This window comes from Prunus dulcis, chromosome 4, assembly GCF_902201215.1.
Source record: "Prunus dulcis chromosome 4, ALMONDv2, whole genome shotgun sequence".
Taxonomy (NCBI): domain Eukaryota; kingdom Viridiplantae; phylum Streptophyta; class Magnoliopsida; order Rosales; family Rosaceae; genus Prunus; species Prunus dulcis.
In genome coordinates, this window is record NC_047653.1 from 14,344,362 (window position 1) to 14,470,589 (window position 126,228).

The 126,228-nt window shown below is 36.4% G+C and overlaps 12 protein-coding genes and 2 pseudogenes across 19 annotated transcripts; 4 read left to right on the forward strand and 10 right to left on the reverse strand.

Moving 5' to 3' along the window:
* Nucleotides 1-9,308: 9,308 nt before the first annotated feature.
* Nucleotides 9,309-14,927, forward strand: LOC117626361 (EH domain-containing protein 1). The gene is made up of 16 exons (XM_034358025.1): nt 9,309-9,507; nt 9,642-9,721; nt 10,220-10,288; nt 10,394-10,451; nt 10,659-10,714; nt 10,838-10,880; nt 10,964-11,025; nt 11,700-11,813; nt 11,970-12,072; nt 12,176-12,225; nt 13,102-13,230; nt 13,311-13,562; nt 13,678-13,757; nt 13,878-14,004; nt 14,213-14,356; nt 14,428-14,927. Exons 1-16 carry the CDS (start codon nt 9,423-9,425, stop codon nt 14,611-14,613), a joined length of 1,638 nt encoding a protein of 545 aa, XP_034213916.1. The 5' UTR covers nt 9,309-9,422; the 3' UTR covers nt 14,614-14,927.
* Nucleotides 14,928-15,347: 420 nt separating this feature from the next.
* LOC117625753 (upstream activation factor subunit UAF30) lies at nt 15,348-17,099 on the forward strand. Of its 3 annotated transcripts, none has more exons than XM_034357295.1 (3): nt 15,348-15,462; nt 15,904-16,109; nt 16,730-17,099. In XM_034357295.1, exons 2-3 carry the CDS (start codon nt 15,936-15,938, stop codon nt 16,856-16,858), a joined length of 303 nt encoding a protein of 100 aa, XP_034213186.1. In that variant the 5' UTR covers nt 15,348-15,462; nt 15,904-15,935; the 3' UTR covers nt 16,859-17,099. The 3 variants fall into 3 exon arrangements, with proteins under 3 accessions (XP_034213186.1, XP_034213188.1, XP_034213189.1); XM_034357297.1 differs by having other exon boundaries at nt 15,449-15,705; XM_034357298.1 differs by lacking the exon at nt 15,348-15,462 and adding an exon at nt 15,738-15,758.
* Nucleotides 17,100-17,869: 770 nt separating this feature from the next.
* Nucleotides 17,870-19,673, reverse strand: LOC117625447 (GDSL esterase/lipase At4g26790). Its single transcript, XM_034357000.1, has 3 exons — nt 18,944-19,673; nt 18,166-18,655; nt 17,870-18,063 (listed from the first exon to the last, which is right to left on the reverse strand). Exons 1-3 carry the CDS (start codon nt 19,307-19,309, stop codon nt 17,870-17,872), a joined length of 1,050 nt encoding a protein of 349 aa, XP_034212891.1. The 5' UTR covers nt 19,310-19,673.
* Nucleotides 19,674-22,319: 2,646 nt separating this feature from the next.
* Nucleotides 22,320-27,275, reverse strand: LOC117624658 (trigger factor-like protein TIG, Chloroplastic). Its single transcript, XM_034356037.1, has 13 exons — nt 26,946-27,275; nt 26,763-26,846; nt 26,534-26,662; nt 26,179-26,267; nt 25,780-25,963; nt 25,430-25,520; nt 25,161-25,315; nt 24,682-24,774; nt 24,489-24,581; nt 23,695-23,775; nt 23,440-23,589; nt 23,157-23,252; nt 22,320-22,707 (listed from the first exon to the last, which is right to left on the reverse strand). The coding sequence occupies exons 1-13, from the start codon at nt 27,225-27,227 to the stop codon at nt 22,630-22,632; spliced, it is 1,605 nt and encodes a 534-aa protein (XP_034211928.1). The 5' UTR covers nt 27,228-27,275; the 3' UTR covers nt 22,320-22,629.
* Nucleotides 27,276-28,247: 972 nt separating this feature from the next.
* On the forward strand, nt 28,248-30,828 carry LOC117624445. The gene is made up of 3 exons (XM_034355689.1): nt 28,248-28,611; nt 29,183-29,329; nt 30,336-30,828. Exons 1-3 carry the CDS (start codon nt 28,321-28,323, stop codon nt 30,492-30,494), a joined length of 597 nt encoding a protein of 198 aa, XP_034211580.1. The 5' UTR covers nt 28,248-28,320; the 3' UTR covers nt 30,495-30,828.
* On the reverse strand, nt 30,246-35,131 carry LOC117624444 (grpE protein homolog 2, mitochondrial-like). Of its 3 annotated transcripts, none has more exons than XM_034355686.1 (6): nt 34,683-35,131; nt 33,452-33,937; nt 33,126-33,293; nt 32,670-32,798; nt 31,917-32,048; nt 30,246-30,525 (listed from the first exon to the last, which is right to left on the reverse strand). In XM_034355686.1, exons 1-5 carry the CDS (start codon nt 34,818-34,820, stop codon nt 31,950-31,952), a joined length of 1,020 nt encoding a protein of 339 aa, XP_034211577.1. In that variant the 5' UTR covers nt 34,821-35,131; the 3' UTR covers nt 30,246-30,525; nt 31,917-31,949. The 3 variants fall into 3 exon arrangements, with proteins under 3 accessions (XP_034211577.1, XP_034211578.1, XP_034211576.1); XM_034355687.1 differs by lacking the exon at nt 30,246-30,525 and having other exon boundaries at nt 31,695-32,048; nt 33,452-33,645; nt 33,733-33,937; XM_034355685.1 differs by lacking the exon at nt 30,246-30,525 and having other exon boundaries at nt 31,695-32,048.
* Nucleotides 35,132-36,047: 916 nt separating this feature from the next.
* LOC117623824 lies at nt 36,048-39,669 on the reverse strand (annotated as a pseudogene). The gene is made up of 6 exons (XR_004585233.1): nt 39,604-39,669; nt 38,878-39,453; nt 38,572-38,712; nt 38,318-38,475; nt 37,209-37,388; nt 36,048-37,168 (listed from the first exon to the last, which is right to left on the reverse strand). The product of XR_004585233.1 is annotated as an MATH domain and coiled-coil domain-containing protein At3g58370-like (transcript).
* Nucleotides 39,670-47,896: 8,227 nt separating this feature from the next.
* On the reverse strand, nt 47,897-50,797 carry LOC117624752 (mitochondrial pyruvate carrier 4-like). 2 transcript variants are annotated; one of them, XM_034356185.1, is made up of 5 exons: nt 50,612-50,797; nt 49,809-49,907; nt 49,666-49,718; nt 48,588-48,661; nt 47,897-48,379 (listed from the first exon to the last, which is right to left on the reverse strand). In XM_034356185.1, the coding sequence occupies exons 1-5, from the start codon at nt 50,664-50,666 to the stop codon at nt 48,334-48,336; spliced, it is 327 nt and encodes a 108-aa protein (XP_034212076.1). In that variant the 5' UTR covers nt 50,667-50,797; the 3' UTR covers nt 47,897-48,333. The 2 variants fall into 2 exon arrangements, with proteins under 2 accessions (XP_034212076.1, XP_034212075.1); XM_034356184.1 differs by having other exon boundaries at nt 49,666-49,907.
* A 16,283-nt stretch (nt 50,798-67,080) lies between these two features.
* LOC117624915 (65-kDa microtubule-associated protein 1) lies at nt 67,081-71,795 on the forward strand. Of its 2 annotated transcripts, XM_034356440.1 has the most exons (10): nt 67,081-67,218; nt 68,213-68,306; nt 68,411-68,614; nt 68,770-69,018; nt 69,104-69,319; nt 69,418-69,573; nt 69,655-69,966; nt 70,556-70,643; nt 70,875-71,023; nt 71,250-71,795. In XM_034356440.1, exons 2-10 carry the CDS (start codon nt 68,235-68,237, stop codon nt 71,547-71,549), a joined length of 1,746 nt encoding a protein of 581 aa, XP_034212331.1. In that variant the 5' UTR covers nt 67,081-67,218; nt 68,213-68,234; the 3' UTR covers nt 71,550-71,795. The 2 variants fall into 2 exon arrangements, with proteins under 2 accessions (XP_034212331.1, XP_034212330.1); XM_034356439.1 differs by having other exon boundaries at nt 69,418-69,966.
* Nucleotides 71,796-74,047: 2,252 nt separating this feature from the next.
* Nucleotides 74,048-77,760, reverse strand: LOC117624998 (indole-3-acetate O-methyltransferase 1-like). The gene is made up of 4 exons (XM_034356550.1): nt 77,344-77,760; nt 76,820-77,236; nt 75,568-75,843; nt 74,048-74,650 (listed from the first exon to the last, which is right to left on the reverse strand). The coding sequence occupies exons 1-4, from the start codon at nt 77,452-77,454 to the stop codon at nt 74,297-74,299; spliced, it is 1,158 nt and encodes a 385-aa protein (XP_034212441.1). The 5' UTR covers nt 77,455-77,760; the 3' UTR covers nt 74,048-74,296.
* Nucleotides 77,761-86,647: 8,887 nt separating this feature from the next.
* LOC117626149 lies at nt 86,648-89,121 on the reverse strand (annotated as a pseudogene).
* Nucleotides 89,122-104,857: 15,736 nt separating this feature from the next.
* Nucleotides 104,858-106,763, reverse strand: LOC117625448 (indole-3-acetate O-methyltransferase 1-like). Its single transcript, XM_034357001.1, has 4 exons — nt 106,653-106,763; nt 106,143-106,559; nt 105,558-105,833; nt 104,858-105,169 (listed from the first exon to the last, which is right to left on the reverse strand). The coding sequence occupies exons 1-4, from the start codon at nt 106,761-106,763 to the stop codon at nt 104,858-104,860; spliced, it is 1,116 nt and encodes a 371-aa protein (XP_034212892.1).
* Nucleotides 106,764-116,964: 10,201 nt separating this feature from the next.
* Nucleotides 116,965-122,590, reverse strand: LOC117624328. The gene is made up of 7 exons (XM_034355498.1): nt 121,846-122,590; nt 120,698-121,076; nt 118,910-120,567; nt 118,555-118,668; nt 118,067-118,221; nt 117,549-117,676; nt 116,965-117,198 (listed from the first exon to the last, which is right to left on the reverse strand). The coding sequence occupies exons 1-6, from the start codon at nt 122,266-122,268 to the stop codon at nt 117,628-117,630; spliced, it is 2,778 nt and encodes a 925-aa protein (XP_034211389.1). The 5' UTR covers nt 122,269-122,590; the 3' UTR covers nt 116,965-117,198; nt 117,549-117,627.
* A 1,162-nt stretch (nt 122,591-123,752) lies between these two features.
* LOC117624330 (F-box/kelch-repeat protein At3g06240-like) lies at nt 123,753-125,510 on the reverse strand. The gene is made up of 2 exons (XM_034355500.1): nt 124,284-125,510; nt 123,753-124,088 (listed from the first exon to the last, which is right to left on the reverse strand). Exons 1-2 carry the CDS (start codon nt 125,457-125,459, stop codon nt 124,056-124,058), a joined length of 1,209 nt encoding a protein of 402 aa, XP_034211391.1. The 5' UTR covers nt 125,460-125,510; the 3' UTR covers nt 123,753-124,055.
* Between the last annotated feature and the right edge of the window lie 718 nt (nt 125,511-126,228).

Below are 126,228 nucleotides of genomic sequence, written 5' to 3' on the forward strand. Positions count from 1 at the left end.
ATATTTTTTGTCGCGCAAAAATTTGGGCGGGTAAGATTTTAAAAACACATCATATTTCAAAGTATAAATTTCAAAATCTCATAATGAAAACTCAAACCTTATCAAATAGAGAATGCAAAGTAAACGTTTTACTTTAAAAAATTCTCAATGAGTGAAGTAGATTTCAAACACATAAACAGATTTAAAAAATGATTTGAAAACCTCATTTCAAAAGCCATGAACACTCTCAAACAAACCAAAGAGAAAACCAAGTTTTCCAAAATGGTGCAAATGAAAGAGATAAGAGATTAAACTTTGACGTGCAAAGCCATGGTTAGATTTTCTCAAAAAGAAGTAGCTTTCAAAATGAAATATTGAAATCCCATTTCTATGCCATAAACACTCTCAAACAAACAAAAGTGAAAACTAAGTTTTCCAAAATTGTGAAAATGAAAGCGATAAGAGATGAAAATTTTGTATCACTAAACAAAAGTTTGAGAAATGAAATTTCAATGAAAGCCTGAAAGGAATTCAAGAACCCATGAACTCTTCCCCTAAAAACCAAAATCTAATTTATGCACCATCTCTCACTAGAACTCTCTCTCTCTCTCTCTCTCTCTCTCTCTCTCTCTCTCTCTAAACCCATTTGAAAAATGTAAATAAGAGAGTTGATGAGTCCAGACCAACCCCAGCCATTTTGGTAGGTCAAAAGGACACTTGGCATCCAATGATTGGACTTATGATAAGGTCATAATTTCACACATTGCATGCCTTGTTTGCTTAGTAATTTTGTTTAGCTTCTCTTTATTTTGAGTCTCTTACCTATGTTTGTGTGTTTTGTAGGTTAAGACAGCAAGGGGATGACATTTGATACAATTCATGCATGTTAAGGGCTGAGTGGCACAAGAGGAATATGAGCTTAAAGACAAAACCAGTTTGAGCCACACTTCTTGTCAGTCCAGTTTGGTAGGTCATCTTGCAGGCCTCATTGCAGCAACTTACGCAGGTCCGATGAGGAGACATCCTTGATAAAAGTTGTTCCAATGGGTGTTTATTATAACATATCCAAATTTCAGCCCAACTGGATATATCTGGAGCCCTCAGCACGTCAAAGACTGAACCAAGTCCACAGAAATGTCATGTTGGCTGCCATCACATTTAATGTGGCTACATCCCTAGAGCCATGTGCTACACATGGGCAGCCACACATGGGAGTCAAATCAGCTTAGAAGCTCAGAAAGATGAACAAAAGTCAAGCTTTCCATAAAGAAACCATACCAAAGCATGTATTTGGCAGCTGGAGCAGTTGGCAAGTATGTTAGCTGGAGCAGTTGGCAAGTATGGGCAGCTGGAGCAGTTGGGAGCAGCTAAGAGAGGTGTGCTTCACCAGCCAAAGGGGAGGACGAAATTGCACTCTATAAATAGAGAGCTGCACACTCATTCAAAGGGGACACACACATTCACTTCATCCATTACTCTCATACAAACATTCAGATTCACCACAAAGAGAGAAGAGAGCTTGGAGCTGTCCTGGGAACTTCCTTGATGCCATCATCTAGTTCTTCTCCTCTCTTTATCCTATCTATGTATTTCTTATTTTCTGTATTCATAGTTATGTCTAACTAATCCATTTAGTTAGGGCTTAGGATGAAGCCCTAGTCATGAATATTTAATGTTATAGATGATTTTATAGTTAATTGATTTCCTTGCTTTTATTATCAAGTTGTTAATCTCCAGTTTATTATGTGCTTGATGTATGTTTTCTTGGAGTAGCTAACTAGGATTTTATGCATCTAGCACAGGTTGGGAAGGGGTTTAGATTCACCAATTCTACTCTCCTTTCACAAGCAACACATGAATGGCCTAAGAATCATTCAAGGGGTTAATAACCATAGGTTGACTAGGACAGATACCATGTTCTAGGACTTGTGTGATTATCATATTCTCAAGGAGCTTAATGACTCTTGTATGCTTTATTCTAAGTAGATACCATGCTTAGGTTGCATATTAGAGATCACGTGTTGTGTAGATACCATGCATAATCACATGCCTTAGGAGAATCATGCATCCTGCACCTAGATACCATAGGCTTGTATGCGATAATCTATTGTTGATGAAGCTTGAGTCAATTTCTATGCATTCATAACTTGGATAGGAAAACTAGTGATGGATTCCAAGGCTCTAACACCTCTCAATTATTGTTTCACAATCTGTTGATTGCTGCCAGTGTTTACTTTCGAGCACTTTCATTTCACTTTCTTCTTTTCGTTTGAACAACAAAACCCCCCATTTCGAGTGCGGGTGTGGTGCTAGGATTCTGTCCTAGACCTTGAGTAATTAGCAAGAGGCATTGTTGAATTCGACCTTGCCTTTAGCTAGTTAGTTAGTTTCGTAATTTAACTTGGAACCAAGTTACCATTCTCCGTGGGATCGACCTCGTATTTACATAAGCTATACTACAAATGGTTCGTGCATTTGCGAGAATTAAAGTTGCTATTTTTAATTACTCATTTTAGTTGTTAAGAATAGGAGCAACAACTTATAATAAGCAAAATCACGTGCCTTCGTTAAAAATCTCGTGCTGAAAATATTGGCCTATATGACTAGTCATCTCGACAAAGTATATGGATGCAAATGCTGATTTGGCCTATATGACTAGTCATCTCAACAAAATATATGGATGCAAATGTTGATTTTCCTAATGATGCCCATTATAAATGAATGCACAAATTACCTTAGTTTTGTAGCCTCTTAACCAAGCATTGATTCCAATTTTCTCAACCTCAAACTCTGAAATCAGGTGGGAGGCTTGAGTCATACATGGTAGGGGTGGGCATCGGAATCGAAGAACCGATCAACCGAACCAAACATGATTGGAAAAAACTGAAAAAAAATCGTTTGACCAAAAAGTCAAACCAAATTCAAAAAATCAAACAGAACCAGTTCTAACCAGTTCCCATTTCGATTCTATACCCCAACAAATCGAATCGGGCCAAACCAAACCAGCTAAATTAAAAAATATATAATTTTAATATTTATTTATATCCAATGCTATATTTTTAATCTCATAACTAATATTTACCCAAGTTCAATTTCAAAACATCTTTCTTTTCTAGCCTCAATATTTCTTTTTGCATGAAATTGGATAATTTGTTAATTTTCAAGCAAAAAAAAAAAAAATTCAGTTGAAATTTGTATAAAAATAATAATACTAATAATAATCTAGTTCAAAATTGAACTGTTTCAACCTGAACAGGACAATTTTATAATTTTTTTGTTAAAATCGGACCAAACTGAACAGGATAAATAGTATCAAATTTGGTTTCAATTTGAGGCAAAAACTGACCCAAACCGAACCATGCCCACCCCTACTACATGGCGAAGGTGGGTTAAAACAAGTTTGAACTATTTGATGGATTAACGGACATAACTAATTGTTCACCAGTTTTATGTTTGTTCTTGTGATGGTATGGCAAAGTTCCCTATTACCTTGAAAACCATTTACTGGTCAACAAGTAAACTTTCTTTAGTGTGCGAGAGTGGCACTGCTAGAAATCCTACCAGACTTCTTTAAAATAGATAACTTGCGCCCCAAGTTACTGATTTCTAAACAAGCGATTGTGAATTTGGCTGAGGAATATATCTCAAGTAAGTTATTTTCTTGCCTCAGACTGGTGAGAACTTCACAATTTTTCACAGTACAAAACTGGTAGTTCTGGCCAGAATAAATGGTAAGATAGTGAACTGTTTTAGGGAGAAGTGCCTTTTACAAAACTCAAAAAGGGAAAAACCAAGTCTAAAAAAGACAAAAAGAGGGTTAGATTTCCATTTATACCTGGATAGACGCTTTTGATCCTGGCTGGATTGGGTATGTTTGTGCTGGACTGGACTATCAATAACTTCAAATGTCAAGTTTCAGCTATGAATCAATACTAACGTTCAAGCTCTGGAAAGCTTTTTGAACGGGCATAATTGGGACCTCTTCAGTCTGAAAGGGGCAGAAGTGGCTGGACTTGATCATTACTAAGCTGGAACTGCACTGTGGTACCTGTTCTGCTTGATCAGGGCTCTTCATAAATTTGTTTAGGTTTCATATTTGTAAAAACCGAACTCTTCTTGATTTGGCTTATGCTGAACCAAATTTGTAACGAGAGAAATCTCGTTTTGAATGACTTATTTCTCTAAGTCACTGAAGTTGGAGATTTTGATTTGTAGCTGGCTTCTTTCTTGTGGCTCAATGAGCTTTTGGTTGCTTCAGTTTATTTGAAGGCATTTTGAGATCAAGTGATCATTTTGAGGTCTTTGATTGATTTTTTGGTTGTCTTTGATCTGTTCACCTCCTCTCATATTTATAGAAAATGCTGGAATGAGATTTTTAATCTTTTTAAAATGAGCGGCAGATTTTCTAAAAATCAAGATCTTTTTATTTTTAAATATTAAAGAAAAGGGGAAGTTATCTGTCCTGGCAGAGAAGAACCATCAATAATTAGTTTTCATGGAGGTCTTTTCCTTGCTTTTTCGGAAAGAAAAACCAACTCTTCTTTATGATGGTTAGTTTGCTTTTCCTGTTCGAACAACTCCCTCTATTTATCTCTTGAAAACGTAGTTTGCTTATCTCTTAGAAAGATCACCTACTCTGATGCAGAATTATATAGAAAGGGATTATGATCTTTTGGCTGTAGAGTTTCAGAGAAGTCTTTCTATTAATAACTTGCTTTCATTAATTACAAATCAACTTTCTTGTGATAGTTGAAATTGTTGACTTTTCAAAGTCAGGTAGTCACGTGGGTTTTGGAAATAGACTTTCCAAAAAATCTGCTGATCTTGTACTTTAGGTTTTGAGATCAATGGTGAGTATTTAGATGCTGGGCCCAATCCAATTCTTCTATTGATTTGCTCTAGTGGTCAATTGCCATTTAATTTGGCATTTTTTACAACTCTGCCATTTCGTAAAAGACATGGGCCTTTGATGTGGTTTTGGGCTCTCTCTCACTTTTTTTGAATCAAAGCCCAGTCCTCTGTTTTTTTTTTCCTGTTTTGTGGGCCTTTCTTTGCCTGGATGGGCTTGCGAGTAAATTTCTTTTTGGCTCAAACACTAATCGTAGGAGGGGATCGACACAAATTGAAAGTTCTAGGAGTGTTAGAACCAAATTGGAAGTTCAAAGGGCAAATTGGAACATGACCTATAGTGGGCATTGCTCAACTTTTCCCCAAATAATATAAATAAATTACAAAACTATCACCTTTCCAACAAACCCTTGCATTATGAGACTGTTGTTTCATTATTTATGTTTAAGTTTTGATTTGGATTATTATTTTTTTATTTTTTGGTAGAGTTATGGATGGATTTAGAGTTGCTAAGTGCACCAATGAAGCTGTCCCCTATGCCTCTCTTTTTCTTTACCTGTTTGGTGGTTTTGAAACTAAAAGGGAACTAGAGCCACTGTTTATATATTAAGGATGCTAAAGCTTATGTCAGTAGGCAATATGGATCATGAGTTCTATATATGTAAGTAAATTAATTAGATAATGTGTCACATCAGGCACGGACTCATGATTCAAAAATGACTAGGGCTAATTTTTAGGCCAATTTTTTCAACCGAAATTTTTTTATTGAAATTTTGACAAAGTATACTTTATTTTTATGACATTTTCCAAACGGTACATAACAAGCATATCAACCAATAAATTATAGATACTAATAACTTAACAATAACACAACCTCAAATAATTGTTATTTTTATTTATAAACAAAAACCTCTAATTTTTAAATCCATGAATTAAAATTTAGAAACAATCACAATAAAAATAAGAGTACAGTAAGAAGAAAGAGGAGAAATAAAACGAAAAAAGAGAAAAGAAGAGAGTTGGACTGGAGAGTCACGGGCCTGTAAGAGCACTTCCAGTGCTAGGGCCTTGCCCTAGCAACAACCCCCCCAAGCCTGATTTCAAACTCCAGCGAAGAAAATCCAGCCCGAGCAAGCCCCGCAGGCAAAACTGGACTAGGCTGTTGCTCGAAGGCTGCTGACGTTAGTGCTGACCCACCAGCCCACATAGCCCAACGGCTAAAAGCCACATGGCTTCTCCTGGAGCCTTCGATCAAAAAATCTTGCCCAATCTAACGGCTGTCCAATTTTTGGCTAAAAAAATATCAAAAAATTCTATAATTTTTTTCTATAAATACATACCAATATTATTCACTTTCCACACCAAATCTTCATACAAATTTATATCCTTCCAATATTTTTCATTTTCCACACCAAATTTTCTACTACAAAATTTCATTTGTGCAAAAATACAAATGGCCTCTTCCATCGAAGCCGGAGGGTTGTGGACAAACGTTCGAAGCGGTCAAAATTTTTGGCGACGAGGTAAAAAAAAAAAATTGCCATTTTATTCAATTTTATGTCATTATATATATATTTCTTGCATTTCCAATTTCATTTTTTAAAATAGATTATTCAAGGCAAAACAAAAAAGAGGAAAACCATTACACATGGCTCCTCAAGTGAACAATGCCCTCAATCAGTTCCAGTTGTGCGTTCTGTGTCAAAAATAATGGCACTATTACGTCCTCCGAAGGAAAATACTCCCCCACGTCGTGATCCGGTGGAATCGCCTCCCCCTATGATTTAGTCGTCCTTATAGTCAATTGTGTCGGACTATGAGGATCGGGAGTATTTCATTTGTATGATGAGTGAGTAGGTATTTCAATTGTATGATGAGTGAGATGTGAATTTTATAATAAATATGGACACGTGGCAACCGAAAATCTTATCCGAAAATTTAATCCGAAAATGTTATTTGCATTTTTAGGTGATAATTTTATAATAAATATTGACATGTGGTAACCGAAAATCTTATCCAAAAAACTTATCAAAATTAATGGTTCAAGTATAAGAAATAGAAAATAAATTAAAGTGAAAGTGTTTGCTTTTGCCCTTTGGAGTGGAACCAAAAAAAGCAAGTCTATTACTATTCACATGAATAGCGACAAACATTGCCTTACTTTTGCCTTGCCTATACCCTTTGGGGTGAAGGTGCTCTAAAGGGGGAGGAAGGGAATCTTATGTCTTGGGTAATAAAACTGGAATGAGTAAGTAATAATGAGCTGAGCAACCTTTTTTTTTAGCTGAGCAACCTTTTTTTTTTTCTTTAGAAGTGCTGGGCTAGGCTACCTAGTTGTAAGAAAATATTTTAACACTTGGGTCGTGCTTCAGCCTTACCTAGTCAGGGTTCGGCCCGTGCCTATGTCACTTTCATTTTGCATATAGCAATATTTTGTCACATCATATTATTCAAATGACTTTTTTTATCTACTTCAAGTCAACTCCCAATCTATTAGGTTTAATTTTGCAGATGAACATGTAACCACTCGATATGTGTTCGCATATCGATTATGAATGCAAAATAGGAAGCATCATGAGAAGTATTTGTCTACTTTGGTTATTTTTTAATTTTTTTTTTTCTATATTTTGATATGAGTAGAATTGAATGAGCTTGAATTGATTTGGCTGCGGTTTCAGATTTGTTTAGAATCAACAGAATCCAATCAGACCATTACTTTTAGTTTTTCATTTTACATGTGTCGCATAATGTAGAAAATGAGATATATAAATGTAGCTCGCATTAGGGTTGTTTCTATCCAATTCAATTTCAATTCAATTTTGATCAGATGATGTGAAGGACTGGATATTACATCGCTAAATATGGTAAAATTACTATAATATCAAATATTATAGGGATTTGATTTTCCCACATCCCTTTTATCCACTTACACTCCCTTTTGCTTTTTAAAACTTTTTAATCAATTTTGTTCTTTTTCTTTCATAGTCTACCCTTACCCTACATTTAAGTTCTGATAGTTGAAATTAAGATAAGTTAACAGAAAATTCCTAATCATGACTATTAATGTGTTGCAATTTTTGACAATTGATTTGCATCACAATACATTAATGGTCATTCGTGAGTGACTAACCTTAACATCAACCTTGATATAACGTAATCAGTAAGCCCAAGTGATAAAAGTAATAACAAAGTCTTACTATATAATCACAACAACATATTATATTTTGCACATTGATCTTTGTATCACTTAATTTGATGATATTATTATTAAATATTGGTTGTTGCAATTTGCAGTGACGTATTTTGAGAATAATAGAGCTGATATTACAATATACAGATTTACATTTGACAGGACTACACTCTACACCATCTTTATGCTTGAGCTGTCACTCATTCTTTGGTTGCTGGAAAAAGCAGTTGGAATTTAATTTCATAATCCCACATGAATTGTAGGATTGTTTTTTTTTTTGGGTCCTTGCTTTATTATTGTTCATACTAAGAGACATCGTGTGTGTGTGTGTGTAGAGAGAGAGAGAGTTTTGGAGGTTGCACATTTAGGATATGTATATAATTGATCCCAGTTTTAGTTTTCAGTGTGGATTTTTCCCCTACTTATAGTAATTCTGTAAATTTTTGTAATTAAATTGGGCACTTTGATTGGTTTGGTTTGATTCAATTCTATATACATTAAAAAACATTTGGTAAAACTACATTCCAAACTTGAATCGACTCGTAACACTCTATTTGAAATATTCTAAATCACTAATATTTATAATATTTCAAATCAAATATTTCAAGCTTAAGATTGAAAATGCTTCAGAAAAGTTGGCGTCTTGAAGATACTCTGTAGTTATAGATATTTGTCACTAATTATGTTCAAATAATTAATACACCCATTAAATCAACTCTAATTTCTCATCTTCATTTAAAAAAGAAAAAAAAAGAATTACATTTATCGTACAACCAATGCAGTTGCTAATTAACAAACACGCCCAAATTTAATACTATAATTGTCCTGCTGTGGTAGTTAACCACATTCTGTTTGATCATCTTAATAAAGGTACCTATACCTGTGACTGTCGAATGCAGTGACCTCAAAAACGTTTTCTGCATGTTAGATGTTACACATACGGAGTAACAGTTTAATAATACTATATCATAGATTAGTAACATACGAGTTTAGTCATTCTTTCATATTATAATACGTTGATTAATAACAACACGTGACATGGCGGTATTTGTACGATATTTAATTTCTTTTAGGGAAGAGAACAACAAGTCCCCAAATCTCTCTCTATTTTTTCGCGTGCCAGATGTGATATATACAGCTACGAAAATGAAGCTAACACGCCGTCGATTAACGGCCTGACTCTCTAAAGACCCCATTAAAGTAAACGTCATGTCATGGCAACCCAACACAAAAACGACGTCGTGCCGTTAAGATTTAACTCCTTTCCGTCGGTTTGCAGGACTCTCACGCCAATTAAACCCCCTGGGAAAGAGAAACAAACAAACAGAACCTCCAAGAGTGTTTCTCTTTTCAAAAATTTTGAATCAAAATCCAAAAAGCCACCTGGATCAGATTGCGTACGAATATGGAAATTTCTTCGGTTCCGATCAGTTCGTGCTCCAAAGAGCACCAGAAAATCTATCAGGAATGGTTTCGCTTCGCTGATTCAGGTTCGTAGTAAATTACACTACACGTTTTCTTCGCATTATTTACCATGAAAACTACTGTTTTCTTAGTTTTTGTTTGGTTCCCGAGAAAATTGAGCAACTGTGTATTGAGTTTTTTTCCCTGTGGTTTTGTTCAGACACTGATGGCCGCATTACGGGGAATGATGCTATAAAGTTTTTCGGCATGTCCAATCTGAATCGGCAAGATCTCAAGCAGGTTATTTTGCGTTTATTTATTTATTTAGTGTTTTATTTATCAAACAAGTGTTTTCTTTTCCCTCAAAGTGTTATTTCTGCTTTAATTTGACACTATTGGTATTTGATGAATTTATGTTTCATACATAGGTTAGTGTTGTTAACTAAGTTAATGCATTAGATTATTCTCTGTCAAAATACATTTTGTTAGGATTGTGGGTTTCTTTTTCCTTTTAGCAATACAAAAGGTTTTGTGACACAATGCATAAGTAGATCCATTGAAGTTGGCCTGAAGTTTTTCATATTAGATTACTTTGCTAAGTTCAAGCTTACGATTATGATCTATGCCAACTGTTATGTTACATTTGTTAAGGACCACAAAACCCCCCTCTTCATTCTTTTTCGGGGTTAAATTTTGTAACTTGAATTTTGGGTTTACATTTGTCAAATATCATATTTTAGAGGCTTCTATCATTCTTTATAGAGGCTTTTTCTTACTAAGCGCTTTCCTTTTCCTAAGGTGTGGGCGATTGCCGATTCAAAGAGGCAGGGATATCTTGGTTTCAGTGAGTTCGTTGCCGCTATGCAGGTTGTTTTATTAACTGTTATAATTCCTTCTTTTTTTTCCTGGATAGCAATACTCGTACATTTTGATTTATAGCAATCTGACATGTTATTGCCTTTTCATTTGTAGCTAGTTTCTCTCGCACAAGGTGGACATGATATTTCACATGATTTATTGAGTAGCAATGGTGGGTTTCTTTAGTTTGACGTTGTTCTGTAAGGCATGCTTGGAGTGGTAGAATCTCATGTATAAGTTGACAGTTTGAACTGTCTGTTTGTCCATGAAAATGAGTAGTGCATGGCTGTTTTAAAAAAAAACAAAAAAAAAAAAAAATTGAAATTTTGTTTGGCACAATCAGTTAACCTAAACTTTGAAATGCTATCCTGTGTTTCAGTTGACTTGGAAAATCTCAATCCTCCTGTTATGGAAGGTTTGGATGCATTATTAGCGGTATATAGCTATTTGTACCTTTCTTACTCTTTTACTCGCATTTTTTGTGTAGTTCTTTATAATAAATTGATTGCTTTTATCTGGCCAAAATGATTGACTTAGTTTACTTATTTATTTATTCAGAAGAAAAAGCAATTGCACAAGGTGAATGAAAACGAAGTAAATGGTGAGGAGTTTCCCGACCTAACTATGAGATGTGTGTTGCTACTTTTGTTTTTGCTGTGCATTTACTAATAAGCAGTCATGCAGGTACGGTGGTGGTGGAGCAATCACCTTCAGCGCTTTGGTTTTCTTCAAAATCATCAAAAAAGGTATTTGTTTCTTATTTTTGGAGCAATCAATGTTTTGCTTTCTTGATACTCAGAAAGAAGGATTTTCACAGTCCTGGTAAATGTTTTTGCACCTAAACTTCTTTCTATTATGTACTAATTTGAATTGTCTTATTTTGATAAATCAAGTTTACTTTTTCATAATGCCTGGGTAATTTATGATATTATTGCTTCCATGTACTTTTTGACTTGGTATTCTAGTCTTCCTGAGTTGTTATACTTGTTGAGCAGAAATACTTATGTTTTTATCAGGATGAGTTTTCTAATGGACATGTGAAAGTTTTGAGTCAATTATGACTATGTTCACAATAACTGCTAGAAGAGGCCATGTTACTAGTGAATAAGTAAAGGAGAGAAGCTTACATAGTTCAGTTTTAGGAGTGCTTTTTGTTTTGTTTTGTTTTTTTTTTAAATAATAAATTTTTTTATTTTTTATTTTTTATGTATGATATAAAATTATATATTTACATGAAGAGAATGCTGCTCACAACAGACGATTTTGAACAAGCAGAACATGGTTGGAGAGTGATGTTTTGATTGTAGAGTTGATGCAAAATTTTCCTGTGCATACAGATTGCAATTTGCTATACTGTTGGATAGACATGGGTTATGCACTGTGTTTAACAAATTAACAAAATTCTTTTGGCATATTTTAGGTACCACTTTCTTCCGTAACATCAATTATTGATGGGTTGAAGAGACTGTATGTTCAGAAGCTGAAGCCCTTAGAAGTTACTTACCGGTTTAACGATTTTGTATCCCCATTACTGGTGAGTGAGCAGTAGGCGTTTCTTCTAGTTCTTTCATCAGATTTAATGCCCAGGCACTCTTAGTTTAATTTCATTTTTTTCTTGGATGCTCTTGAACTTTTATCTAATTATGGCATGCTATAGTTATCAATTGATGTTTATTTGCATAATTTTCAGACAAATAGTGATTTTGATGCCAAACCCATGGTTATGCTATTGGGTCAATACTCCACTGGGAAAACAACGTTCATTAAACATTTGCTCAAAAGTAGTTATCCAGGCAAGTTATCCTCTGTGCAAGTGTATCTTTTCATAATTGTTTGTGTCTTGCATAGAAAGTTTTTTGATATATTTCATCTCTTATCTCATTTGCCTTTTGACAGGAGCTCACATTGGTCCGGAGCCTACAACAGATAGATTTGTTGTTGTTATGGTAATTGCAAATTTATCTCCTTTCGTGTTGTCATTAACAGTCTTGAATTACTTAGCGACTGAAAGTTAAACTAAATGTTTATATGGTTGCATTTAAGTTTAAAAGACATATATATAATAAGGCTGTATAGGGGCTTAGTAGCAATGTTAGAAACTACCATTTTATTACCATTCTGAGTGTTCTATTAGTTATTGATAGTTTAGTGATAATATTAATTGGTACCTCCCCTGTGTGCGTGAGAAAAGGTGATTTATTATGCTTGCTTTTCTTGTATCTGATTGTACACCTTCATTTTTAATTGTGAAATTGTTAAGTTTTACTGTTAGGAAATACCATTTTGCATTTTGCCCTACATATCAAGGCTGGTATTTTGTTTTTCAAGAACAGAAAAAAGTCTGTTTTTGGGTCTGGTTTCTGTTGGTGGAAATAGTCTGTGATACTAGTCATGAGTTCAGAAATGGAAAGCAGATTGCTGAGCAGCTTGGCAGTATGTCAAGAGTCTGGATAGAGTACTAACATATTATTAGCCAAGTTCTAGGAATTTTTTTCTACCTAGTTCTAGGAATTTGAAGGAGAGAGAAGCTGAGGGACATTTTGTGTTTCTGGCCACTGTTCAATAAAACAAATTTCTTGCATTTCTTGAAAGTGCTTACTTGAGGCTTAGCAGTTGTACATGTGAATTTCAAGAAACGAAACTAGTAGCTTTTTGGCTGTCACTAGTACAGAAATTGATGTTTTAGAGAAGATCCTGAGATTTGGTTTCCTCACATTTGTAGCGAATACAAATTTTCCAAATTCCATTAATATTGTTTTTCTTTTTCTGTTAATGTTTCTGAATTTAATATTGTTTAACTAGTTAATTCTGCTTCCATGTAGTCAGGGCCTGATGGAAGAAGTGTTCCTGGGAATACCATTGCCGTTCAAGCTGACATGCCATTCAGTGGTCTCACAAAATTTGGAACAGCATTCTTGTCAAAGTTTGAGTGCTCTCAAATGCCACATTCTGTGAGTTATCTTTCACAATCACCTTGAATTTTCCAAATTTTCCTTTGAAACACTAAAGCTTACTCCTTTTTATATCCAAGCTGCTAGAACACATTACTTTTGTGGATACTCCTGGCGTTTTATCTGGAGAGAAGCAGCGGACACAACGAGCCTACGATTTTACTGGGGTAACTTCGTGGTTTGCTGCAAAGTGCGACCTTATTCTACTTTTGTTTGATCCTCACAAACTTGATGTTAGTGATGAATTCAAGCGCGTGATTTCATCTTTACATGGTCACGACGATAAAATTCGTGTTGTTCTGAACAAGGCAGATCAAATTGACACCCAACAAGTAAGTATATGCAAGATATGGATCTGTTGATGATTTTTCTTCTACATGTTCTTTTAGGCATTTAATTAGGTCATTGGATGTTATGATCAAATCATTCTTTATTCATGGTATTCAGTTGATGAGGGTTTATGGAGCTTTGATGTGGTCACTTGGGAAGGTTCTTAATACTCCTGAGGTCATGCGAGTTTATATTGGGTACCCTCTCCATCCTTAGGCATTAATTCCATGGAAATATTCCCATGGTTTATAATAGATTCCGATGTTTCCTAGTAAATTCCTTTTTTCAGTCGTTGCAAACTAATTTATCTTTTGCAGCTCATTCAATGACAAACCTGTAAATGAGGCTGCTACTGGTCCGGTTGGGAAAGAACTCTTTGAAAAGGAACAGGAGGATCTTCTTGCTGATTTAAAGGATATTCCAAAGAAGTCATGTGATCGCAGGGTGAGTTTGTTATATTTACTTAGCGTGACATTTCTTTATCAAGTTGCACTCAGGTTAATTTATTTGCAAATTTTAAATAAGCTTATTGTAGGGGTGCAATTTTATAGCTGTAACTTAGGTTGAGCCCCATTTTTCATTTCTTTTTAGCAACCGAACAATTCTTGCAGATGCCTTTTGAACGGAATTTTGATGACAATTATTTTCACAGATCAATGAATTTGTGAAGCGTGCCCGAGCCGCCAAGATACACGCTTACATAATTAGTCATTTAAAGAAGGAGATGCCTGCTATGTTGGGGAAAGCTAAGACTCAACAGAGGCTTATTGATAATTTGGAAGATGAATTTGGAAAGGTAGTATTCCCTCGCTCCCGTATGTGTGCAGGCCCTACTCTATATGCTCACACTTAAGTTACTGTACACAGGTTCAGAGGGAGTTCCATCTACCTCCAGGGGATTTCCCGGATGTTGACCACTTCCGGGACATCTTGAGTGGTTACAACATCGACAAATTCGAGAAGTTGAAGCCTAAAATGATAGAAGCCGTCGATGAAATGCTGGGTTATGATATTCCTGAACTCTTGAAGAATTTCAGAAATCCATATGGCTAATGGGTGAAAACAGCTCCGAAAAGTATCATGAACTACGGTTGCTTCGAAGTGTATAAGTCGAAGGAGCATTGCTCTTCTTGAGCATCTCAGTATTTGCTGCAGTATATGATTTCAACTCATATTTGAGTTTTCCCGGGGGTTTAGATTGTACAAGATTTGTGAGGCAGTCTCCTTATTTGTAATGTCATTTTCCGTTGGGGGAAGACTTGGGACCAAGTGCAGGCTAAAACATTTGTCTCTGTTATTATAGTTCCAAAGAATAAAACTTATCTGTGAATGAAATAAATTATATATATTTTTATTCCTTAGAGGTTCATTTTATTTTATTTTTTGTTGATAAGGAAGATCCATCATCTTTAGTCCTTGAGGATTTGTGCTTTAGTTGAGTTCTTTTTCCATAAAATTTTCCAATCGTAGCTTCGTGGAGCAATTATAATTTTCGTTTAAAAATGATAATCACCCTTGAGCTAACAATCTTGAAACTTCAAATTTTAGTTCGCCTGAAATTTGAATTTGACTTAAGTGGCAATTCGACACTCTGTAAAAATTTGAAGTCCATTTAAAACGTCAAATATCATATTATTTTATTATATTTTTAAAAATAAATAGAATTCATATGATGAATAAATTTTTTAGAAAGAGTAAATAATAGTGGAATTCAATGTTTAAAAAGATTAAAATAACATTTCACATTCAATTCGAAGTAAATTATTAGCCCATAAAGCCTAAAGAATAATAAGAGAAAGAAAATGAAAAAAAATTATTTGCATCCCTCGCACACGTACAGCCCTAGAAGCAGAATTTTAAAGATAGCAAAATAGACCCTTTGTCTGCACTGCACCTCTTTAGGTAAAGTGGCTTGCAATTTCTCTATTCAAACATGTCATAAAATAGTCACTGCCGTCGTTTTTATAATTAACTCTATGATAGCTTTTTCTTTTCAATTCGAAATCTGAGCTGAATTCACTGTCATCTATATCCGCTTTTTTTTCTTTTAGATGTTTGTTCTTGTGGATGTGGGAGTCGGTCTTGATAGAACACCAGGTGTTCGATAAAATTCCTCTGAAAGCTCTGCTTGCTTACGCTTAGCTGGTATTCAAACTAGTGAGAAGAACTTACACCATGCACGTAACTGCACAAACTTAGTTAAGCAGACAAAAGAGAAATAATATTTAATTGAGCAGTTTAAGTGCAAAACATAAACGCTTTTTGAATGACTATTGTAAAAGCTTATGCTACTGAGTGAATTTACTCTCTGACTTTACTGGGCCACTGGTTTCTGAATTTCAGAAAGAAAGTTGATCCAGGAGTGAGTGAGAGCAATGTTGCCACCAAGGTTGAAGAAGGCCATCACAGATAACCCAAAGAAGCTGGCCAACTTGATTGACCTCGTAAATCTTCCTTCGACGCTGCGGGAGTTCGTGGGTCAGTCTCAGATTTCTCATCTTGGATGCTTCATGCGTGTCTGGTCATACATCAAGGACAACAATTTACAGGTTCCTTTTCTTAAGATAAGCAACCTGTATGTCCTTCTAAATTAAAGAACAATCAGTTGTATTCAGTGATATGGTGCTGTATCTATCTTTCTGTGTTGTTTTGTCTTAGTTATAGTGCTTCATGTTTTCTGTTAGGTTGTAATAAGAATAAGTTTCTTAGTATTTGTTTAATTATCGAAATTGTTAGGAGCCTAAATTTACGAAGCTCCGTCCACTAATCACAGCAAGGTTGTTAACAGTCAATTAGCAGAGTCAGCAAGATTGTTAGTTCCGCTGTGTTGTTGCATTGAGAGGAGAAGCCTAGTTTGTGAACCAGTCATATAAAACTGGTTTTGTGCTTATGCAGGTTGTTTGTGAAATTTATTTCTCAATAAAGTTCCACTCTTGTCAACCCACTATTTGCCATCTCTGTCAATGTAGAAGGTAGGGGCTCTAGTATAAATGTGCTTGGGCTTCTTGTTGCTGATGTTTCTTGCGAGTCTAAGAAGCAAATGGGAGAGAATATATTATCTTTCACCTTGCGTACTTACTTTTATTGATTCTAACTGTGCAACTCAGTTTCATTGCTTTCATATATGAACCTATTTTAATACTGATCAGGAAATTGTGTGCTTGCCTAGGATCCAAACAACAAGAATGTGGTCAAATGTGATGAAAAGTTGAAGGGTATTCTGTTGGGCAAGCCTCAGGTTGAGTTATGTGAGCTTCCTGCACTGATCAAGCTCCACTTCCCCAAAGAGCAGAAGTGATTTTTCAGTTCAGGTTGAGGTGCATACTTCCCCCCACAGTAATCTTTTTCCTGAGAAGCATTTCTACAACTCTAGGTACTTGATGTTGTCAGAAACTATATCATGAGTAATTGTAGTCTCAGTCAGCAGTTTTTATGTTGTGTTCTTTTTTCAAGTCCAACCCCTTTTACTTGCTGTTCAATATGATATTGTAAGATCTTCACGGCAGTTTCAAAAGGTAATGTGATTTTTCTTTAAATCATCCGCCCATCTGCCAAACGAATAAACTCTTCGTTGATGACAATATGATATTGTAAGATCTTCACGGCAGTTTCAAAAGGTAATGTGATTTTTCTTTAAATCATCCGCCCATCTGCCAAACGAATAAACTCTTCGTTGATGTTTTTTTTTTTGGTTACATTGAGCAAAAAACCCTGGGGTTTCGATCCTGGGTGCCAAGCAGGGGGGAAGGGGGAGGGCCACAACCACTGTCGTAACCCCACTCGACTCTCTTCATTGATGTTTTTGCTTCACTTTATTACTATTTTTCATGCTGTATGGCACCTTAGTGGGTGATAAATTTAGATTCGGAAAAATGAAAGACAAATATCTTGATGCAAGATAAAGTGGATAGTACCAAAGGCAAGACTACTAGAATGACAATTACAGACCTCATTCAAAAGGTAATGTGATTTTGCTTTAAATCATCCGCCCATCTGCTAAATGAATAAACTCTTCATTTATGTTTTTTTTTTTTTTTTTGGTTACATTGGGAGGGAAGAAACCCTGGGGTTTCGATCCTGGGTGCCAAGCGGGGTGGAAGGGGGAGGGCCACAACCACTGTGGTAACCTTCATTGTTGTTTTTGCTTCACTTTATCACTATTTTTCATGGTGTATGGCACCTTAGTGGGTGATAAATTTAGATTCAGAAAAATGGAAGACAAATATCTTGATGCAAGTTAAAGTGGATAGTACCAAAGGCAAGACTACTAGAATGACAGTTACAGACCTCATTCTATACTGTGTACTTCTCATGAAAATTGAGCTAGGCAATTTCTGAATACATGATCTGCAATAATAGCATTTGTTTTTTCTGTGGGATGGAAGGAGTCCCAAAATACATATTTATTTGCATCTGAACATGTGAATGGGGTTATCTTATTGCACATGTAACTCATCTCAAATAATCCTGTGCCACAACAGGCTGTTTCTGCATCTTCAAATCCTGCAAAATAGGAAATTTATCGCATTGTTTTTTATTTCATGTACACAAACTGTAAGTGACATTACAACGGGTACTATAGTGAAAACATAAAGTAAAACTCACCAAAAGTAGCTGGGTTTTGAATGATTTCTAAGAGAATATCATATGGGTTTGAAAGCACAAGTTGGATTCTAACTAGTTTCTTGCTGAGCTTTTCAATCAATCCCTGCAACTTCTCATTGAAAATCCTAGCCACATCATTGTACTCCTCAATACAATCACTCCCAGACAAGATATTTGTAGTTCTCTCCAGTGGCAGGCAACCCATCGGGGGAAGGCCGCTTATAGACATCTTTCGAGCTCCAAGCTGGTAAAGCTCTGTGATGAAATTTCCAGCAATTCCGGCTAGAAAATTTTGGTACTCCTCTATGGAAAACTCTGATGATCTGCGTTTAGTTACGTAGTAGTTTTCTACGAAATCATTAGTTCCTATACTGAGCAGGTAAAGTGCTTCTCCCAGAACCTCATTAGCTTTATCATTGCCTAGATAGCTTCTCAGGTCCTTCTGGTATTTCTTGTAGTACTCCAATTCCTTCCAAAGAGGTATTACAGACTGCAAGACCAGTACAGCAGGGTTTAGTATATTATATTGATTATAATATAAACTAAAAAAATTAAAGGAACTTCTGAAAATTGTTGGAAACAACTATAGTCTATAGTGTGTCTGATCTGTGTCTAAATTAGGTTATTATCATTTTTTTATCTTTAACTGTTCATTCAGGTATGGAACCTACGACCTTATCCTTCCACTTCGTACTTGAGGGGGAAGGAGAGATTCTGTTTGGCACGAAGGTCGGTTGCCTTTATAAGGCGTACTAGGTTGAGTCATAATGTTACTTACTAGCACATCAGAAGTGGCATTATCATAACCAGTTCCCGCAGAGGCAAAGCAAACTCCAGTAGCAAAATCCTTAATGGTATAATTTGGATCCAAGTATGCAGGTATCGTTGGCTTGATCATAAAAGCTTCAGAAATGAAGTCTGTTGGAACCCTACCATTGGAAAAGCGTCCGGTAGGCTGGCCTCCAAAGAAATCGCGACCATAGGGTTGAAAGTCGCTCTTCAGGACTGTTGATATCTGGTTGTTGTTCCCTGCATCCACAGTAGAGTCTCCAAACACAATAACTGCCGGAACTTTTGCAGACACCATAGAGATTTCCAGAAGGAGATAGGTTAGGAGGAACCGTTGAATGGCCTTAATTGTCATCCTTTCTCCTTTAGTGCTCCAAGTTCACTGGTTCAGAATATAAAAATGCAGAAGCAGGATGGTTGGCAAAGCTGGTAAGAATGATTTGGAGTGAAATGAAAATGGAAGAAGCCGATACAAATGGTAATGGAGGTTGATGAAGTTTGTTGAGACTTAAATTTCGTTGAGTGCAAAGAAGAGTGGATTCTTGATGTGTTGTATGCGAGTCAATGGAGGAAGAGGAATTTGGTAAGGACAATAGAGGCTTCCCTTTCAGGAAATGACATAATTTCTAGCTGAACCTAATAAATTAGAATCATAAGGATTTTTCTGGTTCTAGGATAATACAAGGTGAAGTAGCTGAACCTACTTGGACCTCTTTGTTCATCCTTAAACCAGCAAGCAATGCCTAAAGCCTTGACTTTGACGGTATTTCCAGATGGTGGTGACCATTACATTCTGTGAGGCTATCAAATCAAAGACCAAACTTGGCAATATAAGGTGAATTTTTTAATAATTTCATATTTTATTACACTTATGCTAAAAAAGTGGATCCCCGCGTCTGCCACGTCATCACTTTACAGAAGACGAAGCGTCTGCCACGTCATCACTTTACAGAAGACGAAGCGGTCAAATTAACGGAACGTGTAAATTAGTCGAATTTTAAAACGTTAGGGTGTAAATTAACAAAATTAAAACCACGTGGCTCATTTCAAGAATGACCCCAAACTTTGAGAAGGTAAAATGATGTTAGCCTTTTTTTAATATTATTATTATTATTACTACAGTACCATTAGATGTTTTACTGTCAAAATCGAGTTATTGGTGTTTAACAGTAACTCAACACATTCATTATTGTTGAAACCCAAAGGTCATTGGCAGATATGGGCTTAGATTAGATTAAAATAAAATATCGATTGTATTTTAAAAATGAAAAAAATAAAAAAAGGTCATGTGATTTGCAGAAGATTTGTGTCAAATAATAAGTAGAATTTATTGAAAAGGATTTGTAACTCAAGTAGTTAAGAGCATTTATCTCTCCATCCAAAATAATTCCATGTTAAATTCGTAATGTATTGAATTGAGTGGGAGCAAGTTCTATGCAGCGTAACGTAACTCAGAGTAGCAATGATTGAAAACAATTTGAATCCCCTCTCATTTTCTTGACAATCTTGATTTCAAATGTAAATTCATCTTTTAAAAAATCTCTTTCATTCCATCAGTTTACCGATAAAACTCAAAATCCATTATAACATTATACATCTTTTGAGGATTAACAAGAGAAAAGGAGGATTTGGATCCACCAAAAACAACCCTACAACAAAAAAAACAAAAAACAGGAGGAGTTTCTTGTGGTTGTAGTGTAGTGTAGCATAAGTTTCCAAGAATGAAACAAATGGATCACAATTTCAATGTGACGCACCGGTTCAACATCTGCACCAGTTGGATAAATAACGCATACATGTTCATGACCCAACGTGGTGCTTCCCATGGATCAGGGATCGTATGGTTAAATCTTCCTCAGTTGGATGATTAGGTGATTAATTGAAAGGTTCAACCATGTTTTTGTGTTTGTAGATATGAGCCGGATTAGTTGGTCAATATAGTGAACCGGTTTCTTTAGTCAAATTTAATTTTTCTTTTTAAAAATTAGAGTAGTTTAGACTACTTACCTGAATTCAACTACTATCTTTGATGAAATTTGAAATATACTATCTTTGATGAAATTTGAAATATAAAGGTGGAGACTTCATACTTCTAGTCATTGACTAAAGCAAATTCAATTGTGAGTATATTAAATAGCTAGTGGCTAGTCTTGGGCATGAATGATCAGCACTTCAAGATAACTTTGAGGTCCTGGCCTTTTTTTTTTATAAATATTTTTTTGAATAAATCGTATAGCCGCTCGGCTATACTTGGTTTTAAAATAAAAAAATTAGTATGGCCGATCGGCTATATACATTCAAAATTTTAAACAGTAAAAGTACAGCCGCGCGGCTATACCTGAAAAAAAAAAGTATTTAACTCATTTATCAAACGCTCGTGCTTCTCAATCTAAAGGCCCTAAAGCCCTAAAACCCAAAAACCAAGGTGATTATACACATACTTCAAACCGTGTCAGCTCAAACCATCCTCTAAAACTTTCGAACCTACATACGCGCAAAATGCAGGCATGCTTTCTTCTCTCCGCCATCTGGTTATGTACTGAATCTCTGCATTCTCTCTCAACCATTCAAGCACCTTTGCTCAATCTAAAATTTTCTTAAACCTGCACAATTTTGGAACATAAATGATTAATTGTCAGTAACTCTGTTACCTGTTATGTCATATCAGTAATTTAGAAAACCAGATAAGGAAACCGGTCCTAGTAAAACAGTAAGGGGAAAAAGGGTCAAAGATGGAAAGAAAAAGCATTGAAGAACATGTTGGGATCTGTTTCATACTGGCCACCTGTTTCAGGCTGGTGCCTTCAGGGAGAAGCCATTCAGATCCAATTTGGGTAAATCTCTGTAAAATAATTCTTTGCAGTCAACCTAAAGGACCCACTAGTGTAGTGGTTTTGAGTATTTACTCCCTTAGGCAAGGTCCTGGGTTCGAGTCTTAGCATCCGTGTTGTGTGTGTGAGTTTAATATGCTATCGTCCCTTCCAATAGGAAAGGTCCTCAAAAAAATAAAAATAAAAAGGGGAAAGAAAAGAAAAAAAGGGAAGAGTTTCATCTTTAGTCTTTTGACGCATATATAGTAAAACTAAGAGAAATCTTGTCGTTTAAGATATTATCACAACTTAGAATATTGGGCATAATCAGATTTCCATGTATTTGCAAACTGAGGGCCCTAAACCCAACAAATTAAGCAGGGTCAATTTTAGGCATGCTTCAAGGTATTGCTTAATTTGATGGGGTCAGTTGCTTACATGCCATCATTAAGTCCTGCTTGTGTCAAAATTCTTCCTGTATATGTTTTTGACAGTAATGTGATGTTATCTAATGCATATATTATTAGCAATAATAAAATTGGAATGATGCTTCTCTACATGAAACAAGCTTCCTTTAAAACCAGATATTGTATTGATTAAGACTGGATTTACATAGAAAAAATTTCATATCGAAACACAAGAATTGAACTCACTCATCAAACAATTGAAATCTCAATCTAAAGGCCCTAAATCCAACAAATTAACCAGGGTCATTTTTAGGCATGCTTCAAGGTATGTCTGCTAGAATGTGGCAGGGCATCATCATAGGAAACCTCCCTCAAAACATGACTAGCCTCCATCAACATCGTCTGAACCTTTGGAACTTACTCATAAGCACAAACAGAGACATGCCTTATCCTCTCTGTCATCTAGTTATATACTGAATCTCTGCATGCGCTCTCAACCATTCAAGCACCTTTGCTCCCTCTAAAATTTCTTGAACCTGAAAATTTTTGCAAGAGAAATTATTTAAGTGTATCAGCAACTCTGTTACCTATATGCCATATCAGAAATTTAGAAATCGGTACCAGATAAGGGAACTGCCCTTAGTAAAAGCAAGGGGGAAAAACTCAAAGATGTAAAAAGACAAAAATATTGAAGAACATTTTGGGTCAGTTTGGAAACTTTCTTGTTTATTTATTTATTAATTAATAAATATAGAGAAATAAAATGGATAGAAATGTGAGAAAAGAGATGATAGAAGTGAAGGGAGAAAGAAGAGTTATCAAATTGGTTTGAAAAATGAAAATTTAAACTAAAAGCAAGATTAGTTTTATTTTTACGTATATTCAGGCAGCTCAAGTAATCAAGATTACAGAAAGCTCATTGTGAAGGCAATTGAAACTAAAAGAAATTGCAGTCTGCTTTGCTAACAGGGTGGCATATTCTGACCTGTCCCCTAACGCGTTCTTCATCATAATCTTGTTTTTGACGTTTGAATTCGGCAATGGAATTTTCAACTTCTTTGACAAGCTCCTCTGTTGAAAGCTGCAAAAACAAACAGACTACATATTAATGTGACCAAGCGATAAATAGTTTTTCAGTTAAAATATGTTGTGTAGCACACCAGTTATTTTTTGTGAAGCCGATTCTACCAAGCAGGAAAACAACACAAACAACAAGACCGACACAAGAATAGTTATGGGCAAATAATATGTAATACAAAGTTAATTACCTGCAAATGTTCACGTTTATATATGTCTCCAACAGCCAGACTCTGTTTTATCATATGTGTAATGTTCTCCTTCTGGTTTAGAAGATACTCATCTACAGCCTTCTTACTTGACAGAGAAGCCAATTGCTGTTCATTTAATTTTATATTTGCCTGCACAACCATGACAACCAAAACATAAAAGATGTGAACTGCAAAATGCAGGCACATCATGCTCACAAAACACACACACATGCAATAAAAGTAAATCCGACTCACCTGTATCTCCAAAAGTCTGGCTCCATAAAGCTGCCTACCTTGCTCCTCAAAAAAGGACTGAGGAATGTCAACCTCTACCATCTACAAACAACAAGACACAATTATTATGAAGGTTGAAGTTCCCATTTAACAGGACACTTGATATGTTTACATGTCAACAGGTCTGACACTTCAAATGTTTAACTGCGAATAGGCCTTATATGCGTCTCCTTTGTGGGCTAAATAATATAATACTAAGCGAGAGGAACACAGGTCTTAGTTTGAAATATACAAATTTTAAATTAACATCCATCTTATAATAATCAAGGTTTCCACCAATAAGAATTAAACACGTGAAGAAGTGGAATGGTATCATGTCAAATCATGGGACTTCTGGAATTCATGCAAACATGTTGACCAGCACAAATCCACAAAACTTCCTTGAAATTGTCATGCAACAACATGGGTGCATGCATGTGTGCGCATAGATGAAATCTAGGAGTCATGTTTAAGTTTGATTGCTATTAATAAATTATACAGAAATAGCTCCTCCGACTTGGAAAGTAATAACAAAAAAGGCTAAACCAATGGAAAATTCCACGGCTGCTACCATTAGCACCAGTAAAGCAGATAATTGACCCATCACATCATCCATAGAAATGGGAAATACCTAACAGTTCAAATTCACAGCTTATTGCAAAAGTTGACAATTACATAATATATGCAAAGCCCTGTTTCAGTGAGGCAAAACCCAACTGAAGGTTGCAAAAGATCAATGTAATCTTCAAGATGAACATTTTAGAACTTAAAAGCACCTTGCAAAGCTGATCTAGAATGGCATTATCAGCTGCTTGCTCTCTAGCTGTTTGTTCCACTTCCAGGAATTTTTGCAACAATGATTCCTTGACCTGGACATTCGTACAGCAGAAATTATCTTTTTAGTGTTGAACACAGTACAATTTTCAAGCATCACTTCATTGAGAATATTTAAAATTTCATACTGGCTACCTGTTTCAGGCTGGCGCCTCCAGGGAGAAGCCTTTCAGCAAGGGAGTCATCCAATTCGGGTAAATCTCTGTAAAATAATTCCTTGCATTCAACCTAAAGGAGAAAGAAAAGAAGAAAAAAGGGAAGAGTTTCATCTATAGTCTTTTGACACATATATGGTAAAACTAAGAGAAATCTTGTAGTTGTAAGATATTATCACAACTTTTCCAAATCCACATTCCAATCATGAATATTTCAGGATAACTAAGGAAGACTTTCATTTGGACAGAAATCAAGACATACAATAAAATAAGATAAAATATTTTATTATTTTAATTTGTTTAGCTTAGAATATTGGGAATAATCAGATTTCCATGTAGTTGCAAACTGAGGGGCCAGTTCAACAGTAAAAGAAGAAAAGATTTATATGGATGCCTATTGTTTCTTGTAAGTTCTTTTGGTAAACCATGTGGACTTCCAGAAAACAGGATAGCGCTCACTTTGAATTGAGCATGAATTCCTCGAAGATCTTCTTGTGTCCATGATTCAGGAAATACCAGTGGAAAGGACTTTGTTTCACCTCGTTGAATTCCAATTATCGAATCGAGGAAACCAGGAACTACTTTATCACCATCTTCCGTATCAAAATGATAACCTTCACATGGAAAATAAAGTTGAGAGATGCCTCTGCAATAAAAATGCATCACTTGGACGAAAAAAAGAATTATCATTAACAGAACTGCAGAAGATTAAGTGCATATTGGCACACCTTTACTCTCAGCGGATGGAATACTTTTAACATTTGATTCATCTTGATCTATGGTTGTTGCAGATATATCAAGGACAGCAAGATCACCGATCTGTAGGAGTCTCAACTTTGTAAGTTACAAACGTCATACAACAAGTAGGAGATGCAAGGAACTTGGTTTGGAAGCTCAACTGAAACTCAACAAATATGATACTCTAATCCAAGCGATAGTATCAATGTCTTTCAAATGTTGAATAGAATCCAAATTATAACTTTTAAGCATTTATCCCAGCAAACAAATCAAACAAGTAAATATTTTTCACATAATAATATAAAAAAGAAAAAACAAAAGTAACTTGAACTTGACTCACCTGTAGACCTCTGTCAGTTACAATTCTCAATGAACCTAGGGACTTATGGCGGCGTCTTAATTCTTGCTCAGAAGCTTTTTGTGCATCTATGTCACTGTCTATCTCAACAACGACCTTCAAATTCTTGTATCCATTCTCAGGAATCCATTTCACTTCCGGTGCTATATCAACAATCACATCATATCTGGAGTACAAGTCAAACTGATGAGCATGATATGATTGATCTAATCGGAAGACAAATACCGGTTGACATAATCAAATCTCCTTTAATACATGCATCTCCTCTTAACAAACTGTGAGGGGAGATGTTGCATGTAATACGGTACTTTGAGGTGGAAATAATTAGGAGTATCAAATAGCAAGTGAAAATGTAACTCGAAAAATATCTGAACTATCAACCTGAGAGAATTGAGAGAAGAGTAGGCCTGCTCCATATCTGAAAATCTGGTTACAATACGGACTGAGTCTCTCAAAGGCGTGCCTGTGACCTGTAAAATAAGAACAGGTCAACCTTCAGTTGAGGACTCAAGAATGCTAAAGGGGGTTTTGTTAGACATTTCATTAGGTTCTTTCATAAGAAATAAATGATGTTCTTGTTATATGTTCTAAGGGGTTATGATTGTAAAAATGCTGCAACATTGTAACTCTGAAGCCATTGCCAATAAGCTAAACCCCAACATGAACTTGCAATTACAAGAATTTAAGCAACTATATGTTTTAACAAAAATTAATTCACAATATAGTCCTAACATACCGAAGACATGGCATGTGGAAGGGTCCTCCTCAAAATAGATTCAACTGCAGCCTTCTGTACACTTTTCTTCCCAACATGACTCACAAGAATACTCTCAGGCACCTTCTTTCCAGGCCGAAATCCCGGAACCTGTGGACATTGAAAAGCCCAAAAAAAAGTCCATCAAATTGAACTTTAACTCCTCTCAAGCTAAATGAAAACAATGCAGAAGAAATATAATCAAAGAAACCTTGGCTTGCTTCATGAACTCGTCTATAACCCTTTTGTAACAGTCATCACAGACCTCTGGTGGTACTTGTATGCTCAACTTAACCTGCACAAAGATTACAGAGAGAGATATTAACCACACAAAAATGAGAATTAAAACCAAAATTTGGGAATTAAAAGAAAATTGGCAACTAAAGAAAATTACTCTGGAATTGGGTTCTTGGGTCTCTGTGACAACGATGTCCGCTGGAAGCTGGTCTTTCTCGGAGCTGAGAGCCGTGGAAGAAGAAGAAGAGGAAGAAGGAGAAGCCGAAACAGCGAATTGGGAAGCTTGGAATTGGCGGGAAAGAGAAGGGGGTCTAAGACAAGTGTAGGACTGAAGAGAAATGGGGTTTTTACGAACAGGAAGAGAGCGTGAAAGGAGAGAAGGTTTTACGTTGACGACAGAGATGGAGCCACCATTGACGAGACTCATACAGAGCTCCATTGTTCCTTTTCTTCCTTTGGTCTCTCTCTCTGTGGAACTAAAGACTGAGCTCAGAGAACCCAGCTAGCTAACTTGAAAGATAGAGGGCAAATTGGGGATTATCCAACAAAAGAAAGAACTCAAACGACAACGTTTTCCCTTAGCCATCTCTGTTATTTCTTTCTTTTTTATTCACAATTGTCCTTCAATGGAGACATTAGATGAAATAATCATCCACTATCATTTATGTTAGCTAGGGAGGGATTGAAATTGGAGAAAATGTATGGTGATCAGGCTCAAGCCTAACACGATCATTGAAATCGAGCTCAACTCGAGCTCAACTTGGTGTCATTCGTGATTTTGCACAGCTTGGCCTAGAAGTATTTTATCTTACACATACGAGTGTGAGATTTAAATTACATATATGGTTTGAAAATGAAATGTAAATACAAAAAGCTTATTGAAATAATTGTTGATATTATTTTGATTTTTTTTTTCGCATTTTTAATACTATCCTCTCCGTATGTGCTTTTACGCTTGTGAGATGTTTATTTATTTATTTTAATTTTAAATTTATTTTAAAATTAAAAAAGATAATTAATAGTTGTGTTCCATAAAAATAGAATTCATTATCTAATTTTCCTTTTATTTTTAATTTTTTAATATGAAAAAGTGTGAATTTACTATATTATCTTTATTTAATTAATAATTTCAATTCTTAATGTTTGCATTACCAATAGCATTTTCTGATATTTTGAATGTTTTACTATTATTTGCTTTTTTCTTTTTGTATATAGATATATAGATATTTAATTATTTTAATTTATAATTTTTCATATATTATATAAACATGCCATGAAATAAAAAGATAACTTGTAAATCTAATTGAAAAAAATAAATTAAAACTACAATAATTAATCAAAACCTGTTAACCGCCAAACCAACCGTATGACAAAGAACATGAGAACCAAACACCAAAACGGCGTCGTTACAACCTCTGATAAAGTATCTCACTCTCTCAACCTCGTACTTGAAATGAAATAGTCACACCGACCCAGTCACTCTGCTCTCTCAAAGGCTGAGAGCGAGCGAGAGAGCTGAAGAAGAACCAAAAATGGAGGGAGTGGGGTCCAGATTGGGCCGGGCCTCCTCGAGGTACGGCCAAACAGCCACCGTCTTCAGCGGCCCAGTTCGCAGGTGGAAGAAGAAGTGGGTCCACGTGCCCTCATCATCCTCCGTTACTTACCAGAACCCTCACTCCCAATCCAACGGCAACAACAACAGCTCCCGCCTCCTCCTCCGCCGTTGGACCCCAATCTCTCCGGCCACCACCGCCGCAGAACCCCTCTCCGGCTCCGGCGCCCCGACGGAGGAGCCGCCGCGCCGGAAGTTCCGCTACACGCCCGTAAGTAAACTACCAACAGGCTTATACATCTGTGTGCTTCAATCGCTGCGTATGTGTTTCTAGGGTTTTCAGGGTTTATGGAAATTGTGGGTTTTGGTGTAAAATCTGTGGGGGATTTTTATCTTTTGGGAGGGAGGATGTCTTGAAGGATTTAATTGAAGTGTGCTGTATAATGTTAGGATTTTGTGAATTTAAGCTGGTCTTGTTTTGAAAATAAGAACTTGTATGATTTTGTGTTGTATGCTATAAGTGATGTTCTTTGTACAAAATTATTGCTAAGTTGAGAATGTTACTGTTGTTTTTTAATGTACAATCCTTCCAAGTAATGCAGTTTTGGACAAATGTTTTGCTTTCTGGCATTGAAGGTCATGAATTTTTAACTTTGAGTTGCCCAGAATAGAACCAAAAATAGATTTAGGAGTCCTGGGATGCGTAGATTAGAAGCTTGATGCTGTTAATTCTTAAAGAAAAAAAAAGAGGAGAAGCAAAAGAAAACAGAAACTGGTGTCATTTATAATCCGGGTCACTCCCATTTTGAGCATTGGTTAGTGGATTATGATTCATTGTGCAGGTTGCTGTGCTAGAGGAACAGAAGAAGACAGCCAAGGGAAAGGTTGGAGATGTGGTGAAAGCTAGTGAGGGAGGCCAATCTATAGCCACGAGTACTAAGATGCATGAAAATTCAGACATTGATCAAGTTATGGAGGAACAAGCTGAGGTTAGACCTATTGATTTCCTGCTTAATTATCTTTTCATTCATTTGGATTTGGTCCTTTTGTATTATTGTAGTACATGTTCTACATTAGGCCATATGGCCAAATGCTCATGCCCCTTCCTAGACGTTGAAATGAATTTTAGGGTTGCAGAATGAGCATGTAGTTGGTGGTGTTGGCTGTCACCGCTGCTTGAGCCCATAAGTCTTATTGGGGTCATTCTATCTGAACCCAGGAAAACTATTCACTTCCCCCCTTTTTTGTTGTTGTTAATATGCTTGAAAAACTTCAGAAATTAAATAAGATAAAATAATTCCTAAAGGATAATAAGATCCCACCACCATGGTCACTGTTGACCTTGGTGTTAGGCCATGGTGCTGTGGATATTGGCCATTGTGCTACAACATGGCGACCATTAGGTTTGCAACATTTGGTAATGATGTTGGTCTAGGAGTTTTTCTTTCTTTTTTTATTTCGTATGGGGTAAATACACATTCGTTCACACAGACAAATAAGCGGTTATTGTGTGTCATGACTAAAAAGTCAATGTCATTGTTGTTGTTACATGCCCAGTCCATAAGTCAATATCTTCACTGCTGCAAGATGCTCCTTGTTGAGTGGTGAAATAGGGGAAGCTGTTCCCCGGCTGATACTTGCCACTTCCAGCTCATAGATTCATGAGTATATGAACTTTAACACCATAGTTCTAACAACAAAAAGAAAAAGCCTAATGATGGTTATACCATTGTATATGTTCGCATATACCACTTGAAAAGATTTGATGTTTGACTAGCAAGGATAGTAAATTTTATTGGGATATAGTAGCAAGCATGTGAGGTTTAAAGAAACCTCTCCAGAAACTAAAAGCAATTTGAAAATGAAGATAACTTTTTTGTCTTGTTCCCCACCAAGCAAATAGGATATTGATTAGTGCACTTGCTGTAGTTCTTAAAAAAATGTGAAGTTGTTTACCATACAAAAGTTATTAAATAGATGTTGTCTGCACTGCAGGAATTGGATGAGACCCATTCTGGCTTGCAGGATTCAAATGGAAGCCATCTGGATTTAGATTTGGGGTTGAAAGGTCACAGTGCCAACCGTGATTCCATTAGCCAGATTGAAGATGCTCAGATGAAAAAAGCAAGCCCGGGTAGATTTTGGTTGGGTTGATGCTTGGCATTTGTGAAGACAAAAACTAGAGCTGCATGGAAAAAAAAAAAAACCAGCAACACGAAGTCAAAATCTGGTGACCAACTGGCAGGGCCTGCTACATGCTAGCCATGCTATTTTCTGTGTTATTATGATACTGATTATGATGTAATTAAGTAAGCTGTAGGATTAGTTTGTGGATTTTCTCCGAAGTTATATATTAGGGTTAGCAAGTAGTAGAGTACATGATTAAATAGCACACGGTGTTTCAAGTATTCAACTGTCTGTAAAGATTAGCCATATATAGCTACTAGTTATGTGGCACTTCAATGTAGGGGTGACCATTCGTGTTTTTTAGGGTTTTATATATGCAATGGCACCAAATTTGAAGGGAAAAAAGAAAGAGAAAGAAGAACATGACACTATAAAAGTGAAAAAACGAACAAGGCATCGTATTGTGAAGTTTGGATTTTACACAAACACTATTTATCGAAACCGTAACATAAGAAAAGCGTCTAAAAGATTTAGGCCTGCCTTTTTTTTGGTTCCAGTTTTCCTCTTTTTGTTTTTGTTTTTCGCTCAATTTAGTTTTCTCGTTAGTCATTACCTGAATGCTCATACTCACTCAGCAATATAAATACGAAATACGTACAACTCAATAAGCTCTATAAATAATACGATAAAAAGGGATTAAATTTGTTCTAGATCCAAATCAAATAATCACAAAGAAAATATAATGAGGATTCTACCCAATCTTTTACGCTGAGTTAGGAAAACACCCTGAATTCTATTGAGCACAAGTTGAAGCGGACATAAGAAATTTTTTGTTTTGTTATACAAACAATATTCTACTTTAATCTAACCTAAACAATGGGCAGGGAATTCGAACTCGGGTGCAGAGTGAGAAGCACATCTGCTCTAGCCAACTTGGCTAAGGCCCATAACTGTCGAGATAAGACCTTTTTAATTACTGAAAACAATGGTTTGCCATGCTTTAATTTAAAAGACCTCTTTTGGTTGTGTAAATGCAAAGGATATAGCTTGTTAAAGAAGAATAACATTTGTACAAAGGGACCTTACTCACAGCACAAACACCAGAACCCAGAAGCTACAACATGAAAAACTCTACACTCTGCTCCATGCACTCACAGCAAGCTGGGAACCAAAACACAAGCAACAACTTGCAACCAAGGACGGTCATGGCATTTGATACCATACACAAACTCAAAATCAAAACTCTACTTATAAACTTGAAAATTCTAGAGTAACCAGATCTGTGGTGTCATCTAAATAACATTATAGTACAAGGATTAATATAAAAGATTGGGAAGGAAAAAAAAATGCAACTGGATAATAAGCTTATGGATGTCACAGGAATAAGATTTAATCTCATTCAAGTTTCGCAAACATATTCAAAAAATTTGGAAACGTTATCCAGTTTACCACATGGCCGTTGAAACTTTTATTAGCTGCAATTCAATTGCCAGCATTATCCTCAGTTGCATTGTTCTCTGGTGCTGTAGTTACACCAACTTCAGCTGGCCTAACAACTCGGTCATAAAGCATGTATCCGGGCTGCAATACAAAAATATATGAAAGTATTTAATTATGCGCTCACTGCTATAGTAACTTGGTAAGTTAATTAAGGACCATAAAAATAAAAATACAGCCTTCAGAGTAAAAACCCCACTTTGCTGAACAAAAAAAACATAAATATTCAAAAAGTTTTGTCACATGAGTCACATTCATGCAAATAATTTATCCAAGTCCTTTTGGTCGTGTGGGCTCTTTTCAATTGTCATATAATTCAAAAAACAAAGGAAAGATTCACTTGTATAGTTCATGCAGAAATAAAATAAAATTATAAAAATCAATGCAAAAATGTGTGCATGTGTGTTTTAAAAAGATGTTTTCTGACAACATCAAACTCGTGCCTGTTGTGTTTTCTTCCCCTGAAGTATTTAGTTCAGTAGAAAGAAACAGACATGCTTATTCAATTCAGAAATTTTCTTTTTAGAACACAAGCAAAGCTAAATATTTCAAACTTGTGAGATGTCAACATGTCAATTTGAAGGTTTCAATCGAATTACATTAAAATGTCACCCCAAGGCTATACTGATAATGCCAAACAGTAGTGCATTTCTTTCTTATTTGGAGAGGCATGCAAAAGAATTGATTATATATTTTTTTTCATACCTTGAGAACTACAGCAATAGTCCCTGGAGGCTTGGAAGCATCTTCTAAATTAAATACCGCGTTATGCTTGTTTGGGTCAAATGCTTCATTTGTAGGATCAAACTTTTCTACTCCATACTTTCTAAATACCTGAAAGCAAATATATTTATATGTTAAAGCATCCCAGTTAATTTCTGCTTTTGCTAACAAAACCATTACTCAATAAACAAATGCATGCAAAATGGCTCATGAAACGGATATTACAATTTGCGAGAATGAGCCTGATTGACTCAATATAAGGTAAGTATTAAAAAGAAAAGGAAATTAAGCTGATCTAATTTTAACTTTTGACCATGTGAGGCAAACGGAATGTACATCCAGCACCTTTAAAACAATGCTGTCCCAGCTCTAAAACAGCCACTCCACTCAGGAAGGATTTATGGTGAATGGTTAAAATAAATGATAAAAAAAGTGTACCTCTATAAGTTGTTTCTCAGTCATTTCAACACCTTCTAGAAGTGTTTTTAGAAGTGGTGCAGCTCCACCAGATTCCTTAGACTCATCAAGTTTTGAGAAACTGTCTTTGACAACTGAAGAAGCTCTCCCCAAATTGTCCGCAACATCTAGTAAACTCTTTGCAAAATTCTGCAACATATTAACGACCACTCATCAGAGTAAAAACTCAGAAGAATTTCTTTTTTCACAAAAAATTAAATTATCTATTTTCCAACAAGAATGAGGTAAATAAAAAAGCAAAAAGCAGGTTCCTGAGGGCAGGAAAAAATGTCAAAAGTAAGCAGGACCTGTACGGCAAATTTCTTCGAATTCTCTGCTTCACGCCTTGTTCTGTCCATGACATTTTCCATCTCTGCATAACTTCGGAGGACTTTATCTTGCATTCTCTTGATTTCTTCATGTTTCTGCTTCAGAAGTTCTTCCTTCTCAGCCACAAGTTTTACCAGATCATCGAAACCTAAGTCACCCTCACCCTCTGAATCTGAATCAGAAAATGCAGTTCGTTTAGTACCTCCCCTCCTTCTTTTGACAGAAGGAGACTTCTTAGACTGGGAATCTGAAGTGTAACCTGATTCTTTTGTTTGATCAGAAACTTTAGCATCTCCACTTTCTTTTGCTGGCTCTCCATTTGTGGAAGCACCACCATTCTCTGCAGCACTTCCATGTTCCCTTTCTGAAGGCTGTGGCGATGCAGACGAAGAGAATCCAAATATTTGAGAGATTGAAGAACTAGGGGTTGAATGATGCAACAGAGACACTTGCCTTGGAGAAAACTGTTATTTAAAAGAAATAAAATCAGAAATTTACTAGGAAAAACCAGTTACTATAAACTATGCAAGTTTTTAACTCTTTCAACAGATCCCTAAAATTTAAGATTCAATTCGTATCAGAAACAGGACCTTATACTCAACAGCAAGCTAAAAAAACTAAGATGAAGGCCAATTACTAAAGAACTTCATAGCTGTTGGCTAAAGTGCTAAAGTTGCAGAATATCCTGAGAACCTAACCTGCTCTGCTCGACATTAAGCATAGAAATTAAGGTGACGCAAAAAATGTTACTGTACAAATTGTAACCAAACTAGCATATGTAGATATACGTGTATATGATTTTTGTTCATCATTTGAAGCAAATTGTTATAAATAAAAAATTGGCTGGTTCCAATCATAAAGATTATGAAATTCTTTTTAATTCCACTTGGAAAACTAGCCTGCAATGAAGTATAAATGTTCCTCAATATTCATAATTTGAAAAGAAAATAATAAACCCAGAAGGCCAATTATCATATGTTATCTCTCCAAATCCGCTTTTAGGTTTCATAAGCTAAAGACAAAAAACCTCAAATTCCATGACTAAGAAACATCGATACTATTTTATAATCATTAAAAACAGCGCTTGATCAACAAGAGAACCAGTCGGATCCAAAAAAGCAGTAATATTGGTGAATTTTGCAGAAAAACCTAAAACCCTAGCAAAACCCTAGTGGAAAAAATTAAAGAGATAAAGGGATTTTCTGGCACCTTAATGGAAAAATCGTGGATCAGAGCTTGGGACTGATTGCATAGAATTGGCAAGTGATGATTTTGTGGAGCGGCGATGAGCATTGTGCTCCTGGGAAGGGTCCTTGAGGCACGACTTAAAACCCTAGACACGAACATGGCTGACGAGCTGGAAGGGCAAAATCGGTATGAAAATTCGGGTTTCAATATAGATTAGGCTGGTCTGGCCTTGTAGGAGAAGTTTGTAAAGCAAAGAGAGAGAGACGGAGAATGGATGTGCTTGGAGAGAAAGATAAACAGAGAGACGAGAAATTAGGGCGCTGCCGGTGGTATTTTTTGGTTGACGACAATGCCCTTAAGCAAATTCCAAATTGAAGCTAATGATGTGGGGATTTGCGTCTTTCAGAGGGTATTTTCGTCTGAACTCCAATTGGGTTTTTGAAGATAGGTTTTTCACTTTGGGGTTTAGAAGCATCCAGAACCTTTTCGGCTGGCTCACCCGATATTTGATCGCAAGTGGTTTAAGGTGACTAGTAAGCAGTGACACGACATCGTTTGAAACCACATACTTGAATCCAGATTGGTGGTTTCTTTCTGTTCTTTCTTTTGATCAAACACGTTGGTTTGGTCATACAATTTATGGAAATTCCACTTTGAGCTATTTCATTCATATTCACAGGAACTTGATATCTCACTTTAGAAGGAGTTTGGTATCCAATTTCAATAGGAAACTCGAAAATTTTGATTTTTTTTTAAAAATAAGAAGTTTTTAAATCTATTTTTAAGATTCAAAAACTTGTTTGGTATACAACTTTAAAATTGTTTTCAAATCTTAAAAATTTGAGAACTTGTGGGTTGTTAAAAAAAATTTGAAAAAATAGAATTTTTTTTGTTTTTAATAATTAGGATGTTTTTAAAAATACAGCTACCAAACATATTTTCTTTGTTTTGGACTCAAATTTTATTTTTGAATTTAAAATGTTGAATTCAAGTTGAATATCAAACCGACCCTAAAAAATTTTAGACTAGTATACTAGCTCTTGGACACCTTTTTTTTTTTTTTTTTTCCAAGACGGTTATGCAAAGACAAATTTTACCCATAAAGCTCTTATCAACTAATATCGAAACTATATTTTACCATTCCACTAAGCTAGATACCATTAAAAAAAAAAAGTGACATATAAACTACATTAACAAGTGAAGATTGGTATTATGTATTGGTATTATGTCGAGTTATTGAATATTGATAGGTGAGTGAAAGTCTTCTCAAAGAAAGCAATGTGCTTCCACTAGGGCCGGTGTAAATGGAGTGGAAGCATGACGGAAATTTACAATCCCAATATATCACATTTTAAAGAAAACAAAACAAAACAAAACAGAAGAAGATCTTGAACTGGTATGTGTGCTCTTGGGCACCATTCTTTTGCAAGCTAGTCTACAAACGCAAGTTCTACCATGAACTTGTATTAGTAGTCTTATATGTTTCTCAATACATTCGACATATCACAAAGGAGCAAGCAAACACCCCTTCTCCGTCCAGATAAAAGATGGATTACAACAAGAGGCATGCTTTTCCGACTGATTTGTGCAACTATGTTACAACTACCTAAAGATATGGTGTGCAAAGTGTGCTTCAATTGTCTTAACTTCCTCCAATACCCCGCCCAAATGCTAAAGTCCTGGCCTTTTCTCAATCAGCTTCACAAAGCAAAGCAACCTTGGCCTGTTTGAGTACATCAATTAACGCCTTAAGCTGCATTGCTTTTGGGGAGAGGTGGCCTCCAGTAAGGGGGACCCCGAACAATCCAGTCAAACTTCGCGTTATGTGTCGTACATTGCATATCTTCAGCAAGTCAAGGGAAAATTCTACATCCCATTACCCAACTCACCATCCATATCTATCTCGTCATTCAGCCCTGTGGAAATCTCGTATTGCTACCTCAAGATTTACCTCCGCAAGCAATAGCTTAGCCTTTAGCCGCTTTGTTTTAATCTCCAAAGCATCTATTTCCTCTCTCAGTCTTTTCCGTTGCCCTACCGTTTCCACAAAATTCTTCATACCTAAAGCGCTATGAACAGGGGGCCCCAGCCAAGCCAAGTCAAACCTGAAGGTCTCAAGCTCCTCCCATAAAAGTTTAAGGTGCTCAGAGACATCATCTGTCATATCCTTGACCTTTTCTGTATTCTTCAAAAAATGCAGGAGTCAGATTGAAGCTGTGAATGCCCACTCAGTGGACATGTGACTTCTCTTCTTTTGGAATTCTATTAAAGAAGGATGCCAGGAACAAACTTCATAGGGCAGCGGAGCAAAAGCTTTTTCTGTTTTACACTTAAACCCCTGAAAACCATGAGCTCCCCAGCTGGTGTGGACGATGCATCCTCGTGTTCCATGACAATGGGAGGATTAGCAGGGCTATCGGTGCAAACCTTCTCAGAACTTGGTTCCTCCTGGAAGGCAGACACCTTCTCGTAACATGGTGCCTTATTTGCTGCTGATCAATCTGGAACTTTTAGAGGATTAGATTTGAAGGTCCCTGCTCGTCGTGCTTCTACGAGTTTTTTGTTCTTCTAAAATCTTAATTTCAGACTTATGGACTGCAACCTTGGCTTCAATGATACATGTGTCATTCACAACATATCCTTTACTATGGTCACAAAACTCACTTAGAGGAATTAATGATGTGAAGCCCGAGTTACTGTCACTTTTATTGAACACATGTTCAGTATCTGCAAAGTCCAAATATTAAAGATCACAAAACAGGTGAAGAAATAACAACAAAGGAAGCCCATTCCAAAGCTTTAAATTTGATGATATATGAACTCAATTAAGTTTTCAAAGGCCAACCAAACCCATAAGAAAATATACATATATATGGAAAAATTCAAGATCTGGATCCATTTTGCAGTATGTGACAGAGGCGGGCAACATGACATATGCATATATATATATATATATATATAGAGAGAGAGAGAGAGAGAGAGAGAGAGAGAGAGAGAGAGAGAGATGCTCCAGTAAGTACTTAAATAAGTAACTAAAATAACTAGTTAGTCCTAAAGTATTAGATCCAAGATTAAAAGACTTCCACGGTCCGCATTGTCAAGACTCGAGATCAAGACACTCCAATCTGAATTGTTTTAATCCGGACTGCAGAAAAAGATCTGATGATCAATTATTAACTGTTCATTTTACTTATTTAACAAATACACGCACATATTTATATTCCAAAAAGAACGTTTTATATAGCGAACCTAAGGTACATAATTCAGCTGACATTAGGGGCCAGATTACCCAAATCAATGCCTATAAGATTTTGTTTGTTCTATACCTTAAATAGGAAATTAAACAGTCATCCTTAAATAAGTGCTCATTCTTAAATAAACAAAGTTGCATATTTCCTTTCCTTTATCCACTTTCAGTATCTTGTGCGGTAAAAAATTAAAGTATAGAGACGCCAGTAAGGTATCGATTCATAATCATAAACATAATCGTCATTTGCAGTAAGTGTGAGACAGAATCAAACCAAAATATCCATAACAGGACGCAACAAGCACCAGTTCCCTGTAATAAGTTAGCTTTTCCCTAGAAGTTATAAAATAACATGGAAACAGACAAAAACGAAGACAAATGTGAAATAGGCAACAGGAACATAAAGTACCCTTTGTTAAAGACTCGCTGCTTTGAAGTTGATTAACGATGGTCAAGCTGAATCGCGCATGTCTAGCCCACCCTAATGGCAATGTTGAAGAACCTGTAACATCCAGATAAACCGACAAGTAGTCTACATTGTTCCCCCTTGGATACATAAGGATTCGCCTGACCAAACCAAACAAGGCAATTAAAAAACCAGAACATATCACAATTTAAAGAAATATATTAGCTTGTGAATGGTAGGAGATACTCAAAAAATACCATTCAAAAACACCGATGACAAAGACATCAGAGTAATACTTGACAGCATCCAACTTAAAGAAGTTGTCAACTTTCCATGTGAATATAACAGATGCAAGATTTTCCATGTGAATATCCACTTCCTCCAATTTCTTTATTTTTCTACAAAGTACAAACCCAAAACCCACAAATAAGAAAATAGCATGCCACAATCACACCAAACATCACACAAAATAAACTAGTATAGAAGACCCATAACTTAATTTGTTTGTTTTGGTTACATAGTGACCAAGGCCCAAAAACACAAGTCAGCAACCCACAACACACCTGTATTCTATGACAGAGGGAGGAAGAAACCTGGGTTGAGCAACCCTAGAGATATCCTGAACTAAAAAAGGCTCACAGAGAGGTGGAGGAACATCAAAATAATGGCACCCCAGCTCCATAGTCAGCCCAAAATTAGCTAGACAATCAGCTACACTGTTTTGCTGCCAATATGCATGATTCAGAGAACATATCCAGCTTTGGTTAAGGAGATTCTGGCAGCTCTTGATCAAGTTAAACTGAGGGTGTTTCCAATTAACCTCAACTGGGTTATGCATAAGCTTCAAAACAGTGGTTGAGTCAGTTTCCACCTCAAGTGGGGCCAACCCAGATTTCCAAGCAAGCTCCAAGCCTCTGTATAAGGCCCAAAGCTCTGCTTCAATAACTTTGCCTGTTCCCAAATTTGCAGCAAACCCAGATAACCATTCTCCTTCTTGATTTCTGATCACACCACCTCCTGCAATGCACCCAGATCCACTGCGGTAGCTCCCATCCACGTTGAGCTTGTACCAGCCATGGTGAGGAAAGCTCCAGCACAACAACACCTGCTCCTTCTTAACCTTATTATACTTTTTCTTTCTGTTCAGTGTACATAGAAGAAGACCCACAAATTTCAAAGTGGTTTAATTTATCGTTGAGGTTTTGGTTTTAAAAAAAATTTAACAAGATTGCTATGAAGAAATAAAGGTCAAGCTTTGAAGAATTAAAGCCACTGGTCGGAAGACTTACCTTCCCATCGAAGATTCCAACAACTCAGAGGCGGACTCAGAGACTCTGCTGCTCTAATTTTTTTTTTTTTTTTTTTTTTTTCTTCTCACGGCTTATAAAATAACTACTAACTTAGCTCGTTTAGAACTTAGTTATGACCACACTTGTATTTGATTTCAAATTTTTCTTTGTCTACCACAAAATTATGTTTGATATGAATGGTTATAATATCCATGGTGGATATATTTGTTGTAAACTTCCTACTTTAGAAAGAAGATACGGAAGCCTGTAAGTCAAAGATGGATCCCAAAATGGTAGAGCTCACTACCTAATTGATTGAAAAACATCATAATGAAAGTATTGTGGAAGTGGAATCCATGTCATTGCATATTCACAGGAAGCCAACAGAATTTGCATATAAGTGGGCTTCCTCCTTTGTTGTAGATGACAGAAATAAATAAATGAAAAACATCAGATTTCTATGCTTTCTCTATCTCAATTCCCTCTCCAATTTCTCTTTAGTTTATAACACGTTATCAGCACGAATATCTCCAAAATACCTGCTGAGTTCTTCTAATCAACACCAGAACAGACCACCTTGCAAAAACTCAAGCAGAGGCTTGGTGGGATTTTCTTTTGTTTTCCTAGATAACCCACTTCACAAATTCAAGAACCAGACTTGGTTCACAAAACTTCTCATAGGTCTTCAATTCTTCTCCATATTCCAGTGGGCCCTAAGCATAATTCAAGCTTCTCATACTACCACTACTACTTCGTCTTCTTCTTTTATTAATTCAAATTTCAAACTGAATTAACCAAGAAAGCCTCAACCTTTTCATCAGCTTCAGAGCAAATGCGCCAACGTGCTCTGCTTCATAAAGACTCAACCAGTCAAAATTGAAGCCAACCCATTTGAGGAAACAAACACCCACTACTTCACCATCAACTGCAACTCCCACCAAGCACAAGTACCCGGCAACTGCTCCTACCCCAGATTTGGACAGCCCACCTGCGCCTCCGGCTGAGGCTCCTGGAGCAGCAAGCCTCGAGGCTTCAACCCCTGGTCTTTCTGTAGCTGCCGATCAGCAAGCACGGTGCCGATTCTGCCAATAGATGCAGCCCCTCTTACTCCACCATTGCCAGCGTCTTGGTATCTTCAAAGTTCATGGATGACAATAAGTACTAATGGGAAAAAGAAGATGCAGGGTGCCATTGCTTGGGCTTTGATTGCAAAATTGGTCAGAAGAAACAACATCGAAAGGCTAAGCTCCCTTGTCGATTATTTTATTATTAATCTATACTATTTAATATCAATATAAGTGCAGGAGTGCAGATTACAAGTGGAAAGCATTTGATTTGAGAGACAAGCATGATGCCTTCCACAAACGATAATAATATTATCTACTATATTATTTGATCTTGGTGTTGATAAGAACCCACCAATAATTGCCTTTACTTTATCCATATATATAGTCATTCTATGGACGGTTTCACCTCCTATATTTTTAGTGGTGGTTTTATCCCCACATTTATTTTATTTACTGTATGGAGTAGGTTTATTACCCATACGACACAATTTATTTGCTGTATGGTGTAGGTTTATTACTCATACGACAATATTTATTTAAAAGTGTGGCGCGAGTTTATCGTCCACATAACTGCCTTTACTTTTATTTAAAAGTATAGAGCAGAATTAGTGCCCATACAATCACGTTTACTTTATCGCAAATTTACTTTTACTTAAAGTATGATGTGGAATTAACCCTCATACTTTATGAATTTACTTTACCGCACATTTTATTTCATTTAAGGTATGGTGCAGGATTAACGTCCATACAGCAAGCAATTTAATTTATGAATTTATTTTACCGCACATTTACATTTATTTAAAGTATGGTGCGGGTTTATCGTCCATACTAGTAATTTATTTACCAGCAATTTATTTTATGGATTAATTGTGTTGTATGATGAGTTTTTACAGTATGCAGATCAGGACCAGAAGTTCCTTGATCCTCATCATACAATTACATCAGGACTTGAAGATCCTTGATGATGATATTAATATGAGAGCTGGCAGTCTCTCCGGTACTATACTTGTAAACAAGAGATCGGACTTGAAGATCCTTGATCCTTGACATGTAAATAAGGACCTGGAGTTCCTTGATGATGTAACAGTATTGTATTGGTTAATATGTCGTACATATGAATAATAACGGTATTGGCAAATGTACACATGAATAGACACATATTCATGACTTGATGAATAGTATCGTATACATGATGAATAGTGACGTATACATAAATATTAACCATTTTGGGTAAACCGTCACTATATACAAAAGGGAACCTGCAGTTCCTTAAACTCATGGATGAGCAATTAAATGAGATGCCTAAGTTTCTCAAAATATGGACAATTATGTAAGGACTTGAAGTCCCAAAATATGTACAGAAAATTGTAAAAATGTCCATACCATGAGAATATGTGATTTTGGCTCGAAGTTCAAAATCTAAGGGGATTGAATATCCATACCATGAGAATATGTGATTTTGGCTTGAAGTTCAAAATCTAACAGTGTTGAGAACCTAAAGTTCCAACAGTCAAATTGACAACCCTTGAGGTATTATTGCAAATTGTGGTACACCACATATTTCTTTGGCATAAGAGAATGATGAATTTAATAAAGTTCGATTCTGTTATAATCACCTCAAGGAAGAAATATATTTTGTGAATTCCGGTTGTTAAAAATACACCGTGAAATGGATAATATCAGTATAAACCTCAAATGATGAATTGAGGCTCCTCACATATTTTGTTATATCTGGGCCGGAAGCCCATGGATCCAAATATATGAGAGATCCTGAACTTGAAGTTGTGGGTATATAGTAGTTAATGTTCTTCACTACTATATTGCGATATTATCGTGGCTTTTACTCAATTCATATTTCATGTCCATTTTGAAAAGACGTAAAAACCACAGGTGTAAGTTTAAGAATGTGCGCAATTATTATAACAGGAAATGAGCATACAACAGATAGATTTTTTCCACCTGCAATGAATGTGCAGGCCCTGTAAAATCTATAAAATTACATTATGTTCTGGAAGCCTCTGAAGGAAGAGGACGGCGCCTCTTAAGCTTAGCCATGAGCCTCTCGTGGTCTCCCAAAATTCTTTCATTGGAGACCTGCAGCATGTCTAGCCTTCTCAGTGTATCAACAGAGTACGAACTCACCAGTTTCAACAAGGCATTATTTTCTCCTTTAAGTTTCTCAACCTCCTGTTGAGACTCATGAAGCATTCTTTGAAGAGACGAATTTTCAGTTGTTAGCTTCTGAACCTCGTTTGCTCTAGCACGCAAACGATCAGCCATGTTAGAAATAGAAGCAGCACTCTGAATGCTAGAAGCCATTGAGTCATCAATAGCCTCTTCCTCAGACCTCCCTGTCAACAACATTTCATCCATTGGAGTAATGAAATTCCTAGCTACTATGACAGCAGTAGCATCATTCATCATCACAGAATCATTAACTGTTAGATGACGATTTTGGGATACAAAGGATGGACGCCAAACTTTGGCGTCACTGGTTGTTGTGGGAGCATCATTTAAATTGAAATAATTTGAGCAGGAAGAAGAGGAAGCCATTTTAAGAAGGTTTCAAAGAAAGTCTTACAAAAACTAAAGTTTCAGAAAATGAAGAAAGTTGAATTGAAACGCAGTTGCTCCAATCAAGTTTTGCAAAGACAATATCTATAGACAAAAATGTGGCAACGTTTCTAGGATCCCAATATCTTCTCGGATCCCCATATTATCTTTTTTTTTCCCAGATTCCAAAACTTCAAGCGGCCTCTGATAATGCCTGTTGGCACTTTCGGCGTTTTCAAGTATTATTTTCGTCGAAGCCGATCTTGCTTTGCGGATTTCACGGAGCTATTTTTTCAAAAGCACCCCGAGAATCTCGCAATTTTCCTATGGTTAATTTGAAATTCACCGGTTCTACCTATTCCTCTTATTTGTGTATAAATGTGTTACTAATGAAATTTTCTTTGCAGAAGACATCCAGTTTTCTCCATACCTAGTGATGCGATATCTACTTGTTTTTCTTATCAGTGAGCACTCAATATGCCCGAGAAGCAAGACTATCTATGATCATCCATTCAGGAAGCGAGACTATCCCTGATCACGTTTCCGCTACATCAGGGAACTGTGAAGGCGGCCTTATGCTCTAATCTCCTGAGGTCCTTCTAGACTATGAGAAATGAGAGCTTGTTTTCTGCTCCCACCAGCTTCCTTCCTTGATTGCTTACCTTACCTTGCAATCAATATCACAATTTTTGTATCTTTTCTTTCTTTTTATAACTCTATGTTCATAAGGGATTTTATTTCTTTAGAACGAACATCCGAAGAAAGAATCCATGCAGTGATCCTAACTCTAAGGGTTATTTGTTTTTGACAAAGAGAAGAATTGTGATTTTTGCTCTTGCAGGATATAACTAGATCATCAAGCGCTACATTATATTTACTGGGCCGATACGAGCTTGAATGATACTTGAGAAAAGTTTCTCCCACCTAAGGATGTAAGCAATACTTGTGTTATTTTATGCTTATATACTTATTTGATATTTTATCTTGAAAGGTAACCAAATGGGGAGATAAGTCAGTTCCAAAAGAATGTCTTGTATGTATCCATGAATTATTAACGCAAATTTTACAGATTGCAAGTTGGATACATTGGTAATACACTGCACAGATTAAAGTCCCATAAAATATAACATGGGTATAGCAGTAATCAATATGATGCACGCCTGTTGCGTAGCAAATGATGTGGATTGAAGTCCCGAAAGGACAATCCTTTGACATGTCAATATTGATATTATGCACGCCTAATGCGTAGCAAATTGTATGGGTTAAAGTCCCAGAAATTAATTGACATGTATGTATTAATCTGTGGCATGCCCGCAGCATGACAGATATATGGGTTCTAAATGTTCCAACTCCCTAAATGGAGATTATCCACACCCTACTATAAAATAACGCTCCATTGGAGGTTATAATCCACATTCTCACATAATAAAAGCCCCCTGCAGTGGCTTGGGTACCCAAAAAGCAAAGAAATGCTTATAATTGATGCATGCGCATGCACATGAGAATGGTGGGATCATGAATTGATGAATGACAAATTTTGATTTTGGAGTAGCTACTCAAATCATCAATGGGCTGTGTTGATTGGAACCACGCTCAATTATTAAATGTCGACAATATCATTGGCCAAAATGGAATGAGGTAATTCCATTATAGATAAGAATGAACGTGAAAGAACAAACCCACAATACGAACCCCAAAATTTGTTAATATTGAAAGTTATACTTGGGTGTTCGGAATAAAAGGGAATATACCTACTTTGTATGACACAATATTTTTGGCATAAACAAGGAATGTTGGGTTTTCTCCATATTTATAGATTCAATTGTGCCCCTTTATTGCACATTTACGGAGACCAACATGTTATCTTTAAGGGTTATTAAATGCACGAAGCATATCACCAGAAGTGATTCCCTAAAGATGTATAAATAGCTGGGTTAAAGCTATATAATGTGTCATAAAGTTTAATCCCTTTAAACAAAATCCTTGAAATGATTAAAATTGCATGAAACAAGTCCCTGAAGGACATGTGCCTGAAGCACAAAATTTGTACTCAATACTAATGTGCATAAATCGCCTCAGTGAGTACATTGATTATAATATGTTTGCAATACATTAAAGCTTCTGAAGAGTTTAAGAAATATTTGTCTCGACCTAACGATCGAGCGTTGTGCCAATGAGATTTTTTGCTTATACTAAGAAAGTATTGAATCACTTTTTGAGGATTATCCGTTGAACACTTAAATGTTTTTCTGGAAGTATACTAGACTGGATAGAGCTCAGCTCCATCACCACCACTTTGGGATGATGTGAGGCATATTTGATGTTATCTCCGCATGACATCATATACGGGCATGTTCTTTTCGAGTAAACTTACTAATAGCCCAAGTGTTATTGGATATGTGGACTCTGGAAATTTCTATGGTCGCTTACTAGAAAAAGTTAGTCATGAAGTTTTCAGGGGAAAATATTCATCAGGGGGAGTGTGCTATTAATAAAGACCTTCACACACTGTACTCTTTTTCCTTCATCCAGGTTTTTATCCCACTGGGTTTTTCCTGGAAAGGTTTTAACGAGGCGGTGTCGCCCAAGTTTAACTCACAGAAGCAGTGTCAACTATGATATTCAGAAAGATGATCAATAGTATGGCTTAAAGATATTTTGCCAAGCATCAGGGGGAGCGTGCTATCAATAAAGATCTTCAAACAACTGTACTCTTTTTCCTTCGTCCAGATTTTTATCCCACTGGGTTTTTCCTGGCAATATTTTAACGAGGCAGTGTCACACGCGTGCTGATATACACAGAATTTTTATGTTACACCTGGTTATGTACTCTTTTTCCCTTCGACCAGTTTTTTTTGTCCCACTGGGTTTTTACTGGCAAGGTTTTAACGAGGCATATTCCATACCATTTGTGGTCTTCAAGGGGGAGTGTTGTAAAGTTAAAGATGGATCCCAAAATGGTAGAGCCCACTACCTAATTGATTGAAGAACATCATAATGAAAGTATTGTGGAAGTGGAATCCATGTCATTGCATATTCACAGGAAGCCAACAGAATTTGCATATAAGTGGACTTCCTCCTTTGTTGTAGATGACAGAAATGAATAAATGAAAAACATCAGATTTCTATGCTTTCTCTATCTCAATTCCCTCTCCAATTTCTCTTTAGTTTATAACAAAGTCATATATTTCATTGAGGTTAATTTTATCATTTGCATAAGTTATTTGTTTTTAATAAAAACATCAATTTTTGGACAAACAATTAATGAAAATGGATTTTGTGAAAACAAATTGAAACCTTAGAGGGTGTTCGTGAAATTTTTGAGACCTGAGAGGGTTTTTGAAACACAAGAAACCTCAAGGGATGTTATTGTAAACTCTTCAAATTTTTCATTGTCTTCATCATCTTGATATTATCGATATTATAACGATATTTGGATCAAATGTTGCTAAAGTGTGAGAGAAATTATAGATGTCGATATTTTTCGATATTATCGATATTTATACGATATGTGTCCATGTTTTAAAATATGACTTGAAAAAACGATAATATCATCAATATTTCGTCAATATTATCGATATGGTTAGGGATGGCAACGGGCCGATTAGGGGCCGGGTATGACAATACCATCTTCGTCCCTGCTCACCATCCCCGTCCCCATCCCCGCCCCAATCCCCGGTTTAGGTTTTTCGGGGAATCTCGGTCCCCATCCCTGTCGGGGAAGTACCTCCCATACCCGCCCCAATCCCCGGTTTTTAATAAGATATTTCTTGTTAAAATAATTTTCTAAAGCACAATCACATCATTGTGAAATTTTAAAAACAACCACCACAAGATATTTCTTGTTAAAATAATAACTCAACAAGGCAAAGAAGGAGGACAAAAAACTTGAAATAATTTCTATCCAAATCTTTAGAAATTTTTCAGTAAGCACAATAAATCCATCTAGTCTCTAGGGTAACTTTGTTTATTATATTATATTAATATATATTGATTATAAATAAATATATTACTTATCGGGCCGGATTCGGGGATGAGGATAACAATCCCATTCCCGGCCCATCCCCGGTCGGGAATTTTGCAAATTTGATGATTCCCGTACCCGACCCCGATTTCCCCCCAAAAACTCCCCCCGTTAGGGCCGGGGACCAAATGGGGACCCGACCCGACGGGTATTATTGCCATCCCTAGATATGGTTGTACTTACCAAGTTCTACCTTTGTTGTTAGTTTGTATATCTCCTAAGCTATTGGGGAAGTGCCCCTTGCCATGTTTTCTCCACAATAAATTTTGTAGATAAGAGAGGAATTTTGTAGATAAGTTTGATTAATTTGTTAGACGTTTAAAAGGAAAGAAAATGGGAAATTAAATTTTCTATTTATCTTGCCATTGATTTACCTTGTCACAAATCCAAGAATATATGGCTTCACTTTAGGTTTAATAATAAAAGCATTGATAGTGTGATCAAAATAGCCATTGCAAAGCTCAAATGAAAAGTCAAGCAATGTGAAAGCCAGCAGAGAAATCATATTTATCTTATACATATAATTGGATCAAACACAACATAAATTCATTTATCTTAGTTGTTCCTTTCCCTGGTGTTATGGATGCCTAAATATCTACGTTCAACCAGGACTGGAAATCCACATGAACATGATGACTTTAGTAAAACAAAAACAAAAACACCATATCATTATTGTAAATCAATTCTTATAAAGAAAAACAGCAATGAACAGGAAAAGTGATCTTAGAGATCCCCAAACTTATGGACCTTGAGTCAATTCTCCAATCAACATTCTTGTATCCAATGGCAAATCCACCAACTTCCAGTAACTCATCAGAAGTTCAAGCTCAGGTGTGTCTCTCAAGTTGCTCCAAAGATAAAAGAATGCGGGGTTTTCTCAATTTAAGCACAAAGCAACGTGCACGGGTAGTCAATTGAAAACACTCAAAAACTTAAATTACAAGCTAATAAGACCAAAAGTACAACAACAACAACAAAAACACATGATTTCTTAGTGTACTTCACATTGCAGTTCTCGGGGAAAATTAATCAAGGGACAGAAAAGCTAGCATCATGAGCTCAATTTACATACGGAAAGGTTTGTGATCATTCTTTTTGTACAGCTGCGTCTGTGTCGGAAAAGTAGTCATGCCTGGAAGGTGATTAAAAGCACGAAAGGAAAAATAAAATAAAAAAGTCAAACTCAACCTGTCAATAAACTTGTGCGCATGTTTTGATACTTTTCAACAAAACCATCTTTATCCATCCAAAACAATAAATTGCTACTTTGCACCAAAGATGAACACTTAATTCCCAAATCGTATATTGAACATATGAGTATATACTGGATTCCAACTTACGTTATTTTGCGTGACAATTGAGCCAAGCCTGTCCCAGCCATTGCAACATTAACACTAAAAAGATTCCAGTTTTTCTGCAATTTCAGAATAATCTCATGAGAGCTTCGCAATAAGCTGCAAGTAAGTTTTTCGGAAGTATCAAAGAATAATTTTTCTTAAGCCGCACGAACATTTATCTGATGCAATTACGAAGGTCACCATGTGGCAAATCATATAGAACTGAAATAGTTATATACAGCCAATCAACCAGACAAAAGCACTACTTCTTGTGTAATTATATAGGTCAGTCATTATGAAATTCAACCAGCTTCAATAAAGTACGGTGAAAAAATTAACCAGCCAAGCAGCACTGTTAGAAGGCAAAAGAAATGCACAGAAAGGTCCAGACACCATCAGTTCAAAATGAAGTGTCCAGAATAAGTGTTAAGGTAGCCCAACAAAAACCAATTCCCAGAAATCCTCTTCCTAAAATCCAATGCAATGAAAAACAGGCTATATAAAAAGAGAGACTTGCTCAATGAGCAGCTGCTATGTGTCTTCCATCATATTATGATGGAAAATCAAGGGCACCTGTTTCCTAGGTGCAGTGTCCATCAAAGACTGGTTGATGAGTAGCTGCTAGAAGTTGGAAATAGACTCGAATTGGCTGGTGGACTTGCCAATACAGAGCTTTAAGACAATGTACTTAACTTTTCTGGATTTAGCACATATGCAAAATATGGAAGGAGAAAATTGAAAGAATATATATATGCAAGTAAATCTAAAACTGAGGAGCAAATACTTCATGCAGTAAATGAAGCGGCTAGAATACACAATGCAGGTTGGAAGGGTCTAACAGATTCTCCTCCAGAGAGAAGAATCTGCACTTATAGGTAACTAGCTATTTGGACAAGATTAAATCCTCTTTTTTCTTCATCATGGCCTTACAATGCACAAAGATGATAATTTTGTGATGTTAGTGGTCGTGTAGCAGGTTTTGCAGCTTATGATGCAACTATTATAAGTTTGTTGGAACTACTTTATAAAAAGCAATAAGTGTTGGACCCTAACATCTTTCAGAGCCAGAAAACAAACATACCGGAGTAATCACCATACTGTAACGAGACCAAATAAGCCCAGTGCACGTAACAGCTGCAAAACAATATTTCAGGTATGATATATACCATAATTCTAAACAAAGACATAGACAGCTGAAAACCTGTATTCCCAAAAGGTGCATACCTATTTGCTGAGGATAAGAGATATTTTCAGGTGGCTTTGAGAAATCAGCAATATTTGCTATGCTAATGCCCCATTTAAAAGTTGGAGCCCAAAAGTGAACTGCATTATCATGAGACACTCTTAATCTACGAGTCACTAAAATAACATGGCAGGTTCCGGCACGACACAAAACAACTCAATAGCCCCACCTAAACACCTAATTATCATGATTCATGACACATTTTGAGGGTTAGAGCAGAGACTTGAGTTCTTGAGATTGAATAAATTATTTATCTCGTACAAAAATGTTTTAGGCATTAGGCTAACAAGTTAGATCCACTATTTTTCTTACTCATGAAATTAACACCAATCCTGTCAGTTATGCCGGTCAGTATAGGAGGTGGTGTTTTCTACAGTAAACATGATTAAAGAATGATTGCACAATTAAATGGAAAATCAATGGATGAATTCATCATGCACTGAAGATTTTGTGTGTAGTTGCAATTGAACAGAAATTTTAGATTAAAATTTTCTACATTTTCTAATGTTCCCTCCTAAATTCCTGGCTGGTTCTGTAACCAAAATGAAGTGCATCAAAATTGATCATCTCCGCATATTTTAATGAATAGAAAATAAAAAATTGATAATTCCATTGTCAAAACCTGATTGTCTGCATGGATTAGCCAAAACCCAGATGCCAAAATTCAATCTTTTACAGGATCGAATCTAATACAGTATAATAAAGTTCAAAACTCTTAAAACCGTATAAGAACAATTATAGAATGTTGAAGGAAAACATAAAAAGAAAAATGAAGATAACGAACTGGTTTTAGGGCCTGCTGGGTGGTTCCAGAAAGCTTGGACCTTTGAAGCTGCCATGGGAGATCGGTTTCTATCTGTCTGGCTCTGTCTTTGTGAGTTTTGGGAAAACAGGGTGAAGTTAGCTTACCACATCGTGCCACCTACTTCGGGACCTGACCGACCAAGTACAAGGTTCTAGGCTTGTGCCCATATTTGGAAATTTTTTTTATCAGGTTGTACCATGCAGATTTTTTTAGTTTATGTTGTACTAGAGGAATATTTTTTAATCAGGTACCATATAGTCTTCTTTTTTTTTTTTTCATAATAATTTTTTGGAATTATTCATTTTATTAGTCTCTGAATTTATACCCGATTTGTATTTGAGTCCCTCAATTTCTAAAATCGTTTCCGTGGTCCTTCAATTTTAATTTCGTTGGGACAAATGGTCCTGTCGTCAATTTTGTTAACTTTTTCTGTTAAATGTAGGGATAAAATAGTATTTTATATTATTTTTAATTTCTAATTTCTCAGTATTTCTTTCACCCAAAAAATAAAATTAAAAATTAAAAACTAAAAATTAAAAAATCTTATTCCTCTTCAGTCAAACTAAAAATTAAAAAGAATATAAGTAGGCCCTTTTTCTTAACTTTCATCCTCAAGTTTTTTCCAGGCGTGCGGTGCCCAATTGGCAACATTGGTTTGCTCAACGACATGGCGCAATATAACAACTGTTTACTCTAAAATTCCGTTGTGTTAGTGTGGAAAAGTATATTGCAATTGCAAAATATTAAAAAATAAAAGGGTGTATAGTAAGTATTAAAAAACAGAAGGGACACATAGGATAGAATACCCAATTAGCGAAGAAGATTGCAATTGCTATTAGTTTCAATTGCCTTGACAATGAGCTGAAACTAAATAAAGAAGATTGTAATTCTGTTTACTTCATCAGTCTATTATCTCAGTCTAGCTTTAAGAGAGAGAGAGAGGAAAGGGCATAAATAAAACTGAAACTAAAATTTATTTGAAATTGTATTTTAAAAGCAGGTGTTTATATTACAAACCAATGTGATTTATGTTATGTTCCCTAACTTCTATTGTAAGAACCCAAAACAAAATATCTAAAAAAGAAAGAAAATATCTAAAAAGTAAGGAAAATATCTTTTAACAAAAAGACTATTTTACCCTCGCATTAATTAATAGGGGAAAAATTGACTTTTTGATTGGAAAAGAATTTGGCAATTCCGTTTACGCCATTGCGTAGAGCACGGCGAAACGAGTCCGTAGACACAGAGTAGACCAGAATCGGAGCCGTAACGAAGAAGATATGGTCTAAAAACCGCGAAGGGGCAAAATGGTAATTTGACCAAAAAGTCAAATTTTTATCCCCCTCTCTCTCCTCCCCCGTCACTTTCTCTCTCCTCTCTCTCTCCCTCCCGATTGCACAGCGCCGTGCGACGCTTCGACTTCCAAGCGACGGCCCGGCCACCACAGGCCGAGCCGATCTCCGGCAAGGGCACCGTCGGGTCCACCTTCCTCTCGCCGTCATGACCTGACCAACCTCCACCCGTGGGCCGGCCTGAGTTGATCGGAAAACCATGTTTTCCGACGGAGGTTCGTCCGAAGCCACCCGAACTTCCAGCCTGAAATTCTCCTTCGTTTCTCCACCAAATCGATCGAGTAAGGTATGGTTTCTCAGCTATTTTTCGTGTTCTAGCTGATGGGTATATGGGTTTCGATCAATTTTAACTCTAAGGGGTTCAATTGTCGATTTGAAGTTTGGCCGAAACTTCGGCCGCCAAAAACTACTATTTCCGGTCACTTTTTGGGGTATGTCCAAGAACAAAAGTGACTCCAAATGCGGTGTTTTACCTAGGATAGGAGTTTGGAGTCTTGGTTCCGAGATTTGTTGGCCACCCGAAATCGCTTAAGACACCCAAATCTGACCGCGCGTGCTGGGACGCGTGGGTGAGGGTGGTGAAGTAATTATGTACAGTTTTGAGATCCTCGTGTCGTCACGAGCGCGTAGGATTTCGCGGATCTCGATTCGGAGTCCGTTTGAGCCCCGAACGAATTTTCCATATCGCGCGATCCGTGGGTGCAGTGTCGTGAAATATACGGATCGCGTTGAATTTTGGATATGTCGGTCTACACGATGTCAGGATCATGTAGGATTCGACGGATTGAAAATCGGAGTCCCGGATACTCCGGAATCGCGAACCCTGGGGCTAAGGTTTAGATTTTAAGCGATAACGCGATTTTAACTAATCCGACCGTCCATTTCAGACCAAATTCGCAGAACATGGTTCCCTCTCTGTAAGGAACCTTCAGGGAAGCCCAGATTGACCATCAGAGATCGTGGACCCACGGGGTCCCGGGTCGGCCGATCGGGCAGTGTATCGCTTAGCTGAGCGTCGGACCTTTTAAAACTGGTCCAAGTGTCTGAAAAGGCTAATGTGGGCTCAGGAGTAACTTGGATTTGAACGCACATATTTCTAGGAGCCGGGGGCAGGGTGTTTAATTTAATTCTTTTATTCAGCAGTTTATTGATTTATTATTCATGGATAATCAGGCATCAGAGGCCCAGCCGACCAGTAGGAGGAACCTTCAAAGGGTCAAATTAGCTCGGATCATCTGTGAGTGGACTTTCTTCCATAAATGTTTGATATAAATAAGTTATATAAATGAGTTATACAGATAAATTTACACAAAGGATTTTATCATAATTTTATATAAATAAGTTTTTATAAATAAGTTATTATAAGCGAATTTTATTATTTGATCTTGAATAAGTATTTTGTAAGCCTTTGAGCATGTTTTATACTGTTAAATATTTGGAGATACATATATGATGAAGGTTATATCTAGAAGCATACCTTGAGTTTTATATAACAGTATAGCAACAGCATTGAGACTACAGTTAATTTATCAGATTTCAGAAGTTATCAGATTTTCTAATTAAACCACCATGTACCCGTTTATTTATGGTGATTACCCAGAGTCGGACCGATGTCTACGGACATCCAGTCTGATTATAGTTCAGTCAGTGCACTTGACTTTGACTCACGAGTTTCGGGGACGCTCGGACCGTGAGTGCCAGGATTTGCGGCTCGGCAGACTTGGTGTCCCGAGACCTGCCAGGATTGCGGCTCGGCCGACTCTGTGTCCCCGAGACCTGCCAGGATTGCGGATCAGGCTGACTACGGTCCCCTGCATCCTGCCAGAGCGACTCGAGCTGACTTGGTGTCATCGAGGAATCTGCCGGCGGATCATGCTGATCATAGTCCCCTAATTTCGCCAGTTTGCGGCTCGGGTAGACTGCGTGGCGCCCGAGACCTGCCAGGGAATTGACGGATATGACAGGGGTACAAATAGGTGGTATTTCCAAAGGATTTTGAGTTTTCTTTTATTCAAGGATGACTTTCAGTTATTTTATATCGGTTTCTTAGTATTTGCACATTTATATCTTTATATATTTGTTCGGTTATACCAGTTCTTTGATTTCTCCATGCAGTGATATCTTTGATCAATTATGTAAGTTTATTCATCAGCATACTGATTCATGCTTATAGAATTTCTTATATTGAAATATAGTTAAATTATCGATATATATATATATATCCTTAGTTATTTCAAAACGGGGGTATTATATTCTGGCTTGTTTTTAAGAATTTTATTTTGTCCACTCACAGTTTAAAACTTGTTTTTCGCCCCCAGGCCGTAGAAGTACGCGGGATCCACCACCGGGCCATTCATAGCTTCCGCGCCATCAAGTAAGGTAGAGTTTAGTAGAAAATCCTTAAAACCTCGAAAACTTTAGAATATGCTCTAATATCTAGTATTAGTGGAAAAACGAAGTTGAGATCTGTCACTTGAGACATTCTGGCTGTTGGGATGAATTTATTGATTGTTTAACAGGTAGAAAATTTTGGGACTGGTCAAAATACAGGGGAGACTCTGCCGAAATTTCGGCAGAAGTCGAAGAGAAATTTGAAAAGAAATTGAGATAAAAAGGGTACAAAGGTCATCTGTGCCCGACATCAGCCAGGTGTCGGACGCGCACAGGACTTGGCCCGAATTCCAAAGTGGAAATTGGGTCGGGTCCTGTCATCTATAATCTCTTTTCTCACATTTTTATCCATTTTCTTCTCCATCTTTAGTAAAATAAAACAAGAAATTTTCCAAACAGACCATACTCTTTTAACAGAAAAGTATGAGGCTTATTGATTCATCTGAAAATGCGCTCAGACCAAACAAAAATAGGGTGTCCTTGTTTTTTGTAGGTAAAAATAGGGGTATATGATTCATCTTTTTCACTTACCATCAACAAGAAAGGACAATGTCGCATACTATTATAGACGATGAATGTGCAGCTAGGAGAGCAGCTACTTCTGAACTTTCTAACTTCAACTAGCTGACTGGTTTACTACTGGCTTTCTGCTAAAATATGAAAACTATGAGAGAATATTTGTTTGTGGGAATTTTCTGTGTATTCTTCTCCTTGTAGGAGGTTATATTTATAATACAACGAAACCTGAATGAGCAAGTAAATAATAAATTCATAAATCTATTTACAATAGGAAATCAGGAATTAAAGTAAATCAATTACAATTATAATAGGAATTCTTGGTGTGTAAGGAAAGTAAGTCAATATCCACAAGTCACGCTAACACTCCCCCTCATGTTGGTGCATAGATGTCGCCAATGCCCAACTAATCCAGTGAATTGTGGAATGCTTTACTGGAAATTGCCTTTGTCAAAATATCCGCCAATTGATCCTCGGATTTCACAAAAGGAAACTGAAACACTTTAGCCTCAAGCTTTTGTTTGATGAAGTGTCGATCCACCTCAACATGTTTAGTACAATCATGCTGAACCGAATTCTGTGCAATGGCTATAGTAGCCTTGTTGTCACAAAAGAGATTCATTGCGGATGTAGGTTTATACCCAAGTTCAGTAAGCAACTTTCTTAACCAAAGAAGTTCACAAATCCCTTTAGTCATGCCTCTGAACTCGGCTTCTGCACTGGATAAAGCAACTACATTCTGTTTCTTGCTTCTTCATGTCACCAAATTACCTCCCACGAATGTGAAGTAACCCGATGTGGATTTTCTATCTGTTACATTACCTGCCCAATCTGCATCTGAATAACCATCAATATTTAGATGACCATGTTTTGAGAACATAAGTCCTTTTCCAGGTGCAGACTTCAAATATCTAAGTATCCGAAGAACTGCATTCATATGGTCTTCACTTGGAGAGTGCATAAATTGATTGACAACGCTCACCGCATAAGCAATGTCTGGTCGAGTATGTGACAAATAGATCAATCTTCCCACTAACCTTTGGTATCTTTCTTTGTTAGTTGGAACTGGATCCGGATATTCTCCAAGATGATGATTCTGAACAATTGGAGTGTCCGTAGGTTTACAATCTAGCATTCATGTGTCTGTCAACAAGTCTAAGACATATTTCCTTTGAGAGAAAAATATGCCTTGCTGCGATCGAGCCACCTCAATTCCCAAGAAATACTTGAGTCCACCTAGATCCTTCATCTCAAACTCCGTAGCTAGATAGTCTTGTAGCTGTGATATTTCCTGTTTATCATTCCCAATAATAATCATATCATCAACATAGATTATTAATGCTGTTACCTTCCCTTTTCGATGTTTCAAGAACATAGTATGATCTGAGTTGCACTGTTTGAAACCATTGTTCTTCATTGCCATGGTGAACCGTCCAAACCATGCACGTGGTGATTGTTTCAATCCATACAATGCTTTTCGTAACCTGCAAACTGTTCTAGTCTGAGTAGTATTATATCCAGGAGGAATGTCCATGTACACCTCCTCCGTGAGTTCGCCATGTAGAAAAGCATTCTTTACATTAAATTGGTGTAGTGGCCAATCCAAATTAGCTGCAAGGGACAATAAGACTCTGACGGTGTTTAACTTTGCAACTGGAGCAAAGGTTTCTTCATAGTCTATACCATAGGTCTGTGTGTACCCTTTTGCCACAAGTCTTGCCTTGTATCGCTCGATAGATCCATATGCATTGTGTTTTATAGTAAACACCCATCTACATCTGATAGTCTTTTTTCCTCGGGGTATAGTCTCCAATGTCCAAGTCTGATTTTTCTCAAGGGCTTTCATCTCCTCTTTTATAGCTTGGACCCACTTAGGATCTTTCAATGCTTCAGAGAGCTTGGTTGGAATATGGATAGCAGACAATTGATGCACAAAATCCTTGAGTGGTTCAGACAGCTTCTCAGTGGATACATGATTTGCAATTAGATACTTGGATGTCTTGCCAATATCAGGTGAATAACGGTTTGGTGGCTTCCCACAATTTTGCCTGAAAGGTAATTGATATCCAATAGTTTTATCATCTAAATGCACAATCTAGTAGGAGTAGTTACCCCAAGGATATTCTCAGGAGATTGGTCTGTTGGTACTGTTGAGTTAGAGGGGGGTCTTCATCTTGTTGTTCTGTATTGTCTGTAGGTGTGAGACTCGGATCAGAAATATCTTCGCATGGATCAGGTGGGTCAGGCAATTGATCGCTATGAATAGGCGATTGGTCGCTTTTCGACAGAGAGTAATCTCGTGCTCCAGACTCGGAATGATCAATCATTTCTGTACATAGGAGAATTTCTTTATTTTCCAAGTTGCTCCAATTCTGCTCTTCACTTCGTATCTCCCCCTGAAGTGTAGAATTGGATGATGGTTCATGGAAGAACAGCTCAGATTCCAGAAAGGTCACATCCAAAGTGACATAGGTTCGTTGGGTAGGAGGGTGATAACAGCGGTATCCTTTCTGATGAGTGGCATAACCCACAAAAACACAACGAAGTGCACATGGATCAAGTTTGCTACGTTGATTTTTGTGGAGATGAACGAAAGCCACACATCCAAAGATTTGGGGTGTGAGTACCAAAACAGAAGGCAGAGGTCTGTGTTGTGCAAGCACCTGTAAGGGAGTTTTAAAGGTCAGCACACCAGAAGGCATGCGGTTGATCAGATGAACCGCGATGACAATAGCATCATCCCAGTGATGGCGAGGAACATGAGCGCCAACCAGAAGTGCTCGGGCGGTTTCAAGAAGATGTCGATTTTTTATTTCAGCAACACCATTTTGTTGTGGTGTATGAGGACAAGTCGTCTTATGGATAATTTCATGTTATTGGAAGTAAGTCTGAAAGTCATGATTGACAAATTCTCCACCATTGTCTGAGCGAAGAATCTGGATTTGAGCATTAAACTGAGTTTTCATCTGTTTGTGGAAGGACTGAAAAGGAAAACACTTCGTTTTTATTCTTCAGCAAATAAAGCCATGTCATCCGTGTACAATCATCGATGAATGTGACAAACCATCGAACACCAGAAGGAGCAGTGATAGGAGAAGGTCCCCGGACATCAGAATGAATTAACGTAAATGGAGTAGTACACTTGTTCGTACTCAACGGGTAGGGCACACGGTGACTCTTGGCCAAAATACAAGTATCACATGTGAAGTCAGAGTCCTTGAAACCTGAGAATAAATCTGGTATAAGATGCTTCATATAACTAAAAGACGGATGTCCCAATCAACGGTACCACAACCAGATTTGCTTTTGTTTACTATCAAAGGGATGTGTCACGCTGTTAGCCATGCCGGGACTGAAGTCATCGACATAATATAGCCCCCCTCTCTTAGTACCACGACCAAGAATCTCCTTAATGTGAATATCCTGAAGCAAATAAAAACTCGGGTAAATGAGTACACAACAATTCAATTGTTCAGTAAGCAGACTAACTGACAACAATTTAGTGGATAAAGATGGAACAAGTAAAGTATTAGACAGTGTGAGAGAGGATGAGAGTGCAACAGTGCCAGCCCCTGTCACAGGATAAGTAACACCATTGGCATTTGCAATGCAGGTTCGTCGAGGTTGTGTAGTATTCAGAAAATCATCAGGATCAAACGTCATATGATCAGTTGCACTGGAATCAATTATCCAGCTCCTGAAATCAATCTTATCGGAAGTATGGAATCCATAACCAGTACCATTACTAGTCATATTGCATTGTCCTCGATCTGTAAGAGTAGCCCACCAATTGGGGTAGCCATGCGATTTAAAACAAGTCTCACAAGTGTGTCTCGGATCACCACAATATGCGCAATTTGGTCCATGTGTCGGGGTCGTTAGTCTAGAAGTCATAATCTGTGCAGCGGAAGATGCATAGGATACAGGTTGAGTAGGAATTTGGATCGGAATCTGATCCCGAGTCGAGGCCGGAGTCGGAGTCCAAATCAGGATCGGGGTCTGAATCAGAGACAAATTCGAGGTTGGGGTCATCATCGGAGTGGGGGTTGGGGTCGTCTTCGGAGTCGGGGTCGTCGTCGTCATAGTCGGGGTCGGGGTCGTCAAAAGAGGATCCTGATTCTGGATCAAGTTTGGGGTCAAAGTTTGCATCTGTAGGGGCGGAGCCATCTGGACACTCAACTCAACGATGGTTGGTTGAGAATGAGAGAAGGAGTCAGTGGTGCTACCTCCATAAGGGTTGAAAAAATCATCAACCTCCATAGCGGTGGCGGAGGTTTGAAACTAGAGTCAGCAATACCAAGATCGCCGCTCTGGTACCATGCTAAAATATGAAAACTATGAGAGAATATTTGTTTGTGGGAATTTTCTGTGTATTCTTCTCCGTGTAGGAGGTCATATTTATAATACAACGAAACTTGAATGGGCAAGTAAATAATAAATTCCTAAATCTATTTACAGTAGGAAATCATGAATTAAAGTAAATCAATTACAATTATAATAGGAATTCTTGGTATGTAAGAAAAGTAAGTCAATATCCACAAGTCACGCCAACACTTTCAACCCTTAGAGAAAAGTGTGCTAATAGCTTGCCTACTAAACTACTATTGTCATGCTACCAAGCATTCTCTCTTTCCTCGCCCAAGGGTGCACTAAGAAAGATTGCTACAACGATAAAAGGAAATAGTATATACACCCATAAATCATAGAGTTGCCCTCGCCTACCTGCACTGACTACCTCGCCTTACGAAAAACATTTGAAATGTTACATTTTCCATCCTCAATTACCTTTTCCTTCGGCAACGAACATTTCAGTCTAAATATTATTTCAACATCAAAACACATATATTAGTTATAAGAAACCCCCAAATGGATAAGGCAAAGAGAGGGAAAGAGCATGAAACCATTCTATCACAGACAGGAGCCCGAGCATGTTAGCGCTATGGACAACTAGCCTTGCACAAGAGATAGGAAATAAGCAAACTAGGACCGATGGGAAGGAACTCGCTTGCTACCCTTTGACTGACTTGCTTTCCTCCATGATTTGGCTTTCTTTCCCGGAATGACTTCCCGAAGGAAAAGACTTAATGCTTAAAACTCCTAGCTCAACTAGCTCAACTAGGACTGCTGAAACTCGTGTTTTAATGCACGTCGTACTGTACTACTGCATGTAATAAGAACTTTGTCGGGTGTAATGTAATACATTGATAAAGGCATATGAATATGTTATCCCAATTGTCACGATATTCATCGCCTTTGTTAGGAATAGCAGGTAATCTCATATCAAGATAACGATTGGCAGGCTAGACAAATATTGAATTAACACAGGAATGAAGAAGTAAGGCGAGGGAGCTGTTGAGATTGTACGAATAGGTATGTCATTCGTGGTTCCATATGCAATGTTTATATAAGAAGGGACATAGAAGGAGGTGCTAGTAATATAATGCAAAGAGGGACTTTAGTCTCATATTCATGTCGTTGTTATTGAATGTACCCTCGTCACAATTGAATCAGCCATTGAGTACATACAACCTCTGGCTCTTGCTGCTGCTTCACTAAGTATGCAATTTGGAGCTCTTGCTGCTGTTGTCGGAAGGAGTAAGAACTAAATACCCGAAGTCAACCACTGGTGGTTCAAGAAGTGAATCAGATTCATCCTTTAATAAGTAATAAGATAGTATGAAAGCATGGAAAAATGAAAGGATGATTGCATTGTGTTAAAGCTATGATATATAAGATCAAAGAGTTCCAGAAATGGAAATTATGAACTTTTTTGTTGTTTTGGTTGAATTGTCGAGCAAAGTAAATAATTGTGTTTGTTGATTTTATTGATGTGTCCAAATGAAAATTACTGATGATCCACTTTTTTGTGTGGAGACACTCCAATGGAGATTTACAAAAGCTGAAAATTGATATTTCATGAAGTAAAGCATTAGTTCCAATTACATTACTGTAAAAAAAATATATACATATATATATATATATATACAAAAAATGCACAACATTATACAAGGACATGAATTGGTCAGTCTATTATGACCATTGAGAGCATAGAAACAACCAACAGACATCATCAATCTTGTTGCCCTTAGCTTCAGTAGTTCTAGTTGCGGTAACTCTACACAAAAGACTACTTGTTACAACCCTCTCAACCGCAAGCAGTAGTTCTCTTCCTAATATTGGATAAAATCACAAGTTTGAATATCTCCTCCCTCGTTAATGAAAGAAGAAAAATACATTTTATCTAAAAATCAAGATAACATTAAGATAGTGGGAATCTATAGAAATTGTGAGAAAATGAGACTAAGAGAGTGGAAGAGTACAAAGAGAGAATGAGAAGCAATGAAGGTTTTGAGGTAGAGTTGTCAAACGACACATCCTGGCCCATTTAAATTCATGCCACTAAGTTATTTGGGCTGGGTTAGGTCGACCTATTTAATTAATCGGGTCATGCCGTCCTAGCCTATTTATCAAAATCATTGATCCTGTCCCGGCTCAAAGCCCAAGTTCACATGGAACCGGGCCATGCTTGAGGCTGACCCATGCTTGGCTCATTTAACTTGAATATTTTTTTTTTCCTTGAATTTCTTTTCAAAAAAAATTACTCATGTTAGCATATTAAATTTATACAAAAAAAATTATAACATATTAATACCTTTCTTATATGTAATATGAGACTAAAAATTGAAGGTTTATTGTAGTATTTATTTATTGAGGATTTAATATGGGACTAAAAATTGAGGATTTATTGTAGTATTTATTTAATATGAAAATTTATGATTTGTTGGAAGAAGAAGCCCCAAATCAAAGTCCATATATGTAGATATTGAGGGGATATGATTTATGTAATGTGAGCCTTGAAAAATAAAACAAATTTAAGTGGGTTGGACTAGGCTTGAAGCGGGTTCGAGCCAAGCATTGCCCATGCTTTCAATAATTGTACTTGAGCCATGTTGCGTTCCCATTTAAACAGATTAGGCTCGTGTCATACTATGTCAACCCGACCCATTTAACACATCCGAGGCCAACGAGGCAAGCCGACGATTTGGGCCCACAGTGCATGAAATCTACTAAACCATTAGCCCAAACCTAGTTCATCCATTTGAAACGTATGAGTAAAAGTCCAAAATAACTTACCTATATTATATTGTATACTTCTCTCTTTCTCTATCTCCCTCATCATATGATTAGAGAAATAGAGATGAGTACACAAATAGGTAGACTAAATGAAAAGATAAACATTGAGCTTGACGCTCTCTCCCAATATCTCTTGTATCAAAAAATCAAAACTAAGGAAATAATTAAGATATTGAGGGCATGAAAGAAAGTAATGAACCAATATAATGTGAGAATCAGATAGTCTTGGAAGGGGAACTCAAGAGGTTACTAATGTTTGTTAACTCTCGGAAGATTTAAGAGGTTAATAATGTTTGTTAACTCTTGGAAGATTTAAGAGGTTAATAATGTGGTCGAACGCGATTGAGAAAGATAAAAGTAAACAATTACACAACACAATAATTTGTTGACGAGGTTTACTCAATATGAGATATGTCCTCAGGTTGTTAGAGATTCACTATAAAAGTATAAGAGAAAACAATTAAAATTCGGTCAATACTAGATTAAGAATGAATGGTAAAATAAGTTTGAGAGTAACGGTTGCGTCAGTTTGATGATGGATGTAGAACTCTTTTCAAGAAATACAACTTGCCAATCATACATGATAAAATTGTAGGCTCCATTATAATGCCGGTACAATTTGCAAGCTTGGAGACGTTGGACCTACAAAATACAATCATTAATGGCGTTTCCTCAGCAGATATGTCCATCCATGAACTACTGTTCCAGAAAATTGCAAGTAGCAATAGATCTCCATACCAAATGTTGTAAAGACCAAATTCCTCCATCCAACCCCAACAGTCATCTCTTTACTTTATCTTTGATATTGCATTCAATTACATTTAGTGCCAGTGCCTCTAGAAATATGCTTCAAGGCTTTTTCTTAATCTGAATTCAGTTCTATATGTGACTCCGCCCTTATTTATATGGAGCTTAAAGAAAGAAGCGTATAATTAATTCAGATCTATATGTAATTCCACCCTTATTTATCGGTTTTGATAGTTAAATAAATAATAAATCTCCGCTATCGGTATCCAATCACCACGGGTGTGGCTCTTAAGAGTAATTAAGAAACTATTTTAAATAGTCACATATAACATTATGTGTTGCATATTATATTATTATTCCTATAGCAAAGGTGATATATTTTCTGGCTAATTAAAACTTTATAATAGTAGATGTACCAAAAACAATAAAGATTAATACTATAACAGTACAAAGAGCATGTGAGAGTTTTTGGCTCTTACAATGCACCCAAACAGTTCCCATACAGTTCCTGTCTCGCCCACATGAAACAAGCCCTACAAAGCTGTTCCCATTGGCCCCTTCATTTCATAATTGATATTCGTACATCAATGAAGCTCAAGTCTGAAAAACCATCACTTGCCAAATTTTTAGTCAAACATCAATTTGATTTAAATCAACTTATTTATAAAGAAAACATAGTACACGTACCATGTTAATTAGCCAATTAGATGATTAATTAATTAATCAGCTAGTGAGAGACAATTAAGGAAAAGCATCATCTTCATGATGGAACCAAAATAATTGGTGAAAGCAACCTCTCTTAAGTGTATGATATATAGCCAAGGATTAAAATATCGATAATGTCGAGGATATTATCGTTTTTTTAGATCTAAAATATTTTGGAATATATCCATACACATATCGTATAAGTATCGATAATATCGAAAAATATTGACATCGATAATTTCTCTCACAATTCAGCAATATTTGGCCAAAATAATATCGAGATGATAAAGACAATGAAAAATTTGAAGAGTTATTTACACTAACACCTCCTGAGGTTTCTTGTACTTTCACGAAACCCCCTCAGGTCTAAAAAATTACACGAACACCCCCTGAGATTTCAGTTTGTTTTCACAAAACCCATTTTCATTGATTGTTTGTCCAAAAATTGATAATTTCATTTAAACAAAACTTATGCAATTGACAAAATTAACCTCAGTGAGGTATATGCAATCTAATCTCAAAGACCAATTTGTCATTTGGAGAAATTTTGTATGTGTATAAAATCATCAATGTTTGGATGAAAAATTAATAAAAAGGAGTTTTGCGAAAATTATTTAAAACCTCAGGGCGTGTTTTTGTAATTTCTTAAACTTCAATGAGTTTTATGAAAAAGTTGAAAACCTTAGGGGGGTGTTAGTGTAAATAACTCAAATTTGAACATTATAAGAACTCTATGTGATACTAAGTCACTCATGTATCTTACCATGCAATGTATAAATTGTAAAATATTGTAATCATTATAAATAAATGATTATGGTATGTTTAATATTTTTTCATTAATTACTACATATTTTCTACACTGGCAGAGTCGTAGTGTTTGTTAGCTCGCTATATAATCAACTTAAATCAGTTAAACCAATCAGGCAATACATTTCCTTCTAATTTTTTGTGATAAAGTAATAGAAAATTGACTAAATAAACATCTCCAAAGTTTCACGAAAAATTTTCAAGTTTTTTCTGACAATTTTCGTGGTTTTTATTTAATTTTTATCGATATCGATAATTTCTCGATATTTCCATTAAAATTTCCATATTTTTGGATTACTGATATTTCTGAAACATCGATATTTTAAACCTTGTATACAACTAAATATATAATCAAGCACTCTTGCCTTGAAGAACTATGGACCAAACGCTGCGTTTTGCATCCAAACAAACAACTTCTCTTAATATGGATTCAACTTTTAAGTAATGTTTCAATCATCAACTAAGTTCTTCTTTGAATGTGCAATTTATATTGATTGTCTAACAACATAGCATATCAAATATTTAACAAAATAATATTATCTCTTAAATAAAAAAAACTATTAAAAATAAGATTCATTAAGATTACACGTATCCCACTTGTAATTCTTTTTTTTTTCTTTTGTGGCCAAAACTAGCCGTACTACATTAATAAAATCGATGGAGTGGTCATTATGGAAAAGCAGGTAAAAATACTTGCAAGCCGAACTTTCAAGTATGGACATCAACATGTGAGTGTGACTGGTAGGCAAAAGTAATTGCATACACCAATGCAACAAACAACTTTCTTCAAAATTAGTTTACCAAAAGGAAAAAAAAAAAAAAAAACTTTCCTTAAACTTGGGACATAATACTTTTGAGTATATGTCAAAGTTTTACAAATAAAAATCTTAATATGGGTTGTTAGTAATTATTTGGTTTAGTGGCATTTAATTTTGAGTTTATTGCATAAAACTGCGAATTTAAATTTTCTAAACGAAAGTTTGTTATATTGTTGAATGAAAAAGAGGGAGGAGATATTTAGTCATATACCCATTTTTAGCACTAATAATATAGATAAACCATACACCATTTAATTTCTAAAAAAAAAAACCCAAAAAACACTCAAAAAATGATAGCTGACCTTATTGAATTTAATTTTTAAGTAAATTTAGGTTTTAGCCATTTTTAAGTTAATTTTAATTATTAAATTACTTTGATGCTCTATTGAGTGTTTTGGGCTTTTTTATGAGATTTTGGCTTTGGGTTTGTTTTAAGAAATCAATGGTAGTTTTGTAATTTAAAAGAAATTAAAAGTCTCTTTGTTATGTTGTAAATAGGCTTTGAGTGTGTTTCTAAAGTCCATTTCATATAAGTTTTTTAAATAAAATAAAATAATTTGAACTCCTATATTGGGTATAATAATGAATCCCAAAAAAAAAAAAAAAAAGATGTCAATGCCTGATTTAAGAGAAGAACAGAACAAAGGATTACAATGTACTTTTAATTTTAAACATAAAGTTATTTTCACTAATTTTTTTTTTATGTGTTATTAATTTTTTTTAATACAAATGATATTAATTTATTATGAAATTAGGGATCTCTTGTGACGCCAAATTTATTATGAAATTATAAATATGATTGGATAGCATGACAAAAAGAAAAAAAAAAAAAAGAATTAAAAAAACATGATACTGGAGGATCATACATGGAAAAATCCAAAACAAATTTGGTGAGCTCATCTAATCACAGAGGCCTTGCATATGTAGATAAGCAGATTTGCAGAGGATTGAGGTCCTGTTGGCTTCGTGATGACACCTAAGCCGTGGCCAGTGACCACCACCACCAGCTTTGCCCCCACATCTCGTTTCGCTCCCATATCAATACTTTTTCTTTTTTTTTCTCTCATGCCTCTTCTCACTAACAAATGCCATTCATTTTTAACTCATTCACACAAATGCCACTCCCAATCTTTTCTACTCTCTCTCTCTTATATATTTTAAGGTTTGCTTTGACCCTCCAATCCACGTTTAGAATCCGAAGGCTTTTTCCTCCTCCATTTTATTATACAAATGATGACTATTGTTTCTGTGTCGTGTGAGCAATCTAGACAATTTTAGGCAAATGCTTCCCATAATATGCTTTATAATTTGATAACACCCCTCTCTTCTATTGATGAAAATAAGTGAAAACCCTAAATCCATGCTAAACTTAAAGAAAACTATTTAGATATATAGTGGTGAATGAATAAAACCAACCATGCATTTAAATCCAAAAAGAAATCTAAAGTCAAGTTTAATTGATTTGCAAGTTAATAATATTAGAGATTTGACAGACGATACCAAATATTGCCAAATGACGTATGTGACATATCATTTATAACATTCATTCTAGTTATAATAACTAACAATTAAATAAAAGGGGGCCATGCATTGTAACGTTTTTAATTCCCATGCACATAAGTCAAGAAATTAAAATGTTCAAAATCAATCTTATTTACTTGACAAGTTAATAATATTAGATATACGGCCTGGCCAAACTTGTCAACTTGGCAAATTTCAACATTTGTTAGGTTCTTCTGGTAATAGTCCTCCTTGACCTTGACCATGGACTGAACGCTATGGACGATCTCTCAGAACACAGACAAAGAAGCAGTCAAAGCAGCAACTACCTCTAATAATAACTATCCAACAGTGTCAAAATCGTAATTAATCACCAAAACCCAGGGCATTGCAGAATGGACATTTTCGGGACAATTAGATTATGGTATATAAGGGCCCCACCTTTGTCCATTTCATCTGCACACTGTTTTTAATCTTTTCGTTCTCTGTCCTGTGGTAGCTTCCATCACTCTCTCACTCTCAGAGATTGCACCGAGGAAGACACAGACTACGGCACTCACTCTCGTAGATCTGAAACCCACAAACCCCAAAAACCCTTAGCTCCGAGGACGATCTGGTGAGCATTTTCTCTGCTACACTCTCTGCTTTTCTGTTTTTCATTTTGTATGGTTTTTGTTTGGATATGGGGGGTTGTTTTAGTTCTTGAGGGATCTGAGTGTTCTGAAATTTCTTGTTCATGATTAAATGTGGGGGTTTCTGGGTTATGGGTTGTGGTTGGATAATGCAAATGAGGGTTCTTTCTTGGTGGGTTTTGTGTTCAGCATGCTCCACTGTGAAGTGAATTTTGTTATTGGGGTTTATAGTTGTGTTTGGGCTTGAGATTTTTTCTTGATGATTTGTTCTTGGTTATGGATTTGGAATGTTGGATTTAGTGCTTTCATTTGGTTAATTAAGTGGGGATTAGTATAATGTACTACTATGATTAGTGCTTTGTTTTTGGTGATGGGAAGATGAGAGGGAAAAAAGTTAGTATTCTTATTCTTGTGTTCTATGTCTAGATTTTTAAGATCAGAATCTTTATTTTGCTTTTTTGACACTCCCAAGTTGAAAGAAAGAAAACTTAAAAAATGGTTCATTTGTTTGGGTTGCTTTAACTTGGTACATCGATTGTAATTTTTGTTTACTGGGTAGCACGATCTGGTTTGCGTGATCTGTGTTTAGAACTTCATTTTTATTTTATCAAAATTTATTTCCGGGTTGAAGGTATTAATAGTTGACCGCCGTGATTTCCAGAACCCAGAAGATATAGAGAGGGCATCTCTGTGTTATGTTTATAGATACCATATAAAAATTACTCTGCTTTTGGCATTTGAGTTGTTTTATCTTATTTTATGGAATTTAAATTTCTAATGCTCAGCTGATGGTTGAGCTTAAACAGGGCTACTATGTATTTCTATCGTTTTCTGAGGTTAATTCATACTTGTGGTCTTTTATTATGCTTGATCCTTTTTACTGATTACTTACCGTCTTATGTGACTGATGCTGACGGGTGTTTATACACTATTTATGAAAATGTATTAAGTGTCTTCTGAACATTTTCGATGATGCAGTCTAGGTGGTGATTTAACAAAAATGGCTGTCGCGGATGCTGAAAACCCTCGTCTTGGAGAAACGACTTGCGGTTCTTTACTGCAGAAACTACAGGTGACTTATATATTTACCTTTGATTGTCTGTCTTTTTCTTCATCACAGCTTCTTTTTATGTAATGTGAAGATTGGATGTTGAACTAATGCATGATTTATTGCAGGAAATTTGGAATGAAGTTGGCGAGAGTGATGAAGAACGAGACAAAATGCTTCTTCAATTAGAGCAAGAGTGTCTAGATGTATACAAGAGGAAGGTCGAGCTGGCAGCAAAGTCAAGGGCACAGCTCCTTCAGGAATTGTCTGATGCCAAACTTGAGCTTTCCAGTCTTGTATCAGCTCTGGGAGAAAAAAGTTTTGTCGGAGTTGTGAGTAATTACAAATTTTTTCTTCATCTTATTAAAAAAGAAATTATATATTTTTTCTTCATATGAACTGATGATCTTTTATTGCTACATTAAAGCACGTTAATAGTCTATCATTTTGTCTTCTAAGTAATAATGAAGTGTTAATTTGTTTACAGCCCGAGAAGACTTCAGGAACAATCAAGGAACAGCTTGCGGCTATAGCGCCAGTACTGGAGCAGCTGTGGAAACAGAAAGAGGACAGGGTGAAGGAGTTTTCTGATGTACAGTCACAGATACAAAAGATTTGTGGAGAAATTGCTGGGAACTTGAATCTCAGTGAGAGTCCTGCTGTTGATGAGTCTGATCTATCCCTGAAGAAATTAGATGAATATCAATCCCAACTTCATGATCTTCAAAAGGAAAAGGTAAATATATCTTATCCTCATGAACATGGCAAAATGCTTAATCTGCAATAAGTTCGTAGTGTTAATTTCTCATTTGATCTGACAGAGTGAAAGATTGCACAAGGTGCTTGAATTTGTGAGCACAGTGCATGACCTTTGTGCTGTGCTTGGGCTGGACTTCTTGAGTACTGTTACAGAGGTCCATCCTAGCTTAAATGACTCAACTGGTGTGCAATCCAAAAGCATTAGCAATGATACTTTATCTAGGCTGGCTAAGACTGTCTTAGCACTAAAAGAAGATAAGAAGCAGAGGCTGCATAAGGTATTTCTTTTTTCCTTTTTCTTTTTCATTATTTGTGTTTGTAGAAAAATAATAATTTATATTTCGGATTAAATTTGACATTTATCTTCACTTTAAAGCTCCAAGAGTCAGCAACACAGCTACTTGATCTGTGGAATCTGATGGATACCCCTGATGAGGAAAGGGGATTCTTTGACCATGTTACCTGTAACATATCAGCTTCAGTGGATGAAGTGACTGTTCCTGGGGCTCTTGCCTGGGATCTGATTGAGCAGGTATATAAGCATATGATGTTCAGTGGTTTGTTAAAACAATTTATGATGGCTGTTTACTCATTTCTCGATTTTGTTTTGAAGACTGAGGTCGAAGTTGAGCGGCTTGATCAGCTGAAATCAAGCAGGATGAAGGAAATTGCATTCAAGAAGCAGTCAGAGCTTGAGGAGATTTTCACTCGAGCTCACATAGAAATAGATCCAGAAGCTGCGAGAGATAAGATTATGGAACTGATTGATTCTGGGAATGTTGAACCTACTGAATTACTGGCTGACATGGATGATCAGATAGCGAAAGCGAGGGATGAAGCTCTAAGCAGAAAGGATATATTGGACAAAGTTGAGAAATGGATGTCAGCCTGCGAAGAAGAGAGTTGGCTTGAGGACTACAATCGCGTAATTAAACTCTCCCTGAAATATCTACCTACGCATGAATGTGAATTGCTGGCTGGACCTTATTGTGGAAAACAGAGTTTCATATGTCGCACAGTGCTCCCCATACATTACGATAGACTTTTTTGTTGTTGTTGTTGAAGAAAGCACCTTCACTATGCTCCCCGTCCATTGGAGTCCAACTACCTAGACCTTCTCCATTGTTCTCTGTGAATTACTGTAGATGTCGGACATGCTAGAATTAAGTATTGTAATTCAACAGTTACTAGAATGAAGCTACTTGGTAAATAGGACCTGGGGAGGATCTATTAGAAGTCCTACCCATCTAACCACCTGCCAAATATATATGAACATACAGGAAAATGTAACCATTTCATGTATGGGCTTAGGCGTGGAGTTCTTGGGTTGCAGTGTTGCCTTTTCAGGGTGGTTAGAGTAACCATGTAGTCCTTTAAAACTAATAACTGGCCTAGGAGATTCTATGCATATGACTTTGTATCTGTGCAACCCATATGAATTTTGCTGATTTTTTATACTTGAATTTTCCAATTTTAGGCGTTTCATTGTAACCAACATTGTCTTGTTGAAACAGGATGAAAACAGGTATAATGCAAGTAGAGGTGCACACCTAAACCTCAAGCGTGCAGAGAAAGCACGTATTCTAGTTAACAAAATTCCAGGTAAGTGTAGAGGATAACACGGTTATGACAACTGTAGTCTTACAGATGCAGATTTGACAGAAAGTGAGACGCATAAGTAAAGGAAGTTTTGTATGGCATGTACAGTGTAATATGTGCATGATCAAAGAAAATTAAACAATCCATGCTGTCGATTACCACTCCTTGACGTGCTTACAGTCCACCCATTAGTTCCAAATTTCTTATTTTTTTTCCATTTTCTTGGCAATGCAGCTCTTGTGGACACATTGGTAGCCAAAACTCGTGGGTGGGAGGAAGATCGTGGCATATCATTTACTTATGATGGTGTTCCTCTCCTTGCTATGCTAGATGAATATGCCATGCTTAGGCAAGACAGAGAAGAAGAGAAGCGGAGGATGAGGGTACGTTTTACTTGAATAGATAATTAAATGATTATTGATGATTATATGAGGTGATTAAATGCTCATTGATTTTTACATGAGTTTAGTTATTTTCCTACGTAATTATGCTTGACATGACCTAAATCTAAATCTGACGTTTTAGTAGCCTTTTTATTTTGGTTTTTACATCAGTCTGAGTTCATTGTCCTCTTGCATCAAATGGGATTATGTCCCATGGATTTTGCAGGATCAGAAGAAGTATCAAGAGCTACAGCACACAGAACAAGAAACCATATTTGGCTCAAAGCCTAGCCCTGCTCGACCAGTTGGCACAAAGAAGGTAGTAGGTCCTCGTGCAAATGGAGGTCCAAATGGAACTCCTGGCAGACGGCTATCACTCAATGCTCATCAAAATGGAAGCAGGTCTGTAACGAAAGATGCGAAGAAGGATCTTAGGCCCGTTGCTCCTATGAACTATGTTGAGATAGCAAAAGAAGATGCTGCGTCCCACATTTCTGGCACTGATACACTTCCGGTGTCACCATAATAGTAAGGGAGATAATTGTAGGTTACATCTCTGTCAAATTTTAGTGTTTTAACTAGTTACTGTTGTAGGGATATAATGTATGAAACAGTGAGGGTAAATTGGAGAGTGAACTGTGTGTACCTGTGCATGTTATGTTTTAGCATTCGGAGGCTTTCTAAATACACGTTGCGTTCTCTGTTCTTCATGTTTTGGGTGGTAGCTATTCTGTGTTCGAAATAAAATCGCGCCTCTGCATTCTTGCCACTAGACTTATGAATTTCGGTTCCGTGAATGTTCTTGTTTCTTTTATTGTTTTGCTTTACGTTACTCCCAATCCATGTTAAACTCGAGAATGGATTTCCCTGTCTTGGTTGCAATGAACCTGGCCTGCACATTCCTCGTATACTAGTTAGGTAACTCCTAGTATTACTGAGAATTTTTCTTGGCTTAGGCTGGGAAACATATAACCATAGGAACTCGATGATATTCAAAAAATGAGGATCCCGATCCTATGTTTCGAATTTATAGTTGTGGCTAGGCTACAAAGTTCTCGAGGGTAGGATACAAAATTGTATTGGAAGTTAAAAAAAGAAAAAGAAATCCAATTTCATTTTCACCCTCTGGGAACTGGCCTCATGGATTGTATAGATGTAAACAAGGCAACAAGTTGCTTTGTGCTTGTGGGTTTGCAATTATTCTTAATTTGTATCTAACAACTTTGTTTGCCAAGGATGGCTTTGTGTCTCTCTACAAAATTACCTAGTAGGTAAAAACTTGTCCTGGATAATCCAAGAGAGAGTTTGTACGATTGGCCTGAATTTTTTATTTTTTTACTGGATTTACTGTGATCACAACATCTATTTCTACATATTTGGTATGACAAATTGGAGATGCTGATTTTGCTCTTCAGTTTTTACACCTAAGAACGATAGCTTCAAGGAGATACTTGCCTCAAACAAGAGACAGAGGACAGTCAAAATTACTTTTAACCCTTAGTTGGGATTGGATATATGTAGATAACAATGAAGTTACCTCACTAAGAAACTCCCAATTAATATTGTTGGAGAAAACGAGGAATCAAAGCATCATATAAATATGTGCTCAGTATATTTCACCATATGCTGAGACCACATCAAAGTATCTGTTGTTCCATTTATGAGCACTATACTATTTTGTAACTCCTAGGAAAAATTAGAGAAATAGGTGTGAGTATTTACTTTTGCTTTGGCCAAATTTCAAGCCCTCAGAGATTTGCTAAGGAAGAGTTTGATGTGTTAGCTTCACAACCTCAGTCATGGAGTTTATGTAGCCAAAATGCTTATGGGCAGAAAAGAACATGTGGAAGAAATTAGTGCAGCCCAATAAAGAGCAGCAGCAGATGAAAATGGTGAAGAAGGAGCTCACTTTAGAAGAGTGGTTCTTAGCTTCATTGCCGTGCGAAAAAGATGATAACAGCCTATGTTATATCAAAGAAGGTGATTTTGAAAAGAACTGGCTTTATCCATGTTTGGGTGGAGAGGATTCGGATGATTTTACCTCCAAGAATTCAAGGGACAGTTTTTCTTTGCAGAGGCTGTTGACTATTGAAATGGTCGATAGTGGAAAAAGTGATACACATGCTCCTTGCTTGTGCAGAAGTGAAAGTAGTGGGAAGGTAAAGAAAAGGGTGAGCTTTAGACTTCCAGAAGAGGCTGATTATGTATGAATATGAATGTGTATATATATATATATATATAGGTACATACATTATACTGCTTGCTTGATTGCTCCTTGTTCTTGGGCAATTTGATAAATGCTTATTTTCATTATGGATCTATCTCTAGACACTATGGGGATGATGGAAGAAATTTAAGAGTTGTTATCATCTTTAAATGAATGTTTCAATTGCAATTGTACAGGCTGGCTTAAATTTATAAAGTTGAGATTATGTTCCCAAAAAGAGAGAGTTCATAATGGATTAATAATTCTTAATTAAAAATGTAAAATAATGAATGATATTTTTCTCAATTACCATGTGTATTAGAAAATGATTGGAGTGCAATTTGAATTAGTTTGAAGACTCAATGCTCTTAGCAGGGATAATATTGATTGAGGAATGCTATTCACAATCGCTCCAAAGCAATAGTCGCAATACTTGCTAGACATATGGATTGTGACAATCGCTTCTGAGCGATTGTGAATAGCATTCCTCATATTGTTCAGTTAACAATTAATATTAAAGGATTAGTAAGGCAGCCCATTTAATAAAGAAGTAATAGTTTAAAAAATCAAAACTTTATTTGAAAAGAAGAACACCTTTGTTTAGTTAGCAACTGAAATAACTACCATTGCCCTCTAACAACCCAGCACCTTGTATTAAAAAGAATTAAATTGAAGATATGGGGAAGAAAGAAAAGTAGAGGTAACTAAGCAAATGGCATTGCAAAAGCCAAAAGGGTGTTAGGTCAAATTGAAACTCCTCATTCAAACAACTATACAAATCACATGATACAGACAAAATAATAAGCTATAAAGGAAGAGAAAAGTAAAAAAGGGTTTACTATAGCTTCATTTCCCTAATTCATTCAAAGGAACACAAAGTCATAAAGGCCATCAAGTATATTAATAAAAGGTCACTACACCACAGTCAATGATAACACAAAACAAGCTCACACAAGGAGGAGAAAAGAGGATTGTGTCCCAACCTTTACCTTTTCTTCTCTCTCTTTTGTGTGTTGGATTCTTTTTCCTCTACGCAACGAAAATAAGAAAAAGGGCATACTCCCCAACTACGCAAGAGAAAGTGATGCCACTATGTGAAGGAATTGTAACTGCTCCAGTAGCTCTTTGGATTGGCCTGTGCCCCTTTGTTCCACTCTTGCAAACAACTCATTGCCAAGGTGGTCGCCGATGTGTGCGTCCACAAGTACTCCGGCGACACTCCTACAGCTGTTGGCAAGGGCTCGACCCACTTCAGCTGCATCATCAGGTTGGTTCACTACAAGGGGGCTTCCTCCTTTGAAAATCTCAAGCTTGTTTATGGTGAATGACCCAACATCTTCCACTACTTCCTTGAAGTCTTGTAAACTTGAGGCATACATAGGAATGTTGAAACTGTCACGTTTCTCATTGGTGATAAGACCCTACAAAAAATTAATAGCAGATAGTTTAATAATTAATCCATATATCACAATTAATCTTCAATAATAGCTAGACTAATTACACAAAAGGGCTAATTTTCACGAATGTTGAAACTGTTACGTTTCTCAATAGTGATAAGACTCAACAAAAAATTAATAGCGGATAGTTTAATAATTAACCTATAGATCACAATTCATAGGCATAAAGCACTGTCACATCCCGGAATTTTGGCTCACATCACATGCAACTAACTAGATCCCAACCTGGTTAATCAGACTGCTTAATGTCCTATTTTTTCAACTAGATAGGGATTAGCAAATGAGTTGTATCAGATATCGTCTAAATGCAAGGCTATATATGATTGAGGGACAAGATCTTTTAGGTACGTACATGCACTGACTTTGTTCAAAAGCAATTTGAAGTCTTTTTTTTTTTTTTTTTTTTTTTTTTTTTTTTTTTTTTTTTTTTTTTTTTGGTTTTTTGTTTTTTTGCATCACCTTGTAGTTCTTATCTAAGATATGATTATATGTGTTAAAACGAGCCCTACGTATACCCAATTGATCCATGGCCAATAATAGCTATGATTTTGCCGACAGTAGCTGATACCTACGAACAAATAGAGGGGCTTGATCAATTTTAGGGAGAGTATCCAACGGCTAGAATCGGCCTAACTAAATCATAACCAGTGAAAATTCATAATAAGGTCTTGTGAAACCAATAAGACTTAATCATGCACATCTCTTTTATCTTTTTCTCAGCTTTTTGGTCTGCCAATTGAAGCTCAAAAATGTGACTTATCTCTATAAGCCTATATGGTATTATTATACATTGCACATTGCACATTGCACTATGAATTTTTACCAGCATTATTATATGCAATGTTAATTTTGTCACAATACATTTTATATATTATGATTACCTCTTGGACAAGATCATCCCAAGCATCCTGAAAGTGGGTTCCAAAGAGAAGGCCTGGGCCACTTTGGTCAGTGGGGTCCACTGAGGTCCTCCCCAAGCAGACAAGAAACATGGAGCCCCCTTTCTTGAGCTCCTTGGCTCTTGACCTGAGAAAGCTTGCCAAGTCTGTCTGGAACTGCTTCTTGTATGCAATGGCTGTGCTCTCATTTGCTCCATGAATGAACACCCTCTCCTTGTTGTAGGCTGCTGATCTCTTGTCTAGCACACTCTCTGGTACCTGGGCCCCACGCAACACATACAAGAATTATCAATAATAATTTACTCTAAATTAATCGATCTAATCTACGAAAAGAGAATTCAAACTTGAATATAAAAAGTAGACTCACTGTTCCAACTAGCTGACCTAACTCAGGTATACAATATGCCAAATTCTAAGATTTGAACTTTTACTACACAACAAAATAACTATTGAAAATCCCGAGCATTTGCATAAAGTTGCATGCTCATAAGCCAGTTGCTTAAATTCTTCAAAACATTTGACCAGGCTCGCTCTGCTTTTGCTTCATCTTTTTGGTCTAACCGATTTGACTTTTAGTATTTTTTTTACCTTGAATGGAATGCATTTTGGCTTTCGACTTTGCTAGTTTGTTGAGTAGTGACGACAATTATGCAGTAGGTAGATTGCTGTAGACAGACTGAATGAAATGATTTAGAAGCTTTTGTTTCTAATTAAATACCATTAACCCATTAATTAATTCTAGCCTTTGTGACTTGATTAGGCAATCTAGTTAAGCATACAATTATTGAGGTTGGGGTATAAAATAATTCCTAATTAATTTTAACTAGGGTAGGCATAATTCCTAATTAATTTTAACTAGGGTTAGAATAATTACTAATTTTAACTAGGTTTACGATCAGTTCTTCCCCAACCCTGAAGACCATAAATCAGGGGCATTAACTTTTTGACCTACTCAAAGCAGGCCAGAAAAACAGATAAATGCTTAAAATATTTCAACGTACAGTTTTTATTTTATTTTATTTATTATTTTTAACACCTCTTTTGCACAAGTGTGGACGTGGCACAATATCCTTAGAAACAAACAAGTATTAATTAGTTTAACATATTTGTCATCACCAACCTAGAATGTTGTACGTACTATAACTATATTATACCATAAAAAATAAATTAAGTGGCAAAATAAGATTATTAGTTAGTAAGTATCTATCACAACCAATAATAATGGGTTAATTACCTGCGAGAGCCAATGCAAGGAAAACGCAGAGTGGAAAAGGTCAATGGACCTCGACGGGAAGAGCCGCCTGTAGAAGGAGCCGGGGACGCCAGCAGCAAAGTAGGAGCGGTGGCTGTCGGCGGCGAGGGTCTCCTCCATGCTGCCGCCGTGGTTGGCCATGGGAGGGAGGAGCTGGAAGAGGGTGTTGAAGTCGTTGCTAGGGAGATCAGAGAAAAAGGCTGAGAACTCAGGTGGTTCACATCCCAAGGCCTCATAGCGCTTGGCCATGTGTTTGATGATCACATCTATGATGTAGATGGTGTTGCTTCCACTTGAGCATCCAAGGTCCACAACCACAAAGGGGACTTGTGGAGAGCTCAGCTGCACATTGTCTAGGGTTTCTTTAAGCAGGTGAAGCATGGATCTTGCATGTATGGCCTGAAAAAAATTAAGGACACAATTACTTGGGCAGATAAAGAAAATGACGAAACAAGTTTTGATTAGTGTTAATTAAATTAAGCAACTGGTTTAATTAAGGGACTAACCTGGGCTTGGGAATTGTTGGCATAGCTGGACTCTCCTTTGCCTCCTTTCATGCTAAATATCTTCTCGAGCTTTATACTTGAAACTACAACGTTGTCTCCCTTGGGAGCCATGAATTTGATCAATTAAGGAGAAGTATTTGTAAAAAGATTAATATTGCTATGAGGGTGAAGGGTGAAGTTGGAAAATGGTGGGTATATATAGAGGGAGAGCAAGAGAGAAAGGAGGATAGAAAGAGAAAGAAGGGTGGTGTTATTTTTGTTTTTCTTTTCCAAAGAGTGTGTGAATAAATTATGATATAGTGCATTTTGGAGTGGCATGATGACGAGCTAGCTCTTTAATTGTGTTCCCTAAAGAATTTTCCATGTGCGCCAAGTTGGCGTTGATGTGACAATGCTCTTTAATTAGCCTTAAAAGTATGGGCGGTTGATATGTTTGTCATTTTGTAAAAACTTGGATTTAGGCTATCGGGATCTACTCCAACGAAAAAAGGTCTTAATTTATATATTAGTAGTCTTAAATTCGAATTTCATAACGTTATAATAATGTGCGTGAGAAACTCATTTCTTTTCAGTTTAGACTATACTTTGGAATTGTTGGGATTTTACGGTTTTTGTTATTGATATTAAGAAGGTTTGAATGCCCATTTATTTATTATAATAATGAGGGGACATGTAGGCCGACCTCTACACATACCATCTACAATAGAGTATCCTAAATAAATAATATCAGAAGGTATCTCAAACCAAACTAATATAAATAAATCACACATAGAAAATAAATCTTTCGCAGACTCAACATGATATGTTCAAAACTCAACAAATACTTTTAGTTATTAATCAAATCGAAGTGGTCCAAATTTAAGTTCAATAATTTTCTGTTTAAGATATGTAACACACATTAAAAGTTACATTATTTCTCGTCTCCAATATTTATTCTGAGTTTCGTCGAATTCTAGTAGCTTGTTCTTGCTTCCATTCTGTTAAATAGCTCAAGTTCTATCAACAAAGTTGACAATGGTTTGCCAAATTGAACATTAAGAGAAGAAAAAAACCCATAACAAAACAAAACTTATAATTAATCTGACCTAAACAGGCAAAGCTACATGGAGAAGAGAAAGAAAGTAAACCTGGAATTGGGACTTGTTGCCTTCTTCCCTGCATCCAGCCGAGCTCTCAACCTTCATATGAGAAACAGCAACTTGGAATCCATTTGAAGCCATGGTTCTGGGGGTAAGAAAAGATGATAAAATTGTTCAATGCTTATGGATGCAGATGCAGTGAGAGCTATTGTTTGTACATATTTATATATGTAAAATCAGTGGTCACAAATTTCTTGAATTTGGTAATATATAATAAGTGACGGTTATGTATTAAAGGCATTTAAAAATAAACTTCCAATTATGCCCTTACTTACGTTAAATTAAAAAGAGTCAAAAACTGATACAATAAAGGTATAATAACGGTTAGAAATAAATTTTTCTCCTTAGAAAAAAAACATCTCTTCCTATTTCCCGGAGTAACTTCCTCCCCACAGCGACATGCATAGCATGTGACCTTTGTCAACAGAAAAATGGTAAGTTTAAGAATAGATTTAATAACGTAAGAATAGATTTATTATTATTATTATTTTACCAAAATTAGAAAGAAGGAGGGAAGTTTTCTCATACATATATTTCTCGCTAAAGTGCCATGAATTTATTATTAATTTTTAATCATCCCTCCCTTTCTCCCTACTTTTTCTATGTTTTTGTAACTTCTACTTTCCATCAACGCAACACATGTATAGCATGCATGGAAATTTCTAGTGATAATAAAAATCAAGATTTATAGTTTAAGTCGCCAAGAGCATTATTTATTTTATGTATATTATATTCCGAATAAGTGACAGTTATATGTCTATCATGCTGTATACCCTACGATTAAAAAGGCAGTTATGTACCTTTTATATTGTATAATATTAATTAAAGATTTACTAATTAATTAAAGGTAATACAGTAATTTAGCATTAGTTTTTAATCACCAATTTTTCTCTCCAACCGATACTTTTCTTTTAATTACTGTAACTGCTCCTACAATAACTTCCATCGACACATGTATAACATGCGTGGAAGTTTCTAATGGTATTATATAAAATGTATAGGTTGTTAACTTGTCTTTCTCTAGCCAACGAGGTCTAACCGAGTGTAAAAAAGTCTTGATTGTATGTGTGTGAAAAATCACCCTCTCGTGGAGTTTAAATTATCGCTTGTACTAAAAAAAACTCGTCTTTCTCTAGAAACTCTAAGGAACTCTCTTTAAAAATAAAAATAAACCTCAGGAACTTAGCTCCAGTCATCGTCCCCTTTTGGGGTGGTGGCCGCTTGCCCACCCCTCTCTACCCTTCCCTTCCCTCCCCTCTCCGTCCCTCCCCTTTTTTCCCTCATCTCCTCCTAGTTCATGCTTTCTCTCTTGGGGTTGTTTACCAATTTTTTTGGTGAGTCAGCAGTGTTTTTGAGAGAATAACGATAGGATTTTATTGATAGGAACACAACTAGTATAAAAAACTGGGTTATTTCGTAGGAATTAGGTGAGTTTCTACACATATGGGCTCAGTCGTAAGTCTAACTGAGTAGCCTTATCTTCTCAACCGTAAGCGAGAGAAGAAACCTTACCACGAGTGTTAAAAAAAATAAGCACTAGTAAACATTATCTTTTTGCATGATAGTTTGTACTTAATTAGACCTCTACCTAATCCCACCAATCTTACACCACATGAACTAAAGCCCCATGGCCATCTCTATATGTGGAGTTCAAAATATTTGAAATAGATACATAAATACGTAGAGACCGACCATGCTGAAAAAGGAAACAATGGAGTGCATATACTCCTACAAACGTTTTTATTATTACAAGAAATGTGTCTTGCATTTCTGCTATAACTTAATTAACAGAATTATTGGCCAATAATCCTTTCTAAAAACATTTATAAACTGATGAATAGAAGAAATTATGGGTAGGATTACTCTAAGATCCAACTTTAATTGGATGACGAGGACCAAAGCAATCTATTAAAAGCCAAATGATGACTAATAATTCTCTTATTAATTAATTTAACCATCGCCCCATAATCAAGGTTCCCTTTTCGTCCCAAATTCAAGTTTGACTTCTTGTCTTTCTAACAATTCAATCCACTTTCCATACCGAAAGGGCAAAAGGCTTAATTGGATTAGTTGGTTCTTTAGATGAGATAAGTTTTCATTAACGCAGTAAACAGTTAATTTATGTAATGAGTGAGTGTCACCATTGTCAACATTTCATTTACATGAAAACGTAATAGATTATTAGATGGTAAAAGAATGTCAACATCTTTCTCTTGTCAATTGGCAGATAATCTAACATCCAAATATTATAAATTAATAAATTATTAAACTGTTAATCTTTCATGTTACATTGTTAAATTGTTAAGGGTGTTGTTAAACGAACTCTAAATTAACTGAGTATACACCCTATGATCTAAGTACACCATAATATTGAAATCAAAATATAAAATTAACTAAGTACACCCTATTTAAGTACCAAAAATATCCCTGACACACCTTAATATGAGCTCTATCACACAAAGAAAAAGAAAAAAAGAAAAAAAGAAAAAAAGAAAAAAGCAATCCTTTATTTGAAATAAACAATGAATGGAGGAGGAGATGAATCGTTACACAATTTCAAAGTCAAAATATTGAAAACCAAGTGTAAACACTCCAACTTTATTTGATTTTTGTCTTTACCCAAAAGGGAGTGATGAATGTTCATCAAACCCAATTGAGCAAAGCTCATAATTTACGTCTTGTTCCGAAGACTCTTTTAACTCTTCCACTAGAAGACCCCAAAGAAAGGTTTTTGAGGAATTGTAAAAGAAAAAAAAATCTTTCAAAAATTAGAAAAAGAAAAACAAAGAAAGGAAAAACGAAGGGTGTTGTTAAACGAACTTTCAAATTAACTGAGCAGAGTGTACTTATTAAAATTACATTTGTTTCACAATTCAGTATATCCTTTTTGGTCATTTTATATTAAGGTATATTAGTACTCAATTAATTTTAGAGTTTGTTTAATAACACTCATTGTTAAACTGTTAATTTGAATTATGCATTCAAACATATTTTAAATAAGAATTGATCAACTACTCTTTTTAAAATGGTCATTCTCCACTTGATCCATTATTTAAATTGACAATCTAATCAGTATATTTGACAGAAAACATTCTTTATAAAAAGAAAATTCTTTCCCAAAATTTGTTTTATTATAGGAAAATAGCCAATTAATCTTTAGTGTTTCTCGATTTGCAATATTCAAAATAGAGATCTCAGAGAGTGTTGAAGAGGTCGATAAAGTCTAGCCTGGTGAAAAATGTTATTTATTTGCATACTAGAGGTTTCAGGTTCAAACTGCAATGGCATCTTGGTTGTGTGAGAGAAAGCCTCTCCATTGTAGTTTAGACCATCGCTTGTACTTCAAAAAAAAAAAAAAAAAAAGGAAGGTTGAAGAGAGAGAGAGAGAGAGAGAGAGAGAGAGGTACAATATGACACTCTAAAAGGAAGTGGGAAAGACAAAATTTTCAAAAACTTGTAGTGAAAGTGTACGACCCTAATGTTCTTTTAAACAAAATTTCTGAAGATCTGGAATCTTGTTCTTGCTTTTGCTCTCTTTGTACTTTATTTTCACCCTCTTATGACATATGAGAGATATGAGTCATATGACCTTTTTGCAACTTCTCTCAAAGTTCTTCAATGCCCCGTGATGGTCGCCGGTTTACATTAAACAAGGCAGGGCCACTTTCTTCTTCTTCTTCTTCTTCTTCTTCTTCTTCTTCTTCTTCTCATCCATTACTTTTCCTTAACTTCGCAAATTAACTATCCCTATAACATATATATATATATATATATATATATAATATCACGAGTCAATTATCATCCTCAATTATAGCTTAACAGGGTCGTTTTATTTTGATACTCAACTATCAAAACGTAGCAATGTAAATCTTTTTATGGAATATGTAACAGAAAGTTAAAATTGTAACCCTACAAAAAATTTATGGACGATGTTGCGACGTTTTGCTAGTCGGGTACGAAAATGAAATGGTCCCATAGTTGAAAGGGCTAAAATGTAATTTACTATGTTATTACTATTATTATTACCTATAGGCATATATAGCTTATTCTTTTTATAATCCTACTTCACATTCCTCCAAATAATTCATGCAAAAGGTCCATATAGTGTGATTACGTAACTTTCTATTATAATGGTGGAGTGGATATGTGAAATAATCACTCTACTTTGAATTGGTCTTGGCCCTGGATTGTGATGTGATGATGCCTTTTATATTAATGGGAGTAGTACTTCAATTGACTAAGAGTGTTTATTATGTTTTTGGGGTTTCTGGAAGAAAAGGATGGTAAAAGTTAAAATGTAGCTCAGTAACAAAGGTGGGATGGTAAAAAAAGAGAGATGATCCCTAGTTTTTTGTCACTTTTGTGCTTGCATGTGTGTCATGAAATTTTGTCTGCCACTATGCCCCCCTCCCTTTTTGTGTGCAGTTCAGTTGGAAATCGCCATACAAGATATATAATAGAAGAGGAAGAACTATCATAAACAAGTACACAACAGTGTGATTTTATGTGCATGACACCGCTTGCATATATATTTTCATGACAAAATGCTAGTTATCTTCCCTCTCTTGCTCTTTCTTTCTTTGCACTCACACATAAATTTATGTATATAAAGTGTTCAAAAACTTTTTATATTCTTTTTATATAATTATGTAAATGTGTACGAGAAATTCTATAAGAGGAAAGCAAAAGGAAAATGTAGCTAGCATTCTTGTATTTTTATTGCACACGGTTCTTAGTTTCTTAAAGGCAGACTAAAATAGAGTACCACTAGAAAATGCTTATCCATTTATAACAATCCTTATCGGAGAAGCATAATTTTGTAACACATCGGAGGAACAGCCTTCCCAAAATCATTCAAACCAAATCATAGTTTGATATAAATTTATGAGGCAAAATCAACATGGGGTTGGGTTATGTGAGGACAAAGATAAGCCTATGTGGTATAGATATATTCATGAAAGCAATTCGTAGGTTTTAGCCTCTGAATATTACGTTTTTGTTTCTTTAATAGTTCTGGTTCCCCAAATAGAGTAGGACTTTTGCAATGCTTGATTGGCTTACAAGGTTGAGTTTGCACATCCCCATACACACTGTTTTTCATCTGAGTGAGTGTTGATAACAATAGGACATGTATTCTGAGGTGCTGCACTGTGTTTTGTGCACTGAGAGAGAGAGAGAGAGAGAGAGAGAGAGAGAGAGAGAGAGAGAGAGTTAAGTTTAGGCATTAACATATTTTGGGTCGATGGATCTGAATGGATGTAATAGAAAGCAACCATAATAAAAGGGAATAGGTCCTCTAGCTAGCTAAAGCTTGATTCAACGGTATTGGGAATTGAAGGCCTGCATGTAATATTTTGATCCGGATCACGAGCATCAAGCAAATAATTTTTGTTTAATGGTCAAGATTTTAATTTGTTACGCTACATGGTTAGGAATTATGAGGCTCTGATCTCATTTTTTAAATAAAATAAAAAAAACTATGAGGCTCTGATGGTTTTGAAGTTATTTTATATAATCAGAAAATTAAATGTTTGACTTAATCTAATTCTAACTCATTTTGTTCCTCATCTTCGTTAGTCGAAGTAAACCTAAGGGATTTAGGGATTTTTTTTCAATTGCTTAGTTAATTTTGTTGGGGTTGCGTGGCTCGATATAGGTCATAGATGGGGATGTGCATAATCCATGTTTAACTAGAGAGGATTAAGATGATTTTACCTCCAAGAATTCATGGGACATTTTTCTTTGCAGAGGCTGTTGACTATGTTGAAATGGTTGATAGCGGAAAGGTTCGTGTAGAAGTGAAAGTAATTCGGGGAATGTAGAGAAAAGGGTGAGCTTTATGCTACCAGAAGATATGCTGATATATTCATATTCTGTTCACCAGATCAAGGTGATTCTCTTTTAATTAGCAAGGCAGCCTGTTGAATTAAAGCCTAATAATTAAAAACTTTAGAAATTTGCAACTGAAATAACTACCATTGTCCACTAATAACCTAGCACCTTATATTAAAACATAAAAAGATTTTCGTAGAAACACCTCAGTTTCAATTTGTCACTTTAAAATTTTTTTTAAGGGAAATGTCACTTAATTTTTCAAAATCCATGATTTGTCATCTGACTTTAACACTCTCTAATTTTCCATCCATTGTTAAGAATATTTTAAAAATAAAAAAATCATTATAAAAAATTATATATCTTTTAAAAATTAACCATTAAAAATCAAGGGTCTTTCCTACCAACCATTAAAAATTTAAAAAAAAAAAATTGAGGAAAGAAAATTGAAAATTGAAAATTTTTTTTCCATCCTCCTTCTGCCATCTCTGTCTACTCTCCCTCTCCCTTCCTCCGCCGCCCCCCCTCCTCTGTTATTTTTTTCTCCCCCACCCTCTCCCTCTATTTGACTCCGACAGATAAAACCATAATAATATTCCGTGAGTTTGTGTTTTTGATTTTGTGAATTTTTCTCTTTAAGCTTGTTTCAATTTCTAAAGTTTATGAATGTTTCTAAATTCAAAATAAATGGTTTATTAAATTAAGGATTTAGAGTTTGGATTATTGATCTGTTGGCAGGGAGAGCACTCTCTGCGCTCTTTGTTTCTCGCTTAGGTACTTTGGGATGCAGTCATCAAATAGAGTGAGAGGGTGGGCGTGGGTTGCGGGTAGGGGCTGGGGTGGTCAGGTCGTGGGTGAGGAAAAAAAAACTGGCGGGACGGGGGAAGGGGTGGGGGAGGAAGGGAGAGAGAGTCCACTTTTTTTTTCCTTGAAAATGAAAAGGTTAAAATATCCTTAATAATGGATGGAAAATTGAATGGTGTTAAATTCAGATGACAAATCATGGATTTTGAAAAATTAAGATGACATGTCTCTTAAATTTTTTCTTTAAGGTGACAAATTGAAACTGAGATATAAATTCAGGTGACATTTCTACAAAAATCTCAAACATAAATAACTTGACGTTGAGAGGAAGAAAGAAAGTAGAGGTAATCTTTTTTTTTCCCCCCCGAAAAAGTGAAGGTAATCAAATGGCACTGTAATAGGTACTAGAGAAAATTGAAGCTCATTCGTACAACTATGAACAGTGGCGGAGCCACCCCTAGACCTGGAGTGGCCCTGGCCCCCCCCTCTCCCCAAGATTTTTATACCTCTTCTATGATATTATATATAATATGTAGAATTTGTAATAAACAACTTATAAATTAAGTTAAAATTTCCTCTAAAACAAATTAAACATGACTCAATTAGAAATATTTAGCTCGGTAATTATTGAATACTTAAGTGTTTTATATACTTACATTTTCTACTTCGGCCCTCCCAACTTTATAATTCTAGCTCCACCCCTGACTATGAAAAAGGTGATTGCCTTTTTAATAAGCTTCAAAGGAAGAGCAAATCAACCCTCCCCTCGAAATCTTAAGAAACTATCTCTGAAAAAAAAAGAAAAAAAAAAGAGATATTTAGTCATATATCCATTCTTAGCACTAAAACTATAAATAAACCATACACTATTTAATTTCTATAAACTAACCCAAAAAAACCCAAAAAAATAATAGCTGACCATATTGAATTTAATTTTAATTATTAAATTACTTTGATGCCCCATTGAGTGTTTTGGACTTTTTTATGAGGTTTTTGAGTTGAGTTTGTTTTAAGAAATCAATAACAATTTTGTAATTTAAAAGAAGTTAAAAGTGTTTTTGTTATGTTGTAAATGGGCTTTGTGTGTGTTTCTAAAGTCCATTTCATATAGGTTTTTTATATATATAATTTCGGCTCTTATATTGAGTATTATAGTGAATCTCCAAAAAAAAAAAAAAAAAAACCCCTATGGAACTTAGCTCCAACCGCCAGCCCTTTTGGGGCTCCTCCTCTTTCTCCCATCCTCTCCTCCCTCTTCTGCCCCCATCTCTCCCCTCTCTCTTGAGGTTGTTTTACCAATTTTTTTGTTGGATTTTTCGCTTGGTTACGGTAGTGATTTCGTTGATGACTCTTGTGGTTTTGTTGTCCATGAAATCTTTGGTGACAACAAAAGAAGGAGAAAAGAGGAGCTAGTGTCTTTTGTGTGTTGGATTATTTATCTTCTATGCAATGAAAATGGATTATTTACCTTCTATGCAATGAAAATAACACAACTAGAGAAGAAAAAAAAAGAAAGGGAAACGCCCTAATTAAGCAAGAGAAAGTGATGCCACTATGTAAAAGAATTGTATTTGCTCCAGTATCTCTTTGGCATGTCTTGAGCTCCTTTGTTCCACTCTTGAAAACAACTCATTGCTAAGGTGTTCACAGATGTGTGCATCGATGAGCACTCTGCCCGCACTCCTACAACTGTTGGCAAGGGCTTGACCAACTTGAGCCGCATTATCTGGTTGGTTCACTACAAGGGGGCTTCCTCCGTTGAAAATCTCAAGCTTGTTTATGGTGAATGAGCCATCAGCTTCCACTACTTCCTTGAAGTCTTGTAAGCTTGAGGCATACTCAGGAAAGTTGAAACTATTGCGTTTCTCACTAGTGATAAGACCCTGCGAAAAAAAAGAAGATAATTAATCTACACACTCACATGTTTATGTCAAATATTTATTTTACTAAATTTATCCGCATATGGCCGATCACAAATTTCTTATAAAAGAGAGTGTCTTCCATCCGGTAGGTTGTAATTATATGCTCTCATAATTCATGACATGACAAATTTGGGATGGATTAGAGTTCAAACTGAGAACAAATGAATACACATTTTTGAACTCTTGCTCACAAAAGAATAATGTCCTAATATTATATCTAATATTTAATAAATGTGGTACATGAAACATTAATCATATATTAGGGTCAGAGCACGATTTTTCCCAGAAAAAAAGATGCAATTTACTCTAAAGTCATCAACACCAACCATGAACATATTGTAATATATAACCATGTGTATCACTCTGAGTAGAGAATCTTATGAACACTGATTTTAACTGATCCAAAATGTCCTTGTCCTGTAATATAATATTATGATTATAATTTTGTTTTAAAAAAAAGCTACCCAATTGATCCATGGTCAATAATATGGACCACCCAACAGTCAACAATAGCTGTTATTTTGCCGACAAAAATATCATGGACAAATTAATGGAGGGCTTGATCAATTTATGGGGGACCATCCAAGAATTAGCACAACTTAATCATGATCAGTGAAAATTCATAATAAGGTCTTGAATCCAATAACACCTACTCATGCATATCTCTATTTTTTTCCCCTCTTTCTTTTTCGTTTTGTTCTTTTACTTTTTGGTCTGCCAATTGAATCAGTGGGGTATAACTCAGTTGGTTGATCTATTCCACCTCTACCCATATGCGTAAAAGTTCGAAACCCCAAACACTCAATTAATATTTATGTGCAAATCCACCTCCCTCAATCACTTTTACTAAAAAATAGGAAAGCACAATAATGTGACTTAGCTATATAAAGCTTATATGGTATTATTTTGTGACAATGTATATATCATGATTACCCCCGACAAGATCATTCCCAAGGACCCTGAATGTGGGCCCCAAGAGAAGGCCTCAGCCACTTTGGTCAGTGGGGTCCACTGAGGTCCCGCCCAAACAGGCAAGAAACATGGAGCCACCTTTCTTGAGCTCCTTGGCTCTTGACCTGAGAAAGCTTGCCAAGTCTGTCTGGAACTGCTTCTTGTATGCAATGGCTGTGCTCTCATTTTCTCCATGAATGAACACCCTCCCTTTGTTGTAGGCTGCTGATCTCTTGTCTAGCACACTCTTTGGCACCTGGGTCCCACGCAACACACAAAAGAATTATCAATTAATACGAGAGGGCATCTTAAAAGAAATGCTAACGGGACTTCCTCAAAAAAGTCTCTACATAAACTTCTGCCAGATTATAATTTTCGGTCAAGAACTAATGTTAAGTACGTTTAGTCCTCTTTACACAATAAACATGAAGTGACAACAAGAAGTAATTAAGTGACTAATTATTAGCTATAAGCATCTATCACAACGAATAATGGATTAATTACCTGTGAGAGCCAATGCAAGGAAAACGCCAAGTGAAAAAGGTCAATGAACCTCGACGGGAAAAGCTGCCGGTAGAAGGAGCCGGGACTCCCACATCGAAGTAGGAGCGCCGGCTGTCGGCGGCAAGGGCCTCCTCCATGCTGCCGCCGTGGTTGCCCAGAGGAGGGAGGAGCTGGAAGAGGGTGTTGAAGTCATTGCTAGGGAGATCAGAGAAAAAGGCTGAGAACTCAGGTGAGTCATATCTCATATCCCAAGGCATCATAGCGCTTGGCCATATGCTTGATGATCAAATCTATGGTGTTGATGCTGTTGCTTCCACTTGAGCATCCAAGGTCCGCAACCACAAAGGGGACTTCTGGAGAGCTTAGCTGCACTCTGTCTAGGGTTTCTTTAAGCAGGCGAAGCATGGAACTTGCATGTTTGGCCTCAAAAATTAAGGACAAAAGTATTATTGGCACATAAATTAAGCAACTTGAAATTTTGAAAAAACAATTAATATAGTTAATGGACTAATTACCTGGGCTTTGGAATTGTTAGCATAGCTTAACTCTCCTTTGCCTCCTTTCGTGCTAAGTATCTTCTCGAGGTTTACACTTGAAACTGAAACATTGTCTTCCTTAGGAGCCATGAATATGATCAATAAATAAGAAGTATTTGAAATAAGATTAATACTGTGGTAAGGGTGAAAGAGAGGGAGGGGTGCTGTTTTTCAGAAGTGTGATACTAAATTATGATATAGAGCATTTTGGAATGCTATGATGCCGATCTTTAAGGACTCGTTCGTTAGGGAACACTAGACTAGAGTAGCAAAATGCCTATCTTTTATGTGCATTCAGGGCATAATATGAATATTGTTGACTAACTTGGAGGATTAAAGAGAATTATTTATAAGAGGTTGATGACATTTTACTATACTAGTCTAGTCCTCTCTATCAAATATGTTTGTGTTGTGATTGTGTAAGAGCATTTCCACCGGTTAGCCCCTTGCCATGGCAAGGGGAGTCCTAGGGCAGCTACTATTCACGTGAATAGTGGCTGCCCTAGCCCCCTCCAGCAAAGTGTGTTTCCAGCAGTTTAGGCTTGCCATGGCAAATACTATTCATTTTTTTTGTTTTTTTCACAACTTTGTTTACTTAAACAATTAATTTGGATAATATTTTGGATAAGATTTTTGGGTTCCTACGTGTCAATACTATTCATATCGGATAAGATTTTCGGTTTCAAATTTCAGATAAATTTCAGATAAATTTCAAATTTCAGATACATTTCAAAATTCAAAATTCAGATAAATTCAAAATGTCAAATTTCAGATACATTTCGAAATTCAATTTCAGATAAATTTGAAATTTGAAATTTCATTTGAATTTCAAATTTCAGATAAGATTTTCACCCTCTAAGATTGCGCCGCGTGTCATATCTATCTGTGTACATTTTTCTATAAAACCAGAGGTTCAGCTCATACCTCCCACACCAGTTCTTCTCTACATTTCCATTTCTCAAATTTTAGATTTCATTCTCCATTCTCAATGGCAGACATGCAAGAGGTTTTGGAGAGGCAAGAGCGAGAAACTAGAGAAAGAATGCGTAGACGAGCTGCAAGCAAAAGGGCGCAGAGAGAACTAGATGAGCAACTTGGCATAGCAGTTGCTTTGCTGGAGGAAGAAAACCAGGGTCGCCGTGGTTCACGAGAAGGCCGTCGCCCAAATGTGGACAGACATAGACATTCTCGGGGTAAGAATCTTATGGAAGATTATTTTATCCCACAATCTCTGTACTCTGATGTTCATTTTCGAGGGAGATATAGAATGCAACCCCATTTGTTCAATAAAATCATGCATGATATTTGCAATTATGATGAATATTTTGTTCAAAAGAGAAATTGTGCTGGAAATTTGGGACTTCTTCCAGAGCAGAAGTTCACAGCTGTGATATGAATGTTGGCGTATGGGTCATCTGCTGATCAGGTGGATGAGATTGCTCGGATGGGGAAGTCCACTGTTTTGGAGAGCTTGGTGCGATTTTGTGATGCAGTGGAAACTCTGTACACCAGAGACTACCTCCGCAGACCTACGCCCAGGGACCTGCAAAGGCTTCTCCAAAAAGCTGAGTCTCGAGGATTTCCTGGCATGATTGGTAGCATTGACTGCATGCACTGGCAGTGGAAAAATTGTCCAACTGCTTGGCAAGGGGACTACGGAAATAGAAAAGGGCAGAAAAGTATCATCCTGGAAGCAGTTGCTGGTTTTGATACATGGGTTTGGCACGCCTTCTTCGGAGTTGCCGGATCTCAAAACGATTTGAATGTCCTAGGTCAATCCCCGGTGTTCAATGATGTTTTGAGAGGTGAAGCCCCAAATATCACATATGAAATTAACAATACCATCTACCAGACCAGGTATTATCTAGCTGATGGCATATACCCGAGGTGGACAACATTTGTGAAAACAATTCCACATCCCCGATCCCATAAGCAAAAATTTTTTGCTCGCTATCAAGAGGGGTACAGAAAAGATGTTGAGAGGTGCTTTGGTATCCTTCAAGCCCGGTGGGCTATTATCAAGGGCGCGGCACGTCTATTTGACGAGGAGGTGCTTAGGAGTATAATGATGACTTGTATCATCCTCCATAACATGATTGTGGAAGATGAATATGATTACGATGCTGATGAAGTGTATGAACCAAATCCCATGGACACGGCCCTAACACGAATTTATGAAAAACCAGTGGGGCCAAATGGAGAACCAGTGCAGCATGAACCGTTGGTTAGAGACGGTAGTTTCATGCCCCTTATGATTGATCGCTACACGGAGATGCAATCGTCGTATATTCATGAACACCGTCAAGTTGACTTGATGGAGCATTTATGGGCGGTGAAAGGCAATGAAGGAAATGAAGGTGAATGAAGTGAAGTGAAGAAGTTGTTTTTAATTTATTATGTTTATGTTGTATTTTTAGTTATGCTTTGTTTTTTTTATACTTTATTATTTTTAGTTGTGGGTTGTTTATTTTTTATGCTTTGGTTGTGGGTTGTTTATTTTTTATGCTTTGGTTGTGGTTTGGCTTTGGTTTTTTTTTTTTTTTTTATGCTTTGGTTGTGGTTTGTTTTTTATGTATGGAATGTTTTGAATAAAAAGGATTTTTGTTGAATATTTTCTTTATTCACTAAAAGAAAAGCAATACAACTAATAAAATAAAATACATGAATTAAACAAAACAAAAAATACAATGAAATCAAAGGCAAGTAAACTAAGACATGAAAGGCAAACAAACTATTTTAATGGTTTTCATCATTTAACCAATCCGTGTTGCTAGGTCCATCGTCACGAAAAAGTCTTCGTCTCATAACATCCCTTCGTTCTAGCTTCCAAAATTGTTTTGTTTCAGGGGACATATGGCTTGTATCCATGGCCATGGTTTCCCGATCTTTTTTTTCAATGTTTTGTTCGCGTACATACTCCCTTTCTTTGCGTACATACTCCCTTTCTTTTGCATATTCTACTTGAATAGCCATATCGTGCTCTTGTTGTTTCAAGTCCATTTCAATTCTCATGGCTTGGTGCTTTGAAAGTTCCTCCAAAAATTTAGATGCATTCTTGCTAGAATTACTCCCTCTCTTCGCCTTTGCCGCCTTCCTCCCAATAGGCCTTGGCTCCTTTTCAATGGGTGAGTCTTGACTCATCGGGGAATCCATAGGTGAATCCGATGCCGGCGTCTCATGAAGTGGAGTCTCGTTCAAGACTACCGTCGGACCGGTTGGAATAATTTGGAATCTCTTACAAGTCTTCACCACCTCCCAACAATGGGTATGGTTGAAACTTTTTTTTCCCTTGCCCAGTAGCACCAAACCACATTTGTGCTTGCATAATCTATAAAAAAAAAATTAAATGGAAATGCAAGAAACTTTATAAAATATTGGCAATGCAACATGTAAAAAAAAACTAATGCAAATTAAATAAATTTTAAAAAAATGCAACATGTATAAAAAAAAAACTAGAGACATATTAACAAAATATATAAATTGCAAGAAACATTTAAATAAAAATTAATATGACATAGAAATTAATAGAAGGAAAATGACAAATAATTTACCTCACTGCTAAGGTTTTCTCCGCTTCGATGGTTGTCCATCGCTTTTGCTAAGGCATTTCTCCATTTCGCCAACTCTTTATTAAGAACTTTCCACCTACTGGATAATGTCATTTCTGTACGTGTAGAACCAATTGCCCTTTCACAAAATGCTTGATGAATTTTTTTTCCACATATGAGAAAATTTAATCTCATTGCCCGTTACGGGACAATGACTAACTTGGACCCAAACCTCACACAAGCTAACATCTTCCATCATGCTCCATGCCCCTCCATTTTCATTAGAAGAACCCATAATATGATAGACAAAAATACAACTTCAAAGTGAAAAATTATTGAATAGAAAGTGAATAAAATTTGAGGTGAAAGTGAACAATAGTAGAAGGAGAAGAAAATATAAGAGGATTTGGTGTTTATACAAAAAAAATTCAGTAATTTGTGTGTATTTTTTTTCAATTTTTTATTGCAGAAAAATTGGCTGCCGTTGGATTGAAGAAAAAAATAGAATCGGAGAGACCAGAGGCTGCCACGTGGAAAGTAGCCGTTGGCGGCTACTGTAGCGGTCCGTTTGAATTTTTTTTTAATGTTGGCGATTGCAATGCACGCGCCAACGGTAAAAAAAAATTTAAAATCTGGAGGGCTAACGCCAGCCTGGCGTCACTGCCCTCGGGCCCAAGCTCGGGCCGAAATCGCCTTCGGGCTTGCCCAGTCTCGTGGACCCCACAACTTGCCCGGGCTGCCTCACACTGCTGGAAGTCCATTTTTTTCCCAAACCCCCCTCCCCAGCCCGAGTCCAGCTCACACTGCTGGACTTGCTCTAAAAACCTGGATTTTCAATATTATTGAATTTTTTCGTATTAATGTTATTATTAAGGTTTATTGTCCTTATACGTCAATGTTCTAGAAACGTTGGTTGTTTCTACTTTAATTTATTTTTGAAAATTTATCACACAAACTTTGTATTTGGCGTTTCACATCCGTTAACTTCCGTTTATTCTTTCATTAGAAAGTTACAAAGACACCCTAAAAATTGTTCACACACCCATTGCAATGTCATAATTACATTTTTATCCCTATTATTTATATATATAAAGCAAAAGTCAGAATTGTGAAACATTCATAACACCAGAAAATGTCTTTGGTTAATACAAACATTAAGAATTGAAATGATTAATTAAATGAGGATAATATAATTAATTCACACTTTTTCATATTTAAAAAAATTAAAATTAAAAGAAAAGTCAGATAATAGATCCTATTTTTATGGAACACAACTACTCATTATCTTTTTTAATTTTTAAAATAAATTTAAAATTTTCTTAAAAAAAACCTATTGTAGGCGCAGAAGCACGTGCAGAGAGGTTAGTAAGAAGATAATGAAAAACAAAAAAGTAAAATGAATAAAGATAATTTTTTTAAAAAAATTAGTAAAAAATAACTGGTCCCACAAATTAAATTTGTTTAAAATTATAGTACTTTGAGAAATTGTAAATAAATTGTGAAACCACCTAACCCCCTAGGCCTCCGCCGCACTCAGCCTCACCCCTGCAGCCCTCACTCCTCTTCAGTGAAACTATCTAGTCTAACTCTTCCACAATACATGCCTCTCAACCAACTCACGGCCGCTTATTCAAGCTCAAATTTAGGTTCCCAGTTGCAACCAAAGATTCAAGCTAGAACAAATGATAATATAAGCCTTATGGATCAGATCTATTGGCCCATGGCACAATATGAGAGAGTCATCATGCCACAACATGAAAACTGAAAGAAAACATGAGATTTGGGAAGAAAATCAGAAAGGAAAAGAAACAAACCTGCGCTTCGGAAAGGTTGGCATCTGAAGCCATATAGTCCTGGTGTCCCTGAGCAGCAATATCAGATGACTTGAAATCGCAGTAGCCGCAAGAGATGGTTGTAGAGAGACGAGGAGGCGATGGTGGGTTTGACTGGGAGGCAGGGGCAGAAGGATTAAGGGACAAGAGGGGTCGCTTGACCCCACGAACTGGCCGGAAAAATGGCTATGGATACCTGTGGAGGTCTGAGCGGACCCCATGGCGAGCAGAACGACGACCCCAAGAGATGCACGCAAGGTGCTCGACGAAAGGCCACAGAGGTTGTTTTGTTTGCTGTTGTGTGAGACCCTGAATATTACCTTCGATTGTTAGGCTCGATCTCACGATCATGTAGGAGAAAACGGTTCGTCAATCGGAGTCCCACAACCAAAGTTACGAAGTTTAGAAGTTTTTAAGAACTTTTAGAATTGAAGTTGCAGAGCTCTCCGAAGAAGAAGAAAAAAGACACAACGTTTTTGGGGTTGTAATCCAGCGCTTCTCATTTTAATTCCTTTTTAAAATGATCCATTAGCAAGGCGCGACATGTCAATTTTTAATTGGACTAACTTCATAAACTCATTAAAAAGTCATATTATGTCCTCTGAAAAATTCATCCAAATCGCATGTAATTTTGGATAGATTAATTGGTATTAATTTTGGTTAGATTGATTGTGTAATTCATATGAATTTTGTTCATATTTGATAAGAATTTTAATAGACTAATTGTATAATTGAAATACATTGTATTTATGTTAATCAATATACTATATAGACTATAGGCAATTAGTTATATCTCTTCTCTCCCTTTTTTTTTTCCTTTTTTTTTTCCTCTCATTTTTTTTTACAAATATATTAATTAAAATTTAAAATATAGTAATTATCACGGAGGTGTGGAGCTCGAGGTGAAAAACACGTAGTGGAAATTACAGAACGGCCTTGTAAATTACTTTAAAAAAAAATTATTATTACTATGGGGAGGCCCCACAAATTACGGAGTTGAAATCATGGATACATGGTACAAATCAGAAACGGGTGTCATAATAGACGTCTATAAAAGGAAACAAGGGGAGAAAAAAAAATCAAAACTCCTCAAACTTAGAAAAATCTAAATCTATCTCCTCAAACTCAGAAAAATCTAAACCCATCTTCTCAAACTCAGAAATAAAATGGCCTATTCATTCCAATTTTCTCTTGATCTAAACCTAGCTCCGCCAACATAGACATGAGGACAACGGGCTGCACTAGTGTGGATGCCCTACTTTGCTTCCGCACGAAGACCAATGACCATAAACGACTCATTACTCCTTGACAATGATGTTGCCATTAGAGTTGCAAGGAGTTTTGTGACTTATAGGGATGTTTGCGTGCTGGGAACAAGATATGATAACCAGCTAGTGAGTGATGCCATGACATTGAGTGTGCAAAGTACGGCGTCAGTCACAAGTGTGGGTTGTAACATCCCGACCCAAAAATATTAATAATTTTGAATTAAATTAAATTTAAGTGTGGAATTACAATTTTGTCCTCGATGTAGGGGTAATTTGGTCACTTTTGATTTGGAAGGATTTTTGGGGCAGTGACTGGTACTTTTAAGTAGATCGTACTGAGATGAGCCCGTAGACACGTAGTGAACTCGATTCGGAGTTATTACGAAGAAGTTACAATCAAAACAAGTTCAATGACATAACTGTAATTATTTTGAAGTTGGTTTTTAATAAATCTGAAAACACACACTCTCTCTCTCTCCGCGCGCAGCCCCTCTCCCTTCGAAAAATTTGCAGCCGTCGTTCCTCCCTTCGAACCACCACTTCCGGCCACCATAATCCATGGCCCAGCTACCAAACTGACCAGTCGTGCACCGCCGTCACAACCCGGTCCAAGCCCCGCCGTGAACCGCTAGCAGCTCGCTGGAATCTGCAGAAATCCCGCCGGTTTTTCCTAAACTTCAAACCTCTTGTTCTCTCTCATTTCGCCACCAATTTGGACGTATAAGGTTCTTTGGCGCTACGAATCATTCTGGACGAAACCGCGGATGGTTGATTGCGCTTTGGACCGTGAGTGAGTGGATATTTGTTTTCTAAATGGTTTTACGAAACTCTTGGATTGTGATTATTATTTGTGTTGTTTTATGGATTTGATGATTTATGGTTACTAGTTTTCTAAATAGAATAATATGCATATTCGAATTTGGTTTGAGAACGATTTTGAAGGATTATATATGGCTTGAGTTAAGTTAATAAATTGTTTATGGTATTTAATTTCTAAGCGTTCAGTTTTGGTTGGAATGATTTTTAATTAGTTTATTCATGGTTTAGTACTTGAGGTTGATGTTAAAATGCTTTTATGTGATTTAATTTTATAATATATTTCAGGAGGATTTGTTGGTAATTATGAGAGTTTGTTGATTCATTATTTAGTAAGGATTTTATTTGTGGGTTTTATCTCGGGTTTAAAGGGGTTTTTGATTATTTAATTAATTATATTGCATACTTGGAACTTTATTTGGTTTTGAAAGATTTGTGTTTTATTTGAGATAACTAAGAAGGGATTTGAGAAAGAGTGTGGTTAACAAGGATTTGTGGAAAAAGAGGACTTTTATGATTAAGTGTTGGAATTGGATTTCAAACCCACCCTAGGAACCTATTCCTAGTTGCCTTTTAGAATTTATGAGATGCCTTGGGAATTAATGAGTTGCCTCGGAAGAGATAAAATGGTTGCCTTCGGAAAAAGTGTAATGAGTTGCCTTTGGAAATTATGGTTGTCTTCGGTTAAGTCTGTACACATGACTAGGATTGCCTGTACCTACATAGAGACTACTCTGTAGGTGTCCGGCCAGTATATTGCATGTACCTATGTTGACTACGCAGGTGTCCGGCCAGTGAATTGCCTGTACCTACATAGAAATTACTTTGTAGGTGTTCGGCCAGTGTATTACCTGTACCTACTTATGTGGGTGTCTGGCCAGGATTTTCCCCCTCCACTTATCCGATTGTCTATACAGGTGGTTGATCAGTTTTCCCCTATTCCCGGTTGCCTCAGTATATTGTCTGTACTCGTATCACAAATGCGAGTGTCCGGCCAGTGATTTTCCCATGATGTTCCCCTGCCACCCTGCAGATATATTACACAGGGTTGGCTAGTTATTTTTCCCCGTAGGTGTACTTGGGTGGAGAGTTTTTCGTATGACTTGGTTTGAGATTGGATTTTCGGATTATTTGTATTTAAGCTTGCTTGGTTTATTGGATTCAATGAATGATTTGAAACTAGATGTATTGGATGTAAATGTTATTTGAAGTACAAATTTGGGTCAATGATCTTTTATTTACTAGTTAATTCCGAGTTTATTTTACTTGCATATGTATTGATTATATTTTGTTTCTGTACGTATACTTATGTATATTAGTGAGTTTTCCAAAGGTTTGTGAAAACAGAGGGGTTCGTATGTTCTATATAATTACTTTCAAGAAAAACTTTCTTTTTGTCCACTCACGCTTTGACTATTTTGCGCCCTCAAAAAAGAGATAGCCCAGCGTTCGGATATCCACGTAAGCTACTCCGGCGTCGGTGAGGTCCTTATAAATTCTAAGCAGGAGACTTCATCTTCCGTTCTCTTGGTTCTTTTTGAAAATAGTTTTGTAAATTTAACTCTAGTAGTTGCTCTGATATTTCCTACTTATGATTGAATTTGAGGCCGGATGCCATGTGAATTTTATGTGTGCCTTATCTTGTGTGTGCTGCCAGTTGAGATTATTAGATTGTCGGTAATTGCAGGTGTTAATTTGGGGAAAGTCCATTTTAGAGGGGAGACTTTGTTGAAATTTCGGTAGAAATCTCGACCCTTTTATCTTAAAAGTTTGGGTGAAAGGTGTAAATTTACTAGTGGGTCCGACATTGTTCGGGTGTTGATCAGATAGTAGGATTCAACATGAGTTCCAAAGGGGAATTCGGGTCGGGTCCTGTCATGGGTCATCGCTTCATTGTGAAATCCCATAAGGTGCAAGTGCTAAGAAGTCAGTGGGTAGCATAACATAATTTGGTTGCGGATTGTCAGAGTACTATAAGGATATTGAAAAGGGATAGGGTAAAGACTTTGGAGGAGAGGCGACATCAGCTTAAAATATTGCAAGAAGAGAATCAAAAGCTATCAAAGATGGTTGATTTTTACTCTAAAGACATGAAAGAGCAGCTGGAGGCCTTGGATCGACTAGATAAACGTGCGTGAGGAGATCCAAGTTTTGCTACACTTAAGAAAGGGATCTTTGGAAGCTCAAGTGATGAACCCCAAGAAACGGTGCGAGAAAACCTAAGAGAGGAGATCTAGAGAGCCAAACTAAAGTCTCCTATTGTGGAATCAGGAAGTATGCCATGATGTTGTTGTTATTTTATTAATTTTTTTAAAATTAATGTAGTCCACTGTTTCTTTTTTTAAATAAATTTTTTTAAAATGTGAAATAAATATTTTTCTAATATTTTTATTTTATTTTTTTCTTCTAATTTTAACAACACAAATTAAAATGCTAGTGATCCAACTGTAAATACCCGTAATTATTTGAATCCTGGATCCGCCACTACCTTTCACTACGACCCCATGGGGTAACAATTCTGGATACGCCATTGCTGGGAGGTGCGCCTGCTGGTTTGGGTGAAAAAGAAGAAGAGGAGGAAAAGGGTTTGAAGAAGGCACTGATCTTTGAATTTTATGAACGTGTCGAAATTGATATGGGGTTCGATCTCGTTGCATTACGCCTCAATCATCATTTACTTTGATTTCCGGGATGTGGGTGACGGCTTGGGGCTGTGTAGGTCGGGTTGATACACGATGGGAGGGAATGGGAGAATTTGATAGGTTTGTTTGTGTTTTTATTTTTTTAAATAATTTTTTTAATTGAAGAATTGTTTAGGATTTATTTTGCCCACATGGAGTCCATGTCATTGAAAAACTGGGTCCATATACTAAATTACAAAAATATCCTTGCAACATCATCAAATTTAATAGAGTTTTAGATGGAGTAGATGGCATAGGCAAATTGGATCACCAAACCTTGGTGAGGGGGGAAAGGGGTCATTTTAAGTTCAAGGGGGCAAAGTGATATTTTGCCGTAATTTCAGGGGGCACTGATGTAATTAAGCCTTTAAAATATGTTTTTTTTTTCCCCAGATTCAAACTTTAATTTCTTTAAAGATAATAATATTAATTCTTTGGTTTTGTTTATACCCAATTGGGGCGTAAACTGGTTTGGGTCGTGGAATGTATGAAACTCCCATATCTAATTCCAAAAGATGGGAATGAAAGATGTTCATTCTTGTGTTTGGTAACATTAGGAAATAAATACCAGGAAATGTCACTTTCTCTCATTCTCATATTTGGTATGCAATATTAAGAATGGAAAGTTGATTTTTCCAATAATACTATTGAGGCCCAAAAAATCCATGGCTTGGCCCAAATGAATTCCCGGCCCAGCGCAATACTTTATTGAGATTCCCGACTTGGAACACACAAAAGTCCGCCATGCACGAGTCACACTCCACGTGCCATGCCAAATAAATAATCCGTCATGCTAGGAATCGAGATTAAGATTATAAAATGCATTAGCTCTGCAAATCCATGGTAATTATCCCGTCAAGCATAATAATTAAAAGCATGCCAAGCGACATGCCATGCAAAGCAGGAAGTCATTATTACACACCCAACCACGCTACAAGCCTAAGTGGGCCCAAGCCACTCGAATGCCCGGGGCTTGCTTGAGTGGGTTGTGGCATGGATGATAATAAGTTGTTATGAGGCCCATTGATGGGCCGAGAAATGTAGATTCCGGGTTGCTTGGGAGCCTCGGAACCCAATCCTATTTCTTAGGCCCAAACATATGGGTGAGCACAAAAGGAAAAATATCTCAACCAAAATAACCCAACCAAAATATCCCAACCAAAAAGCCCAATCAAAATGGTCCACTAAAATTAACCCATATAGCCAAAATACTTGATGAGATTAGCCCATTTGTTTGGTAGGTTGACTTGCTATCTTAGGAGACCCATACAATTAGAAGTAAGAAGCAGCAAAGGCTCCATCTTTTGGCTGAAAGACAAAGCCACATGAGGAGCTTGGAAGACCATGTGGGCTGCTGGGAGGGAAGGAACAAGTTTTCAAGCAAAACATCCAAGGAACCAAAAGATATTGGCGTGCAAGGAGCCACCCTCCGAACCAGAATGTATACCAATTTCTTTCCTTCATCAGATCTGACCATGAAGGAGGAAAAGAAAGGGAGAGAAGGAGATATCTGAAAATAGGAATTCATCACTAGGGCAGCTGCGGGAAAAGGACCTTGAGCTCCCAAAATCCTTGATTTTGTGCAAAAGAGCAGAGTAGATTTCACCAAAATAGGATGATTGAAGGGATGAGGGGAGAAAGGATGGCTTCCAGTGGCTATAAATAAGGTCTCTTCTACCCAACGAAAATCACCCACAACCAGAGAGCAAGCTTCCTCTCTTACTTACAAAAACCCAGCAATTTCGTGCATTATTCACCCTTCTTCCCCATTTTCCCTCTTCTTGCAGATTGTTCTAATATTTGACAGAGTCACTGTCAAGCTGCCGGAAGAAACACTCAAGCCACCCTTTTCTTTCTCTCCCTTATTTCTTAGCCAAATCTACTTGCAAACCTTTCATCTCTTATCTGGGCACCCTCTCTTCCTTCCAAGAACACATAATCTTCCTTTTAGTGCTAAACTCATGCCAATTTGCTTCCATGCTACGATTTCCTCATGCCAAGCTAAGAACTCATCTATAAGCACTAAAAATCTATCTGTAAGCATCCATTATTTTTGTTGGTGAAGGTAATCAAGGTGTTTCCTAAGGCTTTACTATCTTTTCGAATAAGGCTTTACTATCATTTCGAAACATTTTGGGGTCTGATCTTTGAACTCAGACACAAGGGATATTTTCTTCAGTTTGCTCCTTACTACAGCCCAGTCCATTTGTAGGTGCCAGAAAAAAAAGACCCCTACAAATTCTCTTTTTTATTTTAAAGTTTCTAATGAAAGGTGGTATTTAAAAAGTAAAATAGAGGTACGTTAGTTTTAAAAAAATTGCATTAAATGTTTTCCCAATTAAGGGAAAAATATTCCTAAGGAGGGCCAACGGTATGAAATTCCTCTTAATTGGGAAGTTCATACCCGTCGGTTAGAATGCAATTTCATAACATTTCCAAGGTTCTAAACTTTGAACCAAACGACCCCTAGTGTTGGGTATTCAACTCTTTCTAATGGGAGATTCAGTTTGTTTATTTCGATGATGTATATGGATTAAAATTCATTAGATTAATCCAATTATTAAGATTTTTTTTAAATGCTAGAAAAATATTCGTGTATATATATATATATATATATATATATATATATATAATCCCATTCCATTGAGAGATCCCTCAAATTATTTTATTTAGGGGAAATCCTTTAGGGAACCATGCTAATTTTTTTTCAACGATCCAAACTGTCTATTTTTCAAGTCTTCATTCATAGATCATCCTTTAAAAAAAATCAGACAAAGTGAAAATCATTAAGGCATCTAATTGTGCACAACAAAATCAATGAATACGGTGCTTCAAGAAAGTATTTAAATTTTAATAGCTTAATTGAATGGTCAAATGATATCGAATTCAAGTGAAATTTTTTTTTTTGGTAGGGATCTTTAAATGAATATTTATATATAACAGAAGCTCTCTCTCTCTCTCTCTCTCTCTCTCTCTCTCTATATATATATATATATATATATATTAGTTTGAACCTAAAACCAATCACATGAATTAAGGCACATAACCATCTCCATATGGATTTTGAAATGCTTTCAAATATATAAACAGAGACATTGCTAAAACAGGAAAGAGGGCCAACACCATCAGTAGTTTCCGATTGGGGAAACAATGGAATGCATAATACTATTATGTATACTATTATATACTTCACGTGGTTAGCAGCATTATGAGATACAAACGTTTTTATTATTACAATACAATGTGTATCTTGCATCTCGATTATAAAATAATTTAGAGAGAATGCCAGCTATGTTTCTTAAAGTTGTGTTTGTCAAATTTGTTGTTCCCCAAATGTAAATTCAGGCAGAGATGATGATTAGGAAGCTCCATTAGAAAAAATTAGGTGTAGGATTACTACCTCAAGATGCAGCTTTTAAAAAAAAAAATAAAAAAAAATCAGAAAGTTTGATTTTATTATTATCTTATGAGAACTTTAATAAATGGATAATGAGGATCAAAACAATCTAGTAAAAGTCAAATGATGATTGATTATTCTCTTATTACATTAACCATCCACCCCAGAAATTAGGGTTTAGTTTGTAGCTAACCCTTTTTCTAATTACTAATTCGGCTTCTAGACTTTATTGGATTTTGCTTAATTAACTACTAACATTAATCCACTATGCTATTTTTCATATTGGGTCTCTATCCACCACTTTTAAAGAATTATAAAATGAGGTGGATTATTGCATAATAGGTAATCTCACATACTGGTATCTCGTAAGGAAAGTTGGTGAGAACTAGGGTTTCTAGCATTTTCGGGCAGCTACTTTCGACGGTTATGAAGACATAATCTCGAACTGATCTTTTGAGATAGTAAGGGAGTGCGACGTTGGTTTTTAAAGGCTTCCTCTTTGCAACAATCCAAAACAACTGATAAGGAAAACTGTGACAATGTGCCCTCTACGACATTGTGCATGCTTCACCATGAGGAACTCAAACAACGTTTCGGAGCAAACCTGTGACCCGATTAGAAATTTTTTAAAAAAAAAAACCCGTGAAGCCTGGTCCAAACCCAATAATTTAGGGTTGGACCGAGTCAACTCTCCTATTTATAAGTGCGAAGCGAAAAGGGAGTCTGCCTTCCTGATCAACTATCATGCATACATTAGGATTTGCCGCCAACAGAGCCTGGACTATCTCAGTATGGCCCTGAGCGGAAGCCAAAGGGAGAGTGCAAAAGTGACAAATATGTTGGCAAAATCAAGGTGGCTGGGCAAAGCTTACACATGCAAAGGAGAGTCTTGCGATGTTGTTAGAGAAACTCCTTAAAGGATGAGCGTGTCTTTATGGATCAATATGTTGCATGAATTAATTAAATTCTTATTTTTGTTTTACACATGTTATGCCTCACACAGTAATTTTGTATCTTTTATGTCAACTTTAGTAGTAATCCCCATTCCCATATATGCTTGCTTAAGCCCGTTTTGGTTCGGCTCGTCCAGACCCTTTTTTCTAAATCCTTAACCTTATTTTAGACTTAATCAAAATAATAAAATATGTGGAATAAATTAATAAACTTCTTATTTTCTTTACGAATGTTATGAATCAAGCTAATTTGTTCAATGTTGTCTAAACATTTGTAACATAAACTTATTATAAAAGATATTGAACTATAACTTTACATCCAAGTGTACTCCTTAACCTTATTTAATACTTAATTGAAATAATGTAATACATTGCATGAATGAATAAAATTCTCATTTTTGTTTTACACATGTTATGAACTCATCAGTTCATATTTTTAATGTTGTCTAAAATTTTGTAATAAAAACTTATAAAATACTTAGAAATAAATTTATATATAATAAAAAAAAAAGTCATGCTCATTGCAAAATAAGTAAATAAGTCAAAAAGGCATTAGAAATTATTTTAAAATAGAAAATTTTACTATATATATATATATTTTTTCTAAAGACCCGGAATCTTGCTCTTGCTTTGCCCTCTATGTCTTTGTGAAGGTCTGCAACACATCGTGATGGTCACCGGTTCACATAAAACAAGGCCGGACCACTTTTTCTTCTTCATCTCCCATCACCTTTATCTTTAACTTCTCAATCAACTACCCTATAAAACATAATATATAATACTAATATATAGGCATACATTCATAGCTTTTGCTTTTATAATCCTACTTCACGTTCCTCCCAATTAGAACATGCAAAAGGTGATCACTTACACCCTGAATTGATTTTGGTCGTCCAATTGGTATGGAGTGGTCGAAAAAGAGATGGTAGATATTTTCCATTTGCCATGTAGCCTCTCCCATTTGGATTTGGATGTATTGGGGTCAAGGCCTTAGAAAAGGGTTAATTATGCCTATGTACAAATTTAAATAAATTAGCTTGTAATTAGGAAATTGGTCATCATAAGTAAACTGGAGAAATGTGATTTTACCTATATGCATGATTGACACCGCTTGAAACATATATTTTAGTGGGAAATATTCTGTGACTAGAAAAATGCTTATCCATTTAGAACACTCCTTATCCAAGAAGCATGATTTTGTAACTCATTGGAGGAACAGCCTTTCCAGAGTCACTCCAACACAGTCATTGTTTGGTACCAAATTTATGAGGCAAAATCAAACATAGGGTTGGACAAAGATAAAGTGGTATAGATATTCATGAAAACATTTACTACTCTAGTAGCTCTTTGGCTTGGCTTGTTCCCCTTTTTTCCACTCTTGAAAACAACTCATTGCCAAGGTGGTCACCGATGTGTGCATCCACAAGCACTCCGGAGACACTCCTACAACTGTTTGCAAGGGCTCGACCAACTTCAGCTGCATCATCAGGTTGGTTTACTACAAAGGGGCTTCCTCCTTTGAAAATCTCAAGCTTGTTTATAGTGAATGAGCCATCAACTTCCACTACTTCCTTGAAGTCTTGTAAGCTTGAAGCATACACAGGAATATTGAAGTTGTCACGTTTCTCGCTAGTGATAAGACCCTGTGGAAATTGATAATTATGAGTTATATTAATCTATGGATCACAATTTTATAAGTGAAAAATAGTAATATGTGATACAAAAGAATAATCTAAACCTAAATATTCATTTTACTATATTTATCAGCATATTGTCGATCACACATTTTTTTAACTGATCTAAATGTGCTTGTCCTGTGATAAAATATTATGATTATATTTCTGTTTTAAAAACAAGGTACCCAATGAGAAAAATCAAAGGGACAATTGGAGGGGTTGATCGATTTTTGGGATACCATCCAACGGCTAGAATTAGCAGAACTTAATCATGATCAGTAAGAAGTCATAATATAAGGTCGTGAAACCAATAACATCAAATCATGCATAAATGTTTAATTTGTATGATTATTACCTCTTGGACAAGATCATTCCAAGCATCCTGAAAGTGGGTCCCAAATAGAAGGCCTGGGCCACTTTGGTCAGTGGGGTCCACTGATGTTCTACCCAAACAGACAAGAAACATGGAGCCACCTTTCTTGAGCTCCTTGGCTCTTAACCTGAGAAAGCTTGCCAAGTCTGCCTGGAACTGCTTCTTGTATGCATTGACTGTGCTCTCCTTCGCTCCATGAATGAACACCCTTCCTTTGTTGTAGGCCGCTGATCTCTTGTCTACCACACTCTCTGGCACCTGGGTCCCACCCAAGACATAAAAATATTATTTAATTAATATTAATATGACCGTGTCTAAAATTTGAAATTTGTACTTCAAATAGCTATTGAAATCCCAAGCAAGCATTTTGCATAAAGTAGCCTCACACACAGTGCTTTTGTTTCATCCTTTTGGTCAAACCATTTGCAGCTTTCAGTTGCTGGGAAGTTGTTAATCTAGTTTTGTGCCTAGAATTTTGCACCTTGCTACTATGCTATACTATAAACAATGAAGTAATTTAAGCAACTAAATTAAATTAGTGCAAGTAATTATGGACTAAATAATTACTTGTGAGAGCCAGTGCAAGGAAAACGCAGAGTGGAAAAGGTCAATGGACATCGACGGGAAAAGCCTCCGGTAGAAGGAGCCCGGGACTCCCGCAGCGAAGTAGGAGCGGTGGCTGTCGGCAGCGAGGGTCTCCTCCATGCTACTGCCATGGTTAGCCAATGGAGGGAAGAGTTGGAAGAGGGTGTTGAAGTCATTGCTAGGGAGATCAGAGAAAAAGGCTGAGAACTCAGGTGGGTTATATCCCAAGGCCTCATAGCGCTTGGCAATGTGCTTGATGATCACATCTACGGTGTTGATGGTGTTGCTTCCACTTGAGCAACCAAGGTCCGCAACCACAAAGGGCACTTCTGGAGAGCTCAGTTGCACTCTGTCTAGGGTTTCTTTAAGCAGGTGAAGCATGGATCTTGCATGTATGGCCTGAAAAATGAAAGAAAATAGTATTGTGGCACAGCAACTTGAAACATAATGAAATTTTGACGAAACAATTAACATAGTTAATGGAATAATTACCTGGGCTTTGGAATTGTTAGCATAGCTGGACTCTCCTTTGCCTCCTTTCATGCTAAATATCTTCTCGAGCTTTATACTTGAAACTAAAACATTGTCCCCCTTGGGAGCCATGAACATGATCGATTAAAAAGAAATATTTGTAATAAGATTGATGCAATGGTGAGGGTGAAGGGGAGAGTTGGTAAATGGGGAGTATATATAGAGGGAGAGAGAGAGGGAGGGCTGTTGTTTTTCAGAAGAGTGTGACAATGAATTATGACATTTTGGAGTGGCATGATGATATCGAGCAACATCTTTAATTGTGTTCCTTAATGTGCACCAAGTTGGCGCAATGCTGTTTAATTAGCATAAAAGTATGGCCCTATATGTTTGTCATTTTGTCTACACTTTGATTTTCAATATTATTGAACTTTTTGATATTTTGTCCTTTATTATTATGCTTCAATATCCTAGAGATGTTGGTTGTTTCTACTTTTTTTCTTTTTTTTTTTGGTTTTGTTTTTTTGTTGACAATTTACCACACAGACTTTGCATTTGGTGTTAATGCATCACCTCCCTTAACTTCCATCTATTCTTACCTTCAAAAATTCCAACACCCTAAAATTTGTTTACACACCCATTTCATGTCATAATTATCCTAATTTTATCACTATAGTAAACAAAACAATATGACCCACCCCAACACCTAAACCCACGACAGCTGCTCCCCATACGAGAGAGAGAGAGAGAGAGAGAGAGAGAGAGAGAGAGAGAGAGAGAGAGGATGGTGATCGGGAACAGTTGGCCGGGAGGGAAAGGAGGAAGTGGAGGTGGTTACCATGGGTGTGGGTTAGTGTTCCTTATCATTTATCTTTTGTTTGTATTTTAATTATAGAGAAATTGAAGAAATGTCCTTTGTAAGTCACCCATGTGCACATGATTTAATAGAAAATTTGATCCATAAGAATTTTGAATTTACAAGGGAACGAATTTACTGCCGCAGCTAAATTAGTCTAAACCATGTATGCATGCATTTATTGAGTTTTAAAATATAATTAAGGGCTAAAATAGATTGACCTAAACTACAAGGATAAAAAAAAAAGGACAAAACTCACGCATATGAAGATCTAAGTCCGAAAAATAGGTTTGGACTTTTTAAACATGTACCCTCACCCTTCCTCGGTGGCAAGGATTAATAATCCTACGAACTCGAGAATGAATGATGATGAAAATAAAAAATTGAAAGAAAACATGAGATTTGGAAGAAAAATTAAACAAGGAAAAGAAGCATAAAAAAAACTAACCTGGGCTGCGGAAATGTTGTGATCTTCTTTGCCTCCATCCAAGCTCTCAACCTTCATATTACCAGAAATACAAGTATATGGTTCTAGGGTAAAAATGATGCTAAATTTTTCCAAGCATATTCAGTGAGAGATATCGTATAATAGCAGTAGGAATGAAAAGAGAAATCCAGTAGGGACTGAGAATATTAATAATGGCGTAGTGTTGTAAATAAATAGATTGGTGGAAGACGACTCCCATGGTGCAAATGTTAGATGGTTTCACTGAGTAACTGAGTTAGTTAATGATCTGTCATATTAGTTAGTAAGTTGTTATATTGAAAGCTGTAAGCAGTTAACAAGCTAAGAGAGTTTGTTAATTTGTTTTATAGATTGGTTAGCAATCTAGGCTAAAGAAGCAGTCAAGGCTTAGTGTTTACCCCTAAATTGTCCTAGCCCTAGAAGTAGGCCAAGAGATTGTATTTTTGTACAAATAATTAATGAAAACGGGTTTTGTGAAAATAATTTGAAACCTCAGGGAGTGTGAGTGTAGTTTATGAAACCTCAATGGGTTTTGTGAGAGCACTGAAAATCTCAAGAGGTGTGTGTGTATAAATAACTCTTTATAGAAAGATGTGAAAACATAAATGAAGAGAGAAAAAAATAGGATGGTAAAGTTAATTAAAAAATAAATTCAATATTATAATTATTTTAAAAAATAAATAAATAGTTTTCTTAATCTCAACCATTCATTGCAGTCAATAAAAAAGAATTCATTCATTGCACGTTAATCTAATGGTTGAAAATTTGTGTAGAATTAGTAGTGCCACGAATCTACTCTTATCCTATATATATATTTATTTATTTATTTATTTAGTTATTTATTTACTTGAGATATACTTTGAACCTAAAACCTATCACATGGCCAACGAGGTCTAGTTCAGTGTAAAGAGCCTTAACTAGCAGACTGCTGATTTTAGGTTTGAAATCCTATTACACCTTCACATTGTGTGTGAGAAAAACCCCCTTCATCAATATCACTTATATAAAAATAAAAATAATAAAAATAATAAAAAACCTATATGACATGAATTAAGGCACTTTGACCCTCTCTATATATGGATTTTGAAAAGCTTTAAAATATATAAATAGAGACATTGCTAAAACAGGAAAGAGGGCCAACACCATCAGTAGTTTCCGATTAGGGAAACAATGGAGTGCATATAATACTATTATTTATACTATTCTATACTTCAAGTGGTTAGCAGCATTATGAGATACAAACGTTTTTATTATTACAAGAAAATGTGTCTTGCATTTTCAGTATAAAATAATTTAGAGAGAATTATTGGCCAATAATCCTCCTAAAAACGTAGAATGGCAACCAACAATAACAGACTGATGAACAAAAGATGCCAACTATGTTTCTTAAAGTTAACTATGTTGTCAATTTTTTTTTGTTCCCCAAATGTAATAAATTCAGGCTGGCAAAAAAAAAAAAGTAATAAATTCAGGCTGAGATGATTAGGAAGCTCAATTAGAACAAATAGCAGAGATGATTATAAGGAATTTTATTTATTTATTTATAAAAAAGCGATAGAAATTTATTAGATAGAACATGAAAAAAGAAAGAGTAAAAAGAGAAAAAAATTATTGTAAATGGAGCCATCCCAATAATAGTACGGCGGACATGGACAAAACCTTCCCAAGTGACCTGACCTAACCAAAAAGCTTAAACTATCTGGAGAGAATCACTCCCACAAATAACTTTTTTAAAACCCATATCTACTGCCATAGTTGCTTCGAATCTAGTCCAATTATAGCAAAGACAAAACATGTCACTAACCGGCATAACTCTCTTAAATGGACTACGAAACCCAGCAAACTTAACCAAGTTTCTAGAATTATGACAGAATGTAAGATATATATATATATATATATATGTCTTAATCCACATAAGTGTGGTCTTCTAATCATCATAGGAGATCTATAGGTTATTGTAATGACTAAGGGCTCGATATGGATAAGACTTTTGGTTCTAAGGGAAGTTGTGTTTAACGGTATTCCTAAAGCCAAAAGGTTTCCTATGTTCTATTGAATTAAAACACCCAATACCAATGCAACTAGGAGAGGTCGAGGGTTTCTTGAGCAAACCCTTGACCAATGCATATAAATACATGGTCCCTGCTTAATCGATCACTACCACTCGAGATAACTCAAACCACAGTGTATATGGGCGTTGTGTGAAAACATTCCAAGACCTTGTCGTTGATGGACTACGCAACCGGCACACACACAAACCACTTGAGAATAAATCAAACACATCACAAAGAGAGTAAAGCAAACACACAAGAACACAAAGATTTATAGAGGTTCGGCCTCATGCTTACGTCCTCTTGGTGATTCACCCAAGCAATTCACTAGTACGTAAGAACACCTTTGGTTAAAATCAAGAACCCCCTTAGATCTCACAAGAACCCTAGCTCTCTTTTCTCTCACCCTTGCTCAAACCCTTTAATGTCCTTGTAAACACCCATGAATTGACCCTCTTGAATTCTCTTGAAAACTCTCAATCTTGAGTTTTCTCTTTGTCTACCTCTCTTCTAAATTTACCTAGCCCTAAAAGTCCTATTTATAATTATAATACATAGGACTTGGGTTACAAGTTAACTAGGAATAGGAAAACTTAAACCTAGCCTAACTAGGCTAGTACTTGCCCAAAACCCCGTGTTTAAAACAAAAACACATCTAAAAACAAAACACACGGAGATTGATCGGTTGGCAAAAATAATCGATCACTTCTTCACTCCTTTCTATCATAAAAGGTGAGCTAACTTCAACAATCTCCACATTACAATCTCCACATTGGCGAATAATCAATCACACATGAAAAAGGTTGACCCTTAGAACCTCTTCAATCTCTTAGAAATCGTTCTAGCAATTCTGAAGAACTCTACCATGGCAAGAAACCTCTTATCTTAACACACCTCGGGTGAGGAGGTGTTCCACCCACATTAAACTTAGGCAACTCGAACCTGTTGTGCATAAGAGAGATCCCCCATTCTAAATTCCTTGCTCCTTATCTTCTTAGATTCTTGAATTCTTAACATGCCTTGATACTCAAACTTCATACTAACCTTTTTTCTTATCCTCATGCAGTCGTGTTCTTGGCTCTTGAATTTATGAACTAATTTCTCTTCAGTATCCTTCCTTTTCATCAAAGCACCCATCCAACTTTCCCGCTTCATGCTCCCTAAAGTACTCTGAAACGTACTTAAATCTTCTTTGTCCATGCATCCAAAACTTGGGGAAGGTTTGATGGATTCCTTAGGCCTGAGTTGTGCTAGTGATGAAGGCTCTACGTCAAGTAAAACCACCTTGATGAGTTTTTTTGTTGATGCCCATCTTCTTCAACCCTTATGTCACCACCCGTCTTAGAGTTCCTTCCATGACCACATTGGTAAGAAGCACCTCTTCGGTTGTCACCGACCCAACAATATTCTTCCCATCATCCATTATCTTGACTTCACCATTGTAGACCTTATCCTCCGACATAATTGTTGGTGTAGGTAGGTTAATACAAGCCATGATATGTAAGTCCCACATTGAAGAATACAACAATAACTTAAAGTTCAAATATAGGTGGTCCACTCCTAATTGAACCGAGACCTTTTAAGTTATAACCCCACACCTAGAGGTCCATTGGGCCTAACCCAACCCAATGATTGGATCTAGATGGTTAAAATTGGGACAAAATAAGTACACGGTTTGGACAGGTAATGGGCTTCTATTGGGCCAGTTAGCACAATACGAGGATTGGCATTAAGGAGAAGAACCTTGTATTGCAAGCTATCGAAATCATAAAGGTTAGTGTTCTTCGATATATAGGCTTAACATTTTATAAGAACAACAAAACTGAATAAACTAGATCAAAACTGAAAAACTAAAACAATGCTGGCAAAAAGGGCAATTGTCTCTAATCTTCTTCCAAGACATGACATAGAGAATGCCACCTAGTTACTCTAAGGCTCCAACGCATCAATAAACAATAGATCTACCATCACCAAGCCACAATATCTCAAAGGGCAGTCCCACAAGATGAGGCACAACAAAGCCAGCCTAAATATGAGACAATAGATCTGCCAAAGGAAGAATAGATCGACATAGGTCCACCAAACGTGGCAGAACAAGGAGGATTTGACGGGACTTGGGGTCCCCCGGATGTGAAACTTTCTATATATATATATATATATATATATATATAGGGGGCGGATCCATGGCACCATATTTTTTACATAAGTTTTGACACAATTTTTGGGCCATTAGATTACTTCACTTTTAATGCCTGAGATTAAACCTAACATGACAAGACAATAAATTTTTTTAAATTAATATTTATACATTGGGATTAAAATCCTGATACTATATTAATTAAGAATTCATTCTCTCTCATCTCATTAATTATCTTTCATTCATTCATTCTCTCTCTTTCTTCTAAAGAGAATTGATAATAAAGGCACTCTACCAATTTTGCTTTGCCTAGATTTGAACAGTCTAAGTTAAGCATATTTCTTCCATTAATATATTCCACCAAAGAATATGCTTTTTTCTTCTTCTGTTTTTCTTGTCCACGTAATTGGTAACTGGTAAGAGGTTTGTTCTTTTTCTTTTCTTGACAGATGAGGATTCAAATGTCGCAATCGATCAAGAAGAGATGAAAAAATGTTTTTATAAACTGGAAGTCTGTTTTACAGATGAGGAAATCAGTGATCTCTTTGAGTTGTTTTTAATATCATTTAATCAATTTTGTTATTTTTTGTTCTTTCTCTTTCCTATTCTACCCTTACCCTACATTAATTTCTTTTTACTTCCCTTTTATATTATTTCTTCTTTCTTTTTACTTTATTTTCACTTGCCCTCATTTTTCAATATTTTTTTGGCTTTTTTTTTAAATTTATTTATATGGGGAAGTGTATTTGAGTCTCACTTTGGCCCCTAAAACTCATTTTGTCTCACTTTACTCCTTTTTCCACAAATATATGTCTCACTTTGTCTGGATTCTGGCAAGGCCAACAAATCCCAACTCCCTGCCTTCTTCTGTTTCTTCACCCAACAGATCAAATCAAACTAAGAAAATCAACTTCCAAGAAATAAAATCATAAAACCATACCAAGTAATCAAAAGAATCATTTCAAAAACCAACCCACCAAACCAAATCATACCCAAGTCCCAACCATTCTTGAGCCACCCAACTTCCTCTACACACCCAACATCAGTTTCACCGCAGCCCCCACCCCAGTTCAACCACAACATCCTTCCAACCACCATCAAAGCCACCCCCAATCCAATCCCTCACCCCATCACCCCAAACCCACCCAAGATTAATCTCCCCATCCAAACCCCCACTGCGTTAACTAATCAAAATCAATAAAAAATTGAAAAACAAACCCAAATCTCAAGGGGAGTGACAGAGAGATTGGTGGGTATGGAAAAAGAAAGAAAAATGGAGGAAGAGAGGAGGTGGTGGCTGGGGTTGGGTGGGGACGGTGCCAAGGGGAGGGTACTGGTTGGGCACAACACAGGAGGGGTTGGGTTTTTTATTTTTTTATTTTTTTTCTCTTTTTTATTTTGATTTTGAAAATTGAAGGTATATAAATATATATATATAAAAAATAAAAGTGAAGTAAAAAGAAATTAATGTCAGGTAAGGGTAGAATAGGAAAGAGAGAGAACAAAAAAGAACAAAATTAATTAAAAAGTATTAAAAAATAAAAAGGAGTGTAAGTGAAGGAAAAGGGAGTGGGGAAATCAGCTCCCTATATATATATATATATATATATATATATCTCTTTTTCTTAGGAGCGGATTCGTGGCACCCTCTTTTTACAAGAAAATGTGTCTTGCATTTTGACTATAAAATAATTTAGAGAGAATTATTGGCCAATAATCCTCCTAAAAACCTAGAATGGCAACCAACAACAACAGACTGATGAACAGAAGATGCCAACTATGTTTCTTAAAGTTAACTGTGTTGTCAATTTTTTTTTTCCCCAAATGTAATAAATTCAGGTCAGAAAAAAAAAAAAGGTAATAAATTCAGGGGGTTAATCGTTTTATTAGTCTTGAATTTAGACTCGATTTGCATTTGAGTACCTCAATTTCCAAAATGGTTCCCGTGGTCCCTTAACTTTAGTTTTGTTAGGACAAATGATCCTGCTGTCAATTTTTGTTAACTTTTTGGTTAAGTGTCGGGGCAAAATGGTATTTTTGTATCAAAACTGATTAAAATATGAATAAAAAATTAAAATTAAACTCTCTCTCTCCCCCTCTCTATCCCGATTTCTACTCCTCCCAAACTTGATTTTTCTTTTTTTGGTTTTTTATTTGATTTGATTTTATTGTTATTTTAAAGATATGATTTTTTATTCTTTTTTTTTTGTTTTAATATAAAAATACCATTTTGCCCCTACATTTTAAAAAAAAAGTTAACAAAATTGACGGCAAGACCATTTGTCCAAACGAAACTAAAATTAAAGGACCACGGGAACTATTTTAGAAATTGAGGTACTCAAATGCAAATCGGGTCAAAGTTTATGGACTAATAAAACGATTAACCTTAAATTCAAGCTGAGATGATTAGGAAGCTCAATTAGAACAAATAGCATAGATGATTATAAGGAAGCTCTATTAGAACAAATTTTGTTTTATTTATTTATTTATAAAAAGCCATAGAAATTTATTAGATCAAACATGAAAAAAGAAAGAGTAAAAAGAAAAAAATATTGTAAATGGAGCCATCCCAATAGTAGTACGGCGGACATGGACAAAACCTTCCCAAGTGACCTAACCTAGCCAAAAAGCTTAAACTATCTGGAGAGAATCACTCCCACAAATAACTTTGGTTATGTTGGGTTTGTGGGCTTATAGTTAATTGTGGTGATGTGGACTAGTAGTTTTAGTGCAGTTTTTGTTCGCGTTAGTTTTGCTTTTAGTATGTTAATTTGTTGCCCTCTTGAAATTAGTACTTTAGATGTCTTTGATTGTATCATTGAAGTTTATCTAATAAAGTTTCTATTTGGTTTAAAAAATAAATAAAAAGTGTGTCATTTCATCATAATCCAATTATTTTTACTGTGAAATTTATTTATTTATTTATTTATTTTATTTTTTGTGAAAAAGGGGGATAAACCCCAAAGACTACTATGATTTTTATTTTATTTTTATACAAGCGATATTTTATTTTAATGTAATTTAAACTACGAGGATAGGGATTCAAACTCGGGTGCAGAATGGGGAACACATCCGCTCTAGCCTACTTGACTAAGCCCATGTCTGCATTTTTACTATGATTATGTCTTGTCGAAAGAGAGGCATTTGGCTGCAAACAAGGGTTGGTTGAGTTAGTAAGGATCGTTCTCTTTACTATCCAGTCCTAAGTTTGAGTCCCACTACTGATAATCTCTCTTGTTAGGTCAAATGTAAAAACCAAAAAAGGGGCTAATACCCCCTCCGTAAGTTCTCAAAGAGACCCTGATGTGCTATTGAATTTTTCTATGGTTAATTACTGTAGACGTCCTTGAACTTAGCCCCCATTTGCAATTGGGTCCGTGAACTTTTTTTTTTCGGCAATTACATCCGTTAACTCGATAAATAGTTCCAATTAGGTCCTGCCATCCAACTATGTCAATTTGTCCGTTAAAATGAGGGATAAAAGCGTCCTTTTCAGAATGGATTGAACAGAACCACAATCCAAAAACAAAATCATATGGAAAAAAATTTCCCCAAATATGATCAGAGAAACGAAACACCTAAAACCCATACGAAAATCCTGATCTAATCACAAACACCAACAAAATGCAGTTCACAAGTTCATCAATTCAACAAACAAAAGGATAATTTTTCAAAAGCTTTCGAGACGTGAACATCTAAAAAGAACTATAGCAAAATCGGAGAAATAGAATCACAACAGAGCTGGCCATCATGAGCTCGGTGGTGAAGCTGGAGTCGCAGCACCTGGTGTAGATAGTGAAGTAGGTGCAGAAGCTGACGGCGTTGGATTTGGCCACGTCTACCAACGTCGTGGCGTAGATGGCGGTTGCGGTGGCATTCATTATGGTGCCAATGGTGCCGCTGCTATTGCGGCGGCAGCGGATGAGGAGAGCTTGAGGGGATGGGGTTGAGGGTGGGTTTTGGGTTTTGCAGGTTGGGAGATGGGGGTTGGGTTGGGATCTGGGTTTTGAGGGAGTGGGCTAAGGAGGAGGGGAAATGGGTTGCTGGAGAGAGGGAGAGACAAAGAGGGAGAGCTGAGAGAGAAGGAGAGCTTAAAGATAAACTCACGTACCTTCAGGAATGATTCACCTCCTACATTCCAGCCATACGACTATTTGGAATAGTGGTAGATGCTTTGCTTGAGGACTCAAAGGAGAACTGTGTTTGCTTCTTGTCTAGCTAAGTTAAATTCAAAAGTCAACGACAGCCGTAATTTTTTTATTTTTTAATTTTTCCAGTTTTTTCAATTTTTTCAATTTTTCTTTGTAAAATGTAAATAGAGCCAAGTAAATCCTATGTGGTTTCTACCAATCACAAACCATTTGATATGGATTTGTATTGTAAACTTGTGAAGATGGAGGTGGGGTTGTTAGGGTTGATAATGGATGAAGAAGGTGGAGTTGGGGTTAATAATGGATGAAGAACCCAAAAGGACATTTTTACCCTCTCACTTTGACAGATAAATTGACAGAATTGGACGGCATAACCTAATTGAAACTATTTATCGAGTTAACGGATATAATTGCAGGAAAAAAAAGTTTACAGATCCAATTGCAAATGAAGGTCAAATTCAAGGACGTCTACAGTAAATAACCCATTTTTCTATGGTAAGGACGTCCTCAAGAAAAGTGCAAGCATCATTCCCAAGACCACCTCAACTGAGACTTTCAATTTCAGAGTAAACAAATCGATCATCCATGTATAAAAGAAAAGGACAACACATTACGGAGATTTGCCTACAGAACCCAGATAATGATAAAATAAATAAATATTTAGACAACTGATGAGAATAAATTCAATTTGAATTGGTAAAATTAACTAATACGATAACGGAATAACAGGAACGAAGCACCCAAAAAAAGGGGCTCGCAAAGATTATAACTTGGATTGCTATTTTGAAGATACAAACAATAGAACACCTAGGCTACAGCTTACAGCTACATATTATACAAGACGTCGAATGTTGAAACCCCCTTCTCTGCGGATGAGCTAACGATGCCCCATTTGCAAAAGGCTACCTGTATTGACACAATAACTCAATAAAAATCATTCAACCAAAGCAAAGGATGACAAATTTAGAATCAATTAAAACAAAAAATGAGTTGTTTCCCCGGTTACAGATATTCTGAAAAAATGCCACATATGTAAGGTCCTAAGCATAACTTATTCAATATTACATATGTGGCAGGGATAAAGAAAAAAAAAAACTATTGATACTATCAAGTGGATTTATTAAACGGCATAACTTATTCAATATTACATCCACTTTAGGAGGAGCCTACTCAGAATGACCGGATAATAATCAACGAAATGAACAAAGCTGGAATATACAATGGTGTAATGCATCATCACAACAGTTTTCAGTTACCTGATCAAAGAGACCATGATCGAGTTCCATAACCATAGAGAATTTCAAACCACCAAAAGAAAACATGTGCATAAGTCGATTACTGGGACACAGGCTGCAATAATCCTTTAAATTCATCATAAATCCATCTGCCAAAAAGAAATAGAAAATTTTATTCATCAAAGAAGAAGGTGAATATGATGGGAAGAAACAATTAGCAGAATGAACAGTTAGTATCATCGTTCCACATACTGGGATAACAAACGGACACACCGTACAAGCAGTGACCTACAAGTGAGTGCATGTGCACACATACATTGTGACTGCGTGTGTGTGTGTGTGTGTGTGTGTGTGTGTGAGAGAGAGAGAGAGAGAGAGAGAGAGAGAGAATAATCTAGGCATCTGTGGCATTACACAAAAGTCAAGGCATAAGTATATGATCCACACACTCAGACAAAATAATCTTCGCATTCTTCCTTAGAAGACATGCACAAAACAATTATTTATTTGTATGACATGTAAGAATTAAGGAGTCATACTTGCACAGAAATATTGGTTGTAATTCATTATTTGCCTCAGGTCCCAAGTTGCTCCGTTTTTCACTTTCTTTGCTGAACTTAGTGGGAGTAAGAACTTCACATGGACCTTGAATCAAGCCCGCCATTACTGTGCTATCATGATTAGATTCATAGACCTATAACACAGAAACAATGAGTAAACATGAACTTCCATATGGATATTATTGATCTTGTACTCTACATGTCAATACAAAATGGAAGAGAGGAACCATTAGATAAACGTAGTGTTAAATTGAATGACGCCACATGATGTATACAACCATTAGAAAGATATATATTACATGCATGTGTGCTTGCAAATATGCGCACTTCTTTACCCACTTCACAAAATCAGGAGGCCAATTTTACTAGTCAACTGATATGCCAACCACTGAATTCAAATGTTAATTTGACCATCTTACAAAAGAGAGAAACACAGAATAATTCGTATGCAAAAAAAAGAAGTTTACCTCATTGCTTTCAGGTGTAGATGGGCGACCAACATTCTCTGGCAAGTCACCGGGAAAGTAGCACCTGTTGACAATAACCCACTTTGACCCAGTTTTTCTATCCTCCCACATGGACTGCAATGAAATTCAAAAGTTCATTATAACACTTCTTAAAAATAAAAAGAAAAAAAAAGAAAAAGAGTTCATTATAACCATAAACAGATTAATATGCTTCCACAACAAACAATAAGTGATTCCTCTAGACTCAGTGACCAAAAATAACTGGCAGTTTCTAATACAAGACTACTTTCAGCAATCACATTATATAATTCTTCAAATGCGACAAGTATAAAGAAATGCATCATAATTTGCTTACTTGAAGCTTTGAGGGTATCAATTTTCCAAGACTCGAGTGGAAAAGAGCATGACCTTGCAGCTTATACATTACCCCATCAATGCAACAAGTACGGTAAAATAATTTTTCATCGTTAACTTGAACCGCATCGCCAATCCATTGAACAGCTTTCAAGCCATCTGTAGACAATCCAGAATGGTCTAAAGCCCTACCACTAGCTACAGAACTTTCACAAGTATTTGCTTGTGCACCTCCTTGGTCATCCCGTTTGATGTCATATCTTAAAGAATAGTCAGGATTTCCTCCTGAGTGAGAAATATCTGGGTCTTTCAAAGCATGATTATGGTCATCGCATTTCTTTGATGGAACTTCTGCACAGTTTGGCAGCGCTGCTCCATCCACAACTTGTTGGTTGGAAGAGGGTTGGGAATTATCAGACTTATCAGTATCTTTGTTAGATGAATCAGCCGGAGGCTCTGCTTTTGATTCAGAAGGTCTCTCATCAGATCTAGATGATTCAGAAGTATCTTTTGGTTGAGATAACCGTTCATTTGACGAGCAACTTCCAGAAAAAGGTCTCTCATCCATATTTTTATTGCTCGATGGGAAATTATTTTGTTGACACTCTTTCGCATTTGAAATCTTCGAACAGTTTGGCAGCGCTGCACCGTCCACAACTTGTGGGTTGGAAGAGGGTTGGGAATGATCAGACTTATCAGTATCTTTGTTAGATGAATCAGCAGGAGGCTCTGCTTTTGATTCAGAAGGTCTCTCATCAGATCCAAATGATTCAGAAGTATCTTTTGGTTGAGATAACCGTTCACTTGATGAGAAACTTCCAGAAAAAGGTCTCTCGTCCATATTTTTATTGCTCGATGGGAAATTATTTTGTTCAGACTCTTTAACATTTGAAATCTTCGGATCCAATGCTGACTCAACATGGTTGCTGCCTCCACTACCAATATGAGCAGGATTTTGGAAAGCAGAGCTCCCGTTTGCAGTTATCTTCTGCTGATTGAACTTGGGATCCAAGGCACCCAGTTTATTCTCCGAGGAAATTTGAATTCCAGCTGTGTTGGAAGGGATTTTTACTTGTATGTTACTTCTCATCACACGTCCATATTTAGGAGGCAAAGGCTTTCCATTGCTTAGCGACAAGCACCTCATGCAGTGCCACTCACCTCTAGGAATTCCTCTCTGATTAGCTGACTGTGCACACATTATGTGATATCCTCTCTCGCATGCATCACAAATGAGAACACCTTCTACCTCAGTGATGGTAATCTGGCAACTTTGGCAAGTCAAAGCCTTACTCATGTAATCCCTTGATGGAGGAATCCATGTAGGATGCTCAGGAGGCTGTGGTTGTAATAATTTCTGAATGATTTTCGCAATCTCATTGTGATTATTAGGAAGTGAAGGAGCTTGAACAAAGTGCATCTGTTGCAAAGGCTGCTGTACACCAGGTAAATTTCCAGAAGCTGTTTGAGAGACAAATGGCCTAATATTCTGATCTCGTGCTGCTACAGGAGTCATCTGTGGCATACTCATACCAGCATTTCCTTCAGCTTTGACAGAAGTATGATTTGGCACCTTGTATTCCATTCCACTTTTAGCAGATTGAGTTTGAACTGACCAAGTTGGACCATTCACTGGTGGATGATTTGCAGAAGAATTTGCTGCACGTGCACAAAGTATAGTCTAAATACTTAGATATACAGAGAAGAGATAGAAACAGTAATAATAAAATAAGCATATACCAAATAAAGACACCTTCCTATAAAAGTAAAGTCGAAGAACATCAGTTACCTTGTACTTGAAATGCATAAGAAGGCCCATTTGGTCCTCCATCTGATCTGAACTGTGCTCTTTCAACTCTAGGCAAGGCAGGGGAAGAAGAATCCCTTCCTAGATGACTGCTAGGCAAACCACTAGAAACCATGGATGCTCTAACTTCATTGGTAGGCAACTGATACTGTGCAGATGTAGGAGTTACTGTAGATACATGAACCACAGAAGAAGACACTGGGAAACCTCCGGAGATCGGTGCATGACTTGGTTTGTCTGTTGGAATCATACGAACAGTATGTGACATCCCATGGGTTTCAGCTGCTGCATTGAAGTTTGTTTTTAATGGGGGAGATGGATATGTAGCAGGTTGTGCAGAGTATTTCTTGGATTCTTCCATCTAGAAAACGAATTTCGAGTTCAGAAAACATCAGTTTACAGTCCAAAAAATTCTAATTTCATAGTTCAGAATTGAAGTAAAATAGCATTAGCCATACAATTTCAAAGACAACTTCTTGGTCGCAAGACTTCAACTTCCCAATGAGTCACGTACATCCTCATGGTGATTTGAATAAAAGTGAAAGATTTTACAATTACCGAAGAGTATAACTATGCAGTTTACTGCATATATGTCGCTCGTTAAAGTAACCAACAAGCCCAACATCCTCAAAACAACTAAACTGAACAGTTGCTTTGTTAGTCCCAATCGTAGGAATGGGGGAAGTCATGAATCGGAGAACTTAGGAATAGCTACTTCCTTAGTCAATCTAATTCATGGTTTTCAGGTATTGAATTACGGGTTTTAATGTCAAATCCACAGAAGAAGTCAAGAATTAGACTAATTCCTATATACCCAGTATTGATAAGTAAACAAAAAGTAATGCGCAATTAAGAAACGATAACCAAAAATACCTTCTCCATAATTTCTCCTAAACCAGACAAATATCCCTTATTTGCATACCACATTAAAACACCAAAGTATATGAATTATATTACTATCATCCCATTACCTACATTTGAAATTCAAAGTCAAAAGTTTCTTTCTTTCTTCATTTGTCCAACACTTTCCCATCAATCACACAACAAGGCATACCAATTAAAAGCTAACAGAACAACACCCTGCCAGGAAACAAACTAAACCATATCCAATCACAAAAATGACTCTTTACCTTCTTCTTTGTCAGCGAAAACTTCTCAGCGATGGTCAACTTGGTACCCCGAAACCCTAATCTCTGTTCCTTAAGCTTGCCATTAAGCCCCAAATCCTCAATGACAGCTCCAATTGCATCCCTAGCCACAATATCCTTAGGCGCCAAGCCTTCACATAGCTCCACCAGCTTCGACCTAGCTTCCCCCATAAGTCCAATCTCGGGCTCCGTGGGCTTCTTCCCTCCTCGAATCTTGGCCATTGTCGACAAGGCCAACACAATCTCCGCCACTCTCCTGAGGTCCTTCTCCGAATTGGGTCCCAATCTGGGCTTCTTGTTGAATTGGGTCCCCAATTCTCCTTCAGCTCCATTCTGAATCGGCCTCTTTTCCGCGACTGAAACCGCTGGCGGCTCGGTAGCTTCGGCGTTCAAGGTCGGATCCATGATTGAAGGGGCGAGCGAGCGAAGCCTATGAACGACGCCGTTTTGGGGGTAGAGGAGACAGAGAGAGGGCTCGAGAGAGAAACCCTAGAGAGAGAGAGAGGGAGAGATGGAGAGGTTTAGCCGTTGGGGTTTGGGGATTTGAAAAGATGAAAACTTCGTGTGGGAGAATAAAGCTTTTTGGCGGGTAAATTTGAGGGAGGGGAGTGGGTTTTGTGTAAGTGATTAAAATTGATAATATGGTGAGTGAGTTTGTGATTTTGTGAGCGAGTCAGAGAGAGAGAGGAGAGAGAGAGAAGGAAATAGGGGAATGGGTTCAAATTCAATGGGGGTGGTCGAGAGCAGAGCGAAATTTAGAGAGAGACAATAAGAACGAGGGCTTTTTCGTCTTTGGATTTGTCCTTTTGGATGCTCCGGCTTGGATATATAAAACCGGTTCGCTTATTTGGAACCGGTTACAATTAGAAGCGGCTTTGGACCGTCCAATCCAATCAAGATTTAAAGCTAAATACATACCATCTATACTATTGTCAACCAATTTTATAAACTTCCAATTATACCCTTACTCACATTTTTAAAAGAAACTAATTAGATGAGGGTAAAACAATAATCATGTATGGCATTGGAAATACTAAAATTAAAATTGAAAAATATTCTCACGTTTGGAAAGAAATTTCTTCATCATCAACCTTATTTATTAAAAAAAAAATATAATCAACTTTGAACAATTTTAGTAATAAATTCACAAATTAAGGTTGATATAATGCGGGAGTTGTTAATTGCACATTAATTAAAAAAAAAAGTCACTACGTACTCATGCACCTCTCTTACGAAAACACTAGTCTCTCCTCACAGGTACATGTCATAGGAATTTTTTTAATTACACATGCTAAGCTCGTCTTAAAAATTTTGGTGTCTTTTGCAATTGTATTTGTCAAGAAAAATGGTTTTTGCAAGTGCAAAAGGTTTTTTCTTTTAGGAACACAGACTACGCTTGTTCTAAATTTCTTTTCATTGTTCGGGGATGACTATAGTACCACAAAGTGCATTAGCAAATATTTTGAAGCAAAATTATCACAACTTTACATATAAAATCAGATTAGGTATGTTGGTATCAACTAGTGCATAATACGAATATATCCAATTGCAGTGAATTCCTAGCCCCATTTGGTTAAATCTAAATCATAGTCAACCACTTAAGACATATTGCATCATTTGTTTTTAAACAAAAAACAAAACTCATGTTAACTTTTTTTATTTATTTATGCCAAAGTTAGGAAGAGAAGGGGTGGAACTTACACACTTGGGTTCTATGGGGAATTAAACTCAAGATTACTTGGGAGCACACGAAAAATCTGGGCCAATCCAACTAACACCCCATTGGTAACTCACATTAACATAGATTTCCATTGATAATTTATCAAAAACCCATCTATCTAGATTTTTTTTTTAATAATAAAAAATGCCCAAAACTTGCATGGCACTTCAAAAGCTTTCTTCTATACCAAAAAATTCAGAAGATATACAATTGGAGCCCATATTTTGGAGAAAGAAAGAGCCTATATAAGCATAACTCCGCACAAAAAACAGAAAAATTGGTTGTTCATACTTACATTTGTGTATATAAAATATTAAACAAAAGAGACTAAACCTTTAACAACCATATAAACTCTAGGGTTTATATACAAACAATGACTGAACACAAAAGAAAAAAGAAATTCAATGATTGAAAACAAAATCCACGTGAAGAAGATTTCTCTCCCTCAGCCTCATTTGTTTCAGCTTGCTCATCACATTTCTCTGGCTCTCCGTTGCCATTTGACCTAAATGACAAAACCCAATATAGATTAGCTAAAATTATAAAACAGTAAGGACTAATATGTACTTATGTAAAATATCATGAATGAGACTAACAAAAATTAAGATGATGATTATATTAATAATGCATATGAAACTTGAAGCCTAGGCCATGGTTTTGTTAACAGTGGACAAGAAAAGCATTCTATATATGTACTAACCGAAGTCTTCTTCGAGCTCATCTTAGGTCGATTTCTAAGCGAAACGAGGCTATCCAAGTAAACCGTGAGACAACTACCAATGTTTTCAACTCCGCGAATTGACAGATCCCGAGAGCTTTCATCATCAAAACTGTACATAACCAACCTGTCATCAAACACCATCAAGTCATGAGATTTGGTGCAGAAGCCAGAATGTGATACGACGTGCAATGAGATGGAGACCCTCATTTTAGTCCAAGACTCCTTCACTCCATGCTCCTTCATGACCCAAAAATCATTGTATTCTTGGCCATTAGCACCAAAACCATAATGTATTGCGCATAACCATTCTCTGAAAACCCCTAGCTCTATCATATAAATTTCTTCATCAATGGCATGTTCATGCGGCAGTGGAATTTCTCTAACCTCCTCCTTGTCCAAAAGGAGGGACATAATCGTGGAAGGAAGCTCATGATCATCTTTATTCATCAGCCAATGGAGATCGCCATTCACATGGATCCCAAGCCTAGTATTGCATGAGACACAATTGAAGTCTTGGCGAATCACTCGCCAATAATTGGTTTCTAATGTGTAGACACAAAACTCAATCCCATGATCTCTATTGATCCGCCCACAAACCACCTTATGTTCATCAGTGGAGTGATCAAATCCAAACCCGCATAAGCTCGAATAGCGGTAGGGTTTCGGTGTCCTTGGCAGTATCTTGGATTCTCTGGTTGCAGGGTTAACCAAATATAAATCCCATCTGTCTAACTGGCATAGCAACAGGCCATTGCAGTGGCAAATCAAGTAAACCAAAGTTTCTCTGTGCATGCTATGAACAAAGGCCAGCTCAGTGGCTGCCACAAGATCATCCTCACCAACATTATCAACATGATCATTGTTTAGATATGCATCATTACGATTGAGAAACTCATCGAGGTGCAAAGAGTAAAGGGATTTGTCTTCGTAAGCTGTAAGTATGACTCTTCGTCTTTGGTGCAATACATCTTCATTCTCAATGGCTTTGTTGAAGTGCACTTTAACAAAACTATGGTGGGAGAGGAGAGAACGCCATGGCTTCAACACGCACTTGAAGCGGCATAAGGACTTAACCGGAAGCCTTGCAAAAATCTTAATTATGATCTCGGATTGAAGGCCATTAGGGTTTCCCATCAACTGGCCATGGTGTTCCATCTTCTTGGCCCTATTTATTTACTATTTATACTTCAAAAACTAATTAGAAAAGCTTATATATGTATCAGCTTAGCCTGCAACATGGTTTGTGTATATGGATCAAAACAGAAAAACCAAAAAAGGAAAAGTTATTTGGCTCAGGAGCTTGATGGTTGCAGAAAAGGTGGGGTTATGAGAGACAATAATGGAGCTAGATTGGATGAGAATTGGTCATCGGGTTTTACAAGCATAAGTGGTCTTGGCTTGTAAATCTGGGTGGTTTCCTATCATTGTGGATCCAAGTGTGCTGTGCGATCATCACCATCTTATGCTTAACCTCATCTCTAGGTGTCAATATATACATTTTGAGAAGTAATTAAGTTTGACGGTAAGATTCAACACATCTATGGAGAAGAAGAACACACAATGCGGCAAGTGTCGTTTTTTAACATACTCGAGTTGTATCATTTTCTCGTGTCATGTAAGATTATGCTCAAACTCGAACTTAACTCATTGACTTATCGTTCCCAAATATATGAACTCAAACTCATTCACAAATTTTGCTTGTCGCGTCATGTTTCACCCATTTGTGTTTCTCTTTATTTTTTGTCAATGAAACACCAAAATGCGAAATAATTAATTACACAAATATTACCATAAAAACTTATGCTAAACACATTACATACATTACGTCCAATCATATTTCACCAAAAAACAATACAAAAACAATAAGTTATAAGTTCCAACGGTTAAAAAAAGACTTCAAAAAAAAAAAAAAACAAAACAAAAC

Coding starts and splice junctions, on each gene's coding strand:
- LOC117626361 (XM_034358025.1), top strand. CDS start 9,423: ATGGAAATTTCTTCGGTTCCGATCAGTTCGTGCTCCAAAGAGCACCAG. Junction 10,715..10,837: donor GTTTGGATGCATTATTAGCG/GTATATAGCTAT, acceptor TTATTTATTCAG/AAGAAAAAGCAATTGCACAA. Junction 11,026..11,699: donor CTTCAAAATCATCAAAAAAG/GTATTTGTTTCT, acceptor GGCATATTTTAG/GTACCACTTTCTTCCGTAAC.
- LOC117625753 (XM_034357295.1), top strand. CDS start 15,936: ATGTTGCCACCAAGGTTGAAGAAGGCCATCACAGATAACCCAAAGAAG. Junction 16,110..16,729: donor TCAAGGACAACAATTTACAG/GTTCCTTTTCTT, acceptor GTGCTTGCCTAG/GATCCAAACAACAAGAATGT.
- LOC117625447 (XM_034357000.1), bottom strand. CDS start 19,309: ATGACAATTAAGGCCATTCAACGGTTCCTCCTAACCTATCTCCTTCTG. Junction 18,656..18,943: donor ATGCCACTTCTGATGTGCTA/GTAAGTAACATT, acceptor CTGGTCTTGCAG/TCTGTAATACCTCTTTGGAA. Junction 18,064..18,165: donor TCAAAACCCAGCTACTTTTG/GTGAGTTTTACT, acceptor CCTATTTTGCAG/GATTTGAAGATGCAGAAACA.
- LOC117624658 (XM_034356037.1), bottom strand. CDS start 27,227: ATGGAGCTCTGTATGAGTCTCGTCAATGGTGGCTCCATCTCTGTCGTC. Junction 25,316..25,429: donor TCCATCCGCTGAGAGTAAAG/GTGTGCCAATAT, acceptor TTCCATGTGAAG/GTTATCATTTTGATACGGAA. Junction 22,708..23,156: donor AAGAACGCGTTAGGGGACAG/GTCAGAATATGC, acceptor AAAAATTTTCAG/GTTCAAGAAATTTTAGAGGG.
- LOC117624445 (XM_034355689.1), top strand. CDS start 28,321: ATGGAGGGAGTGGGGTCCAGATTGGGCCGGGCCTCCTCGAGGTACGGC. Junction 28,612..29,182: donor GGAAGTTCCGCTACACGCCC/GTAAGTAAACTA, acceptor TTCATTGTGCAG/GTTGCTGTGCTAGAGGAACA. Junction 29,330..30,335: donor TTATGGAGGAACAAGCTGAG/GTTAGACCTATT, acceptor TCTGCACTGCAG/GAATTGGATGAGACCCATTC.
- LOC117624444 (XM_034355686.1), bottom strand. CDS start 34,820: ATGTTCGTGTCTAGGGTTTTAAGTCGTGCCTCAAGGACCCTTCCCAGG. Junction 33,938..34,682: donor TCCACGATTTTTCCATTAAG/GTGCCAGAAAAT, acceptor TTTAAATAACAG/TTTTCTCCAAGGCAAGTGTC. Junction 32,049..32,669: donor CTATTGCTGTAGTTCTCAAG/GTATGAAAAAAA, acceptor TTTGTATTGCAG/CCCGGATACATGCTTTATGA.
- LOC117624752 (XM_034356184.1), bottom strand. CDS start 50,666: ATGGCAGCTTCAAAGGTCCAAGCTTTCTGGAACCACCCAGCAGGCCCT. Junction 48,662..49,665: donor ACAGTATGGTGATTACTCCG/GTATGTTTGTTT, acceptor CTGAAATTGCAG/AAAAACTGGAATCTTTTTAG. Junction 48,380..48,587: donor CAATTGTCACGCAAAATAAC/GTAAGTTGGAAT, acceptor ATCACCTTCCAG/GCATGACTACTTTTCCGACA.
- LOC117624915 (XM_034356439.1), top strand. CDS start 68,235: ATGGCTGTCGCGGATGCTGAAAACCCTCGTCTTGGAGAAACGACTTGC. Junction 68,615..68,769: donor AAAAAAGTTTTGTCGGAGTT/GTGAGTAATTAC, acceptor ATTTGTTTACAG/CCCGAGAAGACTTCAGGAAC. Junction 69,019..69,103: donor ATGATCTTCAAAAGGAAAAG/GTAAATATATCT, acceptor TTGATCTGACAG/AGTGAAAGATTGCACAAGGT.
- LOC117624998 (XM_034356550.1), bottom strand. CDS start 77,454: ATGGCTCCCAAGGGAGACAACGTTGTAGTTTCAAGTATAAAGCTCGAG. Junction 75,844..76,819: donor CCTTGCATTGGCTCTCGCAG/GTAATTAACCCA, acceptor CGTGGGGCCCAG/GTACCAGAGAGTGTGCTAGA. Junction 74,651..75,567: donor GGGATGATCTTGTCCAAGAG/GTAATCATAATA, acceptor AATTTTTTGTAG/GGTCTTATCACCAATGAGAA.
- LOC117625448 (XM_034357001.1), bottom strand. CDS start 106,763: ATGGCTCCCAAGGGGGACAATGTTTTAGTTTCAAGTATAAAGCTCGAG. Junction 106,560..106,652: donor CTAACAATTCCAAAGCCCAG/GTAATTATTCCA, acceptor TTCATTTTTCAG/GCCATACATGCAAGATCCAT. Junction 105,834..106,142: donor CCTTGCACTGGCTCTCACAA/GTAATTATTTAG, acceptor GGTGGGACCCAG/GTGCCAGAGAGTGTGGTAGA.
- LOC117624328 (XM_034355498.1), bottom strand. CDS start 122,268: ATGGATCCGACCTTGAACGCCGAAGCTACCGAGCCGCCAGCGGTTTCA. Junction 121,077..121,845: donor TTTCGCTGACAAAGAAGAAG/GTAAAGAGTCAT, acceptor TTCGTTTTCTAG/ATGGAAGAATCCAAGAAATA. Junction 117,677..118,066: donor CAACCAATATTTCTGTGCAA/GTATGACTCCTT, acceptor TCTTTTTGGCAG/ATGGATTTATGATGAATTTA.
- LOC117624330 (XM_034355500.1), bottom strand. CDS start 125,459: ATGGAACACCATGGCCAGTTGATGGGAAACCCTAATGGCCTTCAATCC. Junction 124,089..124,283: donor TGAGCTCGAAGAAGACTTCG/GTTAGTACATAT, acceptor TTTGTCATTTAG/GTCAAATGGCAACGGAGAGC.